The sequence below is a fragment of the Vitis vinifera genome, chromosome 12 (genome assembly GCF_030704535.1).
Source record: "Vitis vinifera cultivar Pinot Noir 40024 chromosome 12, ASM3070453v1".
Classification (NCBI taxonomy): domain Eukaryota; kingdom Viridiplantae; phylum Streptophyta; class Magnoliopsida; order Vitales; family Vitaceae; genus Vitis; species Vitis vinifera.
In genome coordinates this window covers 3,272,161-3,414,091 of record NC_081816.1, presented here as the reverse complement: position 1 = coordinate 3,414,091, position 141,931 = coordinate 3,272,161, and the positions used below count along the sequence as shown (strand labels likewise).

Here is a 141,931-nt window from a genome sequence, read left to right as displayed (position 1 = left end):
CTTCATTGGTGAGGAAACTCACCATTTGATGATATGTGGAGGGGATGGCTTTCATGTAGTGAAGCCATGTGCGTCCCAAGATGATATTGAAGGGTGACAATTCTTGCACCACCGAGAATTGCACGTTGAGAGTGACTGGTCCAGCTCGAACCGGCAGTATAATGTCTCCTAAGGATGTTGTTGATGATCCGTTGAATCCAGATAAGATTCGTCCGGGGTTTTCGAGACCTGCGAGACTGTGTCCCATATGGCCAATGACTGATGCTTGTACTAGATCGGCTGAACTGCCTGGATCAACCAAGATACGTCTTACATCAAAATCTCCTATTTCTAGAGAGAGGATGAGGGCGTCGCGATGTGGCTGTAGCGTCCGGGTGGGATCTACTGGTGGGAAAATGATTGTCCCATCTATGGGGCGAGGGCCCTCTCCAGTAAGACCCGGCCGGATGGAATTAATGCGCTCGCGTATTGACGCGGCCCGCAGCAATTTCTGCCTTTTACGCCTGGAATCGTATTCCTCGTCAGACGGGCCCCCATTGATATAGTTTATCACAGCCTTGGGGGCGACTGGGGCCCTCGGGGCCTCAGAGTTATGATGCTGAGATACGTCCCTTCCTCCAGTATCTGAGCGGAGGTACTGTTTTAAATGTCCTGCTTTGATGAGCCTTTCAACTAGATACTGGAGGGATCGACACGTCTCTGTTGTATGACCATGGTCTTTGTGGAAGGCGCATTTCTTGCTGCGGTCTCTTATGGATGGGTCCGTTTCGAGGGGTCTAGGCCACCTGAAGTCGGACAACCCTTGGATCATTGGGAGAAGTTTTTCGTATGATACGGATAGGGGTGTGGCGGGCGGCCTATTCGGACGACTCGGCCCGTCCTGTCTTCGGTCAACTGGTTTTGGACGGTCTGGAGGCTTGGCATGCCTGTCCGCATTATCTCTAGAAGCCCGTCCGGCAACCAAAACTTGTTGAGTGGCTGCACGCACGTCATCTTCGAGCATTGAATATTTGTTAGCACGTCTGAACAAATCGTCCATCGTTGTGGGAGGCTTTTTTGCCAGTGATTCAAAAAATGGAGTGCCCGGACAAATGCTTCTCTTGAAGATTTGTAGGACAGCATCCATGCTGCAAACCTCTATTTGGAGTACGGCTTGGCCAAATCGCTTCACAAATTCCCTCAAGGATTCGTTGTCTCTCATTTTTATGTTCTGGAGGGTGCTGATATTCTGCTTGTGTCGAGCAGAGCACAAGTACTGTCCCACGAATGCTTCAGAGAGGTCCCTGAAATTGTCAATAGAGTTAGGAGGTAGGCGATGAAACCATGAGAGGGCCTGCCCTTGAAGGCTGGCAGGGAATACTTTGCATAATAATGCATCGTTGCCAATATCGAGCGTCATAAGCTGTCGATAGTGCATGATGTGATCGAAGGGATCGTTGGTCCCATCGTATGTGGAAAACTTTGGTACGAGGAATCCTCTTGGGGGCTCGTAATGGGTGATATGAGAGCAAAAGGGCGTGGAGAGCATGTCATCCAGCCTTTTGCTGATGGAGCCAATGGGTGGCTCGTTTGGGAGGTTTCTCCCGGCTGGTCGTTCCGCTAGGTGTGAATGAACGTTCCGCATCGCTAGGGTGACCATGGGGTCACGATGCGGAGGTACGTTCTGCACCATGGGAGCGATCATAGGATCGGGGCGTGGCGCCCGGGTTGTGGCTGCTGGTGGCCTTGATCTCCCAGGCTCTTGTGGGCCTAGTCTTGCGCGCATAGAACTTGACAACTGTGATTTCCTATCACGCTGTCTTTTTGCTGAGAAATGAGTGGAATCTGAGCTTTCCTCACGGGGAGCTCGAGGCATGGGTGTGCGTGGCTCATGGGGCCTTGCGTTGTACGTTCCTGGGATAGCTCCTGTTGACCCAGGATATATTGATTCTGGCTCTGGCTTTGAGTTTGCCACCTGGCCTTTTGAGCGCTGACGACGAGGAGGTCCTGATGTTGAGGCTTGAATGCGTAACACAGCGTTTTCTTCCCTTAACCTCTCCGTCTCCTGGAGGAGAGCTTTTAGCTGTTTTTCGCTTGCCAACTGTCTTTTTTCGATGGCTTGACGCCATTCGTGATTATCTTCTTCCTCTCTACCAGATGATCGACTTTGGGAAGGTGTGGCCATCTTTGCCAGTGACTGAATCAAAATAAAAAGTAAAAGTTTCCCACAGACGGCGCCAATGTTGTCGCCTCGCGTGTCCGATGGTCCACGTTGCTGCTATATGGATGGACACGTGATTCTCAACACACAAGGGGTTCTTGATTCAGTGGTTGCACCTGCAAAAGGCATCCGGACAGAGTGTCCGGACGCACCCTCCGATGGTTTTATTAGCCATGGTGAGAAAGAGATATATCAATCAGTTGGCTTTTTTCTAGGTATCAAGAGGTTACCAGGAGATCCCCTTTCTTCTTCGTGCGAAGGTATATATATCCAGCTTCAGGGGTACTGTTCCTCTCATTAATGGGGAGGAGATCTTTTCTGTTGTGATGATGACAATAGGTGTTAGTAGGAGCAATATCATCCTATGAATGGCTGTCAGAGACTATGGTAGGTGATGCGGCCGTCAGAGATCGTGGGAAGCGATTATGCAGAATGATCGTGGGAAGTGACTTGCTGTCACTTCCTCTTGTCTTCTCATTCTGCAGGTGATGGGATGTGGACCATGGCTGCTTGTTGTGGTTGCGTGTAAGACTCGCTTTACTTTAATTGACCATCCAGAAGATTTATATCCGGATGGCTCATGCTGACTATCCGGATGTGTTGTGGAGACTATCCGGATGTGTACGCTCTGCCAGCGTCGTTTGCTCTTCCTTGGATAGGAGAAGATGAAACGTCGTTTGCCTTTCCTTGAGGCGGTCCGGATAGGATGTCTATACCATGCATATCCTTAGGGGAATCCGGATAATGATGGTCCGGCTGATAGGGGAATCCGGATAATGATGGTCCGGCTGATAACACGTGCCACGCGTCACTATGAGCCGCGTGCCACGTGTTTCCCAAGGGGAGGGGTCCCTACAGATAGTAATTTTAGAAAATAGTTTTTCTCTTTTTAATAATAAAATTTTTTATTTTACAAATATTAGAAATGGTAGAAACGCATAGTAAAATTACACTGTAGCCTTGTTTTTATTTTATATGTATATTTTCATGATTAAGAATTATTTGGAAATAGATAATGCCAAAAAATAACTTAGGAAATAATGGGAAAAAAGGAGTTCAATTTTTCCATCTCGTCACGTGGCAGGTCCTGCAAGTGGGTCCCATTACGTTTCAAGCATGATCCACTAAAATCAAAAACAGCATAAACCCAATTGGATCATGCTCATGGCTTCGTAGCCAATGGTGGTGGCTTGCCACATATGCACTGACACAAACTAAACTAAATTTCCCTTTGTAATTCTACAAACATGAAAAACCCTAACCCACATCCCGTGCAGCGCGTGATTATAACCGACCAATCAGAAGCCTCCACGAGTCCGAGGGCGCGTGGAAGGCACATCACGTAAGATTATAATAGTGTTTCCATAGTAGACTAGATTATGTGATATTAAAGCCCAATCCGGTGGCAGTGGTTATGACTTGGATGTCTTATTCTTCCTGTGAGCAACCTAAACCCTAATCAACCCCACTGAAAGATCCATTGTTTTTTGACAGTGGCCATCTTTTCATGGTCTCTATACAAACACTATCTCCATCTCCATCATCTTTCACTTGAAATAACTTGTGTTGTTTATATACTCACAATTCATTCTCTTTCCATTCTTATCAAACTACTATACATATACAAGGTATGTCTGTTACTTGGAATACTTCTTTTGTTTCCGTTTCCTAAAATGCTTTAATTCTTGTTAATTTTTGTGAATCTTTCTATGCAATATCTTGCTTTCAAAAATAAAACAATTTCGAAAATTTTCGTGGGGGTTCTGGTTTAGTTTATTTGATATTGTAGAATGCAGAGGGGCAATGGCAGTCCAGCAGCATGCGCAGCATGCAAGCATCAGAGGAAGAGGTGCGACGAAAACTGCGCCTTGTCTCCCTACTTCCCTGCCAGTAAAACCCGAGAATTCCAGGCGGTGCACAAGGTGTACGGGATGAGTAATGTTATAAAAATACTAAGGAGTATTGAGAGCGAAGACGAGCGGAGGAGGGCGGCTGATTCGCTTGTGTGGGAAGCGTTTTGCAGGCAAAGGAATCCTGTGTTGGGTTCGTATGGGGAGTTTAAGAAGGTGGTAGAAGAGCTTAAGTTTTACAAAAGCCAAAATCAACAGTTGCAAGAGGCTTACGCAAGGGCATCGGAGTTGATCGGGTGGAACAGATCTAGTAATGGGATGAACACCGCCGCTGCTGGCGCCAGTGGCTGCCGGAATAATGGATTGAATTACGTGAACAATAATCGGAATTCGAAGTTAGATTCGACTACTGCGTATGGTTATCCAAGGCAGGTCCAAATCCAAGAGGAAACAGAAAGAGATGCCGCTTCTGCAGTACTTGTGGTGCCCCAGCAACACTCCACCAATGGCTTCACACAGCAATACTGCTTTCCAGGTATGTTGCCATCCAATTTCCCTGACAAAAAGGTATTATTTTTTCTTCGGAAATCTAATCAATACCTTTCTTAATTTCTTCGCAACCAAAATAAAATCGTGGAAAAGGCAGTTTTTTTTATTTTTTATTTTTTCCTTATTTTTTTTGGGCTGAGAATCTTACATGTAAATTTCTCATATAGAATTCAGATAGAATTCAGAATTGATTGATGTCACATGGGGCATATAAGGAACAATCAAAAGATAGAAAGATAGAGGCGGCTACAAAAATTTCTATTAACATCCACAATTCTAAAATTGCATGGCTTTATCTTTTTATCCATAATTTTTCATCAAGTTTTCTATGATTCAAGAATATCTACTACAATTTCCACAACTTTAATGAGTCAAGTCAGCCACATTAATTGAGAAGAAGCTAGTCAAAATTGTTTCTCATAGGTACAATTATTGGAATGTAGGTTAAATCACATTGATGATTTCAAATCAAAGATAAGTTTGATCTTCTTGTATATGTCGGTAAAATTTAATACTTATTTAATTAATAACTTAAGTTGATTCTAAGTTGAATTGTTATTAAGTTATCATTTTAAAATTTATTATTTATCTTTTACTTTAAGCATTAAGGTTGTTTCGTAAAATTTTAACTAATACTTATCTCATTAATTTTAACTTATATTTATTTTTATTAATTTTAAGCAATCAATTATTTATAAAACATCCATATTTAAAGTCTTGAGAATACATAAAATAACCAAAAAAAAATATCTATTACAAAAAATGAGTTATGGATATGAAATTATAATTTTAAAATATACTGTGATTTTTGTTAAGGCACATAAAAGAAAAGAGTTTGAGATTAAGAATAAGTTAACTATTTTGATTTAATACTTTAACTTTAACTTATAATATTAAATTATTTTATCAAACATATTTAATTGATTGAATGACTTAAATTAAGTTGTTAAGCCATTATGTTAATTTAGCCAACACCCTCTTTAAGTCTTAACTAATGATATATTCAGAAATCTAACGAGGTGTGTTTTAATTTATTGCAGGTGAGTTGAGTTCAGTGAATGGTAGAACAATGGATAGTGTAATATGGGAAGGTGGATCATAGTCCATATGATCCATGAATCACCCTTTTTTTCATTGTTGTTTCATTTTCTAATGTATTGCTAGAGTCTACACTATATATTGTGTCTTCTTATTAGTGAGAAACAAAGAAAAAGGAATATGATATCATGATGGAGCATTTTATATTGCCAGCATTGGAATGAGATTTCCATGGAATTAGGCACATTTGTATAAAGATTATTATTCTAGCATGAATATATTGAAAATTAGAAACATTAATTGGTGGTTTGAATTTTTGGGCAATTTTTTGAAATATAAGAATTATCATACAAAAAATTTAGAAAAAAAAAATGCAATTATATAGTGTTTTGTAAAACTTAATACTCATTACTTATTATTTAAATTGATTTTAAGTTAAATCATACTTAAATTATTAATTTAAAACTTATTATCTAATTCTTATTTTTAAGTATCGGGGTTATTTGATAAAATTAACTTAAAATTTATTCTAAATCATCAAATTAATATATTTATTCTCATAAATTATGATTAGGGTAAAGATGGTCGAATAACAATAGAGGTAGATCGTGGAGGAAATTAAGGTAAATGAGGGTAAAAAGGTAAAATGAAGATGTGAACTTAAGAATAACATCTTTTTTTGAAACATATATATATACTTTTTTAACTTAAAAAGGTAATATATATATATATATATATATGAAAAGCAAAAAGCTATTCTTTAAAACAATTGTCAAATAAGTGTCTTATTTGCAAATCAAAAGTACCTTACATGTTCTAAACTCAGTATAATCTTCCTCATATTCTAAAAATTCATCATTATCAAGGAGAGAAATGATCAAAAAGACTATTCAAGGGGAGAAGGAAAAAGATAGTATGATAATACCTTCATTTATGTTTTCGGATCCCATATTTTCTCTATGAAAGAAACAAAATTTTAAAATAATTTCGACAACAATAAACCATCATACTTAATAGATAGAAGATCTTAGAAGTTGAGAATTAATGTTTAGTACATGAAATCTAGAACAAGATTAGAGCATACAATATGAGAATCCATTGTGGCAATATAGGTTATTTTCAATATAAAAGAAAAGTACATAAATTTAGATTTGGTCAAGCGGGCTTTGAATTCAAGAAATTAAGAAAAACTTTTTTTAGTCCTATTCTCATTTTTTTTAAGCTTTATTTATTATTTTTGAAAAAAAAATAAATGAAGCCTCGAGCCAAAATGAAAATTGAAATTGTAGTCCATGTTTGACCCTCTAAGTTTAAGAATTTAATAAATATAATAATATTTTTTTAATAGAAATTAAAAAAAAAAAACTTAATGAGTGTTTATATATATAGATAAAAAGATGTATATATAACGATAAAATGAAGCACCAAAAGCAATGCCCTCAAAATATACATGGAATATACAAAAGAAACCCAAAGGCTCTAATCGAATAGAAAGGGATAGAAGCAAAAAACATCAACTGCCATTACTTAGAGCCTAACCAATCAAAGAAACTTACAAGAGAAGAAGAACTTAAAACTATAGACACCCTAACCCAAGACCAAAAATTACATACAAAAGAATTTTTCAATCTTTGGAGCGAAAGCTCCTCATTACCAAATGCTAACAAATTCTTTTCCTTCTAGACTGACCAAAATATACATAAGAAAGCCATTTGCCAAGCCTTTTTACGAGCTTTCCCCACAAACGCCCTATGCCACCCAAGAAGAGTTTACTTCACTGAACAAGAGAGAATCCAAGCCACACCAAAGAAGAAGAAAAGAAGATTTCACAGAACTCGAGTCTTTGCACAATGAAGTAAAAGGTGATCCACCGTCTCTACTTCAGAGACGCATAGAAAACATCTATTTGCCAAAGAGTGTCCCCTTCTTTAAAGTTGATTCAAAGTTAAGACTTTACCTCAAAAAGTCTCCCAAGCAAAAAAAACCACTTTAGGAGGCACACTTGCCCTCTAAATACTACCATTAGGGAACAAAAGAGAATATTTAGGCTCCAAAATAGAATAAGGAGACTTGACTGTAAAGGTGTCACACTTCGAATCTATCTAAATCACTCTATCTTCTTCCTCTTTTTGCACCTTAAAGACTTGGATCTTTTGCAAAAAATGGTCCACCAACTCAATTTTCCAATCATTAAACGCCCTTGAGGAAAGAGGGGTCCAACCACCCCCATCTCCATCAGGGTTCCAAACATCCGACACCCAAGCTTTCTTATACAAAAAAATGGAAAATAATGAAGGGAATGACTCATGTAGTGGCTCATCTCCACACCACTTGTCCATCCAGAATCTCACTCTCTACCCATTACTCACTTGGTAGGCCAGCCTACCACACATCCACTCTTTCCTAATTGTTTTCCACAACCCCACACCATACCTCTTACTTACTGCACAAGAGCACAATCCCCCCTTCTCTTCACCATACTTGTGATTGATGACTTGCTTCCCAAAAACCTCTCTTTCATTGGCAAAACGCCAATTCCACTTAGTTAAGAGAGCTATATCCATCAGAGCTATATTTTTCACACCCAAATCACCTTTCTTTTTTTCCAAGCAAACCATGTTCCACCTAACAAGATGCGATTTCTACACAAGAGCTCCACCACCCCTTAGAAAATCCCTTTGAATCTTCTCCAATCTCAACCTCACTTTTCTTGGCAAGTAAAAAAGTGACATGAAATAGATAGACATGTTAGATAAAGTGTTTTGGATTAGAGTGAGCCTTCCTCCTTTTGAAATATAATGTCTCTTCCACATTGTAAGTCTTTTTCGAAAACAGTCTTCAACTCCATTTCACACAGCCGTTGATTTGAAAGTGGCCCCCAAAAGCAAACCCAAATAGTAGGAAGGGAGACCACCCACTTTACACCCCAACTCCAAGGTTAAGTCCGTTATATCATGCACCCTTCCCACCAGGATTAACTCGCTCTTCTCCAGATTGATTCTCAACCCTGAACAAGCCTCAAACCACATGAGAAGCTAGCTAAGATAAGTCATCTGGTCTTAAGACGCCTCACAAAACACCAAAGTATCATCCACAAATAACAAGTGCGAGATTAGAATCCCCTCGCCACTCATACTTTTCACCCTCCAACCAGATAAGTAGTCCCCACTAATAGCCCCCCCCCCCCCCCAATAAACAACTAGACACCTCTATGACTATCACAAGAAAATAAGGGTAGAAAGGGTCTCATTGTCTCAATCTTCTCGAAATTTGGAAAAAACAGAAAAAAAAACCATTTATTAAAACATAAAATTTCACAGTAGAGATGCACCGGTTTACCACTTTTTCCATTTCTCCCCAAAGCCCATCTTTCTAAGCACTGCCATCAAGAACTTCCAATTGACATGATCATATGCCTTCTCTATGTCTGACTTACACAATACACTCCTTTCATTGTTTTTCAACCTTGAGTCAACGACCTTATTTGCAATCAAAACTGCGTCTAAAATATGTCTACCATCCAAAAAGGCATTTGAGGACTCCGTAATCACTTTCCCCATTACTTTTTTAATTCTATTAGCCAACAACTTATAGAGGCTGCCCACAAGGCTAATCGACCTAAAATCTTTCAGATCTTTTGCACCTCCCTTCTTTGGGACTAAAACCAGGAAAATGGCATTCAAAGACTTTACAAATTTGCCCTACTCATGAAAGTCTCTTAAAAAAAACCCATAATCTCTACCTTCACAACATCCCAAAAAAAAAACCAAAAAGCCATGGTGAAGCCATCCAAACCAAGGGCTTTGTCCTTGTCTAGCTCTAAGAGTGCTGCAAACACTTCTTCTTCTGAAAAAAGAATCTCCAGCCCTTCAACCTCACTACTAGCTAGCCTCATAAAAGATAACCCATCAATACAAGGACGTCACCCCCTTTATTCTAAAAACAAGTTATGAAACACCCCCACCACACTATCTTTTAAATCATTCTCCTCGGCATGCCAACAACCATTCACTTTCAGCTTGGACAACCAGTTTCTTCTACTGTGAGCATTCGCCATCCTATGAAAGAATCTGGTGTTATTGTCTCCCTCCTTCAACCACACTTCCCTAGACTTCTGCCTCCAAGAGATTTCTTCCCTCAACACCCAAGTCTTATAAGACTCCCTAACCTCCTTTCTGGCTTCATAATCTTCCAAATTCAAAGCTGATCATTTCTCATTTTCATCCAAATACACAACCTATCTGAGAGTTTCTCTCTTTTTAATCTTAATGAGACCAAACACTTCTTTATTCCAAGTCTTCAAAATATCTTTTAAGGCTTTCAATTTTGCGTCTAAAACAAAACTGGAGGTCCCAGTAAAACTTAAGCTCCCCCACCACGTCTTCATCTGGTCTTTGAATCCTTCTTCCTCCAACCACATATTCTCAAACCTAAAAGGAGAAAGTCATTTCTTCATGCATCTTCCTTCAAGCAAAATGGGAAAGTGATCAGAAACTGGTTTGGGTAATACACCCTGCACAACCCCATTAAACAAACTGTCCCAATTTTCTGTCACTAAAAATCGATCAAGCCTAGAATGGGATTGGTTATTCAACCTGCCCCTCTAAATAAAAGGACTTCACTACAAAAGAAAGTCCCTTAACTCCATATCCTCTACCACTTCTGAAAATCTCATCATTGATGAAAAAAGCCCATCTCCCCTACTATGTTCATCTGGAAATCTGATTATAATGAAATCCTCTCCCACACACCAAGGGTCACTCCATAAACTTCTTATTGACCCAAGCTCCTCCCAAAAGCCTCTCTATTTCTACTACACACCGGACCATACACACCAGTAAACACCCACACAATCCCATCCACACAGTTCTTAAAGCGACACGAAATTGCGTATTCCCATTCTTCCAAATCAACCAACTCAAATACTTTGTTATCCCAAAATACCATAATGCCTCCAACTGCACCCCTTGAATTGATTGCACTCTAGTCTAAATGTCTTCCCACCCTAAGACTACGAACAAACCCCGTAGTCATTTATTTAATTTTGATTTCTTGTAAACAAACCACGACCACTCTTTGAGATTTTATCACTGACTTAATAATATTTCTTTTATCTCTGTCATTTACCTCTTTCACATTCCAGGATAAAATTCTTATCTTCATTTGCACCCCGATACAAAATCCCCTCCAGAAATACCCAAATTGGTATCAACCCTAGTTTTTTTATGGTTTACTGTCCACTCCAACTTCTTGAGTTCCCTACTAGATTTTGAAGACATTAATTTCGTCTTTCTAGACGCCCCATCCTATCTATTTTGGTCAATTCTCCCCTTCATCCTCCTCAAGAAACACAAAATTTCCTTTTCAAACCCTTCCGTCGGCATACCAAGGCACCGACTAAACTTCGGAAGACAACTAGAGTTCCACCCTTCATCCCGTCTCCCATCTTCCAGTTGAAAGTCAGTCATTTCCACTATTGGACTCATATAACCTGATCCAATCGGGACAATCACTAGCTCAATGGCACTAACATTGTCAGTCGAACCCCAAAGAGGTTCTTTCTGACCATTGAGGACCAATAAATCTTCAGTCGGCACTACTTGTAAAGGATCCCAGTCCATCGCCCTTGTTGTTGAGCCTTCCGATCCACTGCAAGCTCCCTCCGACACCAACAAAGCTTCGTCGGGCCCTAAAAAAGGAGTAGAAGAAAAATAACCTCGAAGCCTCAAAGAAAAAAGATAGTGGTTGTGATAAACGAGATACCTAGATGCTTCATCCATTAGTGCCTTGTCGGTGAGTGCCGAATAACCAGGAAGCGACCCCCCGATGTTGAAATCTTCGTCAGTTAGCTCCACCTGCTCAAGCCCCAAAGCTCCCACGACGGACTCAGGAATAGCCCTAGAAGAGAATAGCCGCCCAAAAAGGCACGAATGAGCCTCTTTTAAAATAGGCCCAAAAGGCCCCGTAGATCTCTCAACCAAGCCTGCTCCCATAGGGCTGAAGGGTTTTGAGCCCAAAGCCTAACCCGCTCCACCACTTGAGTCTAACATTTCTCTTTCTTTAAATTGCTTCCAGCCTATTGTCCTAGGCCCAAGCCCACTTAAAGCTAAGTCCAATTTAGAGCCTTTAGCTGGCTTACCTACTACACCAGTTGCACCCCTAATCCTTCTACCACACTCAACCTGCTCTTTTGACCCCTAATTCTGATCACCAATTTGAGTCTCTCACACGCTTTCACCAGCGCGTGCATCACCCACACCTTCATTCCTAACCTCATGCCCAACTCTTTTGTGAAAAATAGACCTCTACATTACCTAAGAAACCCAAGGAGGTGTTTCCCACCACAGACGAACCACCGAGCAAGTATGTCCGACCACCACTTACAATGACCCTGGCATATTCTTCCCAGAGGCTCTCACTAGGATGTGAGCCCAATGTAACTGAGAAAGAAAAGTATTTTCCTCATCAACAACTATAAAACCCCCATAGCTCTCTCCAATTCTCTTGAACACCTCTCTACTCCAAAGGTGAAGAGGAAGTCCTACAACCCTCACCCATACTTCCTTGACATGACTCTCATTCCAAAAACACCTCACTTTAAGTCCCCATCTTTGTAAGAGGAACTCTCTTTAAATCGTTTGCTGCCCCTTAAAAGCACACAATCAACTTCACATTTATTTTCAAACTCAAATAGCACAAGGGCCCTACCCAACCTGGATATTTTTAAACCTCCCCTTAGAATCCAACTTGCAAGCGCCCATCCCTTCAAGGATGATAGAGGAGGAACCGATTCAAAACTGTCACCAAAACAGCCAACCAAGTAACGACTTAACTGCTCTTCCCTGCAAAGAAGTTATCGGTCCCCTAAATGCACTTATAAAGACTCTCCTGACTCCCCTGTTCTTCTTCACTCTCGTGACTTCTGCATATGTTCATTTTCCTTTCTCTTTCCCTTTGAAACCACACCCACCATTTTCAGAGGTGGAAAACACTTGGACAAGTATTGCTCAGAGCTGAAGTGGAGACTCCTAGGGCCCTTAACTTCATATACAACATGAACCACGCCCCTACTAAACCTTTTACCTTTGGAAATACAAGACAATACTTCTTAGCTTCCACATCTCACACTGAATAGAGTAAAAACCTACCAGTTTCATTTGAACGACACTCCAGCCTAAACTTTCTTCCTCTATCTTCTCAAACTTTTAGACACCTCAAACTTGACTATCCTCTACACCAAGCTTTCACACCTTCCAACTGATAGCTCAAACTCTTTTCTCCAAATCTTATCCAAGAAGAAAAGTCTTTGCTCTTTTATAAAATAATCCCTCTCGGCTTACCTCAGACCACTTCAATGGAGATTTCGAAGGTCTTGGATTCTACTGCAAACCAACACTTTCCACCTTTCAAACCTCCTCTCACCTCCGAGGAAGCAGTCATCTCACATTTTCATCTCAACAAGTTTTAGTAGATATGACATGTTTTTACAATGAACCCGACATATTTTGTAAAAAAGAAAATCTATAAAATAACCTTAATGAGTGTTTAATAAACTAATTTAATAACTTAAAATGATTTAATAACTTAATTTAAGTCATTAAATAAATTAAAGAATTTTTATAAAATAGTTTAATGGTATTACTTAAAGTCAAAAATAATTTTAAGTAATTAGTAAAAACAATTAACTTATTTTTAAGTTCATATATACGTTTTACTTTTTTTAACCTTATTTGTCATAGTTATCTCTATGATCTTTTTTACTACTCTACAACCTTTATTGTTATTTATATCATTTGCTCTAGTTATAATTTATGAGAATAAATATGCCAATTTAGTGATTTAAAATAAATTCTATGTTAATTTTATCAAACAACCTTAATAACTTAAAGTGACTTACTAACTAAATTTAAGTTATTAAATAAATTAAATATATTTAGTAAAATAACTTCAATGATATGATTTAAAGTTAAAAATAACTTCAAATAATAAATAAAAATAATTAACTTATTCTTAAATTCATATTTTCATTTTACCCTTATTTGTTTTAGTTACTTATACGATATCTTTTATTTTTCTACGACTTCCATTGTTACTCGATTTTTTTTCTTAATTATAATTTATGAGAATAAAAATTTTAATTTGATGATTTATGATAAATTTTATTAAATAATCTTAATACTTAAAGTAAAAAAATTAAGTAATAAGAATATGTAATTTAATTATAATTTAATTTAAGCATTAAATAATGAATATTAAATTTTACCAAACATCCCGGAGTCTTATAATTGAAGTTGCCAAAATTCCATCCTAATCTTTTTCAAAAATTATTTATTTCTACAAACTTCCCCAAGGTGACAATTTTGGAAACCTGTCAAAGGATCGTATATTATTATTTATTATTATTTTTTGTTATTTCTCTCCAAGCTCAATTCAAATTCCGCTAAGCTAAAATTGAGTTCGTCTACGAAGACTACGATGATCTTGATTCTTGACTGGGGTTCACTGGGTTGACTCGTCTTCTGCAATGAAGGGAGGATGCTGTAAAAGTCAGAGACAACCTCTACGATTCTGCAATTGCCATGGAGCCAAGTCTTTGTTTCTTCTTGATTGCTCTCATCTCCGCTTTCTTCCTCATCACCTATTCTTCGGCTTTACCTATACTTGGAATTCACCCGCTAGGTTCTCTCTTCCTTCCTCTAAATTCTTTGGAAATTTTCAGGTGTATGACACATCATCTGGGTCTCTCTCTAAGCAATTCACATGGATGCGAATCTCACTCTCTCTGCTTGAACCCTTATAAAAGAGCATGCCCTGATTTGGAAATGAAATATTACTATCACTCTCCTTAAACCGTATCAATCGGGTTTTTCTGAAAGATAATAGAGCATACCTTGATCTCCATATTGCAAGTTACTACTCTCTTCTCAAACCCTAATAATTGGGGTTTTTGGACATAGTGGAACATGCCCATATCTCCGAATTTCATGTTACACAATCTGTTTCTCTTCTTAAACCCTAACAATTGGTTTTTTCAGATAACCAGGCATACCCAGATCTCCTAATTGCATGTTTCTGCCTGCCTTTCTTCTCTCTTCTTAAACCCAAATAATTGGGTATTTTAGGGGAGAATAGAACATACCCGGATCCCCACATGGCATGTTTATGCTACTCTCTCCTTAGACTAAAAAAATTGGGGTTTTAGAGATAATAGGGCATATCCGGGTTTCCAATTGCTTGTTACCTTGGATTTTTGTTTGTTTGATTGAATTGAGATAGTTTATGTTGTTCCAGATGAGAAGTACTATGCCTCACAGGCGATCAAGTGCAAGGATGGGTCGAAGTTCTTTAACAAAGCCCGAATCAATGACAATTTCTGTGACTGCATTGATGGAACGGATGAGCCTGGTATCATTTAAAAACTACAATTCTATTGGTTTCTCATGGAGAAATTTTACAACAAATGTGGAATCTTAACTGCAGAATTATGAATTTCTGTTGTGCAGCCTGTGGCAACAAATGATTAATCCTTTCTAAGGAGGAAAAAGAAATTTCTTGGGCATATACATGCTTTTGTAAACTTTAGAAACTTGAGAAATCATTTGTGAGAATCAAAAAGGATGAGACAGAGAATTCGGAAAATTTGGGATCTATTTTGTTTTGCCTTGCATAATAATGTTTTCTTTTTTTGGCAACACTGGACGTAAATGATGCAGAAAACTCATTAGAAGTTCATCTCTTGTATGTGCTTTGGAAAGCTCTTCCAATGTTTTTTTTTTTTTTTTTTTTTCACTTAGATGTTAAAAATTCATTTTGTTGGTTCAAAATTTGGTAGGAAAAAGCGATAGTAGAATAAGAAAACAACCTTTATTTGAAATCCAAGAGGCATCAATTCATTTTTTGTTGGGTTTACTTCTGTCTTTCGATGTGTCTTTGCACCTGTTGAAATTTGGCCCTGGAAGTTTCAGAAACTATGAGATTCAAATATCTATTCATCTGTCATGTTGAGAGAAAATGTATGTATAAAGAACTCCATTTCCTCATAATTTTGGCCCTTTCTGACAACCTGAGTGCTCATAGCATAAGTGTACAGCTAAAGTTCAATCTCAAAACAATATTGCTTTTAATAGTCTTCCTATTTTAGTTTAGCGTACAGATTTTATCAAGATAGGGTTTATCATATTTTCCTTTGTATCTATCATGCACTGCAACTTAAATCTATTGAAAATCAAGGATTATTATTATTTAAAAAAAATTCTGGATTGATTTTATTTTCGAATTGTTCATGTCTCAGTGAATTTTTTGGCATTCTTATTTTTGTAGGAACATCGGCTTGCCCTGCTGGAAAATTTTATTGTAAGAATGTGGGAAGTACACCAAAGTTTTTGTTTTCTTCTCAAGTGAATGACCATTTTTGTGGTAAGTGTTACTTGTTAGGTTACTTCTCTTTATAAGCATAAGTAGCCAAGACATCTTTGATTACTTCCTTTTGTGTGGGTAATTAGATGTATAGTTCAAGCGGGCCACAGCCTAGGTGCCAACATCTTGCCCTCAAATTCAATTTTTCTATATTCATACTCATTGGAGACATGGCCATTACAAGCTTCATTTCATCTTAGTTTCAAATGGCTTCTTCCTGGAATCACATGCATCATTTGTTACATTCCAATGAAAGACCATTTAGAATTAAAGATTGAATGGCTTACTCTGAATAGGGAAAAAAATTGAATAGCCAAGAGATGACTCCTAAGGTTTTGAAAATGTCTATATTTTGCATGTTTTGCTGCCTCCTAGTTGATCTAATAAGATATTAGCATCTGATATATCACCCTTTTTGAGTTGACCTGGTGGGCATAGTCTCAGTGTTAGTAGCACAGAATTCTTTAGCAGTTAACCGGATTTATCTTTATACTGCTACCTGTGTAGCCTGAAATTCAAGATTTGTTTCCAATTTTTTTTCATGATCAGTGAAACTTAGATATGTTCTTATGACTTCAATTTAATTTTTAGTTGTCAATTCATTTCTTTGTAGATTGCTGCGATGGGAGTGATGAGTACAGTGGTAGCATCAATTGTCCCAACACATGTGTCATGGGTGGGGATGTTGAATACCAGACTAAAAGTCATGTCTCAGCGATCGGTGAAGTGGATCCTATTGATGTGAAAGAAGCTAAGACTAAGCTTAATTTAGAGGATCAGATTCATAAACTTACAGGTATTGTATTTCATTTATGGAAGTTTTGGTGCAACTGAAAACTGTCTCTCATAAGTTGGGGTTTGGTGATTGCAGGGTTGAAGATAGTGATAATTCTACAGGTGGTTCTTATTGGTTGCGTGCTGGGTTTTTGCCTCTTCCGTCGACGTGCCAGGTCTAGAAGGCGTTATCGTTGAGAAAACCCACCTTGAGCTATGAGGCTTCAAGTCTTACATGCAGATCAGCTGATCTTCCAAGCCACTGCTTTTTTGAGTGCAACCATTCTGATTTCTTGTGGCATGATCCAATCCGGAATTGATTTAGAAGCCGACTACATTAGTTTTTAGAAACTTTTTAGAAACAGTACATGATCTGGCAAGGACCAGAACAACATATGTACATTCTGCACCCCAGGAAACAAACTATATTATTAGAGTTATGGATTGTCTATTTGCATTTGAGGAATTCGAGATGATCTTTTAGTAATGAATTTCTGTCTTTGCCTTTCTGGTTCTGTGCTTGTACCTCAGATTGAGAATGGTAAAGGTCTGCTGATTTGTCTTTCAAGCTTGTTACCCTGTGTTGGAGTGACTTTTGCAAAGTCAAAAGTTCTTTTTTAAGTTCAACAAGAGTTCCTATCTTGTTTAACTAATTTTAATTTTGTTCAAAGAGTTTGTCATGTTTCTAATGATAGAAGTTTTTTTTTGATTTATACAAGAAGTTTTTTCATGTTTGATAAAAATGTTATAATATTAATATTATCTTACTCTCAATGGTCACCAGTTCTAGTCCCCTCAGGGCCACCGGGGGTTTATCTAATTGTTAACTTCAAGGCCCCGTAGGATTAGACGTAAGCTGGCCCGGACATCCATGGATATCAAAAAAAAAAAAAGAAGTTACAATATTAATATTGTCTTTTAAAGATTGTAACATTGGTTTGAACTTTAAGCCAAAAATTGAAGTTATCCCAAACGGACCCTATGTATAGCCATAAACCAGTCTAATAATGAATTTACCACAACCCAAAATTTCATTCCATCTTATTTGTTATCCTTACCACCTCGTTTTTTAGTACAAATTAATTGAGGAGTGTCATTGGCTTCTGCGTTGTATAAATATCCGGGGAAATCAGAGTGTAAAATGTATTTTTCAAGATGTCACCCATACCCATAGGTCCAAGCTCGGCCCAAAACCTTTGGGCCCAACAAAAACCATGAGGGCCTTTGCCCAGACCAGGCCATTTACACTCCTAACCAGCCATGTTATTGGTTCCAAAGATCGGAGGTTAGGATTCGGCTAAAGTTGAATTGGGAAGTGCTCATTATTCTTAGCCTCAGAGACCGTTGGGCATGCAATCAAATCTAGACCCAGGAATCCACAATTCTATTTGGGTCTAATCCATGAGGGTACTCTCTTTGAAGTTCATTTTCTTGCTATGAATCATAGTATGATTTCTGTTTCATGTGTTGAGCATCACCTGTTCGATACGTTTCCTCTGTGACATCTGGGTTTTCGAGTAAGGCAGAGAGGGAAAGGAGTGGGCACGAGCCAACTATTCAGAAAAAGAATTGAAACCCACCATTTGATGCATGATATATTAATGTAGCATCCGCTCAAAATTTTTAACATGCTAGTTATTGAGCTGATGCATAAGAACTTGTCATTGTTATTGCCCATTACCCTCTCTTCCACCTTTGGTATGCTGGATGCAGTAAACAAAATGGAATTGAGAAACCCTTTTCATTCCAGTTTCAACTAACTTCTATAAAGATCACTTCAAGGACTTGAGGGTTTTTTATTTTTATTTTTATTTTTTTATTTATTGTAAGCATGTTTACCAGCGAGCTAAAAGGTTGGCTAAATGTATTAACTAGTTAAACAACATTTGTTTCGTTACAGGAAGATTTGATCTAAGAACTTTGTGTCTGATTTTTGTTGTATCTATAATGAACACATGTATGGTGTATCTTTCTCTTGACAATGTAAATTTCAGCTTTTAAATGAACCATATATATATATTTTTTTTTTAAGAAAAAAGGATGATCACTTTGAAGGGGATTTTTTTTTTTTTTTAATAACTATGGAGAACCTTTTTTCTGGGGGCTTTTGAACATTTTTGTTTTTATTTTTCACCTACTGAACTTCACAATTTAAGTTTTTTTTTTGTATACTTGTGTGTGTGTGTGTGTGATCTCTATACCTGCTTCAAAAGTCTTCTTGAAGAAAAAAATCTCCAGATTCTGTTATATCTGTAATTCAGAAGGAGGTTGCATACTAAATTCTTGAAAATCTGTAGGCTATGCAAGTATTGACTAGCTTCTAAGCATGGGGCCTTTGGTTGATTAGCTTGACATGGGTAGTGGCATTAAGACAATAATCTTTAATTTTGATTCAGTGCAGGGAAGAAGTTGTTCAATAACTCATTATTTCATTTGTTGGTTATTATTATTATTTGTTTGTACTTTCTTTTCTGAATTGCTTATAGGCATTTTCTTTCTTTTCTTCTCCTTCTTGTTAAGCGTGTTTCTTATGGAAATTTTCTTTCCATACAAATAATATATCTTGCAAATTCTAACCTTGAGGAAATGAGGCAACCAGATTTTTGTGGTCCTTAAAAGGTGCAGAGATGCAGCTTTCTACAATTTTAAATTTCACTTACGTTCAAATTCTAATAGTTTCCAAGACCATAATATTCCTTGACATGTATGGTCACTCTGCAGGAAATCTTTAGATCTATCATAACATGTTTTTATTAAAATATTCATTTTGCTAAGTAATTGCTTAACATATGCCATTGTTTCTGGTTCATTTTTTCCAGCTACCAACTTTTATGGAAGCATATAAACCTCTGCAGGTTCCATGTTTTGACATACATGCTTGCTCACTGGCAAATTAATGTCTTACACACTCAAAAATGGCAATTGGAGCAACAAAACTATGCAGATCTCTCTTTCATTTTCATTATTCTCTCCGCCAGATTTCTTCAATTCATTCAATCACTTCATCACAGACACTCGAAGAATCTATTAAAGCTGCAGTTGAATCCAAAACCTACCAGAAAATTCCTGACCTTCTCATCTCCTTAGAAGAAACTTGCCTAAACCCGAATCCCTTCTCATTCCTCTCTACCTTCTCCCAGAACCTCAGAACCCAGGTTGTTGATGAAATTTTACAATCCTTTATCCCTCTCAGACCGCGCTCTCGCCCCCAGATTGCATATGCCTGCCTCCTCTCTTTTACACTCCAAAGCGCCAATCCCCTCCCTCTTGCTCTTGCAATTCTCCAACGTACTCTTCGCTCTGGCTGCATTCCTGTCCCCCAAACCCACCTTCTTCTCTCCTCTGCATGGCTTAGCCGACGACGACAATCTCATTCTGTCTCTAATATCCTATCAGAAATGCAATCAATTGGATATTACCCTGATTGTGGCACCTGCAATTACCTTATTTTATCCCTCTGTGCTATTGATCAGTTGGTGGAAGCTGTAATAGTTTTGAAGAGCATGGGTCAGGTGGGATGTATCCCTGATTTAGAGGGTTATGGGTCTGTAATTGGTGCAATGTGTGCAATGAGGAGGACCACCGATGCGACAGAATTGATGAAGGAAATGGTGGCAAAAATTGGATTGACACCAAGGCAAGGAACAGTGTTGAATCTGGTGGCAGCTTTGCGGGCAAAGAAAGAGATTTGGAAAGCAGTTGAGATGATTGAGTTTTTGGAGGGAGAGGATTTCAATGCTGGGTTTGCAAGCTATGAGTCGGTGCTAGAGGGGTGCTTGGCATGTCATGAGTTTGTCTTGGCTGGAAAGGTTGTGATGGGGATGACAGCAAGAGGATTTATTCCATATATTGGGGTCAGACAGAAGGTAGTTGAGGGGCTGGCTAATCTTGGTGAGTGGAAACTTGCTTTGGCTGTGAGGCAAAGATTTGCAGATTTGAGATCTTAAGTCCTTAACATTCCAAAGAGAGAAGGGAATGAATACATACTGCAATGACTAGGAGACATTGGTATCCTGACTTCATTTATAAGATGATCTAACCTTAGTTGGCTCTGCAGTAGTCTGAGGTCATTGATTACTGGTGCCTGCTTTTCCATAAATTGGTCAAGAGGGAGTTGGGATGAATCTGTTGCCAAATTCCATTACAGCTTGACAGACAGTTTTGTGTATTCTTTTTGTTGTTATATACTATTTGTAACAACATGATGAATTGGTAGGAGAAAAAAGGGTCAGATTTGCTCAATTATACAGAAATTTGAGTTGAACATTGCTGGCTTGGGATCACGTAGCCAGGATTTCTCATTTGCTAGCATGTCCGGTGATTTTCTTTCTTTTTTGTTTGCACAGCCTTCCAGGTTGTTCTGTTCTTTATCATCTTCATAACTATTCTGTTACATCAGGTCTTTGTAATTGTCACTTCCTTTAATTCTTCTTGTGAAGCTATTCTGTCAGGTTTGTCTTTGACCGATCAGGGAGTTTGTGTAACCAACTATTCAGCTGGGAATGGTGGGACTTAAAGCTTGCACCTTGCCACCATTACAAGTAAGAATTTGGTCACTATTTATTATTCATTTTTATGTTTTGTCTATGGTTTGGTTCAAGTACTCTAAGTTTCCAATCAAAGGTAATCCAGATTGTTTATGGAAGGATTAGACCCCTCGATTTACCTCCAATGAGTTGGTTAGAGGACCTTGTCCCCCTGATTCCAAAATTCTTAAATTCACCACATATGATGTCTGGGAATTTTTTGTATCCACTTCACCAAATATCTCTGCCATTTTCTCTCTTCAACCCATCTAAGCACTTTTGAAGTGAGATATCTCCAATTTAATAATTTTTGTCTCAGTAAAAGTTGATCAATCCCACACACAAATATAATTAATCTTACATTGAATACAGGATTTAGTGTGGAATACCCACCTATTCAGTTGTCTGAAACTCTATAGATATAAAAAACTATGGATGGTTGATCAACCACAAATAATCCTCTAAATCTGAAACAAACGAATACAGCTTTACCTGATTCGAATGTACCTACTTACCATAGTTTTATACCATTCAACACCTACACTCTTTCTTCATGTTGTCGATGCAGCACCTTATGCTTCTTAGCAAAAATCTCAACACCATGCTGAGACTAGTGGATCGAATACCTTTTATTGTCAAAAAGATTTTTCTAGATTGCTTTTGAAAGGTTAAGAGTTGGAGTATTGAGGCTACAGGGGATGGCTAATCTCTTATGCATCATGTTCAATGGAATGAATCTAAGTATTTATACCAAAAACTTAGAGCATAGATTTGGAAAACCATTCTAATGTTAATTTTACAAAAATGTCCAACAGAATAAAATCGCAAAAAAATAAGTCCAATGTTCGAATGACCTGAAGGGAACATTTGAACATTGTATGGAACATTTGAATGTTCCCGAACTTAGTGTTTGAATGCCCTGTAGAACATTTGATTGCTCCTACTTGATATTCGAATGCCTTACCCCATATTCGTGTTCAAAAATTTGTTTCTCATGCTTTTCTTCAAAATTAACACCCATTTATCTTTCGTAGCCATTTCTTATACTTCAATAATCCCAAATACATAAATACCTCAAGAAATATCAACTTTGAAATAGCTCAAAGTTGAATGGGAACTGATAATACCCTTGGAAGTATGATGCATCAGACTCAATAAGAATTGGAATAAAATTGTCAACCTAATACACATCAACAGCAAGTATCATAGTGGCGTAGCCAATGTTAGAGAGTCATGAGTCTTTCACTTAATGTCACATAACCAAGATAGTTCTAATTAACATGGTATTGGGAGCTTTCTATCTCTGTACTACAACACATTGTTGTAACCATACTGGTGTAGGACAACCAACAACCCCATGGTGGTTCCTTACAAGCAAATGAAGTGGGCTAAGGCTTAAATCTTTTAGGATGTAAAAAGAGGAGCAAGGAATAAAATTATGACAACAGAAAAAGGAAAATAAAAGGTAGCAAAAGAAAAGATAAAGAAGAAAAGGTAGAAGACCTTAGTACTAAGGCCCTAGTACTCTCACCCAGAAGAAAAACAATGGACTCTCATCATTGGAAATTTCAAGGTTTGCATAAAAATTCATATTATTAATCATTCATTCATTAATGTCTTGGTTAAGATCAAATATCCTTATTTATAGGTTTCAAGAAACTCAAACTTGAAAAATTATAGAAACAGAAACCTAATGTATATGGTAATGTATCATTACTCCTAAGCCAATCAAATATATATAGATAATTTACCATTTCCTTTTTTAAATTGTCTCAATAAAATCTAACTCAATTGATTTTTTCTTTTCCTCAATAAAATCACTTTCATCTCTAATTAAGGTTCTTTTGGGAGAAAATATATCAAAGATGAATATTAACATTCATATTTTATGGCCCCTATAAAAACAGTGTTTTTGAGATCAAAATAAATGGGAGAGCTTGAAATTAATGAGATCTATAATTCATGAACATCTAAATCCTGTCTTTTCAAAAGATATCTAAATCCCCTATCTTCAATGAGATATCTAAATTCCATGTACAAGGGATACAGAAAAAGAGATTGGATAAGTTATTCTTCCCACATATCCAATCTAATCCTCGACACATTATGAAAAATATCCTACCCAAGCTCTTGTCCAGCATAACAAAAATGGCTTATGTGAATTGTTTCCTGAAGACTCTGAACTTCATTCCGGCCACATCAATGTTACCTTTTCAATACTGGGTCAGAAAGTCCAATGCAAATGATTGAGTTGGTCTAGGGTAATGTCAAATTGATCCAACCATAACCAAGTTGCCACTCTAATGATCACATATATAATAGCTAAGAGGTACTACCAGAAAGAAAGGTTGATGTTTGCATTCTTTTCCTCCTCATTTACTAGTTTTTATGTTGTATCAGAAAATGTTTTGCAGGAATTGTAAAAAGAAAATTAAGAAAAAAGGTGAATATTGTGTATCAAAGAACTAATGTTTATCAAGCAATTATTTATTTATTTATTTATCATCTGCTTGAGAAATAACACTTGATCTTATGATAAGCTTGTCTGTATCCAATTCCCTTTTCATATTTTACTTCTATTTTACATAAATAACTATGAGGAGGAACCAGCTTCACCTACCAGACTTACGGCCTTGATGGGGTAGCTGGCCTCCATGGCAATGCCACAAATGCCTTCATCATCTCTGGAGTCGCGTATCATCCTTGCATAGCCAGCTTCCCCCCAACCTGTGCCCCATGAATTCTTCACTAGCCAATATTTTTTACCATTATCTTCTCCATAGCCAATTACTGTTACTGCATGGTTTAGTTGCTTCCCACAAAAGCCATTGAAGATCCCTTTGGAATAGAGCTGGAATTCATAACCACCAGCATCAATTGCAACAGATACAGGTTGTTTAGCTACTGCAGCTTGTAATATCTTCTCATTATTGGGAGGAACTGTCTCATAGCCACTGATTTTCACCACATGGTTTGCAGCTTTGTCTTTGTTACAAATGCCTTGTTCTCCTATGTAAGGATAATTTCTTGCAGTGGTGATGCCGCCATTTTGTTTTATGAATTTAAATGCGTTCACCATGTATCCACCATTGCAGCCTTCATTCCCACTGTCAATATCGCAGTCTAAGAGCTCTTGTTCGGACAGAGACACCAATTTCCCTGTTCTGATCTTGTTGATGCCTTCCACGGCTGCCACAGTAGAGAATGCCCAGCAACTTCCTGTATCAAAAGGTAGGTGCCATCAGATCTCCCTCAAGTAAAACCATAGCATTAAGACTTCCACAACAATAACTGAAATTTCAACTAGTCTGGAGTGTCTAAGATCATATTCAGCTTAGGATTTCGGCTTTCTTCTGTCACCTAAAAATGTGTTTGGAGTTGAACTTCATTGGAGAATCATTTCTAGTGATTACGCCAATGATCTCAATGGCATATTTCTGGTTTCATTTGTAAAGGGTTTGGTTATCTATTTCTAACTCAAGAAGGCCAGCTTGTCCCAGAAGCAGGTGATAGACCATCTTGTAGGAAAAATTGTAATGGCCTGAAGTCATTTAGGTGGATCTGAATTAGAAACCTAAGCAAATATCTAGTTGTGGAGTTAAATAGATAACTAGAAGTCATTCTTCGGTTTTAAAAACCAAGGAAAAAGTTGTACCACATTCCCCTTGATTCCTGACTGGAGTTACAGCACCCATTTTCCTCCAATCCACACTTATTGGCAAAACCTTACTTCTCTCACGTTTGAAGCTGCTTTGGTTCTTCCTTGAGGTCTCTGATGTTCCAAGACCCATGTAGAGAGCTTTATACTCTTCATTTGTCATATCTGCAAATTGGTTGTCAGTGAGTGTAAATGAGAAATTTTGAGCATTGATGTAGTTGATGAACCGAACATTGGATTGGTAAATCCCAAAATGCCGTTGCCATTCATCTCTGTTCTTGTACCTTCGGCCATGTTGTACCAGCCACCTTTCATACCTTTTCTCCATGTCGCTCATTTCAGACTCCATAGGCTCATGTTCCTCAGAAAATGCACTCCAAGATACCCCAACAGTCCACATAATTAGAAGAGCGAAGTAAACATTCCTGCAGAACATAGATGTCTTCATAGTTAGTTTGGATGTAGATGGAGAATGAAAGCTTATGCCTCTGAGTGACTATTAATGCAGATTAGAGCATGAGAAATTTTACATAAACTATTGGTTGTATCAGCTACATGTTGCTGTACTTATTTATCCTTTTCAGTCTCTTAAGGCTTCTTGTTTCGTTTATGTTGCTCATGCTTTTTGTGCTTGTGAGTTTCAGTCCGTGAAGTCTTCTATGTTTCATTTTTGGTTTGTGGTTTATGTCGTTTCCTCCGTGGCTTTTGCAGCTGTGGGCAATAGACGTGCAGGTGAGTTGATTGTTCTGTTAGATTTTCTACCTGCTTCCTCCCTCGTAGATATTATTTGCCTGGAGACTTTAGGGACTTTAAAAGGTGTCTACACGATTAAGAACAGTCAGTTATTTATATAAGTCAAAAACTTTTTCATCTAACTGATATGGGGTATCACAAACACAGTTTGGAATTCTTGACTTTGGGTCGGGTTGGGACTCCTAAATCTCACCAGGATGATGCTCACACAAATGTCATGGACAGATGAACGCACCCAACACGAAAGAGTTTAATACAAAATGCAGGAAGCCATTCCATTCAAGTTTGTTAACTAGGACGCTGTGTGTTGAATTTGCTGATAAAAATCTTGTGTTGCGTACATATGGCTGTTGGGTCATTAGCTTTTGTCTCATCTCCTATATAGTATATGGTCTTGTCCGATTCGATTGAATGGAATAATAGAGCTGTGCCACATTGCATGATAGATTCAGTACCTTCAACAATGGAACAGTGCCATGATAACTTTTACCATTAGATCATTCTTCTAAGATCCAAAAATTTTAAAATCCCTTGCATGGAGGAGAAGGAAAAGAAGTAAGGAAGAAATTGATTTCTGAAAAGTACTCAAGAAAGAATAAAAAAATATTAAAAACATTATTTTCTTAATTTTGTTTTTACTATGAAAAATATGAAAGAAAATCAAATATAATTAAAATTAATAAAAAAAATTATATATTTTAAAATTATTTAATTTTTATATAAAAAAAGTTAAATCAGTAAAAAGAGTTCAAAGTAGGATATTAAGGTAATTAATTGATGATAAATCTTTTTTTTTTTTTTTCATTTTTTCTTTTCTTCCACTTTTTCTTCCCTTACATTTTTGTTTGATTATATAATTCTATCCCAAATTTAAAAATAAAATTCTAAACTCATCTCAAAGTTGAGTAAAAGTGTGTTTGACAGTGTTTTCTTTAGAAGTGTTTTTACGGGAATCATTTATCAAGTGTTTCTTTAAAAAAATACTGTAAGAAATTTTTCAATACTATAAGTGATTTTTCATATGTTTTTAAAAGCGTTTTTAAAATTTTTCCAAATGCCTAATTTTTATTTAAAAACACTTTTAAAGTAAAAGATTTTTTAAAAGTGTTTCTTAAATTTTGTCAAATATTTAATTTTTATTAAAAAATACTTTTTAGAGTAAAAATACTTCCTAAAATCATTATTAAATAGATTCTAAAAATCCGTTTGACAATGTTTTATTTGAAGTATTATTAATAAAAGTGTTTTCTCCGAAAGTATTTAGAAGAATCAGATATTAAGTATTTTTTTTTTAAATGTATTGTAAGTAATTGATTTTTCAACATTATAAGTGATTTTTCAAATTTTAAAAAATTTAACGTGATGAATCAAACTCGCCCCTTATTGCCATCCTTAATCCCCTTCAAATGTTTTAAAATACATCCTTCTAAGTTTTAAGTTCTATAAAATAAGACACCCAATCTATGAAGAGAGCCACTCTACCTATTGTGGAGAGTTAGCCATAAAAATAAATTCAATATTTGAATAAAACCAAATGGGCATAATCATGTTAATTAGTATAGAGGACCCCACCCCATGTTAATGGACGTGCTTGTAATTATATCAACTGCAAGCTCAAACAAAATTGGGAACCCTAATCGGAAATAATTTGAATATCATGTCCTTCAAATAATTGTTTTTCAAATCAATATTAATCAAATAAGTGTTGGCTTGACCTCTTACAATGTACTTGATGCATCATGCAGCGGCAAAAAGCATGGAATGAGTGTTGCCTTCACCTACTAGAATCCACTCGTGAATATGAATAGAATGAATGTGAATCATAATACAATGTGCCAAAAAATAATAATAATAATAATAATAAAAATCCAAGTTAGCATGTGATTAGATTTGAATTAGGAAGAAATGTATTTTCGTATATTTGTATAAAAATAATTATAAAATAAGAATTCTCTAAAAATAATTCACATTTTATGTGCTCATTGGTCAAAAATAATATTTAGGATAATCAAATGTCATACATGTATCATTAAAAAGTAGTATGAAATGTTAATTATTTTCATATAATTACTTAAAATTTGTATTTTATAAATTTAATTTTTTTTCTTTCTTTAATACTTACCGATATCCAGATATAGCGTTGAGGCTGAACGGATTCTAATTTGAATAGAATAAGAAAATTATAAACATAATTGAGTTTTGTTGTATGACTAAACCTTAACCAAAGTCATAAATTAGATAACAAAATGCTTACTTAATTGCCAAGCACTTAAAAGAGATAAAATACTTATACTTGGTGTAACTTCTTAACTTTGACAAACTAAAATTAGAAGCCAAAAAACTAATTTCTATAAGAAGCAATTTTACATATTAAGCTTTTTTTCTTTTAAGTTAAAAACTCTTTAAACAAAATTATTCAGATACATTGAAATATGTTTATCGAGTTTAAAACAAGTTTTTGAGGTCTCGAAAATTAATAAAATTAATCAAAAACCATTTTTAAACCTTTTTTTTTTTTTTGTCTTTTCTTTTGCATGTGATTAATGCAGAGCTTGTAAAGATAACATACTTCTCATTTTCAACATTTTGGCTTAATGAAGAATCAAGACAAGGCTTAATTGGTAAGCACTTTGTAATGGGGAAACGCGGAAGAAGTATATAATTATAAAAGGTTTGCGGGTGATGATGATTAGTGGCTTCCTTACACAAGAAATAAGAAAGGAGGATAAGGGAGGAAGGTGGAAGGCAGCAAGAAACAGTGATGGAGAGGGGAATAGGGACACATGCCCTACATGTGGGTATGGTTTGGGGACAAAGCAAAGATTAACTTAGAGCGTGCAAACAATTCACATGGCCATGCCCATCTTCCTTCCTTTTTTTATTTATTTTAAAATTCTTTTTTTGGGAGTTCCTTTCCCTTCACAGCTCATGCCCCTAAATCCCACACCTCCAACTCTTCCCACTTTTCTTATTATTATCCTCTTTCCTTTTTATTCTTTAATGGGTACATCTCCCCTATATTCCTACTACATTCACAATGGTGCCCAAATCTTTACATCAGATGATCATCATGGGTTTTGGGATTATCTGTCCCAAAGCCAATCGATTATTTAAATCAATTCAGACTTATCATTTCCATGCAACTTTTAAAGAAAATTTTTAATTATATTCATATAAATACAAATTTTAATAATTTATTTTTATGGGTAATATGTTAGAAAAATGGAAAAAAAAAAACTAAATTATATATGTATAATCCAGATGAAGTAGATCGGGATAAGACAAATATGAACTACAGCAGAAATAATTAATGAGAGGGTTAGGTGGGTAGATAAAAAATTCAATAAGCCATTTAAATCATGAGATGGTCATGAAATTACACGTAAAAAATAAAAGTAGAATACAACAAACTAGATTTTGATTCCCATTTTTCCATGTGGTACATATGGTCATTTATTTCCATCATCGTCCCATTTCAATGTGCTAAAGCCAATAATTAAGAGATGGTTGAATATAGAGATGTGATGAAGAATGGTGAGTGGATCAGACGGTGATGGATGAAAGATGAAGGAGGGGGCATACACATGTGAATGTAAAATAATAATAATAGGAGTATTATTTATAAGTGAGGGGGGATAAAGCCTAAAGGGAAGGTCACAAGGGCACGTGGTCTCTGATTCCGCTAGTTATTAAACTACTGCGACTTTCCAGTAATACCGTTGAGACCCAACCTCCTAACAGCTGTTGATAGCTGTCTCAATCCCTCCATGTGACCCCACCCTCTTACATCCAAGAAAAATCACATTCGTATTTATTTATTTATTTTTAAATTATAATAATTTAATAAAAATAAAATAAGAAGGTTATGCCCTTATGGGTAATGCTGATGCTGATGATGATGATGATGTTCTTCTGGCTTTTGTTTCCTTGAAACATTCCCAGTGTTTTTTCAAACTATAAAAACCATTGTTTGAGAGGGTTTTGGTTTTTGGTTTGAAGGTTGGAACAGTTTGGGTTCATTGTTTCTTCTAACGTTATGGCGCAACTGCCTCCAAAGGTCCCAGCCATGGCTGCCAACTGGCCTAGTTTTCCTCACCAGAAGATCCCTTCCATGGGGAACTTGGCGCCTCCCGCCACGCAGAACCCCTCCTGGGTCGATGAATTCCTCGACTTCTCCTCCGCCAAGCGGGGCACTCACCGGAGATCCGTCAGCGACTCCATTGCCTTCTTCGAGGCCCCGGACGATTGCCGCAACTCGGGGGCGGCCCCCCGGCCGCCGGGGGCTGGCAATGAGTTTGATCAATTCGACGACGAGCAGTTCATGTCCATGTTCACCGACGCCATGGCCCCCACCATCTCCTCCTCCAACCCCTCCACGCCTTCCGACCATTACAGCTTTAATGAAGAGAAAACTACAACAATTGAGCAGCAACAGCAGCAGCAGCAGCTCAAGAACGAATCGGAGGAGGTGCAAAGCTCTTGCAAATTGGAGTCACAAACCCCACCACAACCTTCAATGACCACCTCCAATGATCGGATCGTAGACCCCAAAAGAGTGAAAAGGTTGGATTTTCCTTCCTTTTCTCGTCTACTCAATTCTAATACTTGTTTTCTTATGATAATGTACCCAAAAGTAATATCTCATTTTCCATCTTCTTTCCATCAGAATTCTGGCAAACAGGCAATCCGCGCAAAGATCACGAGTTAGGAAGCTACAATACATATCAGAGCTGGAACGCAGCGTCACCTCATTACAAGTATGTGAATTCTTCGTCTTTAAGTTTTCAAAATTATGAAGCTTATTGCATGGTTTGGCTCTAAACATTTTTTTCTTCTTCTTTCTGTGAATTATTGCTTAATGAAGACCGAAGTCTCGGTGTTGTCGCCGCGGGTGGCGTTTCTGGACCATCAGCGGTTGCTTCTAAACGTCGACAACAGCGCTCTCAAGCAAAGAATCGCGGCTCTGGCTCAAGATAAGATTTTCAAAGATGGTGAGATAAGTGCTTTTGAGGCTTAATTATATTTACTTAAGCAAGATTAATTACTTCTCAATTTAAGCAAAAAGTAGTGGATATAATTTGGATGTCCCACGAAAGTGAAATTATCTCGATGATATTTCTGTCTGATTGATTGAACCCCGTGATTTTGAATCCAAATTGCAGCCCATCAAGATGCGTTGAAGAGGGAAATAGAGAGACTAAGGCAAGTCTATCACCAGCAGAACCTCAAGACTACGGAGAACGCGGCGCCACCCACGGCCTCCGATGTTAAGGATTTTAAGGAGGAGGATGTTCTAAACCATTGACCCTTTTCCTCCGAGGAAGTCATAGATTAGATTTTATCACGTCGACATTAACGAAAAAAAACCAGAAAAGGGTTGTGTACCATGAATTCGAAAAGAAAGAAAGAAAAAAAGATTGAGCGGGTTGTACTCAATTTTTTTTTTCAATGCAAAGATGGAAACCATAGAGAAATTGACTAGGGCAAGGGGGCTAGCTAGGGATTGAGAGGCTGTGGTGGTTTCTGCAGATGACCTGTGAATTCACATGATATGTTCCCCTCAAGGTTGGACCCCATCAAAATCACATGATTGGAGGGCAAGAAAAGGACACATGCACCACTATACTTAGAAGGAAAAAAAAAATGCTTAGAATGATGAGAAGATTGTCCTAATTAGGGAGGGGGAAGGGAGGGAGGGAGGGATGGTTCTGGTTGGTGGTGATTGTTTTAGGGCTTTGTATGGATTAACATTTTTTTTTTTTTGGGTGGGTTTAGTTTTTAATTTTTATTGAATTATATGGTGGAGGTCAGTGAATAGTGGGTGGGTTTTGTATTGGGATGTATGAAAGGAGGGGTTGTCAGGGCTGTCTCATACTTTAATGTCTCATTGTTGTACCCTTTTCAGTGTCTTTCCTGGTTGTAATAATTCGATTTGTTTCATTACCCTCCAAGAAAAAAAAAATGTAAATATGATTTGTGGTTGTAAATAGTGAAAATTTGTGAAAATTGGGTTCCTGCTCATATGATTTTTGGTTGTAAATATAGAAATTTTTTTATGATTAGGTTCATCATCATTTCCATGTGTTATACATATTTCAATGTGATACAAAATCAAGAAAAATGCTAATTTTATGCTTGTATTTATCATTATTTTTATTACTAAATTCATACCTAATATTATTTTCTTTTTCTAAAATAGTTTAAAGACTCGAATTAGGGTGTAATAATGTTATTTTTAAACTCGAGGATCAGTCATATCAAGGAGATGTGATGTTCAATATCATGAAAATTCCAATATATCATTATTGGGCTTCAATCGATTTTCAAATGAACGGGTTAATATTCAATCTAACAATTATTTATTTTGGTATTACGAATGTGTAAGTGCCTTAAAAAGTTGTAATCTTGAGGGTTTTTATTCTTTTTATTTTTTTTATACTACAAACAAAAGGGGAAAAAAAAAGCAATTTTCCTACCTAATTAGAGGGCCATAGGAAGAGCAAAGAGGAAGTATGGGGTTTAAGAGAACTTTAAGTCACTTTCGACAAAAGGAGATGAGAAGCAGGCTTTTGTGGACCATTAATGTGATATTTGGTAATGATAGTTGGACAAATATTGAAAAGTGGATCCTATGAAAAGATTCTAATTTTTCCTCAATGCAAAATTGTCTTAAATTAATAAGGAAATTTGTTAAGGTCTTAACTTTTCTTGTAGATTGCATCTATTTGATTCCCTCTTCATTAAATAAGACAATCCTTTTTCTTCTTTGTTATAATCCCCACATCAAGCATCTTGAAGGATATTTCATGAAAATTATTCTTACTAATTATTTAAAAAATGGTAATGGTTAAGCAGCTATAAAATGACAATTGTAATTTTTAAGATGGTAATATAGAATCTTTCAAAATCCTATGCCGTTAACATCTAGGAAGTTATTGATAATTTTAAAGATATAATTATGGATCATTGGGAAAATAAGGAGTGGTGAGTTTAAGGTGGGATTCTTCACTTTTAAGATTGGAAAGAAAAATTATCGATTCTACAAATGAAAACTTTGAAACCACTTATCATTTCAATGGAAGCTTCAATTCACTTACTAATATAATATTATGAAAATAAAATCAATCTATATATAAAGTTACGTAATGTTTTATGTAGTTCAGTCAATCGGGCTTATATAAAAAAAATGAGAGAATCAATTACATACAAAGGAACGAGAAATATATACAATTTTTTGGTCCCAACATAATTCTATATTTTCTTACCTCTAGAATTTACATTCTGAACCATGAGCTTTTACTCTACCAAATATCTCTCATACTTCCTTATACCTTTATCTAATCGTTATAATTTTTACATGTCCATTTCCGTTTCATAACTTTTTTTCTTTGGACTTGGAATATTTATAAAAATTTCATAAGACTTTTCTTCAAAATACCCTTTTACCAAAATGTATATATTATTTTTTTTTAACAATTTCAATGTTAGTTCAAATTCCATTAAGTAAATCTTTCCATCTCTTTATGATACATCATCCTACATTGTATACTTGATTTTAGTGAACATATCTTTACTAGTATACATAATCCTCTAATAAACCATAATTAAGGCAATCACCCAATATATTCTACCTCAAAACTTACTAATATCACATCCATAAATTTAATGTGACTTAAAGAATGCCAAATAATAATCCCTTGCCCTCAAACTTAAGTCTACATTACTTGATCTCATGAATCTTAACCTATGTGACATTTCTCATATACCGTGGTTTCCTTGTACATCACAACTCTTATATGTATTGGGAGACTTTTTGTTATTTTTAAAAGATTTCTACAAAATCAAATCATTTGGATAATTCACGGTTTCTGCCTTTTAAGACCCAATAAGTAGATAAGATGAACTACATTAATTTTTTTAAGCTTCATATTACACAATGAAGAGGGAAAAATTAGTTCTATCTTCATCCAAAATTCATTTTGTAATCCTTTTCTAAGTTCTAAATTATCTAACAATTTTTATGTTAAAATTGTACTTTTAAAATCTTCAACCTTGGACATTTTGCCTGCTCTCCTATAAATCTCCACCATGCTCTATTGTCACTCTATTGGGTTGTGAAAAACCGTAACATCACTTCTTGTGTAGGTAAATGTTGAGACAACACTAGTGCTAACAAAAGGTTAAATATCATTTTCCAATGTAATAATGTAAAGATAAAATCAATGGATTACAAAGATATACTAGATTTTCATGTAGTTTAACTAATCATACTTACATCTATAAATCAACGATAATTAATTAATTAATCAAATATACTATAGAGAAATTACAAAGGAATGATAAATAGATATAATTCTTGAGTCATGGAAAAATTTCATGCATGTGTCCCTAATACATATCTATACCTTGAATCATAAGTTTTAGCTTTGTTAGATGTCTTTCACTTTTTCAGGTATCTTTATCCATTCAATATACACTTTATATGCGGTCTCCATCTTATAATTTCTAATTTTTTTCACATGATTTATAATATTTTAAAGAGATATTTCTAGCTTATTTCCCTATTTTATGAGGAAACATCTAAATCCAAATTCTATTCAAATATATATCATTCATTTATTAATTTTCATTCCAATTTATATAATTTTAGTAGAAAATTTTTATTCTATAAAAGAATCCAAAAAGGAGAGGAAAAAAAAGAAAAAGAAAAAGAAAAAGAAAAGGAAGTTATAAAAATTGAAGTCAGTGGTTAAGCCGTCAAAATCTAGCTACTGTTGCCCAACTATTGAAACCATAGGACTTAGGATCAGGAGCATTGTTCTTGTCCCCATTGCATTCATAGGCCTGGAAGGTAACGAGAGATCCCTGGTTTCTCCAAGTGAATTATGAGAATAATGAAGCCAAACATAACCTAAAATAAGGAATAAATTTGTTTAAATATTTTCCCAGTATTGGAGAAGTATGTTTTGATTACCAAAACACCTTGCATCGAGGGGATGGAGAATGCTTTAATCAAGAGGAATGACGCCAATCCACACAGACTCTTCCCCATAATTCCTAATATAGACCACACATGTGGGAAGATAATTGCTTTCAATCTTGTAAGCAAAGTTAAAGAAAGGTAGCATATCTTACCCTCTTTTGGCTTCCCTATTGTGGCGAGGATTGAGTGAATGAGTCAGCAATTCTCTAAGCCGTCCCACATCGGAAATAAACATAAGAAAACAATTCTTTAAAATACCTGTGGTGTAAACAACAAATCGCCGAGCTCAGCAGCGCGAGCTTGTAACTCAAGCGAGGGCGTTAGTGTGGTTGGAGATTGGCCTGGCTGGGTTGGTAGGGCTTGGTGGGGTGATTTAACTGGCTTGCCCGTTCCAAGTAGGGAGTTGTGCCCCGATATTCGGGCTAAGGCCTGGGTGTTTGGGTTCCTAAAGCTGGAGGGCACCGCGTGAGGCTGGTTTCACAGAGCAGCGTTCACCTCCCGCTCTCTTCGGTGGATGGACAACGGGCCGGGACCCTTCAAGCCCAACAACGCCTACCCAGCCTCTCTCAACCCGACAACCACATTTTTTCTGCTCTTTTTCAAATGGGCCGCCAATAGGAATTAAATGATATCAATATGGAATCCATCAAACTCCTCCAAATTTTTAGTTCTAATATTTTGAACTCCACGTTTTGAAACCGAACTTGGCTCCCCCAGCTCTGAAATATGTCCTTCAAATCCTACAAACTTTTCAATCTTTAGACCTCCCAAGCATCTACTATATACCCAAGAAGAATTTGAATGATTCAATATTCAAAGATATAATGTTATTTTTAGAAAATTCATGGACTTTTTTTTTTTTTTTTTTTTTTTTAATATTTTGGCCAATATATATGGGTATGCCGTGTGACTAGTTTGTCTTTTTACATTTTAGGGTTAGTAGGGATTTTAGTTCATTCTTTACTGTTTTGGAGAGAGCATTGAAGATTCTTGAGGTTTGCTTCAATTCAAGAATAATGTTTTAACTTTTTCTATAAATTGTGTGAGTGACAATACCACTATGAGAGGGTAAATGCCATATTGGGATGTGAAATATGAAAATCTAAGGTTAGAAATCTAAAAGAGAAACAATAGGAAAAAGGAATTAGTAATGACATTATTAAAAATTTAAGGTAAAAATGTTGAAAACAAGAAACTCTTCAAGATAATTTGAATTAGGAGATGATACAGTATATCAATATGGAAACTAGAAATTCTTGATCCATAGTTATTTATGTTATTTCTCCCATCACTTATTGTACAATAAATCTACAAGAGTAGTAAAGTTTCATTTATTTGATGATAATTAGGTATCGGGATTGAACCATAAATTAGGGTTGGAATGCAACTCTAAGTTATAGAACTTAGATTGATTTCAATCCATCATTATACATTAAAACCTTAAGATCATCATAAAGGAAAAACTGTTGTTCACTCTAGGGTTCTATTCCTAGAGTTGAATTGTGAAACCCCAAGTCTTGAATTGATAAAGTAAAAAACCTTTCGAGTATTTGATAATTTCATTTTAGAATATAGGTAACAAGTAATCCACTTTGGCTTAGTTTTGATAATTTTCATGTGTCCAGACTAACCCAAAGTACTATAAAAGTTGTAGTGAAACTTATTCTTATTTTTCTTAACAAAAGTTGTTATATAAAAAGGTTTAGTATTTTGGTATAATAGAGAAAACAGTCGGTTGTCTAACCTTCATTGTTGAAGGGTTGTGATCAGGAGACTCCCAACTACCTTTGTTTGTATGAGTTAGTCTCTCTTATAGCAGTTATGTATGATGAATTAAATGAGCCCCGAGAAGAATTGTTGTGGTGACAAAAATGGTGGACTGGACCTCAAAACAGCTCAGGTTTAGTAAACATGGTGGAATATTTAGAGAAAAAAATGGATGATCACAAAAGAGAACCCCCCTGAAGTCATCCATCCTCAAACTATATATCTTCATGCAGGCAGAGGAGACCACTGGATTCTCTAGCTCTCACAAATTTTCACTCAGATGTTTTTAGAAATGAAGCCCCAGAGCACCCTTGGAAAAACCATACAGAGATGAATGGAAGAGCCTGAATTTGCTTCACATCCGAAACCTCCAAATTTGAATGACTGTTCGAAGTACCAAAATCATTGCAATATTTGGCAAGGAACATTTTTAACACATGGAACTTCAAGAAAGTCCACCAGTATCTCCCTGCTCATGAGAGCTTGACTGGCTCGAGGATAGTCATCCCCTCAATACACTCTCTGGATGTTTTTTGGGTGAAAACATAAAAAATGACCCAACTCGTGTTCTCCGCGCTCTTCAGCGTTTCAACTTTGTCTGTGGATGAAGGCATTCCTGGTTGAGTAAGCTGGTGAGACAGACTGTATAACTTGATGAAATGACTAATTCCACAAACAGCCCTACTAAAGGGGTAATTCCACAAGCAATTGGATCATCCCAGATGATTATATCTCAGATATTCACAAATTCTAAATGTAGTCGAGGATTTGTTAGAGTTACTCCCTTCACAAAGAAGAAGCCCAATTCTTCTGACCAAGACCTCAGATCTCTGTAAATCTTCCCAACCACAATAAGGACCAGTAAATGAGTTGTGGAGCAAAATGTCTCCTCCTTAAAATTGAAGCTACTGGTTAAGCCCTCAAAATCTAGCAACTGTTGCCCACTGATAGAGGCCACCATAGGACTTAGGAGCATTGTTGTGTGATAAATTCCTAATGGTTGTTCTTGTCCCCATTGAAAGAAGCACAAAGCATTCATAGGCCTGGAAGGTAAAAATGGATCCCTGGTTTTCCCCAAGTGAATTATGAGAATAATGAAGCCAAACATATTTTCCCAGTATTGGAGAAGTAGGTTTTGACTACCAAAACACCTTTGCATCGAGGGGATGGAGGATGCGTTAATTATGCGTTAATTTTCCTATTCTTTGATACAGGCCACACATGTCGAAGGAAAATTACTTTCGATCTTGTAAGCAAAGTTCAAGAAAGGCAGCATATCATATCCCTTTTTGGCTTTCCCTATATGTGTGGTGAAGAATGAGTCAGGAATTCTCTAGGTCGTCCCACATCGAAAAGAAATACAAGAAAAGAAGTCTTTAAAATATCTGTGGTGTAGACATCCATCTGCCGAACTCAGTAGCGAGAGTTTGTGACTCAAGCGAGGGCATCAGTGTGGTTGGAGATTGGTCTGGCTGGGTTGGTAAGGCCTGATGGGGTAATTGGCCTGGTTCGCCCATTCCAAGTGGGGAGTTGAGCCCCGCGATCCGGGCGAAAGTCTGGGTCTTAGGGTTCTTAGAGATGGAGGGCACCGCGTGAGGCTGGTTTCACAGAGCAGCGTTCACTTCCCGCTCTCTTCGGTGGAAGGATAACGGGCCGGGACTCCGAAGGCCCAACAACGCCTACCCAGCTACCCTCAACCCGACAATCACATTTTTTATGCGTTCCTCCTTTCCTAAATGGGCCAACAGGAAATAAAGCCCAGAACAATTTATTTCTGCTACCTCGTGCTTTATTTTGGGAAAGTTGTGTTTATATGCTCTGATTTTGGAAATCCATATAAATATGAGAGTAATAAAAAAAATATTATAGGTTTCATGTACTATTTACTGTTCAAATTTTTATTTCCAAAATTATCCTTTAGGTTTTCCTGTCAGCAAGCAAAAAAAACAATTTTTTTTGGTTTTCTTTGGGGGTTTTGCATGGATTTTGTCGGCAATCAACAGAGGATGAATTTTCCCAATAATCGAATGTGGGCGGCGGCAATGAAAGCAAAAAAAAATCCCCGTTTGATCCCCAAGAAAATCCATCTCCCATTCGATTTCCGGGAAAATTCATCCTCATTTGATTTCTGAGAAAATTCATGCAAAACCCCCTAGGAAAACAAAAAAAAAAAAAATGCTTTTTTTTTTTTTTACTCCCTGTGCTTTCTGGATTTGTTCTAGGGGTCTCCATCCCCCATTCGATTTGTGAGAAAATTAATCCTCGTTTGGTTTTCGAGAAAATCCATGCAAAACCCCTAAGGAAAACAAAAAAAAATTGCTTTTTCTTTGCTCCCTGCGCTTTCTGGATCTGTTCTCGCCACCGCGCCACCGCCCCCATTTGATTTCTAGGAAAATTCATCCTCGTTTGGTTTCTGAGAAAATCCATGCAAAACCCCCAAGGAAAACAAAAAAAAATGCTTTTTTTTTGTTCCATACGCTTTCTGGATCTGTTCTCGCCACCGCCCCCATTCAATTTCCAGGAAAATTCATCCTTGTTTGGTTTCCGAGAAAATCCATGCAAAACCCCCAAGAAAAACCAAAAAAATTGCTTTTTTTTTGCTCCCTGTGCTTTCTAGATCTATTCTAAGGGTCAATTTCCAGGAAAGTTCATCCTCATTTGATTGCCGAGGTGTGGGAAAAAGAAAGTAAGAATTTTGACAGCCAACTGTATTTGTTATGGATCCCAAGAACATCTAGGGGATGAGTTTTGAAATTCTTTATCAGTTTATGTATGATTCTTTCTTTCTTGCTCATGCCAGATGTTTTAATATTAAAATTGATTTTATTTTTTTATTTTTTTATTGGACCTCCACCATTAAACAACTTGTTTCTTGCGTTTTAAGGATAGAAATGGAGGAAAAAAGGAGACAAATATTGCTGCAGGGTGAAGAAGCACATACAAAATATATAAGAAATAACCTTTTTAAGATTAAAGTCGGTCATCCTAGACAGAATTCTACTTCAAGGTCTATACAACATATTTAATCTGCTAGTAGCAATGATCAACTGAGTGGCAAGTATGCTCATCCATCTTCCATTCGGAACACAAATTGCTGTGACATGATTATCATCAACCACTCCAAAACCCTGCGAGGTCAGCAGGCCGAAAAGGCCATTAACTTGAAAGCTTGGCAGCACAGAAGGGGTGAATGGCTGATTCATAAAATACTAATGCTAACCTGCATGATGGAAGGAAAAACTCTTTGAGGGAACAATATTCTAAAATGAAATCACTGGCACATGATGGCATAATATAGTGATCAAACACTCTCCAAAGACCCAGATGACATGCTACATCATGGTAAATCTTATAAACAAAGAGTAGCTCGACATATGCAAAATTGTCTAGGTCCTTAAACAAATACCAATTTCCTCCAGTGGCACATGCTCATAAGATAACTATGAAGAGTTAGGTTGTCCAACATCATAAAAATTCAAAGAAATTCAAAGTCCTTTCTTGCCCCACAAGTACTAAATTACAGAGCAGGTCAGGCCACAATAAAGGTTATATATAGCATAAATATAATCCAAGTATAATGAATGTTGAGTAGATTCCAGCATAAGCTAAAACCCCAGATTGAACTGGTGACAGGAACAGAGTCTGAGATCCCTAATTGAGTTTTGCAAGGGGAGGGAGAGGTGGAGGGGAAAATGGGGTTGGAATTTGTTTTGTTTAAACATAAGAGCAACATTGCATAACAGCTTTTATTGACCACCACACTAATCTACCTCAAGGGCTTGTGCTCTCAGAGTCTATCCTGGGTCTCACCCATTATTAGCCTGCAAAAAACACTCAGCCACAGCTAGTTTGGCCCCACTATGTAGATAACTGGAAATTGTTCCAGTAGATTAAACAAAACACAACAAACAAAAACTATTTTGGTTTTTATCACTTATTTCATAATTCACCAGTCCAAGCAAGAAATGGAAGGTAATAATAACACTCACATGAGGTTATTAATGGAAGTTATATTATTGTTCAATTTTCATAAAATTAACATATAAATTAGTAAAACCAACACCAGGCTCCAACAAATAACTTTTGTTCAAACATGAACATACGGGATAGTAAGAAACAAAATGCTAGCCAGTCAACACTTTCTACTACAGCATATTGGATGGTAAGAAACAATGCACCCAAAGGTATAGCAAATATGAGGACATCAGGTTATAGTTGTCATTGTGTGTTACATCATGCTCAATGTGTTGCTACAACTTGTTCCCAATTTCCAACTTTTCAACAGAGAATTCTCCATGAACTGACAAATATAAGGAAGAAAAGATGTGATGGTCAAACTTTCCTCAATGCAGAGATCACAAATAAATATCATGCCATGGAAGATTTTTATCAGGGGAGGCAGAAGAAAGAAACAAAATTTAAACACTTTTTTTAACCATGTAATAACATCTCCCCACATTGTAGTAAAAGAATCCTTCAAATAAAAATGAAATATAAAATTAATTTTCTCAAAATACACAAAAAAAGGGTCAAAATATGCATGTTCTCCTCTATATTCTGTGCTGCATTTTATAGGCAAACAATAATTGAATCTAACAGGAGCTTAACAAGTACTCAACAAAAGGAAGCACAACATAAGTACACAGGTTGGTCTAGGTCAATAGACAAAGAGCAAGGCCTAAAGCACTCAAGGCCTTCCAACTCAAGCTATAGGAGAAAGAGGCCTTGAACCTGCTTGGCCTACCAGCCCAACTCAAGCCAAACAAGGAGGCTTAGAGACTATCCTCCGAACCTATCCACTAGCCTCCAAAGCTCTAGTGTAGATAGAAAAAATTGCGCCATCTGAAACTTGGGCAACATGTAAAAGCAACTTGGGTTGCACGCAAAAGCACCTTAGACTGCCCCAAACTTTTTGCACGCTTCCCAACCTCTAACTCCACTTCACTCTGTGTGTGCCCTTCCCTCACCCATAGTTTTAAAAGGCGCAAGGTGCACCTAAGGCGCAAAAGTCTCTTATGGCTTAGGAACAAGGTGCAACACAAGGTGTGTGTCTAAGTGAAGTGAAATGCGACCTGGGATGCATATCAATCTTATAAAATATGATTCAAATCTAATCTAATCAATAAAAAATTTAAGATTCCAAACATTTAAAAGAAGCATTTAATAAATAAAAAATGAAATTATATAAGTTTCAATACACAACTAGAAATTTCTAGACTAGCATTTAAAAAGGAATAGCAAAGTTGATAAGGCATGCCTCTTCAATAAGGCACATGTCTTGGCAAGAGAGGCATTATAACTAGGGAGTGGTCGTGCCTTGAGCCTAGGTGCACTTAAAGCACACCTTTTAAAACTATGCCCTCGTTGTCATCCTTGACCTCCATTACCCTACAACCCTCCTTCGAAACAAACACCAACTCCCATGGTGGGATCTCCCACCATAACTGAACAACGAAGACTAAAAACCCTACCACCACATGCAAGATCATAGGGACTAGGGACCCTCCTGTTGGAGCTTACTAGAATTCTAGTCCATTGTAAATGGCATCTCTTGGCTATCCACATCCATAGCTGCAAAAGCTCCACAAGTATCACCCACTCTCTTGAAGAAGTCCTTACCCCACAAGGGCAATGACAGTCCAACCAGTCTCACCCAAAATCTTTTGTACAAGCCCTTTCTCAGAAACAACCAACTTCAAGGCCACCTCAGTTGCAATCTCTTTCCTTCGAAAGAGCAAACACCCAAACGCCACACCCTTTTGGTTCAATTAGATTCTAAAACTAGTACTTCCTATAATCTTTTCTTTGTTCCTCAGTAGCTCAGTGGCAGAGTAGTCAACTATTAACAGATTGGTCGTAGGTTCCAAACCTACTTGGGGAGATTTGATTCATTCTTAATTCTTTAATTCAAAATGAAAGGGCTCTCTATAATGTGTGTGTGTGAGTGAGTGTGTACGCTATATCTATGCATATGTGCGTGCGCCCATGTTAGGTTTGTCAAAGGAGGCCTGGGCAACAAATTTATGTGAAGACTTAGGAGCGGGGGGTCATTGGATTATGTGTTTCACCAAGCACTTTAATGATTACAAGTTGGACATTGTTGAGACCTTTTTCTCCACACTGCCACTTGCTAATGAAGACGTTTAGAAGGGAAGATAATAACAAGGTGATCTAGAAGGATGCTAAAAAGGGTCTATTTCAATCAAACCTTTCTATTCAGTCTAGGAAATGAGGAAGGTAATCCACTTTCCAACAAACATTATCTGGAATTCATGGGTCCCATCCAAAGTAAGCTTTTTTTTGGGGGGGAAGCCAATTGGGGGAAAAGTTGGCTTTAGATAATCTCCAAAAGACGGCGACTGATAGCAAATAGATGATTTCTTTGCAAACTTGAGGGGGAGTCTATTGACCATATTCTACTTCATTGCACTAAAGCAAGGATTCTATGACATCTCTTGTTCTCCTTATTCGATGTAGTTTGGACGATCCCTTCTTTGGTGAAAGATATCTTGTTTAGTTGGCATGGTTTCTTTGTAGGGAAGGAAAGGAAAAATGTGTGGAAAACCACCCCCCTTTGCATATTTTGGACAATTTGGCAGGGATGAAATTAAAAAGCTTTTGAAAATAAGGGGCAAACTGATCAAAAAATAAAACTTACATTCCTTTGTAATTTTTCAGCTTGGGTTAGCATGTACATAAGTAAAGGATCAATGTCTTTGTTTGATACCTATCTATCTATCTATTTATCTATGTATATATAATTTTTTTTTTTTGGATAGCCACACCACAATTCAAATTGAAGGTGTCTAGAAAAAGGGGGCACACCTTAAGTCCACAAGGAGATCATATGATTCTATAATGTATTTTAAGTTTTTTACTATTGTGGCTGAATTGGATGAAATGAAAAACATCAATACAGAATAAGAAAGGAAAACAATTATTAAAAGTTAGAAAATGCTCAGCATGAACCTAGAGCCAAATAGCAAATGGCACAAGAACTCACTATTAGGGACTTTAGGGGGTTCAAAAGTCTGAAATCTACATAACATTCAAATAAATGTTTTATCATTTTCCTTGCTATTAGGACTTTAGGAGCTTCAAAGGTTTGGACAACAGAAGCCTTGTTGAATGCTAGCAAATGAAACAACATTCCACTTAAGAAAAAGGAGTATAGTTTCAAAGGCAGTCATTTTGCAGGAACTCATTTATGCCCTTTTTGGTATAAAGCGGGTGATGCAATCCTTAGTTAGAAGTGTCCTTTTGGGTTGCTTGTATCCTTTATCAGAAAAAAGGAGGAAGAAAGCTTAGACATCAACTTCTTTGTGCTTATTTTGGACAATATGGAATGAGAGAAATTGGACAGCTTTTGAAAATATTGAAAATGGGGATCAAGCAACAAACAATCTTTATGTATAATTTCTTGGGGTGCATAGGAGTTTATATAGGTTATTACTCAATGTCCATACTGGACTTCATTGGTTGATTGAGCTCTAAGTATGGAGAAAATATTGTTTTTTGTGTCTCTCTTTGCTTTGTTTAGCTTTTAAGCATCTTTGTATACATTGTGCATACTTTTGTGTACTCTTTGGCTAAGCGCTTTTAATAGAATTAATCTTTTCTTTGCATATAAAAAAAATATAGTTTCAAAGAAAAATCATAAAAAAACTTTAACAAACTTAACCAAACTTTTGCAAAGATTTTTCATTTTTTATTTGTTGGATCAAAGATAAAAACATTTCCATTAAAAAGGAATAAACAAGAGAAGGATGAGTAATGCTTCCCTAATTACAAACATGATCAAAACAAAGGAAAAGAAATTCAAGCCTAACTTATGCAAATGTATATATATTAAAACATTGTGGATAGTGCCCTCTCATGTCCATGTACTTCTCCAGAATTTTCCATGTTGGCATATCCATTTCCTGCACCATCTGAATCTGTACTATACACTTGGATTAGCTTTTAGAGAACTGAATATAGAGTTGAAAGATATTTGCTCTCCATAATATTCCAATCAATCAATGACCAAATGGACTCCGAATAGAATCCACAAATTGACCATAATCCACAGACATACAGAGGAGGCCAAGGCACACTTGGGTTTCAGTTTCAAATGTATATGATAATATGGCCCAGGAAAAAAAATATGACTGATAAAAGACAAAAGATCAGCAGAGACCATAAAGCAAATTTCCAGTTAGTAGTACAGTTACGTATTGGTCTGTAGTTCAGCAATATTTTGAATGCAGCATCACATGTATTATATAAGGATACAAAAAGCTACACCAAAATCTAAAGAGGACTTACAATTATGATTTGTCCTTCACTGACATTTTGATAACTTCCAAACGGAAAAACCTTTTAGACGATTTATCATTCTTTTGGAGCAGGTTCTGATGTTTCTGAAACCTTCCGTTTAGCATATGATTCCTTGAGAAGTTTTACATGCTTCTCAGCATCCATCAACCTGCTATCAAGCATATGAACCACATTCAGATGCAATTCTAATTTGTTGAACCACACAACCTCAAAGTCCTTAATCTTTTGTTCCACCAGCAAACAGTTCATCCTATATTCTTCTTCCTGCCTCCGACGTTGTTTTTCCAATTCCATGGTGCTCAGAACAACACCCCCTGTCTCACCAACATCATTGTAAAGTGGCTCATCAGGAAGTGGACAGTGTGCTCTATATTCAGAAAATGCCCGCTGTGTTTCTCTTAAAGCCTTCCTATAGCTCTCTAAGAGATTTCCCATCACAAAAAGTTCACGATCCCGCCGGTATGTTTCCACTTCTCTTTTCTGAAACTCCTCAAACTTGGCTTTCTGCAAAAGTTCAATCAGGTTGTCTCGCTGTTGCAGCTCACCAATTAAGAATTGCTGATTCATACTTGATTCAGCATAAGCTTGTTCTTTTGCCTGATGAAGCATCTTGGCCTTTCCCATCCAATGCTCTATTTGCTCCATACACATGTCAAAGTCACTCCTCAACCTCTTATGACTACTATTTAGAGATTGATGAGAAATATCATGTTCATGGCTGATATCTCTCTTGCTAGAGTTACTGAAAATGGATGGACCCCCTGGAATCATATTTGCTTCAGCCCTTGATGAGAGAAGCTCCATGGAAGAATGATCACGAAGCTGCACTGATGAATTAAAAGGAACTTGTGATGCTTCCATTGCGTGAATAAGGTTCTCCGAGGATAGACCAGCTAAATTGCCACATTTTGGTGAAAGATTAAAACCACGATCCTGCTCTTCTTCCTCTTCTCCTTCTTCTTCTTCATCTTCTTCTTGTTTCCTTTCCTCATCACAAACTGAACCCTTAAGGTCATCAAGAGTACAAGGACGCAAGTATGGTTCATTATCATCATTCTTCCCGTCCAAGAACCACTGCCCAGGTTCTTGCTCCTTGCACTCATCAAAATCCATATTGTCCTCATCCTTTACCTTTTCCTTCCCAACGCCATCTTGACCCAAACGTAATTGAATATTATGTTCCTCCAATTCATGTCCTTGAATATCATCCAAGCCCACAGTCTTCAAATCTTCATCCACCTTCAAATCTTCATCCACCTTCACATCTTCATCCACCTTCACATCCTCATCCACCTTCACATCTTCATCCACCTTCACATCTTCATCCACCTTCACATCCTCACCCACCTTCACATACTCATCCACCTTCACATCTTTATCCATCTTCACATCTTCATCCATTTTCACATTTTCATCCATCTTCACCTCTTCATCCAACTTCACATCTTCATCCATCTTCACATCATCATCATCTGCTTCACGATCTGGAAAATCACCCTCCTCACCCATCTCCACATCACCACCATCCTCTTCCTCCTTCACTTCAACCTCATCCTTAGCCTCTGCCCTCAAAAGCTCCTCCTTTTGTGCTCTTATCAAACACTGCAAATGTGAAGCATAGTAACAATTCACCAATTCTTCTGCATGCAACTCCTTCTCCACCATAAACCATATCAACCCCGCCCAATCTACCTTCTCCGGGTGCCCCTCCTTAATCACCCGCGTCCAAGTCAAAACCTCCGTTGGCATCATCCACGTATCCTCGTGTAAAAGCACCCAATTTGAGACCAAATCCTCAATAAATCCAATCGCCTCCTCTGCCGCCGGAGCCTCCAAGACACCCTCCGACGATGCACTGACCTTCTCCTTCTTCACCGGCAACTTCATCGCCCGAGCAAGATCAGCCCTATTGACCTTAATCTTAGCCCCATTAACAACACTGCCTCTCGCACTCTGCGTATAATTTGCAATCAACTGCGCAAGAAGATCTGTGCGAATGGTCTGATCAAACTCAATATGAACAAATTCCCACAACCCAAGACGATTAAGCAGCGACTCATGCTTGGAAAAATCTAGGGTTTTATTAGGCACAAAGGGGATCGGATTTAGGGTTTTAATAAGTGCACCAAGTTTCTGCTGCTGAAATTTTTCAAGAGCAGTACGTCGCTTGTACTGAGCTCCCTTCTTGCGCTTGAGTGAACGGCGAGCATTGGTGGGCGTGGTGAGAGGAGGATTTTGAGGGGCAGATGAGTCGGGGATGGTGATGGTGATGTGTGAAACGGAAATTGATGAAGAAGAAGGAGACGTACCTTCTGGGTCATCTTGATCATCTTCGATAGAGATTTGCTGGTGTTGAGGGTGTGACTGTTCACTTGGTTCAGGGTTTTGGGGATCGGCGATTTCTAGGGTTAGGGTTTTAAGGGAGAGAGTTTGAGCTTGAGATTGTGGATGTTGTTCAGTGGGCATGCTAGGGTTTTGGGTGATGAGAGCCTCATCCGGACCCTGAGAATCGGAAGGAGAGGACATGGTGATTGGCGTGATGGTTTTACCGTTGGTTTCCCCACTCTGAAATTCACCATCAAAGGAAGTGAGCAAGAGCTTACCAGCGATTCGCCTTCCTATTTCTAGTATCTCTACTTTTTTTGTAGGAGGGTCAAGATAGTCAATTTACAATTTTTGTTTCCAATTTCCACTTTCATTGTACCATCTACCATATCTAACTTCCTATTATTTTTATTTTGTTATGTCATTTATTGGTATTAATTTTCCTCCTTAATCTATTGATTAGGGGTCACAAAGCTTAACATCAATGTTTTTCGTGAATTTAAATTGAATATAAATGAGTTTAAATCAAATTCAAATTAATTTACATCACTCCTTTAATAAATAAGTAATTTTTAGATCAACCTCCATATTACGAGAATTGATCCGTCTAATAATTTTATTATTAACTTAATTATATTTTTAAATTATTTCACCTATATTTGATTTTTTTTAAATAAATAAGTCTAATAAATCATAAACATATTTAGTTGAGGCATTAATCATGTAGACATTTATAAGACCTAACCCAACCTAATTATTAAATAGAATAACTTGATTATTAAATGGGTTAAATAAGATATACGATGTGTTATATGTTTAATAATTAAGTAGTATTTAAGTTTATATTTTTGACACAATTATTATTATTTGTATCAGAGTTATATAGTAAAACACTATCCCATGTGCCCTTTATTTTTGGCTCACATGTAAGTTTCATTAATAAATAGGAAAATAAATAAATAAGAAGAAATATTTAAATTCATGCCTTCTTACAAAACTTGGCATTATTACGAAGAATGGTAATTAAGGGTGTCTTTGAAAACATTTATATCTGAGGTGTTTTTAGTTAAAATGCCTTATTTAGAAGTGCTTTTGGGTGCATCATCTATAAAATATTACAAGTGATTTTTTTAATTTTTTAAAAAATATTTTTAATTTTTGAAAACTATATGATTTTTCTCCAAAAATAGTTTATTTTTTATGTTAAAATATTTTTTTAAAATACTATTAAACAAACTCTAAGTCATGTTGCAAATTTTATATCATATTAAAGGTTTTTTTTAATTAATTCAGTTAATAATAATATTAGTTTTTTTTAACACAAATATGAATTATTTATTACATAGGTAATATGATAGGACAAATTATTTGACAAAGTTAAATTAAACTATATTAGCTTGATACAAAACTAATAATCCAAATATAAGTATGATACAATTAATATGATTTTGACTCATGCAACTCATTCAAACTCTAAATTTGGATAAATTGTAAAATAATTTATTTTTTTTAAATGGTTTCTAAAAAATAATAAAATTAATATAACTTATTAATAACAACCTTATTTCTAATCTTAAAATTTATTACCATATATAAGAATAAGTGGGTGATATATGGGTTGAATCATAGTACTACTATATTATTGGTTGAGTTATAATTATGTTAAAACAGACACGATGAATTAAATCCGTGAGTTGTGTCTGAATTAAAAGGATTCAATCAAGAATAGGTTAAGGGTGTTGTCGCCTCGCGTATCCGGTGGTCCACGTTGCTACTATATGGATGGACACGTGATTCTCAACACACAAGGGGTTCTTGATTCAGCGGTTGCACCTGCAAAAGGCATCCGGACAAGGTGTCCGGACGCACCCTCCGATGGTTTTGTTAGCCATGGTGAGAGAGAGATGTATAAATTAGTTGGCCTTTTACTAGGTATCAAGAGGTTACCAGGGGGATCCCTTTTTTCTTCGTGCGAAGGCATATATATACAGCTTCAGGGGTACTGTTCCTCTCATTAATGGTGAGGAGATATTTTATGTTGTGATGATGACAATAGGTGTTAGTAGGAGCATTATCACCCTACGAACGACTGTCAGAAACTATGGTAGGTGATGCGGCTGTCAGAGATTGTGGGAAGGTGATCATGTAGAATGATCGTGGGAAGTGACTTGCTATCACTTCATCTTGTCTTTTCACTCTGCAGGTGACAAGATGTGGGCCATGGCTGCTTGTTGTGATTGCGTGTAAGACTCACTTTACTTTAATTGACCACCCAGACGATTTATATCCGGATGGCTCATGCTGATTATCCGGATGTGTTGTGGGGACTATCCGGATGTCTACGCTACTTTAATTGACCATCCAGACGATTTATATCCGGATGGCTCATGCTGATTATCCGGATGTGTTGTGGGGACTATCCGGATGTCTACGCTCTGCCAGCGTCGTTTGCTCTTCCTTGGATAGGAGAAGCTGAAACGTCGTTTGCCTTTCCTTGAGGCGGTCCGGATAGGATAACTGCACCATGCATATCCTTAGGGGAATCCGGATGATGATGGTTCGGCTGATAACACGTGCCACGCGTCACCATGAGCTGCGTGCCACGTGTTTCCCAGGGGGAGAGGTCCCTACAAAGGGGGTTAACGTGATATAAACACGATTAATCTTAATCAAAATCTGATATCAAGTTTACCTCGACTAAAGCTCAACAATGTCATGCTTCTAAAAAAAATAAAATCACACATATGTTAATTAACAACTTAGAATTACATGAAATCGCTCCTAATTGATATTGTACTAGTTACTAATTGACTTTGAGTTTTAAATAGATAGTATCAAATTTATTTCAGTACAGCTAAACAATGCCCTAAATTTGAAAACACCCCCTCTCTATTTCTTAGTCATTATTTCATGAACATATAATTTTATAAAAATAAAAGAATAACAAAAAAGGCACATGAAATCTGGGCTAAACAACAATATGACAAATGGTACTATAGATTTGATATGGTATGATACATTGGTATGTAATTAACTCATTCACCATGATGTGAGGATTTTTTTATAAGAGTACGGTAGTTTTAAAAAATAATTTCTAAATTATCGTAATAGGAAAAATAATTCCAAATTTACAGTAGTTTTGTCCAAATAGGAAAGAAAAAATAAATTGCAAGTGAAAAATTGTCTCTTCAAGAATATATATGTGATAAATTCTCACTTCAAAAAAAAAAAAAAAAAAGCCTTCAAAAATCCATTTTTCATTCTTTATTCTATTTATACAATAATACAATTATTATAAATATATATTATAATTTTATTTACTAAATTTAATATAAGATAAATAATCTATTATTTTTTCTCTTACTTTGGAATTAAAAAAAAAACTATTATTAATTTATGTGAAAAATGAATTTTAAAAACAATTGTTATTAATTTATTAAATAATTATTTAGTATATTATTTAAAAAAATCCCAAGTGGGAATCGTCTCTTGAAGAGACGATTCCACACCACCTTTTAAAGTGAGAATTTCTCACTTCAAAAAAAAAAAAAACCATAGTAAATTTAGTATGTTATTTAGTAAGAAGAAAAAATGGATTTTTGAAGGGTTTTTTTTTTTTTTTTGTTTAAAGTGAGAATTTCTCGCTTTTAAAGGTGGTGTGAAAATCGTCTCTTGAAGAAACGGTTTCTACTTGGGTTTCTTTAAATAATATACTAAATAATTATTTAATAAATTAATAACAATTGTTTTTAAAACTCATTTTTCACATAATTGATAATAATTTTTTTTTAATTCCAAAGTAAGAGAAAAAAATAATAAATTATTTATCTTATATTAAATTTAGTATATTATTTATATATTAAATTTAGTAAATAAAATTAATTAATTTCATAATATATATTTACAATAATTGTATTATTGTATAAATAAAATAAAGAATGAAAAAATGGATTTTTGAAGATTTTTTTTTTTTTTTGAAGTGAGAATTTCTCACATGGAAATCGTCTTTTGAAGAGACGATTTCCCATTTTTCACTTTTGTGTGGAAATCGTCTCTTTAAGAGACAATTTCTCACTTTGTTTTATTTTTATTTTTTATTTTTTGAAAATCGGAGACGATTTTTCACTTACAAGTTATTTTCTCTTTCCTATTTGGACAAAACTATGGTAGATTTGGAATTATTTTTTCTACTACGATAATTTAGAAATTATTTTTTGAAACTGCTGTACTCTTATAAAAATCCCATGATGTGATACCATACCTAGGATTTTTTGTTCTTCTCTATTGATTTTTTTTTTCCCCATATCTGTAAAACCTCTTCCATTGACTTGACTCAAGCCTCCCATTTTAAATTTCCCAATACCACCTGTTCTTCCTCACCTACAAGTTCTCCAAGTATGAGGCATGTTTTAAGGCAATGTGGAAAAGAACCAGAAGACACCTAACATATTAGCTTCTGATCACAAAGCCAAGCTCAGCCATGGCAAAGAAGCATGCTCTCTTTCTTCTAGCCTTTCTCTTTCTCATGATGCTGATCAATGGCGGAAAGGGTCAGGGGGTCGCAGATAACTCTGCCTATGGTCTGGTCTCTGATGGAGTTGGAGAGGTTCAGCAATCAGCATTTATTGTTTTTAAGAATTGGGCTTCATCAGATAGCTGTGACCAGACATATGGATTCCTGCCATGCACGACCACTGTGCTGGGAAACATCTTCCTAATCCTTGTGTATGGTTACTTGATGTTTATTGCAGCCAAGTTTTTGTCTGATGGAAGTGAGATTCTGCTGGGAATTCTTGGTCCTGGAATTATTGGTGGGCTTTTCCTGCCTGTGCTCAGTGCTTTTCCTGATGCTGTTATCATCCTTGGTAAGCTTGAAATCCATCATACCGTTTTGATCCATCATTCACTTTTCCCACCCAAATTGATAAAACTGATCTCATTTGCTTTTCTCTTCATTCTGGTCTGTGTTCTTGACCAATAGGTTGAATTGTAAACATTGTTTTTTCTCAATTCAATTTGGGTACCTTGTCTAACTTGAGTTCTGATTTTTGGAACCATGGCAAGAGGGCCCAAGATTAATATATATTAATCCCACTTGCTCTCTTTCTGCAACTTTTCTATACCTAATACCATTGACATAAGTTCCAAGTTGTCAAGAAAAACATATGTATGAAAAGTATTCCATGGACATGTGCTTATCTCTTTTATTATTATTGCCAACAAAGAAAGTTCAACCTTACTAACTCCATTATCAGATCCGAGATTTCCGATGGGTGCAATTATTATAGTAAGCAAATACATACAATGGGAATATTAGATTTCTTACTATATAAATATCTACCCTCTGTAAGTCTTAATGCACAAAATGGACTGGTCACATGTGATAGATGAATTTTTTTTTCCAAAACTGATTCAAGTTGCCTACAATGATATCAGCTAGGATTAAGGGCTACACATCTCCTAGATTTTTGGAAGATTTGGGTTGTTCTTGGTTCTGCAGATTTGGACAATTTGGAATTCAAATCCTTGTTTTTACCATGGGTTTTCCTTCTATTTTCTTTTATTCAGTTGTTTATTTTTGGATTGTGGGGTTCAGGGGAATTGGATTCCAATTCTATGCAACCAAATAAAGCTAATAGTATTAGTAGGAAAAAATCAGTTGTTTACAAATGGCCAAATGGCATGAAATAGTGTGGATATTGATGAAAGCCTCAATGATCCATCTGAGGGCAAACTTAACTGGAACTAAAACAAAAACAGATCCAAAATAGCTGCTACCCCAAGTCCAAGTTTTTCGGTTAATTCACAATTGTTATTGCCAATTGTTAATTTTCATAGACTTTCTTCATACTATTCAATAAATTCAACAACGTGTTTGCACACAGTTGATGACTATCATTATGTAGTCTAATTAATCATACTTCTATTGACTTTTTTGTTGTGAAACTTTTGTGTTTCTGAAGCATCTGGGCTATCTGGAAGCAAAGAAACAGCTCAAAGTCAGGTCTCAATTGGTATGGGCTTGCTAGCTGGATCAACTGTTATGCTTCTGACAATACTATGGGGATCTTGCATCATAGTTGGCAAGTGTGACATTGAAAATTCAGTGGCTACTGATTTGAAAGACACCAGAGGATTCAGCTTAACTGGTAATTCCCTCAACTTCATTTATTTATAAACCTCTGCATTTGGTCATTTATTGATCAGTCATGGACTATTTACTGGATGAACTTTTCAATTGAAAGAGTAATTAAACAAGACTTCAGAATTACAGGGGTTAATACAAAATTTTCTGATAATGATCCTGGTACATAATGTGTGTGTGTGTGTGTGTTTTCTGGTCTTTTCAGGTTCAGGCGTTAGTACTGATATCTGGGCCAGCTATGCGGCTCGGATCATGGTTATATCTGTTATTCCATTCATTATAGTCCAAATATCACAAGTTCTCCATACAACTTCGCAAGCTCGATTAACAGTCTTGATTTCACTCATTGTCTCTCTTTCTTTATTGCTTTCATATTGCCTTTATCAGGTATATGTTCATCTACTTGGATTTATATACATTCCCTTGTTGCTTCTTGTTGAAAGATGTCTATTTTTTCAGTAACCAAATCCTTTGTTGTCTGAGCTTCTTTGCGTTTTTCCAATCAACACCATTGCAGGTCTTTCAGCCTAGGATTCAGAAGAGAAGACTTGCATATGCAAAGCATAAACATCTAATGTCGGGAATTTTAAAACATTTGAAGTCCCATATCCTGGGAAGGCTCTTCACTAATAACGGTGAACCTAATACAGAAGCCATAAAAAAGTCAGTCTTTGTTGCACTTTGAGTTGAATCTGTCTCTTGGTCACTTCACTGAATTAGGCACTATGGGAATCTGCACATAAATTAACTGAATGAGATCTTATTAACAAACTACTCAGGCCTGAAGGGAAGCACAAATACTTGACAAAATCATGACTGGAAACTTGAAAATTAATCAACCTTGATTCTCTCAATATACCCTTTAATTCATGGATATGATGGCAGGTTATTTGAGACAATTGATGTAAATTCGAATGGGTACCTCTCTGTTACTGATATAAGAGCCCTGATAATAGGGATCCAGTTTGATGCAGCGGATTTGGATATTGATGAAACTGTGAAAAGTGTAATGAAAGATTTTGATACAACGGGGGATTCCCAAATTGATATGAATGAGTTTGTCAGAGGAATGTCAAGATGGCTTACTAAGGCTAAGCGTTCAGCAATTCATGCTGGCAGTGATGGCAGTAATTCCCTGTCAACAAGATATATAAATGACTTCAATCTGGTATGTCATGGTCAAGGGTCAAGTTTTTCTTTATCCAGTCCCGAATGTTTGTAACTTAGTACTATGACATCCTTAAAATGCATATGCAGCGAACAAGAGAGGAGCAGGATAAGTTGGAGGATCAGAATGAAGAGGAGGAAGTGGAGAGCATTAAAAATCCCAAGTGGAATGCCTCTAAAGCAGTAGCCATGTTGCTTTTGGGCACAGTTGTTGCTGCTATATTTGCCGATCCCCTTGTTGATGCTGTTGACAACTTCTCCACTGCTACAAGCATCCCTTCTTTCTTTGTCTCATTTGTTGTTCTTCCTTTTGCTAGCTCCAGTGAAGCAGTATCAGCCATGATCTTTGCCAGCAGAAAGAAGTTGAGGACTGCTTCTTTAACATTTTCTGAGGTATGCTTCTCCTCTTCTCAACCTTAAAATTAGGCGTAATAATGGCCTACTCCATAACCATTGAGTTTCTTTCTGCAGATTTATGGGTCAGTGACAATGGGCAACATCCTTAGCTTGTCTGTCTTCTTGGGTCTCATCTACTTTCGCCAGTTGACATGGGACTTCGCATCTGAGGTGCTGATTATTCTGATAGTATGCATACTGATGGGAGTCTTTGCTGGTACCCGTACAACTTTCCCTCTTTGGACAAGCTTGATGGCCTTCCTGCTTTACCCATTATCCTTGGTGTTGGTGTATGTTCTTGACAATTATTTGGGATGGTCATAGACACATTTTCAGTTCAAAGACAGCAAAAAGAGCATCAAGGGTACACCCATATTTTCAGTTCTTTTTTCAGTTGATGACTATATATGAAGCTCTACACCTGTTTGTATTTGATGTTTCATTGCATTTTCTTAATAACTTCCATTGAAATTTATGTACGTCATATCACATACCGCTAATTTTTAAAAAATATATATTATTTGATAAGGAGGCATAATATGCATATTGAATTTAAATCCTATAAGATTAAACTTTTAGGAAAATTGGTTATTTAACGTAGTATCAGAACTTGATTTGACAAAAGGTTGTGGTTTAAGTCATCTATTTGTAATTTGTATGTTTATTTTTCACATTTGTTTTCATCTCACTCTTTGTAATTCTTTATTGAATATGAATCCAAATTCTCATGTATGGATATGAGGCAATTCTAAGCTTTTAGGAAAATTAGTTATTCAATATTATCCATTCTGATGCCTAAGAATTAAAAAATTATTGAATAAGATTTTCCACAAATACAAAGTAGTAAAGGTAAATTAAGAAATATGTTAATTTTTAATTGTTTATTCTTTTTTGTTTTTATCTTAACCAACTCCATTAATCTTTTAGCAACTTTTTTTAATCAAGATACATGGATATTAGAAAAAAAAAGCATCAACTTCACTTGTCAAACTCACATGAATCTTATAAAAGGTTAGACAACTTTTCTTTTAAGCATTGATTGCCATGCACATGCACAAATTAGTCTTAAAAGTTATGATGAACAACTTTTTTAACAAATTAGTATTAAAGGTCATGATTAAAACACTTTTTTTCATGGGTAATTTGTTTTTGACTTTACAATTGAAATTGAGCCTATCAATAAATTATAATTTTATCTAAAAAATTGAAAAATATTTAAGGAGATTCTTATGTTATATCATCTTAGTCTTTTCATCAAATCATATTTTATATAACCGATAGGATTGGACCACCCATGGCATCATGTCTCTCTATATTAATTATAATATTTTTCAAATCGTAACCATCGGTTCTATGACTCCAATTAAATTAATATTATATATTGCAGTTGATTATACATCACTAATCATAACTAAGGCTTTAATTTGATACACCTTTGATCTTATATGTCTCAATAATTTTCCTTGAGTTCATCATTGTATCCACATAATTGACCACTCCCCTAAGACTATTTTTGTGTGGGAGCCGCGAAATTGTATTAGAAAAGTGCCAATGGTGTCAAGTTTAATTTGTAGCTTAAGAACATTCATGATTTTGTTGTCAATGGCTTCTTCTACAATTCTCCAACATGAAGAGAAGTGACTTCTTCAAAGATTTTGCAATAATAATAATAATATGAATAAGATAGGTGAGCGTGAGCACTTTGAAGCTTACACATCACGTTACTTTGAAAATAAAACAAAACAAAACTTGTAAGGGCATAAAATAAAAATTTTTAGAAACGTATTGGACATTATATGGCTTGGTTGTAGTCCACATTGCTTCCTACCTAATTTACATTATCATGGTTCTACTCTTAATATTTCAAATCCTGTGTGAAAAAGACTCACAAGTTAAAATAACCTGAATTCTACATCATCGAAGATTGATCATAAATTGTGGAAATGAACCAAGACTCGCGTAAATATAAGAAGAAAAATGCTTGGCTATTAGTACTTAGTGATCTTTTAATCATGAAAGTACAAATATATGAGATCAAGTATAAACAAATAGGAAAATATCATATTAAGTTAAAAACAAATAAATTAATGACTTATGAATGAGATATAAAATCATGAGATTAAATTATATATATGACATGTTGTGATTGATCATACTTTTCAATAGGCATTGATTTAAATATGAATAATAAAGTGCAACACCCTAAATCAAGCTCATCATATAATACTTAATATGTTGATAATCAATTAATTGTAGAATTGACTTTTTCGGTATCATTTAACATTATCTTTATCCCATAAATTATCTTTAACAATCCTGTGATTGTTGGATTAACTAATAATTTTTTGACATTAATTTTAGAGTTTCAAATGGGTGTGGGTAACGAAAAATCATTATTTATTTATTTATTTATTTTATCAAAACATTGCATCCACCTCTTATTTGGAAAAGCAATTGAAATGATTCAATAAAACGAAGTAAGAACCACTATTTATTTTTTATTTTTTAAATATTGCTTCAACATCCACGTATTTGTATTTATTCGGAAAAGTAATTTACGTTATTTAACAATATTTTCTCATGCCAAATAATTCCCATCACATTTTCTAAGTTCCCATTCAACACGCACCAATTATTTCATCAGTTCCTGGTGGGCCTACAAGGCGCAACGACCAGACACAAGCTTTCGACCAGCATCAAAGATAAAACCATTAAAGACAATAAGGACAAGAATGGTTACAATATATATGGGACCCTTCAGGTTCTGGTCACAAAGCCAAGCTCAAACATGGGAAAGAAACATGCATTACTTCTTCTACAATTGCTTCTTCTCCTGCAAGTGAACCCTGGGAATTGTCGATATATTGCACCTAAATACTCTTCCTCTGGACAGGTCTCTAATGGAGGTGGAGAGGTTCAGCAACCAGCTTTTGTTGTTTTTGAGCACCGGCCTTCACCATATAGCTGTAAACAGACACATGGGGTCATGCCATGCACCACCACTGTGTTTGGAAATGTATTCCTTATCCTGGTTTATGGTTACTTGATGTTCTTTGCAGCCAGGCTTTTGTATGATGGAAGTGAGATTCTGGTGGAACTTCTAAGTCCTGGGATTACTGGTGGAGTTTTTCTACCTCTGCTCAGCTCTCTTCCTGATGCTATTATCATCCTTGGTAAGCTTGATGTAAGCTGAGATCTCTCTTGAAATCTATCATGTTTTTAGAATTATGGGTCACTTTAATTTTCAGCCAAATCAAGTAGAAGTTACTTGTATGCATCCATTCCATATCTCAACCCATTTGTTGAATTTGCAATTCCAAAAATATTATCGATTCAATCTGGGCACCTTCTCTGATTCAAGTTCTTAGTTTCAAGACCATGAAAAAAGGGGCCATGTTTTTAATCTTTCTTCTCCTATTTGTTTCACTAGTTGCCATTTTTCTGGACCCAATACCATGGACATAAAGCTGCAAAGTAGTCAAGGAGAAAAGAAAAAATACAGAACATTCCATACATCTACCATACAAGTGGCACAAAGACAATTGGTGGCATAAGTATCCAAAAATATCAAAAAAAAAAAAAAAAACAACCATAGCATATTTTTTATATGCATCAAAGAGGCTTGTAGTATGGGGATATCCCTTATATTACTATTACTATTATCAATAGGTGGGACCCTAACAGTTTCTATTTATTTATATATATATATATATATATATATTTTTGCCTTGATATGAAAAATACAACAAAACTTTCCTTTCTTTTTCCCCAGTCAATTATTATGCTGATGACATATATATACACAAACCTTGTGTAAGTGTCAACATACAAAATTCACTCTACATGTGTTAGATGCAGACTTTTGTAGGTCTAGAGAACTTGGAAAACCTCTTGTGACAATGGATTTGCTTTTGTGGTTCTGATGTTTTAAGGAAACTAAATTTGATTTTTAGTTCAATTCAACCAGATGAAGCTTGGGAGGTATGTGCACTTAGCATCACATGCATGTTATAATGATTCTGTTGTACTTGCAGGCTAATTGTTTATATAGATTTTGTGTTTGAATGCATGAACTGAAAGAAAGGGAGGTGAACAGGGTATTTTTGTTTGTGGTAGATAAGGTAGTGATCAAAACTTCAACAATAGTATCAACTTAATTAGAAGGATATGGTTTGATTGCAAAACAGAGAAGTACTAAAAGGAGCAAAGAGTAGAGAAACTGAAAGTTGTTTAAACTGCTTGATGAAATGCCTGAATGAAACTTTTTGAGGATAATGCTAATGGGAAACGATGAAAACCTCGAAAAAAGTTCAGAGGATTTTCATTGCCAAGAATGACCAAAATGAGGATTGGATGGAGAAGATGAGTGGCTGAGATGTGCAAATTCAAGTGATTTCGATGCAGATGAAAGGAACAAAATGTATACGTTTACTTGAAAATGTACAACCAGAGAGAAAGAATTGTAATTAGTTCAAGGGTTCAACTCAAAAATAAATCTGGTTTTTTTCCCTCTAGTTTACTGAGCCATTGGGTGGGCTAGTGCAGATGATTCATAGTTATTCATGCCAGTTGTGAGCCTTTGTTAGTCTGTAGCCTCCCAATTGTCAAGTTTCATCATTTTTGTTCCACTGAAATTGTTTAGGTGATGTGTTCTTGAAGATCCAATGCCTATGTGTAATCTAATCATTCTATGCACTTACGGAATGCTCTTTTACATTTCTGAAGCATCCAGACTATGTGGAAACAAGGATACTGCTTCAAGCCAGGTGTCAGCTGGGAGTGCTTTGCTGGGTGGATCAACTGCCATGCTTCTAACATTGCTAGGAGGGTGCTGCATCATAGTTGGCAAGTGTGATCTTGAAAATTTGAGGGCAAAACCTGTGGAGAAAAATGCCAGAGGATTCAGCTTAGTCGGTACTTACCTCCCCTCTTCACTTCTTAGGACTCTGTTAGTGTCATGTGTGAAAGAATATTTTGTGGAGCAACTTTTCAACTGGGATTAATTCAAATCTTCGAATTATGAAATGCTATTACTATTTAATTGTTCTTTATCTTCGCTGTCCAAATTAAGTATTTCTTCATGTGAAGTTTGTTATGCAGTAGGTAAAATTTTTTTAGTTCTGTGCATATCAGTATACGTGCTAAAGCATATTATTAGTTCTGGCTACCTCTAACAAGTTAATTGCTGCTTAGCTTGATTATTGTCCTAGCACATAATGCATGTTCCTTTATTGCTATTTTCAGGTTCAGCTGCTAGTACTGATATCAGGGCTAGCTATACAGCAAGGATCATGGTTATATCTGTTATGCCATTCATAATAATCCAACTATCACAAGTTCTCCACACAACTTCACAAATTTGCTTAGCAGTTTTGATTTCCCTCATTATCTCTATTTCTTTATTGCTTGCATATTGCCTTCATCAGGTATTTGTCCACTCAAATTCAGAGGCTGCTTCTTGTTGACTTTTTTTTTTTTGGTAGCCAAACCTTTTCTTATGCCATCTTCTCAAATTTCCAGTCAAATGTTGTTGCAGGTCTTTCACCCTTCAGTTTTGAAAACAAGACTTACACATGCAAAGGATAAGCATATGATGTCGAGAATTGTAAAACATTTGAAATGTTGTACCCTGGGGAGGCTCTTAACAGCTAATGGGGAACCTGATAGAGAAGTGATAAAAAAGTTAGTCTTTGTTATAATTTCAACTTCTTTCCTCTTTGAATATGTCCCTTTTAACCCTAGTCATAGGGCTTTTCTAAATTAGATTCGAACACATCAATTGCATGAAGCAATTCCAATCCTCACATACTCAGCAAATTCCTTTCTAACTTGTCTGATCAGCCTTGATTCTCAATGGATCAACTCTTTCTTGGATACAATGACAGGTTATTTGAGATGATTGGAGAGGATTCAGATCAGCAGCTTTCGGCTAGTGAGTTAAGAGCACTGATAACAGGAATCCAGATTAAAGAAGATTCAGATATTGATGAGGCTGTTGGGAAAGTATTGACAGATTTTGATGCATGTGGGGATTCCAAAATTAACTTGGATGCATTTATCATAGGAATCTCAAAATGGTATGATAAGGCTAAGCATTCAGCAGTTTGTTCAAGTGACAGTGATTTCCAGACAAGAATAATTATAGATGACTTCAACACGGTATGTTAGTCAGTTTCATGTTATTCTCGGTTTAGTCCTGATCAAGTCCTCACTACTAGTAATCTGACATCTTTAAAATGCATATTCAGCCCACAAGCAAAGGGAATGAGCTTCTGGGGATTCAGTTTTATACGGCTGAGAAGATTGAAAATCCCAAATGGAGTGCCTTCAAAGGAGTGTTTATATTGCTGTTGGGAACTCTTATCGCTGCTACATTTGTCGATCCTCTTGTCAATGCTGTTGGCAACTTCTACTCTGCTACAAACATTCCTCCTTTCTTTGTCTCATTCATTGTTCTGCCTTTTGCTAGCTCAAGTGAAGCAGTGTCTGCTCTAATCTTTGCCAGCCAAAAGAAATTGAGGATTGCTCCTTTAACAGTTTCAGAGGTTTTCTTCTCCTACAAATTTATATGTATAGAAGTTGATGTTAGACTACTTCGTTGCTGCTTTTCTCTATCTTAGTGAATTTTGTGTTGCTGTTGTGTTATTCTAATCCAATAACACTATATGAATTGTTTGGTGCAGATTTATGGGGCAGTAAACATGAACAACCTCCTTTGCCTGTCAGTCTTCTTAGGCCTGCTTTATTTTCGCCATTTAACATGGAACTTCACATCTGAGGTGCTGATTATACTCATTATTTGGAGCTTTCTCCCAAAAGAATATGGATAACCAAAAAAAAAAAAGACTGTCTAGATTTTAGGTTGACTAGTGATTATTACTGTAAATTAATTTCTAGCATCCTGTACACATCTGTGACATCAAATTAGTGAATCATAATACAATTCAAAATTTTCTTTGTTTTTTTTTTTGCTGTTATGGAATCAGACTGTGAAGCTCCAACAAGTATCTTCTTTTTCTCTTTCATTCACCATGTCTCTTATTGTTGCTTTGCCTGAAACTATTACTAATTTACCCAACCTCATCTTTTCTAAGCATATTATTTCACAGCTTCCATTGAAATTGACTCCTTCCAACTATCCATCCTTCAAGGAAAATGCTAAGATACCAAAGTGGTACCTCTCGAACAAAAGATTTGGGTCTTGAAATATATACGATATATAAGATCTCGATCGTTAAATAAATGATACAAATAAATGAGATTAAGGTATAAGAGGATAAACAAATAAGACAATATCATCTGATATGCCTCTTGAGATAAAATAAAAAAAAAAAAAAAAAAGTATTCTTCCCATCCTATCCTCTAAAGCTCAATTGATGTCTTGTTAAGTGCTTGTTAAAGGATCTCCCTGTTGCAGAAGGATGTCACTAGATGTTACATCTACTTCACATGCAAAGCAATAATGATCATTTATACGGTAGCCTAGCATAGAATTCACCATGTGCACTAGTTAGTGTCAGAGCTTGTCTTGATAATTGGCATCTATAATTGACTTGATAGTACCCTTCCCCAAAAATCATCTCTCATCATCTCTTTTCTGTTTTGACTAGTCAGTTTGTTCGACTCTAGTTTTGATAATAACAGGCATGTGTGGGGAGACCTTTACTCTTCAGCCAATGGTTTAAAAATGAGTAAGCCTCTAATTGATAACAGGGATGGCAGTGGACCGGTTCTTTCAGGTACTGTTTGTCTCGCTTTTAGTGGGACGAGATTCAATTTTAATAAACGGGTTTGATAATTTTTTTTTAAACCTGGAGCCGGGTTCGGATATTACCAAGTCCCGTCCCGATTATATATAAAATTAATTTAATTTAAATTTTAAAATTAATTTAATTTAATTTTTATTTTACTATTTTTAATATATAAATAATAAAAAAATATTTTTAATAAAATAAGTTATAAAAAATATAATAATTTAATTATTTATAAAATATAATTATTTTAATATAATTAAAAATTTTAAAAGTAATTTAAAAAAAATTAAAATTCAAAAAATATAGTTAAACGGGGCAAAGTGGGACGGGTATGAGAATTTATCATACTCGTCTCGTCCTGTTTAATTTTTTAAATGGGATGAGGATGAAAATAATTTTGAATAAACGAGACGGGGTTGGGATGGGGGCGACCCATTCCGAATCTGCCCTATTGTCATCCCTAATTGATAACCCTGCTCGGCCCTTTCAAACATCATACCTTTTTTCACTCCCCAAGTGATGGACATCTCTCTTCACCTATTACTGTTAGCATTTGTATTAATTATGGTCGTGTATGATTATGTTTATTGATTATAGACTTATTTCTTTGGAAATGTATATAAAAAGCTTGGTAGATGATCTAATTAATCAAGGCAACCAATTAGAGACTTGGATTAGAAAAATGATAAAATAAAAAATTAATTAATTGGTATTATGTTTTACCTTTATCCATGATGTGAAATATGAATTTGAGTTGATTTATCAATCAATTTCGTATTATGTGTCATGGATTAAGGTAAAAAGTAAGATTGCTTAATAATACTTAATTAACTTTCTATTTTTATGCATCCAAAATTTAACTTTATAACATTTATTATTTCACAAGATTGGAAGAGACATCCTTGCTTTTTCTTCTACTATTTACAAAAATAAAAATATAATCATATAATTGTATATAATGGTATGGAGAGGTAGAAGAAAAATAAAGAGTGCAACTATGTGCATCCTTAATGAGTTGGAATGAATGAAAGGATAACCTATATAATCTTTGATGATTTTGAATGAATAAAAGGCTAACCAACATGAATTTTTGATGAGGTGGAATAAATAAAAATTAGGTAATATATAAATTTAGCCCACCCATAAACTAGAGGAATCATAAACAACATTAAGAGAGAAATTAAATAGAAATTAGTGAAGTCACCCTATTCTTGAAAACGGTCAAGTCATTATATTGGTCTTAAGCAAGCTTTAAAATAGTGACATAAAAAGTTTGATAAAGTCATATTGGATTTTAGGTTTAAGATTAATGATTATGATAAATGTATTTATTATAAAATGGATCTAAAAGAATGTAACATACTTTGTTTTTACGTAGGTGATATTCTAATTTTTGGAAGTAGTATAGAATAGTGAATGACATGAAAGATTATTTATCTATGAACTTTGAGACGAAGGATTTAGGAGAGATACATAATATTAGGAATGAGACTTTTAAGAACAGTTGAGGGTACAAATTTGGATCAATGAAGTGCCATTGAAAAAATATTAAGAAAATTTAATTACTTTGATAGTAAACCAATATCCACACCCTATGATTCCCATATGCATTTGAAGAAAAATGTTGGAGAGCAATACAACAATTAATGATTCTCAAATAATAGGGTCTTTATTGTATATTTCAAATAACTAGACTAACAATGGTATAACATATGTAGCGGGGAGACTAAGTAGGTATAATCATAATCCTAGCAAGGAAAATTGGGTTGCTTTAAAGAGTTTTTAAGTATCTTAGAGAAAGTTTAGATTACTCTTTATGTTACGAAGGATTCCTTAATGTAGTGGAAGGATATAGTGATGTAAATTGGATAATTGAAAATTTAGATGTCAAATTCACTATTAGATATAATATCCTTCTAAGAGGTGTTGTTATTTCTTAGGGATTTAAAACAAACTATAATATCAAGAAGCAATGAAATCTAAGTTAATTGCGCTTGATATAATATACATTGAGGCAGAATGCATTAAAAACTTACTATTCGACATCCTTGGATTTTAGATCTGAAAGAATTTTGTCAATTAGTTGACCAAGGGTCTTTCTAGAAATGCTATCTTAGAATCATCAAGGGGGATGGGTTGAAGGCCTTAAAGGAGTCACCTCCAATGGTAACTTAACATTTGTGATCGGAGATATCATGAAGAAGGTTAAATGGATAGAAATAATTTGTAATACGTAACTTTATAGCACTATTTTTCAGGAGAGAGTCTAATTTACATCACTATGGTGATAGTGCTTTTGATGTGATGTTTGGAAGAGTATTTCCCTAAATGGGTCCAAGATAAAAAATTCTATGAGGTACAAGTCATATGTACCCTTGGAGGACTCACTTAAATGAGAGTCATCCTATGACCATGACTATGGGAGTAGGGTTATTCCTTAGTAACTCTCATGAGAATCAAGATACTAGTGCATGACCATTAATAACATTCACTAACTCTCTTAGAATCAAGTTTCATATCAATACTATGTGTGTGTCATGCTAAAGTTTGGCTTAAGGACGTAGTTCAAGACATAATTCACTATGGATCCTCAAATGGAAATTGTTAATACTAAGTGTAAGTTCAAGTCCAAAAAATACCTATAGATATTGTATAGTATAACGTTGTCCATTAATTTATTTACTTATTTTCATTATTATTTTGAAGTTTTAAACCTTGTGGAGGAATGTAAGATTTTACTCAAAAATATAAAAGTTAAAACTTTCTTTTACAAAAAAATAAAATAAAAAAGAGGTTAAAATCTTGGTATCATACCTTTTATTATTGTAAAGGTTAAAGACAATAAGTGACTTTTATTTTTCCAATCTTGTGTGGGATTTGATGAGTTTTATTGATATTTGTGAGATTCATGGAGTTGACTATTCTAAGGTAATTACTAATACTCAAACAATGATCATATTTTTATTATTAAAAAGACCTTTCATTTTTATGGAAAAAAATAATATTATAAAGATATCTTCTTTTGAGTTTTTCATAGTTTTTAGACAATAGAATTATGGATAGGTTCCCATAGTTTTAGCCAATGGTTGAGGTTGTATTTTAGAGCGGCTACCATTTGTTAACACTGCATGTAGGGAGGTGATAACAGTTTTAAGATAACATATTACCATATGTTTCACCAAATTAGACCAACTCTTTTTTCATTTTGTTTCAATTGTTATATTATTGTTTTTTTTTTTATATATATTTTCATGTTTCAATGAAAAGGGAGAACTTATGAGGAGGAAGAAAAAAATAGAGGAATACTCAACTTCTCATAACAAAATTTGCATGATTTAATATTTATGAAATAATAATAATAAATTATGGAATGTAGAATAAGTGTATTCTATTCCCCAAATATTTTAATGTGCGTTGCAGTAGAAGGTACGTTATACTCCTAATAATCCAAATTACTTTTAATATGGGATAAGGTATTATTTATAGTAATAACACAAAATAAAAAGGAAAGAAATAATTTGGTTTATATGTCTAAGTTTCACTTAGGAAAAAAATAAATAAATAATTAAAAATAAGTAAACAACAATTAAGAAGTGGACGCCACCTTGCAAAATGCAAAGAGGGTCGTGCCATGCATCATCTCACTCAAAAACGGGGGCTACCAAGGAGGGAATGCATACAAGGCAATTTAAAAAAAGAAAACAAATAAATATAAAAATACAAATGTGTCTCCTCCCAAGTCACGGAGGTGGTCTGGTCAACTGAAAGATTGAAAAACAAAAACCCATCTCGAGCAACGCTACCCGGGGACGGTTCATTTAATTTCAGCACGTGCTACACTCAATTCTTCTATTCACATCTTAATAAACAAAAAAAAAAAAAAAAAAAAGCTCTTCACATGTCCCTTTATCGGTTGTATTTAAATTTTTACGACAAAAGTCGTATTATTATTTAATATTTTACATTTATTTGTGTAAAAAACATCAAAAAACATATATATATATATATATATATTAATTGTTAGTTTTTGATGACCTAAATTTTATGTAATTTGATTCAAAAAACTTGTGATGTGAAATATGTGATTAAACTATAATTATGAGATTTTTTGAGAGGTCTAAAGTGATAGTGGATGGATCGGTCAATAGGTCTTACAACTCTCCTCCATTGTATTAATCTTTTGATATAGTAAATTTTATTTTTCTCTACTTATGATTTTTTTCGGATTTTTTTAAATAAATTTATGTATTCTTATTTTGATTTTTTTTTTTTTTTTGTCTATTCTCGTTATTATGTAATATTAATGTTTTATAAAAAAAAACATTATTAAGGTTATTTGATAAAAAAAAATCTTGTTATATACGTAAACTTATTTTATAAATTTTATAATTTTAATTAAATAATTTACAATTTTAGTTAAAAAAAATAGATATATTTAACAAAAATTTTGCTACATCATTCAAATATTCTTCACTTATTTTTCATTATTACTTTAAATTACTCAAAATGTTGGTGATAAGAACCACTTACCCCCATAAACCTAAAGATTTATGTTGTTTGGTGCACTATATTGACCATAAGCTTCGTTCCTTGAGAAGATGATTTGGAAAACGAAAAAATATATATATTTTGAAGGTAAGATAACGTATCAGCTAAAATCATGGTGTCATGGACAAATTTGAATATGAAGATAACCAAACGTGAATTTCTAGGTCGTCAAATCGATCACTTTAGAAGTACGAGTCCAACTCATACTATAATATTTACTAAGTTGTTAGAAACCACATGGTTGTAACATTATTATATTAGCAATAATATTGAATGGGATGAACTGTTATTTTGCATTGCTTCCAACTAGGTGCAAGCTAGAATCAACAGTTCTTTTTTTTTTTTTTTTGGAAAAAAGGAAATCACAACTATACCATTAGACAAAAAATATTAAAATATATCGAATTAATATCTAAAATACAGGATAAAATATGGATCATTGAAAAAATATAAATTTATTATTGGATTGTGAAACCTGAATCGATTTTGTTGCACTTCACTAAAAATGTCGAGGATCAAGTTGTCTGATCAGCTTGTGAGGGTTAAGCTCTCCGTTGAGTTTGTCGGGGTCAAACTATCTAGTCAGTTTATGAGGGTTAAACAAAGCCCCTTAAAGGTTTTTTTTTTTTTTTTTTAATTAATGATTGACGAGTTTGTTTCTATTATATATTTTACCCTTTTATGTTAGGGTTTTGTTTTTAGAGTGTGCAATCACAATTAAGAGATGTTTTTCGAGAGTTATACCATTGTAACTCTACTCAATCTTTTTTACCGGTGGATTTTTGAGTATTGATGCATTCTATGCACATATTGATCACATTAATCGTTGAACCATATTAAAAATCTTGTCTTTTTTTCTTATTTATTTTTTACTCGTATTTATGTGGTTTAATTAACATATATTAAAATACTATATACTTAAGTACAAAACAATGACAATTAAAAGTGTACATTAATGGTATCATTGGGAAAATATTAAAAAATAAAATTTCATAATGCAGTAGGATCCGCCATTGGATTTGTATTCACGGAGAAAAAGCAAATGAGTTGTACACGCACCAATAATTTAATCAATTAAGTGGGTAAGCTGCAACCACCTGAGACAACTTTTCAGCGTCAAAGATGAGCAATCTAAGGCAATAATGACAAGAGTAGTAATATATATAGGACACATTAGCCTCTCATCATGAGGCCAAGCCCGGGCATGGCAAAGAAACATGAACTCTTTCTTCTAGCCATGCTTCTTCTCATGATGGTAAGCCCCCGAAGTTGTGGACGTGTTGCAGCCAATAACTCTTCCTCCTCTGGGCTGGTCTCTGATGGGGATGGAGAGGTTCAGCAGCCAGCTTTTATTGTTTTTGAGGAGTGGGCTTCGTCATATAGCTGTAACCAGACATATGGGTTCATGCCATGCACCGCCACTGTGCCTGGAAACATACTCCTTATCCTTGTATACGTTTCCTTGATGTTGTTTGCAGCCAAGCTTTTATATGATGGAAGTGAGATTCTGGTGGAACTTCTTAGTCCTGGAATTGCTGGTGCTGTTTTTCTGCCTCTGCTCAGCTCGCTTCTTGATGCTATTATCAACATTGGTAAGCTTGAAACTCATCATATTTTTAGGATTTATGGTTCACTCTCATTCAGCCTCAACGATAAAGAGTCATAACTTTCTGAATCTGAAGTTCCCGAGATACTATTCATTCATTTCAGGCACATTTTCTGTGTACTATAGTTTCAACATTTTAATATATAGTTTTTTCTCCCACTTGCTTTAGCAGTTCCTGCTTTTCTGAACCTAATGTCATTGACTTGAGTTCCCAATCAGTGAGGAAAAAAAAATGCAGAATATTCTGTAAACGTCCACCATACAGTTGGCATAAGTTTCCTAGATGTCAGAAGATCAAATTGTTGCATATGTATATATTTTGTGAATATCAAAGAGACTTGTGGTGTAAGGTTCATATCCCTTACTTTGCCATTCCGATAATCAATGAGTGGGAAGCTTGAGTTTTGAGTTGGTGTCCTTTTCCTTTGGGCCTAGTGTGAAAACTGCAACAAAACTTTCCTTTGCTTTTTCCTACTCAATGATTGTGTTGGATATGCTTTATTAAGTGCCAGCACACAGACGCATTAATCAAATGTGGTAGATTACATAGTGTTTTGTGTTGTAACTTCATGTCTTCTCCATTGACACCAAAACACACATACAGAATATATTCAACAATCAATCTTTAGATAGGAACCAACCTGAATGAATCCATTTTGACGCTTTTGATGAAGAGGTATCGATCTTCTAAGGCTGATGGAGGGCACCACCTTTCTCTAGATTCTCTCAGGCAATGGGAGCGGGAGAGAGAGCGGTTCTGTTCTTTCAGAAGGATGTGATTATCCCAAAAGACACAAGCCTAAGCCTTTTATACCCTCCTGCCTTAGGGACCATACCCTCCTGCCTTAGGGACCATACCCATTGGTTATTGAGCCTCACGGGCCTTAGGCCCATCATCTAAAGCCCGTGATGACATTGGGTTCTACACATTAGGTGGCCCATACTCAAGATTAAATCAGAAATTGCATGTTAAAAGATAGCTTAATCCTGGACAATGTTTAATAAACTGTCGGTCCACATTTATTCTATCATTTTGGACAATAGAATCAACTTAGAAAAAAAAAAGTAAGGATAAAGGAAAGGGAAAGAAAAGAATTGAGGAATGCTAATTGTGCCATCCCCTCAGTTGGAACTGCAGAGAAGTACTAAAAGAAACATAGTACAGAAACTGAAACTTATTTAGACTACTTGATGAAATGCTCGATTGAGGACTTCTAAGGAGAAGCATATCCTAGTGGGAAATAAGGAAACCTGGAAGAGTTTATGGCATTGCCATTGCCAAGAATGACCAAAATGAGGATTGGACAGGGCAAAGGAGTGACTGAAACGAGTGAGTACAGAACCCAATTGGATGCAGAAGACAAAATCCACAAGATTGATTACTTGGAAACCCACAAATAGAGAGAGAATTTATGTAACTAGTTCAGGAGTTCCTACTCAGTGGCAAATGGGTCTCTTGAGTTTAGTGAGCCATTGGATGGGCAATTGCAGCTGATTCATAGTTGCTGATGCCAATTATGAGCCTTTATTAGTCTGTGGCTTCCTAGTATTTAAGTGTCACATTTTTATGTTCTACTGTGATTGACTTGATAGTGTGTTCTTGTATAGATCCACTGCCTACCTGCAGGCAATCTAATTTTTCTACACGCTCACGGAATATTTTGTTATTTGCATTTGTGAAGCATCCAGACTATGTGGAAACGGAGAAACTGCTCAAAATCAGGTGTCCGCTGGGCTCGGTTTGCTAACTGGATCAACTGCCATCCTGCTAACATTGCTAGGAGGATGCTGCATCATAGTTGATAAATGTGACCCTGAAAACTCAAGGGAAAAAGCTTCAGAGGAAACTGCCAGAGGATTCAGCTTAGCTGGTACTTCCCTATACTCTTCAGTTATAAAGTCTCTGCTTGTGTCAAGAATTCATGAAAGACTATTCCAAGTAGCAACTTTTAAACACAGATTGATTCTAATTGTTGACAATGAATTCAACTGTTCTTTTTCTTCATTATCCAAATTAAATAATTCATATGAAGTTTGTTGTGCAGTGAGTAAAACAATTTAGCTATTCACTTATCAATGTACATAAAGTGAACCATTGATTCTAGCTAACATTTTACAAGAAAAATGTTGTTCAGTCTGATTGTTATCCTGACACATTATGCATGTTCCTTTATCGATATTTTCAGGTTCAGCTATCAGTACTGATATCAGGGCTAGCTATACTGCTAGGATCATGGTTATATCTGTTATGCCATTCATAATAGTCCAACTAGCACAAGTTCTCCACACATCTTCACAAATTTGCTTCGCGATCTTTATTTCACTCATTATCTCTGTTTCTTTATTGCTTGCATATTGCCTTCATCAGGTATTTGTCCACTCAGTACTCAGACGTTACTAATTGTTAAAATAATTTTATTTTCATAACTCTTTTTTATGCTAGCTTCTTCTTCATGATTTTCCAATCAAATGTCGTTGCAGGTCTTTCACCCTTCGATTCTGAGAAGAAAGCTTGCATATGCAAAGCAGATGCATATGACATCAAGAATTGTAAAACAATTGAAATACAGTCCATTGGAGAGGCTTTTGACAACTAATGGTGAACCTGATATGGAAGTGATCAGAATGTTAGTCTTTGTTTTAGTTTCAACTTCTTTCCCTTATTAGTTGTAGGCTATTCCAAGTTAGATTATAAAAAATCAACGTCATGAGGCAACACCAATGGTAAAATAGTTGACAAAATTCTTACTAACTTATGAGACCAGGCCTGATTCTCAATGCATGCACTTTTTCATGGATACAATGACAGGCTATTTAAGATGATTGATGGGAATTCAGATCAGTTGCTCTCGACTAGTGAGATAAGAGCACTGATAACAGGAATCCAGATTAAAGACAAAGATTCAGATATTGATGATACTGTTGGAGATATTATGAGAGATGTCCATGCTTGTGGGGATGCTAAGATTAATATAGAGGCATTTACCAAAGGAATCTCAAAATGGCTTAATAAGGCTAAGAATTCTGCAGTTTGTTCCAGTTACAATCATATGAAGACAAGACTAGTTGTAGACCACTTCAATTTGGTATGTCAATGCCATGTTATTCTAGGTTCAGTCATGATTAATTATGTTCTCGATGTTGGTGTGATGACATCTTTAAAATGCATAAGCAGGTGTCAAACAAAGAGCATGAACAGCTGGGTATTCAGAGTGATGAGGTTGTGAAGATTGAAAGCCCCAAATGGAGTGCCTGTAAAGCAGTAGTGATGTTGCTTTTGGGATCTCTGATAGCTGCTACATTTGCTGGTCCTCTTGTCAATGCTGTAGGCAAGTTCTCCACTGCTACTAACATTCCTTCTTTCTTTGTCTCATTTCTTGTTCTGCCTTTCGCTAGCTTCAGTGAGGCAGTGTCAGCCCAAAACTTTGCCAGCCAAAAGAAGTTGAGAATTGCTTCTTTAACATTTTCAAAGGTTTGCTTGGGTTGATGTTAGTTATCTATCTTAACTTAGTGAATTTTGGGTTCCTGTCATGATGTTCTAATTCATAACTGTATATGAATTGTTTGCTGCAGATTTATGGGGCAATGAGCATGAACAACTTCCTTTGCATGTCAGTCTTCTTGGGCCTAGTTTATTTTCGCCAGTTGACATGGAACTTCACATCTGAAGTACTGATTGTCCTCATTATTTGGAGCTTTCTTCCAAAAGAATATGGATGACCATGGTCCATGTTAGATTCTCAATTTTTTTTTAAGACCATTGAGCGCTTTAGGAGCAATTTACGAATTTTCAGATTTATTCAGTAGTTGTTATAAGCCAAGAAGCAAATTACTAAAACAAAGCTCAATCATGACCACCTTGATACTAGTCATTCTCGAGGAGGGTGATGATCAATTGTAATACAGTTGTATGTTATGAATCATTCTTTTAGATTTTAGGTTGACTTGTAATTATTTCTGTAAATGTTTTTCCACCATTTTGTATGTATTGGATAAAGCAAGTTAGTGAATTCATAATACAATACACAAAATCTCTTTGCTTATTTCTTCTTATGGTATGAGATTTGTACAGCTCCAACAGGCTTGCATCTTCCTTTTTCCCTTTCATTCACCATGTCCGAAGAAAGTCTGGCTAGCTCCCAATTCCATCTTGTTGCTTCCTGCAACTTCTTCCAACTACCCATCTTACAAACCTCAATTTGATTGCTTGCTAGTTGGTTATGATCTGCTGGGTATTCTCAATGGAACTCATTCATGTCTTCCTGATCAGTTTAGTGACCAGGATGGTAAATCTACAACTAACCTGGCCCATGTCCTCTGGTTTGAATAAGATAAACTCATTCTTCACATCCATCTTCACTTCCTTATCTGAACACCTTCAACCCGTACAGGGCACCCCTGGTGATCTTGTTGGAGTAAGAGGGCTGAAAACACAAGAACAATTACATAATTTCATAAAGATAAATAACAAATTGAGAAAAATTAATGAAATTTTATTGTCTTCTATTTGTCTTGTTCAACTATTACACAAACCCCATATTCATATTTAATCATATCAAATCAAATCTAAAATTTGGAAACTTTCTAACATCAATTTTACTTCCGAACTTGCCTCCTTTGAACTTGATTTTTAATTTAAAGTAGTATTTTTATCCTTATTATATGTTTAAGAAAGGCTAGAAGGAGCCAACATGAAATCACTTTGACCCTAAATCAAAGGGATTTTTTGAAAGATATGAGGTAGCGAAACAAGAAAGTTCTCACCATCATCTAATGGATGAAGGTACTTTTGAGAATATTTCAAATGCAACCACCTCCATGGAAGTATGAGATATATTACAAAATACACAAAAGGGAATTGATAAGGTAAGAAAAGTTCGTCTTCAAACTCTTGAAAGAGAATTTGAAAATTTGAATATGAAAGAATTGGAATCAGTCTTTTGATTATTTTTCTAGAGTATTGACTATTATGAATTTTATTAAAAAGAATTAGTGAGAGTTTAAATGATGTTTGTGTGATTAAAAAATAAATATTTAGCAAGAATAAATATTTTTTACTTGATGATTTTAGTAGAAAAATTTGGGTGCATTTTTTGAAGGAAAAATATGAGTATTTAGTGTTTTCAAGAAATTTAAAGGACTTATTTAAAAGGTAAGTGTCCATGATATAAAGGCAATGAGATCGATAGAAAAAGGTGAATTCACATCAAAAGAATTTAAAAAATATTGTGAAAATCAAATTATTCGTCCATCTTCTTTTGATTAGAGAACACATTTGAAGAAGGAAGTGCAATTAAAATTTTCAAAATCTCAAGATTAAATTGCTGATATTTTTACCAACCTTTACAATTTTGGAGATTTTAGAAGGTTGATGATACTACTTGAAGTCACGGATCAAGTTTAGGAGACAAGTTGGAAATTTAAACTTGATCCAAAAATTTTAAAAATATTATAATTAAATTTAGTCTCTAAAAGTCAAGGGAGAAATGTTTTATTTTGGCTCATTATTTCAGTTTTTATTTTTGAGTTGTCAAATTAGAAAATTTCTATTTTGTTAAATGTAAGTATCTATAAATAAGAGATTATATGATATTTGAATAGGAGAGAGTGGTGAAGTATAATTTAATTCTCCCAAATTTTATCTCATTTTATAATTGTGTCTCCCTTTTAACTCTATTACTCCAACAAATTAGTATCAGAATTTCCGCATACCTAACACCACTTTTTTGGTTTTAATCTAGTTTGATTGCGAGAAAATGTCAAAAGAGAAAAAAGAAAAAAAAAAAAAAAAAGATAAAAAAAGTGGAAGTAAGATTGTGAATCTCATAATTTTTTTCCCTCTAATTTGGGATTTGCACAAACTATTCTCATGATAAAATAAAAACGCATGCCTTAGGGCTTATTTGATTTTTTTTTTTTTTTAGAATAGTTTTTTGTTCTTCATAGCAAAAAACACAAAAAGCACATTGGACAACTAAAAACTATTTTCTATTTTCTAATCTTAAGAACAAAAAATAGGGTGACATCTTTTAGTTGTTTTATATTGTTTTCACTTGGTTTTTTAGGGTTGTTTTAAAAAATAATTATACAAAGAATACTTAAAAATAAAATACTAGATATAAAAAATATTTCTAAAATATATTAAAAAATATTAAAAAATGGTTAAAATATTTTAAATTTTCAAATAAACATTTGTTCTCTAAAAGTTAGAGAACAATTTTAAAAAATTATTTTTCAAAATTTTATTTAAAAATAGTTATCAAATAGACCCTTAGAGTTCTTCATATATTACTCCTTCATATGCTAGACTTTGTTAAGCTTTAACTATTATGCAAGGTGTCAATGATGCATGGTCTTTTTTTCCTATATGGACACACACATATATCTTATCTCAATTTGTACCATTGCTTGAATAGTATTTTTTCATTGTTCATTTAAGATCAAATCTAGGTCAAATAACCGAAAATGAGTTTCTTTGTCCCTAAAATATAATTTTGGCTAATAATTTCATTCAGTAGAAAGAAAAAACGAATGAGCTTGACTATGTGATACATGTTAGAGGTCAATGTATGGTTTTTAGCAATGTTTTCATAACCGAACCAATCATCAAACTAGAAAAGTTATTAGTTCATGGTTCATTGGTCGGACCGGCGGTCGAACCGGTGATGTCATATATATATATTTTATATAATATTAAATTTTAAAAAATTAATAAATAAAAATAATAAATTCTATCTAAATTTTGATAGTATCTATTATGTTTATTGAGTTTTTTCATAAAATTTTTTAGTTGTAGATGTTAATCAATCCAATTTTTTCAATCATTTCAATAAATTAAAATTTCAATGTGTAATAAATAAAAAATAAAAAAAATTAAATATTAAACATATCACTACAATTATAATCAATTAAAAATTAAGAAATTAAATATAAAACATCAAAATTAAATTTTAAAAAACAAAAATGGAAGGCAGGGCTATTTGGAAACCGAAACCGTGACCAGCCGACGGTCGAACCAGTTGGTTCGGTGTGGTTTTTAAAACCATGGTTTTTAGGAATAATTCTACTTTAAAGAAAGCAACAAGAGAAATTTACTTGCATGGAGAAATTAATTTCTTGTACCTTATCCATTTAAACTATGGAATAACAAAAGACTATTGATTTTGATCTAGTTCATGAATTATGTGGGTGTGCCGACACAAGCTGGGGAGCCAACTTGTTGACTTATATATTTCAATATGGATCTAATTATACCATTGGGGTTGGGTGTTATTGTGACATCCCACATCGGATAGGGGGAAAGTTCTTGATGCTATATAAGTATGAACTTCTTTTAACTCTGTAAACGCCTTTTAAAGCCGTGAGGGCCCCTTTGGGTCCAAAGCAAACAATATATACAACGTTGGAAGCGGGTTATTACAAATGGTATCAGAGTCGATCCCCGATCTTAGTGTAGGGTTTGTTTGGTCTCATAAGGGTGTTTGTCTGTTTGGCCCCATAAGGGTGTTTGTTTGTTTGGCCCCATAATCCCGTGGGATACAATAAGGATGTTGTGTTTACATGAGGGGTGTTTGTGACATCCCACATCGGATAGGGGAGAAATTTTTTTACGCTATATAAGTATGAACTTCTCTTAACCCTATAGATGCGTTTTAAAGTCGTAAGGGTTCCTTTGGGTTCAAAGCGGACAATATCTACACCGTTGGGAGAAGGTCGTTACAGTTATTCTCCATTTTTTGGCTTATTTTGATCCATGGGTGGCCATCTCCTGTCCATGCCATGTTGTGCCATATTTTACCTTCGTTCTTTCTTCCTAATTTGATATCTTTGATAATAAAAAAATATATGTGGAAAAATTAAATTTGATTTGAAAACCTTGAAAATATTATAATTATTATATTAATAGGAATTTCCATTTAGTTAAGTATGAATATCTATAAATAAAAGATTATATAATATTGGAATAAGAAAGAATAATGGAATATATTAAAATTTTAATTCTTCTTAATTTTATCTTCCTTTATAATTGCATGTGTTATTTTCTCTTTCAACCTTATTACTCCAATAAATTGATAATATCTGTTCTTTCAACGGATATTCGTCTTATAATTCAAGCCACATTAAAACATGATGATATACCTCTTATGTATGGATAAACTTTATCTTTATATAACCACACCAATGAATGACTTATAGCTTTCAAGTACACAAAAAATGACAAAAGAACGTGCATGATCTAGCAACAAGATGTCTCATTCCTTGCTGGGTTTTCTTGGTAGTTGTTCCCCTTCACATTGGATCCACATAATTGACCTCTCTCCTAACACTACATCTTGAATTGGGAAAATGCAATCTGTGTGCGTAATTGTTTAAGAAACGTGCCAAGAATGTAACATTTGCAGCAATGAATTCTATGGTACTCCATTATGAAGACAAGCCACATCGTATTGAATGATTTTGGAATGAAATCTTTTAGCATGAATGAGATTCATGTGCCATTTGCAGCAAACATATCACGTTGCTTTGAAAAGAAAATAAAATTCACATGGCTGATGGGCATAAGAATTTAGAGGGACCAGTCCCGATTCGCGTTGCTTTCTACCTACCTTACGCGCATTGACTAAAATTCATGGGGACATGACAATTTTCAGAAAATGACCAGTCCACAGTCCACATTGTTTTCTAACTACTTCACACGCCTACTAATAATGCTCCAATTAACACGTGACCAAGACAGAAAAGTCTTGAGTTAAATGATTGATCATAAAGTTTGCAGATAAACCATTTTAATATTATTTTGGCTAACTCTTCCTCTGGGCTGGTCTCTGATGGAGTTGAAGATGTTCATCAGCAATCAGATTTTATTGTTTTTGAGCACTGGCCTTCATCAGATAGCTATAGCCAGACGATTGGATTCATGCCATGCACCACCACTGTGCCTGGAAACATGTTCCTTATCTGTGTATGTTTCATTGATGTTGTTTGCAGCCAAGCTCTGGTATGATGGGAGTGAAATTCTGGTGGAAGTTGCTAGTCCTAGAATTTCTGGTGGGGTTTTTCTACCTCTGCTCGGCTCGCTTCTTCATGCTATTATCAGCTTTGGTAAGATTGATTTAAACCAATCTCTCTCTTCAAATTTATCACTTCTTTAGAATGTATGGTTCCATTTCTCAACCCATGCCATTTGTTGATTTCAAATATCTATATCTATATCTATATATATCTATATATATATACATCTTCTCTCTCTTGCTTCAGCAGTAGCCATTTTCCAGACCGAATACCATTGACTTAAAGTTCCCAATTAGTCAAAAAATAAAAAGAAAAATCGGTAATATCCCAAAACATCCACCAATACAATCTAATTATTTTTTACACACTGATAGAATGTTTTATTGTTGGCATTTTGAAGCATCCAGACTATGTAGGAACACAGAAACTGCTGAAAATGATAAGGTGTCAGCTGGGATCGGCTTGCTAACTGGATCAACTGCTATGCTTCTGATGTTACTAGGGGATCCTTCATCATAGTTGGCAAGTATGACCTTGAATATTCAAGGGATAAAGCATCGAAGAAGGATGCCAGAGGATTCATCTTAGTTGGTACCTCGCTCTACTCTTCAATTACTTCAACTATTTCGATCTCAACAGGGGTTGCTTCGAAATTGTAAACTACCAAATTTTGTTTTCGTAGCACATAGTGCATATTCCTTTATTTCTATTTTCAGGTTCAGTTCTTAGTACTAACGTGTAGGCTAGCTATATTGCAAGTTTCATGGGGTGAACCCGTATTTTTTATGTGTGTTTCCACTCAACTATAAGATTCACCTTTTATTACGAAAAACTAACTTTTAAAAAGTTAGAATCATCACTTATTTTACTTATTTTTAATGAAAAAATAAAATCTTAAAATAACTCTTTTTTAAGAAAAACATTATTGCCAAAAACATGATTTAGGTATGAGAGTAGCACCTGATTTAAGTATTTTTACTAATTGGGAAAATACTTTAGAGTATCATCTCTTTAACCTTTAACAAAGTTAAAACTATGTTAATTAACTAGTAGATCATGAATATCAAAAAACAAAAACATAAATGTACAAGACATGGTGATAAGGAACAGGAAAATGATGATGAATATATGAGTTATGCACACTAGAAGATCATAGGACCAAAGACAAACAAACAAGGATCTCTCGAGAGCATGACATGGTTAGTAAAGGAATTAAACAATCAAAGGAATAATGGAACATACCTCTCAAATGCCCAAAACAAGGGCAACAATCTTACATAAGAAAGAAAAAGTTAATTTACAAATATAAGAAAAGATCTATCATCAAAACAATGATTATCCAACATGTACATGATATCTACAACTCTAATTAAAGAACAAAAATGACTAAGTTAACATCAATTGAGATTAATTCATACAAACATATCACGATACAACAAATAGGACTACATTTATACACTTACAAAAAAATTCATTTCCAAGAGTTAAAGAGTGGTCATGCTATAGGAGAAAGCTTATTTATAATGCACAGGATCTACACTACACAAATCAAGAATCAAATAAGGCTATATGAGACCAGTTCAACAAAATAGAAAAGATGTGCAAAATAGGACAACATGTTAGTGTGTGAAAGATGGATTAATTTAACAAGGCTAGAGGTAAGGTAAAAAATCAAGGAAAAAATTTCCTAACAAGTTCAAGATGTCTAAACCACATCTCACAGTCAAAGGAGCCCAACTATAAACCAAATGATACAAATTTCAAGAAACATTTAATGACCAAACAAAACAAGAAAACATACAAATATACAAAATATTATTTATTCGACAAGCATAAACATGAATTTTTTAACAAGACCAAATCTCCTAAGTTTATTTAAGACGTCTAAATCAAAGTTCAAACCTAAAAAATAATTGATAATAAAATAATTGGGATCAATTCGCAAAAACATTTTAGTATGCAAAAATAAAACAACGACCTAACACCTAAAAAAATTGGATTATTCAACTAGTCTGGGAATGAGATTTCTAGCAAGGAAAGAAGTCTTCATCTCATTCAAGGTGTCTAAAATATATTTTTAAGTTTAAAAAACAATTTAAAACATGCCAAAGGGTCTTGATTTACAACAATATTTTGAGACTAAAAAACAAGATAGCAAGTAGTCAACAATTAGCAAACAAGATATATAGGCCTAAAAACTAGTCTAATGAGCATGCCAAGAGGCTCATAAGGGCAAAAAATAATTCCATTCATCTTAGATTTCAAGGATTATTTATGTTTTTGAAAAACAAGAAAAAGCTTAAGGGTTGGACTTCTCAATTCTCTTCTTGTGGTGGCATTGAGTTGCATGTTTGCTATGTTGAGTTTAGTCTTAGAGTTTTTGTTTTCTGGACTTATTATTTTTAGGTCTGTCAAGATGTGTCATAAGTTCACTACATCTATAGCAGAAAATACTATTTTCTACCATCTCTTGAAAAATATCCCATTGAAGGAATCGATTTTAAAGGTATTATAATATGTGTGAACTAGGGAAGCCTTCGTTTAAAAACTGTAGGGACCCCTCCCCACACGTGGCACACATCTCCTAATGCCACGTGGCACGCATTCTCATCTGGATCAGCCTCATCCAGATTTCCCCAAGAGTACACGTGGCGCGCTTCTTCTATCCGGACTCCCTCAAAGAGAGGCACACGACACTCATAAACATAACATCCGGACGACTGCCACAGCGCATCCGGACGACCGACATACACTATCCGGGTATGTTTGTCCGGATCATTGACTGAAGTAAACAAGTCTTATACGTTATCACAACAACCTGCCATGGCCCACGTTCCGCCACTTGCAGGGTGAAAGGACAAGAATGAAGTGATGGCAAGTCACTTCCTATGATCACTTCCCACGATTTTTGACAGTCGCAACAACTACCACGATCTCTGACAGCCGCCCGTAGGGTGATGATGGCCCTGCCACCACCTAGTGTCATCATGACAACACAAAATATCTCCCTACCATTAAAAAGGGAAACAAAGCTTCTAATACTATATATATGAACCTTCACACAAAGAGGAAGGTAAGTTTGCTATACCTGGTAAAAGGCCAACTGATTTATCTCTATCTCTTTAACCATGGCTGACAAAACCATCGGAGGGTGCGTCCGGACACCTTGTCCGGACACCTTTTGCAGGTAGTACGATTGAATCAAGAATCTATATTGGTTGAGATCGTGCGTCCATCCATTTGGCATCTACGTGGATCACCAAGGATGCGAGGCCTCAACAAAAACCTACTTTAAGATTGTCGAATTTAGAAATCTAAAAAAATTGAAGGAATTTCGACCTAGCCTAAAATTGAATAAACAAGAAACAGAATAAAAAGGAAAGGAATACTTATTGGTTTAAAAGACTGAGTTGTGACGAGACATTGTCCTTAAAATAAGTTCATCCTCTTCAAAGATGAACTAGTAATCAACTTTCTATTTCCAAGATACAACAATCAATGACCTCATCTTAGATTCATTTCTTTGATGAGACACGGTACAATTCATAATTATATAATTGTAATTTCTCCAAAAGAAAGTGTACAACATAAAAGGGTTGCAAACTTGTATACGGTAAGAGCAAGGATGCAAGACAATATAAGATAACTGCAGGTAGCTAGAAATATGTGCAGCACTCGGTTCGGTTTGGTATGACTGCAACCTAAGGGTCTCCAACGGGCAGGACCGGGCCGTAAATAGGAGGCCCGCGGCCCAGCTCGGGTCGGGCCTATGGGCCCGTTGACTGGTCAACGGGCCGGGCTGGGCCGGGCCATGGAAAAATGTTAGGCCCGCGGCCCGGCCTATGAGCCCGCGGGCTAGCGGGCTGGCGGGCCGGGCCGTGGGCTTTTTTAAATAAGCCAAAATGGCTTTTAAAGAAAGGAAGGGAGAGGGGGGGATTCGAACCCCTCCCCTCATGCTTTCATATCAAGGCTCTAACCAACTGAGCTACATTCCTTTTGTGCTTAATAATTGAGTTAATTATATATATATAAAAATAAAGTATATTATTTTTTAAAAAAAAATTAAAGGCTCCAACGGTCATGTGACCGTTGGAGCTCCAGCCAGCTGCCCATGTGAGCCCATGTGAGTCATGTGACCGTTGGGGCTAAGCCTCCAACGGTCACATGGCCAATTTTTTTTTTTTTTTTTAAATCTTCCTATAAATACATGTTCTTCCTTTTCATTTTTTCATCAAATTCTCTCTATTTCTCTCACATTCTACAATATTTCAAATTCTTTTATTTTTCCCTCAAATTATACAATATTGTTGGTGGTGCAAAACAAGCATTGGTGGCTCCAAGAGTTCAAATTTGCTAGGAATTTCTGCATCGGTTCTCTAATTGAGTAACATACTTCACCCCTACTACTTTATTTTTTTGTTATATTTATTCCTTTATTATTTTTGGCATAATATTTTATCAATAATTATAATATAACAAGTGCTTCTTCATCTAGTCCATGTGATGAAATATCATCAAACAAAAAATTTACTTCAAATATATGGAATTTTTTTGATAGAATAGAAATAATTTTAGAAAATAATAAAAAAGAAATAAAAGCAAAATGTAAAATTTGTAATAAATTTCTTACTGGTGGCTCAAATGCAGGCACAAGTCATTTAAAAAGACATCACGAAAATTGTAAAACTAAAAATAATGTAGATATTAGAAATTATATGCAATTAAGTAAAAATGAAAGTGGAAATTTAAAAACATTTTCTTATGATGAATCTAACTGTCGTGAAGAAATGATTGATTATATAATAAGAGCATAACAACCTTTCAACATGATGGAAACTCATGATTTTGTAGGAACAATTCAACGAGGTATTAATCCTCAATTTAAAGGTTGGTCTGGAAATACAGTTAAAAGAGATATTATGAAAAAAATTTATACACAAAAAGAAATTTAAAAATTTTTTTTTTGCAAATTTTGAAGGAAATATTTGTTTAACATCTGATATTTGGACATCTTTAACTCACACTGGTTTTTTATGTATAACTGCTCACTACATTGATAATGAATGGAAATTAAATAAAAGAATAATTTCATTTAAATTAATAAATGCTCCACATAGTGGTAAAAATATAGCATCTTTAATAAATGATGAAATTATAGATTTAGGCATTCGTGATAAAATATTGACAATAACATTAGATAATGCTGCTAATAATGATACAGCAATACATAGACTAAAACGATATTGGCAAGTAAAAGAAGATCATGCTAAAATATTTCATGTGCGTTGTTGTGCACATATTTTAAATTTAATTGTAAATGATGGATTAAAAAATGTTGATGATACATTGGAAAAAATTAGAGGCATTGCATATAGTATTAATAGTTCTCAAGCAAAACATGAATTATTTTTTGATTGTTGCAAAATGTTAAATATGAAAAGAAAAAATATAAATTTGGATATGACCATTAGATGGAATTCCACATATAAACTTTTACAAAATATTACAAAATATAGAAAAGTAGTCGAATTATATGAAATACAATTACTTAACAATGATTGTGAAGCAGATATTTATGCATTAAGTGATTATGATTGGTATATTGCAGATCTTTTAAGAGATCTTTTTGAAATTTTTGATACTTCAACAAACATTTTTTGTGGTGTATATTATCCAACTTCAAATCGAGTTATTATGCAAATAACTAATATTTTTATTGTACTTCAAAAATATTTAAGTTTTGAAATATTTAATGATACAATATTTGCAATGATAGAAAAATTTAGAAAATATTGGGGGGAAATACCTTTAATTTTTTATATTGCTTTAATTGTGGACCCAAGATTGAAATTTGAAGCTTTGGATGAATGGTTAACAATTATTTATTTTAATGACCAAATAAAAATTGAAGAAATTAAAAATGAAATAAATTCATTATTACATAATTTATATAACTATTATAAAGAAAAATATGGTAATAATATTAATAGTATTAAATTACCACCTACATCTACAAACTCCTCATCTTTTTATAAAGGAGCTCTAGAAATGTTGAAAAGTCGAAAAAAGACAACAAATAGTTCTCCAAATAATACATCTGATTTAGATAAATATCTTAATACTGAAATAATTTCATTTGAAGATCAAGAAGATTTTGATATTTTAATATGGTGGAAATCACATCAACACAAATATCCTGTGCTTTCTATAATTGCTCGTGATGTACTAACAGTTCCTGTGAGTACAGTTGCATCAGAAGCTGCTTTTAGTGCAGGTAGAAGATTAGTTAGTAAAAAACAATGCAACTTAGCGTCAGATGTTATTGAAGCATGGATATGTGTGAAAGATTGGGAAATAGCAGATAAAATGATGTACGATTTCATTCGAGAAACAGAGATGTTTGCCGATATGGAATCTTTAAAATTATCAAGATCTTCATGGATGCATGATAGTTCGCCATCACCGTCAGAAAATAATGACTAAATGTATATTATATTTTTATTTTTATTTTTTGTGGTCGAAAAATACAGATGATTGACAAATAAATAGGTGTTAACCTAGTTGGGATGTATTTATTTTATAGTGATGTAAACTTTTCCCACATTTTTAAATGTAATTATAAATTCAATGAATAAAATTTTGAAATGAATATTTTTTTTAATACTTTTTATTTTTGTAGTTTTTTTTTAAAGGGGCGGGCCTAAGGGCCGGGCCGGCCCGCGGCCCGACCCGCCCATAAAACGGGCTTGGGCCGGGCCGGGCCTAAAGCGGGCCGCGGGCTTTTTGGAGACCATCACTGCAACCCGTGCAATGATACAAAAGACCTCGTTGCAGAGGATGTAATTGAACCTACTGCAGTATAGAAGCAGCAAATGAGCAGCTGCAGGCTATGGGCTGTAGCAGTTGTAGGTACAGCGGGCTATATGAACAGGTGCAACAGTGGCAGTAGGAGCAGGTGCAATAGTGGATGCAGGAACAGGTACAAACAATGGGCTGCTGGAATAGGTGCTGTAGTGGGATGCAGTTGCAGGAATATGTGCAGAGAAAAGAGTCAGGTTATGGGAGAAGGTTTAAGTTAAAAAATCTTGAGAGGGACTCTGAGAAGCGGGAGCATTTACAGGCAGAGAAGTCTAACGGGGACTCTTCATAAAAAGTTGAACGACTACAACAAATTATTTAAAAAATAATAATTAAATAAATCACGTTGTCTCTTAACCCGGTCTTTTCTCTAACTGGGAAGATTTGGTCAACCTCAGATGAGCCAAGTCAAAGGGATTGGCAACAATTGTAACTCACACACTCTCTCTACAATAGATCGACTTCACATGTAGAGCAAGAATGATGTTTACGAGTGGCAAAACATAGTGGAGATAACACAAGCTTACTATGTGCCTAATTATTTGGTGCTAAAGCTTCTCTTGATAATTAGCATAATTGACTTCCAACTCTCTTCTTGTAATAAAAGTCACAAGTTACCTTTTGGAATGTCTTTCTTATAGAGTCGTGGACCATTGGATCTTATCTAGACCGATGGATGGAAACCTTCTTCGTTTCAATCAATTGTGTGGAGATGATCGAGGCTTTAGTTGACAATGGTGCCTGCCTCTTTCAACATCATATCCTTCTCAATTTTCCAAGTGATTGACATCTCTTGATTGGATACTTCCTCAGCCTATTGAATCGTAGGCTTTACCTATGGAAGATACTTAACCAAGGGACAAATTATTCTTGATCTTTTTGTTACATGTGGTAGAGGCAAAAGCTTGGTAACATGTTAGCACAATGTTATACCACCATGAATGCATCAATTCACAAAGGCTTTCCAAAATGGTGAGCCTGTTACCATGCATAGCTTTCCTCATTTCTCCATTTGGGTGAGCTGAGGCTTATATGATTGAGGCAAGTTTCTTTGATGAGATTGCCTTTAAAGGTGAGGCAATATCATCTCCAAAAATTGATATATATACTCCTAAAAGCAATCTCCCTACAAAAGAAAGAATATCTCAAAAAATTCTATTTGTCATCTCGAAAAATTGATATATATACTCTAAAAGCAATCACATAATCATATATAAACTTCAATACATAACTATGTTAATAAAAAAAGTAGACACAAAATAGGACAACTATTTGATAAATAAGTTTTCAATAAATTAGTAATTTTAGTTAAATAATAAAATCTTCTGGTTTCAATACGGGTTATTTCAAATTACTCCTTGAAATCATCAAATACTTGAAACTTTCCTATCTTTTAAAAAACCTTTATATCTTTTAGGGCATAACTTTTTTATGTTACATATCTTATTTTTAGGAGTTTTTTTTCTATTTTTTACAATTAATAATTATTTTTTATTTTTTAGAGTCTTTTACGTTTTTATTTATTAAATTTTTTTATCACATCAATTGTTTTTTAAATTATAAATCATATATGTACAAGTATTGAATAATAAAAACATAATACTATTTATAAATTAATAATCTCACTAAGATATTAATTTCTCTAATCCTAAAAGTATTATTTTATAGGGGTTTTACTCAATTATCAAACAAATTGATCATTAGAGTATTTATCATTGTTAGAATCTAGTTCACTTAATTGATATTTGTCTTATGGGTCAAACCACATTCCAACCTAATCTACCTCAGCATATGGATAAACTTCAACTCTATATTATTACACCAATAAATGAATTATAGCTTCCAAGTACACAAACAATGACATAAGAACATGATCTAGCAACAAGATGTCTCATTCCTTGCTGAATTTTCTTGATAGTTGTTGTTCCCTTCACATTGGATCCACATAATTAAACTCTCCCCTAACAATATATCTTGAATTATGGGAAAATTAATGCAACTTGGGCACGTAATTGTTTTATTAGAAACGTGCCAAGAATGTAACGTTTGCAGCAATTAATTCTACGGTACTCCATTATGGAGACAAGCCACATCTTATTGAATGACTTTGGAATGAAATTTTTTAGTATAAATAAAATTCATATGCTCTTTGCAGCAAACATATCACGTTGCTTTGAAAATCAAATAAAATTCACATGGCTGATGGGCATAAGATTTTAGAGTGACCAGTCCCCGTTCGCGCTGCTTTCTACCTACTTTACGCGCATTGAATAAAATTCATGGGGACATGATAATTTTCAGAAAATGACCAGTCCACAGTCCACGACTCCACATTGTTTTCTAACTACTTCACGCGCCTTCTCATAATGTTCCAATTAACACGTGACCAAGACAATAAAGTCATGAGTTAAAATAATCATAAAATTTGCAAATAAAACATTTGAAATGGTATTAGCCAAACTTGGAGTGGACCCCTGAATCATACGGACAGTATACTAGTTAACGTGTATATATATATATATATATATATATATATATATATTAGTAGGGCATATTGGCCTAAGGCAAGCTAAAGAATGGCTACGAAACATGAACTCCTTTTTGTAGCAATGATTCTTGTCATGCTAGTTAATCCAGGATATTGTGCACTTACTATTGAAGCTAATTCTTCCTTTGCGCTCGTTTCTGATGGAGTTGGAGAGGTTCAGCAACCAGATTTTATTGTTTTTGAGCACTGGCCTTCATCAGATAGCAGCTATAGCCAGAGGATTGGATTCATGCCATGCACCACCACCGTGCCTGGAAACATATTCCTTATGCTTGTGTATGTTTCATTGATGTTGTTTGCAGCCAAGCTCTTGTATGATGGGAGTGAAATTCTGGTGGAAGTTGTTAGTCCTAGAATTTCTGGTGGGGTTTTTCTACCTCTGCTCGGCTCGCTTCTTGATGCTATTATCAGCTTTGGTAAGATTGATTTAAACCAATATGTCTCTTGAAATTTATCCCTTCTTTAGAACTTGCGGTTCCATATCTCAACCCATTTGTTGATTTTTCCATTACGGGAACCTTCTCACTCTTGCTTCAGCAGTTGCCATTTCCCGGACCTAATTAATACCATCGACTTAAATTTCCAAATTAGTCAAAAAAAAAAAAAAAATCCAGAATATTCCAAAACATCCACCTTGTAATCTGATTATTTTATGCACACTGATGGAATGCTTTGTTGTCGGCATTTTGAAGCATCCAGGCTATGTGGGAACACAGAAACTGCTGAAAATGATAAGGTGTCAGCTGGGATCGGTTTGCTAACTGGATCAACTGCTATGCTTCTGATGTTGCTAGGGGGATGCTACATCATAGATGGTACTTCACTATACTCTTCAATTACTTCAACTATTTCGATTTCAACAGGGATTGCTTTGAAATTTTAAACCATGAAATTTTATTATCCTAGCAGTACATAATGCATATTCCTTCATTTCTATTTTCAGGTTCAGCTCTTAGTACTAACGTCAGGGCTAGCTATACTGCGAGGATCATGGTCAAATCTGTCATGCCATTCATAATAATCCAACTATCACAAATTCTCAACAGGACTTCACCGATTTGCTTAGTGGTCTTGATTTCACTCATTATCTCTGTTTCTTTATTGCTTGCATATTGCCTTTATCAGGTATTTGTCCACTTGAACTCAAATTTTGCTTCTTATTGACATATTTTGTATTTTCAATAACCAAACGTTTTCTTATGCTACCTTCTCCGTAACTTTCAAATGAAATATTGTTGCAGGTCTTTCACCCTTCTATTTTGAAAAGAAGAATTACATATGCAAACCCCAAGCATATTATGCCTAGAACTGAAAAAAAATTGAAATGTTGTTCATTGGGAAGGCTCTTAACAGCTAATGATGAACCTGATGTAGAAGATATGAGAAGGTTATATGAGGTGATTGGAGAGAATTCAGATCAGTTGATCTCTGCTAGTGAGTTAAGAGCACTGATAACAGGATTCCCGATTAAAGACAAAGATTCAGCCATTGATGATGATGTTGGAGAAGTAATGAGAGATTTTGATTCATGTGGGGATTCTAAAATTAATATCGATGTGTTTATCAAAGAAATCTCAAAATGGCGTAGTAAGAATTCAGCAGCTTGTTCCAGTGACAATGATTTGAAGACAAGACTAGTTGTAGACCACTTCAATTTGGTATGCTATCAATGCCGTGTTATTCTTTGTCCAGTCCTGATTGAATCCTTACTGTTAGTGTTGTAACATTTTAATGTATTTGCAGGCGGCAAACAGAGAGCATGAACTGCTGGGTGTTCAGAGTGATGAGGTTGCAAAGATCAAAAACCCCAAATGGAGTGCCTCTAAAGCAGTGCTGATGCTGCTTTTGGGATCTCTGATAGCTGCTACATTTGCTGATTCTCTTATCAATGCTGTCGGCAACTTCTCCACTGATACAAACATTCCTTCTTTCCTTGTCTCATTTACTGTTCTGCCTTTCGCCATCTCCAGTGAGGCAGTGGCAGCTCTAATGTTTGCCAGCCAAAACAAGATGAGGATTTCTTTAACATTTTCAAAGGTTTGCCTCTCCCCTTGCACTTTGAACGTGGTGACTTTTCGGTTCTAGTTATGACGTTCTAATTTGTAGCTCTACATGAATTGTTTACTGCAGATATATGGGGCGGTGAGCATGAACAACCTCCTTTGCCTGTCAGTCTTCTTAGGCCTGCTTTATTTTCGCCATTTATCATGGAACTTCACATCTGATGTGCTGATTATACTCATTGTTTGGAGCTTTCTTCCAAAAAACATGGGATGACCAAAAGAAAACTCTTGGCTTGGTCCACGTCAGATTCTCTCTTTTTTTCTTTTTTTGGTCTCTTGGATGCTTCAAGAGCAATTAAAAAAATGGTACTTATTAGGTAGTTCTATGTCTGACAACCTAGAGACTTGAGGTAACCTCAACAACATTTGAGATCTTGTAGTACCTTCAACATTATCCCATGATGTATCCATTTTTCATGGTTTTTTTTTTGGGTCAGAGATTGTATAATTGTAAATGCTTTTCATTAATGATAAGAAGTCCGCTGTTTGCATACACCAGTATATCAGCTCAAGCTTGGCTAGAAGAAAGTCTTTTCTACCCACCCTCTCCCCTGTGGCTATATGTGTAGCTGGGAAAGTTTAGTAAGTTGAGAAACAAATACCAACAAAAAAAGACAACCCCTACAGAATATGAAGGTTTGCTTTCCAATGAGAAGGTAAGAAGGTTTGCCCCCTTCTCCATGGGGCCATTCTCTTTAATGGTTGACCTTTGAGGGTGTCGGTACCGACATTGATCTTGAGGGTGTTGTTACTTGGGTACTTTCTTATCTAGTACAATGTCCACCTAAAGGACTAAACTCATTGGGTGTTGAGTTTCTCCATCAAGAAGTAAGGAGGGAATATAAGCCAACATTTATTACAATATTAAATTAACTATGTTTACTAACTGAATGTTGATATGACTTTATTCAGCAACGTGCAAGTAAAAGCATGTGGTAAAAGATTAACATTAGAAAATGTAAATATCGGAGGATGTTATAAAAAGTTGATTATATCAAAAATAAAAATATAGATTTTATGAATATCAATAACTCAATTTTACAGATATTTGGATATGTCGGTTCCAAAAACTTGTAATCTCTTTTTTAATGTGGAGAAAGAGAATTATTTGATTTAATTAGAAGATGGTTAAATATATATATATATATATATATCCATTTTAACATTATTCATTCTTTACACAATTAAAGAGAGAAAAAAAAAACTTGAGACAATGTAAAAAAGTTATTGAATTCAATCTTTTCTTCTTTTATTTTTTTTTTATTTTTTATTAGCTTTTCATTTTCTCCCAACTTTCCCTTAAAACATTTAGAATTCAAGTTGAAAGTTTAAAAAGCTTAAGAGAGAGATTCAGAGAATTGGGGGGCGGGTGGATTTGGTGGGATTTTATTTTTCTTTATTTTTATTATCAAGTGTTTGGGGCTGCAATTCTAAAATAATTTTTAATATTTTCATTTCTTTAATTTTCTAATGCTAAATCAAATTAAAGAGTTTGAAAATTCTTTCTAATTTTGTTTTTTCATTTGTTTTTGTCTATCCAAATTAAAAAATTTTTAAATTTACTTTCAAGTACATTCTCTAATAAAATTTGTAAAACATTTTTATCATCGTTATCATTTATAAAGAATCTAAATAACATAAATTTTTGAGATTCTACTTGTCCCCTTCTTGACCAAATTCTTAGAGAAAAAAACAATTTTCCATGATTTATTGATCCATTTTCCCGATTTCTCACTTGTTAATTTCTTAGTTTAGTATGATATGGAGATAGACATATGTCATCTTAACGATAAGTGAATCAATAAATGATAGTAGAAGAAATGACGTTTAACCCCTTTTTTGGCGGACCAATGACTACTTGAAAAGAGACAATGCCCGTGAAACCCGATCACTCCGTTGCTTACATATTTGGAGAACAAATAAATGGGTTTTTGTTTCAAATAACTGTATATAAACTGTAATTTTTATTAAGAGATTTACATGCATGTGAATATTTATGGTACTTGTAGGATGAATTGGTATAATTTTCATGAAGGGTCCACTGTCCACATTGCTTTCCACCTACTCGTGCGTAGTATTCCAATTCACACAGAAAAATGATCGTAAAATATTCTCGTATCGTCGAGTGATTTATCACAGAGTTTGCAAATAAATTGCTTTAATGCTATGTGTTAGAATTGAAGTGAAATCTGCTTGACCATACTCATTGTATGATATGTAACAAAGAAGTTGGGCCAATATATATGGAGAAGAATAGTATTATGTATAGGCTAGATTGGCTTCTGATCACAAAGCCAATTGATTAAGCTCAAACATGGCTATGAAACATGCACTCTTTTTTAGCCATGCTGGTGAGCACAGGAACTTATGGGCATATTGTAGCTAACTTGGCCTCCTTTGAGCTGGTCCATGATGGAGTTGGAGAGGGTCAGAAACAGTTTTTGTTGCTTTTAAACAATTGGCCTCATTAGATTGCTACTGCAACCATGGATATGGATTCATGCTTTGCACCACCACTGTGTTGGGAAACATATTTCTTGTCCTTGTGTATGGGTACTTGATGTTATTTGCAGGCAAGTTTTTAAATGAAGGAAGTGAGTTTTTCTACCTCTGCTCAGCTCACTTGATGCTTTTATCAGCATTGGTATGCATCCATTCCATATCTTAACCACTTTTTGAATTTGCAATTTCAAAAAATATAATTTATTCATTTCCTGCACCTCTTCTGTACTCAAGTTCAGAGATTTACGACAGTGGCAAGATCTCTCTACTCATCTTGATTTCATTATCTTCTCCCACTTTCTTCAGTAGTTGCCGCCTTTCCGGACCATACATTTGGCTTAAGTTTCCAAGATTTCCAAAGAATATTTCAGCTAATTTTAACTTATTTTTCACTCATTCGAAATGTATGACCAAATAAGAAATTGATATCAATAAATAAAAATGAGTAATTGAGAAGAATGAGAGAGATATAATAATATTAAATTTTTACGTGGAAAATCTCTCAATAGATCAAAAATCACTAGACTACCAATGATCAAAAGCTTCTACTATAAAAATAATCAAAATGTAAGGATTTACCTCATTCAAATTTATCAATCTTTCACAAACTATGTGACCTACACATTCTCACTTCAACAACATGCATTCATTTTCTCTAACATACTTAGAGTCCACGTCAAATTTAATATCAACCTCTTCTTAAAGCTCAACCAAAAAGAAAATGAGTTTTGACTCAAACACAAACAAATGCAAAAATGAATGAATAACATGAATCAACCCATTTTTTAAGGAAATCCAATTGGAAAATGATTAGAAAATTGGGATAAAGATGATTTTCTTGGAAATCAAGTAAGGAATATTTTCTCAAAAACCAAACACTTTCAATTTAAATTGAAGAGAGAGAGCACAAAGGAGTGTAAGACAACTGTTGGTGTTCCCCATCCTAAATCGAAAAAATTCGGGTTGAATATGAAATGGAACTGTTAACCTCTCCCCTAACACTATCTTGAATTGGCAATATTCGATCAGGGTAAATTGTTTTAGCAATCACCTGCCACGGATGTAATGTTTGTGGCTTAAGAAGGTCTATAATTTATTGTCAATGAATTCTAGAGCAATCCGATAAGAAGACAAGAGACTTCTTATTTAATGATTTTCGAATGATAATCTTTCAGTATGAATGAGATTCATATGCGCTTTGAAAAGATTATAAAATAAAATTCACGGGGCCGGGCTTAGGAATTTTAGAGTGACCGGCCCCGGTGCGCGTTGCTTTCTACCTACTTTATATGCATTGAATAAAATTCATGGGGACACGACAATTGTTAGAAAATGACCGGGCCACAGTCCACACTACTTTCTACCCACTCCACACGCCTACTCATAATGTTCCAATTCACACGTGACAATCACAGAAAACTTATGAGTCAAATAATCATAAAACATGCATTTCGTCAAATGATTGATCATAAAATTTGCAAATGAACCATTTTAATACTAGGAGTCAAACTTCAAGTGGCCTCCTAAATCATACCCAATATATAGTATAATATTTAAAAGTATGTGTATATATACATATGGCAATGATACAGGGCGTATTGGCCTAAGGCAAGCTCAAGAATGGCAAGGAAACATGCACTCCTTTTTCTAGCGATGGCTCTTCTGATGTTAGTGAACCCCGGGAATTGTGGACTTGCTATTTTAGCTAACTCTTCCTCTGGGCTGGTCTCTGATGGAGTTGGAGAGGTTCAGCAATCAGATTTTATTGTTTTTGAGCACTGGCCTTCATCAGATAGCTATAGCCAGACGATTGGATTCATGCCGTACACCACCACTGTGCCTGGAAATATTTTCCTTATCCTTGTGTTTGTTTCCTTGATGTTGTTTGCAGCCAAGCTCTTGTATGATGGGAGTGAGATTCTGGTGGAAGTTGTTAGTCCTAGAATTACTGGTGGAGTTTTTCTACCTCTGCTCGGCTCGCTTCTTGATGCTATTATCAGCTTTGGTAAGATTGATTTAAACCAAGATCTCTCTTGAAATTAATGACTTCTTTAGTCCAAGTTATAAGAACTACTTGTGTATCCATTCCATATCTGAACCCATTTGTTGATTCAAAATTTTCGGGAACCTTCTTCCTCTTGCTTCAGCAGATGCCATTTTCCTCACCTAATACCATTGAATTAAAGTTACCAATTAGTCAAACAAAAATGCAGAATATTCCAAAGCATCCACTATGCAATCTAAGTATTCTACACACGCTGATGGAATGGTTTGTTGTCGGCATTTTGAAGCATCCAGGCTATGTGGGAACACAGAAACTGCTCAAAATGATAAAGTGTCAGCTGGGATCGATTTGCTAACTGGATCAACTGCTATGCTTCTGATGTTGCTAGGGGGATCCTGCATCATGGATGGTAATTCACTCTCCTCTTTAATGACTTGAACCATTTCGATTTCAACAGTGATTGTTTCGAAATTTTGTTACCCTTGGTGCCGAATAATTTATGTTCCATTATTTCTATCTTCAGGTTCAGCTGTTGGTACTGACGTCAGAAATAGCTATACTGCAAGGATCATGGTCATATCTGTCATGCCATTCATAATAATCCAACTATCACAAATTCTTAACAGGACTTCACCGATTTGCTTAGTGGCCTTGATTTCACTCATTATCTCTGTTTCTATATTGCTTGCATATTGCCTCTATCAGGTATTTGTCCACTTGAACTCAAATTTTGCTGCTTATTGAAATATTCTTTATTTTCAATAACCAAACGCTTTCTTATGCTACCTTCTTCATAATTTTCAAATCAAATACTGTTGCAGGTCTTTCACCCTTCTATTTTGAAAAGAAGACTTGCTTATACAAACTTGCATATTATGCCGAGAACTGAAAAAAAATTGAAATGTTGTTCATTGGGGAGGCTCTTAACCGCTAATGGGGAACCTGATGTAGAAGTTATCAGAAGGTTATTTGCGATGATTGGTGAGAATTCAGATCAGTTGCTCTCGGCTAGTGAATTAAGAGCACTGATAACAGGAATCCAGATTAAAGACAAAGATTCAGCTATTAATGATGCTGTTGGAGAAGTAATGAGAGATTTTGATTCATGTGGGGATTCTAATATTAATATAGATGCCTTCATTAAAGGAATCTCAAGCTGGCTTGCTAAGGCTAAGCATTCAGCAATTTGTTCCAGTGACTATGATTTGAAGACAAGACTAGTTGTAGACCACTTCAATTTGGTATGTCATCAATGTCGTGTTATTCCCAGTTCCGTCCTTGATTGAATCCTCACTGTTAGTGTCGTAATATCTCTAAATTAATGTATTTGCAGGCAAAAAACAAAGAGCAAAAACTGCTGGGTGTTCAGAGTGATGAGGTTGCAAAGATCGAAAACCCCAAATGGAGTGTCTCTAAAGCAGTGCTAATGTTGCTTTTGGGGTCTCTGATAGCTGCTACATTTGCTGATCCTCTTGTCAATGCTGTTGGCAACTTCTCCACTGCTACAAACATTCCTTCTTTCCTGTTCTCATTTGCTGTTCTGCCTTTCGCTAGCTCCAGCGAGGCAGTGTCAGCTCTAATGTTTGCCAGCCAAAAGAAGTTGAGGATTACTTCTTTAACATTTTCAAAGGTTAGCTTAAGTTGATGTATAAGACTTCTTCATTGTTGCTTCTATATGTCTATGGTAACTGAGTGAGTTTTGGGTTACCGTCATGATGTTCAAATTCATAACTATATATGAATTGTTTGCTGCATGCAGATATATGGAGCAGTGAGCATGAACAAGCTCCTCTGCTTGTCAGTCTTCTTAGGCCTGCTTTATTTTCGCCATTTAACATGGAACTTCACATCCGAGGTGCTGATAATTCTCATTATTTGGAGCTTTCTTCCAAAGCAAATGAGATGACAGAAAGGAAAAATTGTAGCTTTGTCCACGTCAGATTCTCATTTATTTATTTATTCATTTTTTTATTCTTCCTGATGATCTCCCTATAAGAGAAATAGTACCTCCTAAATGGACTAAGCCACCACAAATGATAACATTCCCAATGTATGATGGTTTGCTTTTCCTAATAAAAAGATACAATGGTTTCCTTTCCTCTCCCACCCACTTCTGTCTCTTTTATATTTTTTTGAGGGTGTCATCACTACCTTAGGAACCTTCTTATCAAATACAATGTCCACCTAAAGGACTCAACTTAAAGGATGTTGAATTGCTTCAACAAGAAGTAAGGAGGGGGCACGTATATGTTCATGAAACTTGTAACATCCTACCTCAAGATATATGATGAAATTCCGTCTTAGGTTTAGCATGATCCCTAGCTATACAATGTTTTGAAACACTGGGCTTCATTAGATAGCTACTGCAACTATAAATGTGGATTCATGCCATGCACTGTCACTGTGTCGGGAAATATATTCATTATCCTTATGTATGGTTGCTTTATGTTCTTTGAAGCCAACTTTAAAAAAGACGAAATACAATAGTTCTCTTACAAGTTTCAGGGAAGTTCATAAAAAATTGTGGGGAAGGGTCCATGTGAGAGTGAGAGACCAACTTGAGAAAAGGCCTAGACAAATTTAGAAATGGCATATGTTGGCCCACCAAGCCTAAGTCATGTTAACATTTGGGCAGCTCTAGTTGTTTTCAACTTGCGCACATAATGCCATGGTCAACTTTATTGTTGTATGCTTTTCATTCTCATCGTAATTTATAAATAACTCAATTGCTCTTCCCTATTTTAGTTGTCCATATCAATGTCGGCTCTTTTTATTTTTTATTTTTTTAGGGTTAAATATATTTTTATTTTTTAACTTTTGTTGTGTTTTATACTTTATCCCAGTTCATTTAAAACTAACCACTTTACTATTCAAACTTATTAAAAGGTTAATGAACAACATCTTAAGGAAGGAATAAGGCTGAATGTAATAAATAAAAACATCTATTTTGTTAAAATTCAAAGTTGTCACAATTCGTAAGTGCTTGCGAAAATCACAAATAATCATGCAAAAAACACAAATAGTCTTTCAAATATTTCTCTAAAATAAAAAATTAAAATTGGTAATTATCATATTTTGAAAGTATTTGAGAAATTCCATTTTCAAGTTGTTCTAAGTTCGAACTAGAATTTAAATAAAATGCAAAAAAAAAAAAAAAAATCTATTTTATAATTTTGTAAAGGATTTGTAATTAAAGGTAAAGTGTTGGATTTTGAATGTAGATGACCAAATTGTAAAACATGTCAGATGTTGAGGAGATAAAATGTATTCAACTTTTTTTTTTCCTCTATTTTTCTTTCTTTGTTTCATTGTATAGAAACACAGCATTGTAACTTTGATATTGATACAATACAGAAAGCTTATTCAACCATTTCTTTTCTTTGCATTTTTATATGGTATTAGAGCCTCATTGCTCTTAGGCATCGCTTTGCCTTGTTCTTTTAAACCAAATGATGAAGGAAACTTTGTAAAAATCAACCAAGGGTGATGTTCCTTTCGATTCCTTAGACGCATTTCATCTTCATCACTTAATCATTCAGGAATTATGTTGCTTAGAAAACCATTGAATGGGGTAATTGTGGCACTTGAAGTTGTTCAGTGAGCATAGCTCTTGGTGCCAGAGACAAAACTAGTTTCGTTAATGGTCTGATCAAGAAGCGCCATCTAATGAAAAAAAATTCTCTAGAAAAGATGCCACGACAAGGTCTTGTCATGAATTCTCAACTCCATCAAACCTAATCTTACTAACATTATTATATGTACTAAATCTTCCACTGAAGTATGGTGTGATCTTAAGGAAAGATTTTCACAAAACAACACCCTAAGAATATTCCAAATCAAACGGGATATTGCTTCACATCACCAAGGGATGACATCCATTGCAACCTATTTCACTAAATTGAAAGTATTATGGGATGCATTAGCATCCTATAATGATTTGTCAATATACTCATGCAATGTCATTAAGAATCTCGAAGAGCATAAACAAAAAGGAAAAGTAATGCAATTTTTTATAAGTTTAAATTATTCTTACTCAACTGCTCCGATTGGAACTCACATAATTGGGTATTGATAATATTTTACTAAAATGATATTTTATTACATTATGTTATATTTTTCAACATAATAACAAACTTATTTATAATAAACTAATCATACCTACACTACGACTCCAATTCATATTAGACCAAAAGTCCAAATTAATATAAAAAAATAAAATAAGTAAATGACAATTCCTAATGGTTCTCAAATTCCTAAAATTCTTCTAATTTAATTTTAAATCGGATTACAATTTCAATAGCCTCCCTTAAGTCGACTTGTAAAGTGAATCACACCAAGCATCATTTTCAACTGCTCGAATGCATCCACCTTTAGTGGCTTTGTAAAAGATCTACAACTTGATCTTCTAATATACAAAACTCAAGTTTGATCTCGTCATTTTTCACAAGTTCCCTAATATAATGAAATTTGATACTTATATGTTTACTTCTATCAAGAAGCATCAGATTCTCTGTCAATGCAATAACAAACTTATTATCACAGAAATCTTTATAAGATCTTTTTGTACATGGTTCAATTCACTAAGCATCCTGCAAAGCTAAACGACTTGACATGTTGAGGAAGTAATTGCCATGTATTTAGAGGTGAACTAATCAATTGTTTTTTCATCGTTTATCAGATGAAAACAAAATTTATAACCTAATTCAACTATGCTAAGGTAACTTTTACCCGATTAAAAAGATTTTTTAGTAAAAGGTACGATATTATAGCGGTCTTAGGTGTCGTCCACTGGGATGGATTATTCTCAGTAATTAAGGTTTAAATGGGAGGAAAAGAAATGATCGTGATCGATCAAGTGAAATTGATTTGACAATTCATAGTGAAAAATCAAAATAACAATTATTTCTAATTGAGAAAAAGAATAAAATGTAAAATAGGAGAAAATTAATAAGGAAAAGAAATTCTCGGAGTTAGGAATTTCTATAAAACAATTTCTATAGTGAATAGTTGTTGAGATTTATTTTTCGTCAAGTTAGATTGAAAACCTAAAATTTTCATCGAAACCGATTTTAGATTTAGCTTTAAGTTTAGATCTAATTTCTCTTCAAATTAGGTTATTTAATCCAAGAGATCAATTTAAACCATATATGCAATTCATCTCAAATCATCTTCCAATGATTCATGCAATGCAACTATTCAATCTTATTAAATTTAGCTTTAAGAATTTAATGAATCTATCTAATTTGCAATGTAATAGTCATTCAAGATAATTTGAAAAGAAAAATCTTCAAAATTCAAGTAATCAATCAATTGGATCAAATTACCTTTACAATTAAAGTTCATTTCTCTAATTCACCATAGATCTTGCCTCTAGATCCTCCTTCATCCGAGAAAAATGAGATTTAGTTGTTCATGCTTTGAGATTTGGTCTCATAAGCCATGTTTGGCTAGTGAGAAAATGAGGGAAAATGAAAGAAAATATTGAATTCTATTAAGAGAAGGAGTTTCTAGAAAAATCTAAAATCAAAAGTATCAAAAAGTTTTTACATGAGAAATTCAAATTTCTATTTATAGGCATGGTCAAGACACTTGACATCATCTAAGAGGTCTTCCAAAACCTTCTTAATTCAATGAAATCTGGAAATTTAATATTTCGCATGAAATTTGAACATTTCTCATGAAATCTAGACATTTCGCATAAAATATTCACATTTCACATGATCACACGAAATTCTAAGGTGAGCGGCGGCAGCATGTTGAAACACCTTCTGGACCATTTCACATCAGTGTGCGAAATTTCCACATATTCACGCTAAATTTCCACATGAAATCCTCCTTAACCTGTAATACAAATCCCTCTTCTGGTCCATTTCGCACAGTCATGCGAAATTGCACCATGTAATTTTAAGCTCCTCCTTGATACTTTATTCATGTTAGACTGGTTATGTATTAACATGCAGCAATATTACAATATCATAGAGATTTCTCAAGAAACCAATGATAGTCACCTCTTCAAATTATTTAAAAATATTAATTCATGAAACAAGTTAAGAAAGTATATGATTAAAATTTATGATCTAACATTTTCAAGAGTCATATCTAATAGCACCACATGAGGTAATGTTGAATATATTAAACAAATCAAAGGAAAATATATTAAATGTAACTAAATCAAACGCATTTCATGAAATTCTTCTACACTTAGGAGATTAGAAAGAGCAGTGAAATTAATGTTCAACATATATAGACCTATTCATAAAGGTGTTAAAGACACAATATTAAAATGCCAAGGTTAAAGGAAAATATTTCCGAGCTAGTATGTTGAATAAATTAACAGTCACTGTCCCCAAACAATTGAAAACAGAGACACGGAAAGTACCAAAGTCTAGACAATACCACACACGCCACGCAGCATCAACAACGGTCATATTTGCTGATCATAAAGAGCCGTAAGTCCCTTTACCTCTCTCTTTCTAGAATCTAAACCCCCAGCCTACTACCATGAAATTCTCACTCTTCCTCTTCTTACTTCTCACCGTCACTCTCCCACTCCACTCCCTGGCGGCACAGTCCAAGGCCCAAAACGGCGTCGTCACGCTGGAGCTGTGGTGCGTAGCCAAGAACAACGCCGACAACCCCGCTCTCCAGACGGCTCTGGACTGGGCCTGCGGACCCGGCGGTGCCGACTGCTCCCCCATCCAACAAGGTGGACCTTGCTATGACTCCCAGGATCTGCAGAAAACGGCGTCGTTTGCCTTCAATGATTACTACTTGAAGCATGGCCTCTCTGATGATAGCTGTGGCTTTGACAACACTGCCGCTCTCACTTCTCTTAATCCCAGTCAGTTTCATCAAAACCACCGATACCCATTTCTTATTATGCTTTGGTTTTTCGGATCTTCGTTGATTTTCCTTTTATAATTTTGTTTTGGGTTTTCTGGTGGGTTTTTTTTTTTTTTTTTTCTTTCAGGTTTTGGTAATTGCAAGTTCCCATCCAGGTAATTGTTTGAAATTAGTTTAAGATTCTTCTATTGAGGATTTGCGGGTTGCCCTCTGCTTGGTTGCTGAGAAAACTGAAGAAAACGAAATAAATGATTGAAAGTTCTGTGCTTTTATTTACCTGGTGGGACTCTATATTGCATAGGCTCATTAGCATTTTTGGGTCCCAAATCATTAGAGATCTGGGATTAAAAAAGGCAGTTCCTTTTCTTTTCCTCAATTTTCTCAGCAACCATACTGTTTAGATTCTGGAAAAGCTAGATCCTTTGAGATGGGAGTTGAATTAGCTAGACATCTCATTGAAATTGAATAAGTCGGTTTCATGATGGTTTGCTCCTAAGAAAATTTTGGACATCTGAGCAATGATGGCAGAGTAGTAGTTCTGGGATTTCATCCAAGGGACATCACCATTGTTACAGATCAACAACTTCAATTTTCCATGATACACCCATAAAAAATACGGACTTTCATACGAGTAATGAGTAATGACTTCTCCACAGACATTTGCACTGAGGGATCCAATTTCCATTGAACATCCCATCCATAATCAATCATCTAAAACAGAGGACAGTGGCTTCCTAGGAATTTAATTAATTGTCTACTTCACATTTACATTGTCATATGCAAATTCTTCAATTGCATAGCCTACTGGTATTTCAACCATGAGAGTTGCATCTCTTTCTATGTTCTTATTTTCACTCTATTTTTGCACCACCATAAGACCATTGTAAATTGGTGATGCAGCTTTACGGTGAGCAATGGAAGCTTTGTTGGGTCAACGAACACAATGGGAATGGGACCTGCTAGTGCAGATTTGAGCGGCTGTAGTCGAATAGCTGGCAGATGGGTTCAGGCCTTAATCACAGTTCATTTGCTCATTGCAGTTATACTAATCCTTTGAGCAGACAACAGAGTGAGCTACCTTCTTTTATTCTAAGAAAATGGTAAAATTCATTTGTTCAGAGTATATATGTTAGGCATTTAATTTTGCTCCTCAAGAGTAGCATATTTAAATCAGGTTATCAGTGAAGAAAAGAGAGCAACTACTCTCTTTAATGTAACCTCTTCTTTTATGTAAGCTCTTTAGTGAAGCAAACAGAGTTTTTTGCTGAGATGTGTATTAGGAGTTTAGGATCTGCCACGATGAAGTTATGAATGAAGCAAAAACATTTTTTGTTGTTGAGAATCTGATCCATGAATTTAAAATCCATGAATTTCAATTATGTGGGTTTGGTGAAGCATTTTCAAGTATTCATATCTGTTTGATCTTTCTATAGCATTCAACAAAGTCATTCCATTTGAATTTTATAGCCCATTTGGTGCTCTGTGAAGCCCCCTGCATCCCTCTGTTCTTCCCCAAGAACCATACCAGGGGTTCCGTCCGCTGAGCCCATTGTATTGTTTTTTAGTTGGATTAGTTCAAGGGGCAGGGCATGTTTGGAAATCTAGAATAGAGAATGGAAATGAGAAATTGCCCCCCCCCCCCACTAGAATTTTGATTTCTGTTTTCTAAATGAGAAATCAAACACACCCTTCTCTGTGTTTTTTCTGTGCTACTAACATTAGAAGGATTTTCTTTTCTTGTACTTTGATTTCTTTCTTTTACTTTTCTATTTTGATTATTGAGGTCACTTCAAAGGCTCAAATCCTATGTTGGGTGAAATTTCCACCCAAAGACATACTAAAATCACAACAAAGAAGGGCAGATGAGAAGTTTGGAAGACACAAAGTAAAGGTCAAACTAAAGTTAGGATTATCATTTAGGTTTTGAATGAAATTTGCAGTGTGAACATAAGAAACACACATTGGAAAAGATCCAGCCTTCCAACCTAGAAAAAATCCCCACTAGTAAAGTCCCGGGCCGCCCTGGACAAGGCAGGTGTGTTCAATCAGTTGAAATGTTCAAGCCTGTGAAAAAGTGGGCACCTCTTAGAATATTGGTCCAATTTGTTGAATTAAATGATTATTTTACCCTAAATTTTTCCAATTTCTAATCCCACCTTATTCATAGGTTGGCATATACCCAGATCTTGCTAGCAAGTCAACCAATCTCTCTGCAGTGCTGTCAAGCATATATGAATCCTCTATGAAGTGAACAAAGCTGAAAAAGTGGGATCCAGAATGTGAAACCCCTAACCTTTCTCTGCATTATTGCCTTGTTTTCACATGCCTTTATCATTTAAAAATGAATTGGAATCCTTGATGCCGTATGTCTAAGTTGTCCCACTTGCATAACGAATCATCCATGATTTTTTTCAGCTACTTGTACTGATTTATGCCCAAAGTAAGAAGGAAAAAAAAAATTCTCTTTGTTATTAATGTTATATAATTGTTAAAGTTATACGCTATGATTAGTTTTATGTGAGGAAGAAAAGTAGAAGGAAAATAAAAAATATATATTATATTAATAAATTATTTTTATATAATTTTTGAAACATATTTCACTTATTTAATTCATATATATAAGATTTAAATAATTTTATATATATAAATTTTTTGTTAATTTTAATTATATTTGATTTGATTTTATATTTTATATAATAGAATCAAATATGGATTCTTCATATTATTTTCCTTTCCTTGGTAGTTTTTGAGAATCAAACTTAGTTTTAGGATATGATTGGTTCTGAAAATTTGAAGAAAGATGGGAATAAAAGAAAAAGGAAATGTATTAATTTAATTATATTTGATTTTTTTCTTTTATTTTTCTCAATGAAATCATACACAAGAAAATCATTTTTTTTTAACAATTTTTTAATTTGTTTAGTATTTTCCCAAACCAAATACGACCTTATACTTTTTTATAAAATTATTAAAGATGGTATTTATTTTTTAACTAAATAGAAAAAATCAAAATATTTAATTTTTTTTCTATTCAAATAAAAGTATCTTGTTGATATTAGCCAATATAAGTAAAGTAAATTTGTTATCAATAAATTTAGTTTAAATATATTGGTTGATGTCAATGAGTTACTTTTAGCTGAATAAAAAAAGTCAAAATATAAATCAAATATTTTGACTTTTTTTATTCTAACAAAAAATAAACATCATTGATAAGCATGTACAAAATTAGGTTAAAAACACACTAATTACAAAAGTAAGGTCAATGGCTGAAAAATTTAAAATTAGAAATTTTCTTGACAAGTGATACAACACCAAACATGTCCCCATCATGCTAGCAGCCATAGTTTTACCAAGTCACCCTTCAGACCAATAAATATTGTATTTAAATAATAATAACAATAACAATACATAATACATGATCTATTAATTGAAGTTTGAAAAATATACAAAACTTGTCTCACAAGCTAAACTCATACCCATCACCCCCAACCCATCTGGATTGGGATTAAGGCCATTAATCATGTATGCTTTTCATCTATGGAACATGTACTGAATCCAATCAAATAATCACTCCATGTATATGTAGTTTAATCAAACAAAATGCTTTTAAGTTTAATTTTACCCCATGATGATCATCGCCTCTCAACATCTTCTATACCATCTTCTGGGGCACCACAGGATTGAGTTGTCCTTGATGATCCCCTACTAAGCATCCTCCTGAATGAACTCAACCGAGAAGTCGATGCACCAGACTTAGCCGAGCATTGCGCCGCACCCTCTGATGTCCCTTCCGAGCATGCCAAGGACGATGAGTTAGTTCCATCTGAAGGAGGCGCGGGTGCGGGGGGAACAGTCCTGATCATGACCATAGCCTCACGGGGCTCGGGCTGCAGGCGGGGCTCAGCCTCCGTGCGGCAGATGGGGCACGTTGAGTGTGTGCCCAACCATTTATCTATGCACTCTGCATGGAAAGTGTGCTTGCAGTTGGGTAGAAGCCGGGCAATCTCTCCTTCCTCTAGGACACTCAAGCATACCGCACAGTCGGTCGTCCCACCCTCCTCCTGGGTATCATTCTCGCTGAACTTGAACATCGGTAGAGAGTCGATAACGGATTGATCCAGCCCGGTCTTGGGTGGCTCATCGGAGTGCACTCGGGAGAGAGTTATGCTGAGCAAGGCCGACCGCCGCCGCGCCCGCCGCCTCAGGACACATCTAGCGTAGATGTGAAGTGTGATAACAAGCGCGATCACCACCGATAATGAAACGATTGCAGTGAGCATGATCTTGCTGTTTAGATCAGACGAGCTTTTGTGAGAAGTAGTGTAGCTACCATTATCATCATCATCATCACTGCTCAACGGCGTACTGTATGGCATAGGAGGAAAAGGGAAACTCATGGCTTCTCTATGCCTTTGAGTTTGGCCCCTCTGGTTAACTGGGATGTCATGGAACAACTCTCTTATATTCTATATACATTTTTTTTTTCCTCCTCTTGTGTGTATCTGACTTGTAGCCTTGCTGTAATGGGTGGGAAATTGATGAAAATTGCCAAACAGCCTGCAACTTGTTTCAAACAGGTTGACTGTTGACTTCCATCTTTTTTTTCTACCTTCTTCCTCACCCATTTTTTCCATGTTAATTAATTTTTAAAATAAAGTTTTTTTTCCCCAAGTCCAGGGTTTTACAAGTAATTAAGGGTTGCAGTCCTTACTCCTTACAATCAGTGGGTCATCTTTGTTGCATTCAAAGACCAAGTCCTCTTAAATAATTTTTAAAAAATGAAAGGAGAAAAATTGTATAATGCAAAGTACAGGGAAGAAAAGGAAAATTTAGGATGATGATGTAAGGGGAAAGGAAATGAAAGTTAATTTATGATGGGAAAATTAAAGATGGAGTCCTCTTCTGGAGGGTATATAATAATTTCATTAATGACTTAGCGTATGGTCAATAGACTTTTTGGCAAGGGCATGTATTAAACACAAGTTGATGTTTGGGTTTTCATGGAAGATTGTTCCATGCTTGGTCTCTCTTGCCCGGTCGTCAAGTCTTCATTTTTCTTGTTCACACAACACCCCAACATAACCAAATCAGGAATTAACTCCTGGGGCTTGTGTTGGTATGAATACCAAAATGGAAGGTAATTTTGGTCATGTCATTTGAGTTAAATTTCTATTTTAAAGAAAAAATCAAACAACAAAATGTTTGAGAATTTGTTACCAACCTTAATCATTTTTACTACGTTTGGTTCATGGAAAATTCGAAGGAAAATGCAAGAGAGAAAGAAAAGTAGAAGAAAAATAAAATATAGATTAAAATTTGATAAATTGTTTTTATTTGTTACGTTAAATTCATTTAATTTGTTTTAAATCATCGATATAAAAATTAAATAATTTAAAAATATATAAGTTTTTAACTAGTTTTAATTATATTTTATTTGATATTTTTCATAAGACAATCAAATATAAAAAAATAAATAAAGATTTTTTTTTTCTTAATATTTTTCAACAACCAAACACAACTTTAAGTTTTATACATGTGACAAAAGTATTTAGTCCAAGGTAGAATAAAGTTTAAGAATTGTATTTAGTTGATTCTTATCACCAAAAGTTTAAATATTTTAGAATTCTTCATTTTTCAAAGACGTAAAGGAAAAAAATGTTCACAAAAATAATAAAAATAATTTATTAAATAAAAAATTCACGATGTAACCCTATGAACAAATGACATAAGAATTCATTATATTAATCAATTAAATTATTATTTTTTTTACTTCTATTATTATTATCATAAAGGAAGTGAATCGTGACATATCACTTATCCCTTGAGTCATAGTTTAAAAGGAGAAAAGAAAATAGGATGAAACATCCAAATCAAAAACGTAATCATACATTTATTCATTCACTAATTTCCAAATATTTGACCATTACATTTTATTGCCATTCAAAATAATAAAATTAAATAGAAACAAAAGGGAAAGAGGCCAGCAAAGCCTAGGCAGTTTCCATGGGCAAGTTTTTCAAACATGTTGATAGTAGGTGTGGCCTACAACCACAAGTCTTCCACTTGACTTAAGGAAAATAAAATTAAAAAAAAAATAGTGTGGGTTTTGGAGTCAACAATGAAGACTTTTGTACTTGAATAATGGCACATATTAATATATTATATATATTATGCTTATTCTTTACCCTTTTTGCCCTTTTTGTCTAGGCCATGACACCATTAGACTCCCACAGTTCACCTACGCCAAGGAAAAAAAACATTTCTACAAGAAGAAATTAAACGCAACCCAAATGCCTAATTCTTCTTTCTTTCTTTCTTTCTTTCTACATATATTTTGCCAACGTGGCACTCGTTTTAGAGTAGGTAATACATATTATCAAAAAATCAACTTACATTAGGTCAAAGAAATAATTAGTTGGAATTTTGAAGATGAGGAATACAGAAATTTAATGTCTTTATGACTTCGTGTTATGATGGTAGAAAAAAACAAATTTTTCTTTAATTTGAAGAAGGTTCTCTCGGTCAAACCAATAAAATCGCTTACATATTAAAATGAATTAAAGTGTTTGAACCGATCAATTTTAAATTTTTTTTTTTAACAATTTCAATTTTCTAAATATTAATTGAATTAGGCCTTTTTAATTCATAATTTTGTATTTTAAAAATCGATAATAAATTGAAAAAAACGAAAAATTATACATATAAACTTAAAATATACAATATTTATTGGGTATATTGTTCACTTAATGCATATTTTTTTCATAGTTAATGGTATCCAAATCATAACTACATAACTTTTTCTTTTACTATTGGACTATCATGAGTTGCAAAAAAATAGTTATTTATTTAGAAGGATTATAATAATATAATTCGAAAAGAGTTAAATAATGTGATTTAAAAGAATATATGATAGAACAATTTATTATAATGGTATTATTTAAGCTTTTTAGTTAGAATATTTTATTATAAGTGTTTTGGTTTTGACTCAAATGTTAAACCAAACCTAATTAAACTAAATGAAGTAGATAAGTTATTGTTATTAAATTGAATAAATTGAATAAAGTGAATAAAATAAAGGATAAGTAATTAAGACATTATATTTAGAGATTGTAGGTTAAAGGAATGAGTAATATAGTAATTTCATATAGTATTTTATTAAAAAAAAAATGACAAGTGTTTTTCTATTAAAAAAATTAAAAAGGAAATTCAATTAAAAGTTTTCTTTTAAAAATATGATTGCTAAAAATATTTTTTAGTTTTTACTTATAAAGTGATAAAATCTTGGTGAATTTTCAAAGCGTATGTGGTGGCATCCAAATAGGGCAACTTTTGTTTGTTAAGAATATTATATCATTTTCACTTAAAGCTCGTATTGTGAGTTTCATTGTCAACTTTAGGTTGTATCGAGGGTTAAAAATTTTGGGATATTTGGTTGAAATATTAGCGAAATATCTAATTCATTCAAATTCATTCAAAAAATTTGACAAAGGAAAATAGGTTGTGTAAAAAAAAAAAATCAGCGATTTATTTCTAATTCATTCAAAAATCATGAGTGGAAATAAATCTTCGATAGTTTTTTAAAATATTTATCCATGTTTTTTTAAAAATCCCCTCCAATGTTTTTTTAAATATTATTTTTTTTAAAATTTATCTTCTTCTTTTTTTATTGCCCTTTTATTTTATATTATCCTTTTATTTTTTATTATTTTTCAAATTTCTCTCATTAATCCTATTTTAAAAAATTATTATCACTTTACTTTTTTTTTTTTATCATTTTAATTTTAAATATTTTATTTTAAAATATTAAAAATATAAATTTATTCAAAATTTGCTAAAATATAAAAACTTATTGGAGTTCTAATATTTTATAAACTAAAATTAATTTGATAAGATAAATTTTTAATAATTTTAATTATTTATATAAATTAATGTTAATAACAAAAAGTTGTCACCATAAATTTCTATTAAAATTTTAGAAATTAAATCTCAAATAAAATATTTTATATAAATCCATTTAATTTTTTATTTAAAATGTAATAAAATATGTTTTAAGAAAAGCAGTTTTTAATTTTTAAAATAAATAAACATAAATATATTAAAGGAATTTAAGATAATTTTTCTAAAAAAACTTAATAAATATTATCTTTGATCATACTTATGCCAATTACACTTACAAAATAACTTTAACATATATATTCTTGCTTATTTTATCATTTTTTAAAGTTTTTCTGAGCATTTGTATGACTTTTAAATAATTTCCATATATTGATTTTTTATCAAAATATTCACCAATATTTCTGATATATCGTGAAATCCCCAACTATTGACATATTCATGTTTACTCGTATTTTCATCCTTAGTTGTATTTGGTCCCTGAAAAGTATAAAAGAAAAAAAATACTATGAAAAATGATTTCTTATATTTGGTTGTACTATGAAAAATATTAAAATAAAATAAAATTAAATTAAAATTAATTATAAATTTATATATATTTAAATTATTTAATTTTTATGTTGAAAATTTGAAATAAGTTTAAAGTAAATATAAAAATAATTTATTGACTTTAAATTTATTTTTATTTCATTTCATTTTTTGTTTCCTTCTATTTATCCTCTTTATTTTCTTCCCCTTACATTTTCCCTCAAATTTTTTTGAGAACCATAACCTTAATTATTTTTGTTTACTCACTATTTTAATTAAACTAATGGCTATTATATTACTTCATCTAGTGTGGTGTTTGGAGGTATAAGAATTGAGATATTGATCTATGTGTGTATTTGTGCGCTCATTTAAATGTTTTCTAGTTTTTTTTATTTTATTTTATTTTATGAAATGACTAAGTATATACTTAATTAGCATTTGTTAGAAAATCAAGGAAATAAGATCTTTTATTCTTAGTTTAATGAATCAAAATAAACCCAAAAACCTCATCTTATGTTAGTGTGATAAAGATAATCTTATGTAGATTATTTATGAAAATGCATCATTTTAGGCAACACTTTTTCGTTTTATACCAATATTGACACCTTGTATTGGTTCATAAACTTCAACCAAACTTTGATACCATATGTTAACGAATTAATGAATCAATATGAACCCACAAAACTTGCTTTATGTCAATGTGACAAAGATAACTTTATGTAGATTGTTAACGAATTTACATCATTTTAGGTATCACAATTTCTATTTGTATTGGTATTGACAACTTATATCTTTTCATTTGGCTTCTTTCTCCATTTATCCTTGTGAGGTTTCCATCATTTATGCAAACATTTATCTTAAGTTATTATGTTGCATGAGTTCTCAATTTTAAGAGAGTGATACACTAGTGATTGGATTGAGATTAGAAAAGACAATCAATCATTGTCCTAAGCATCCTTTAATCACTGTTTCCTTTTACTTGTAACAATCGGGGAAATCACACTCGGATGTTTACTTGTTTCTCTTCAAAATGATCATTAGATTAGATTAGAGGATGATTAATCATCTTTGTGATTGTTGTAATCCCTTAGATCTATATTTTCCTCCCCTTAAAGGAATTCTTTCTAGACTATTAGAGAAAACAATTGAATGCTTGGCATGAGATGATGATTGCTCTCTTTCTTAGTTCTAGTAGAATGATGACAATGTTTCCTAGAATGATTGATCATCCTCATGAGCATCCTTTGTATTAGCTTCAGTTCTCCCCCTTTTTTTAGTGAACATTTCTCCAAATTAGATAGGGATGTTAATCATTTTATGTTTCATGATTGATCATTTCTTACTAAACAATCGATCGTTAATGCTTTGGCTTGATCATGTAGTTTATTTCTCCAACTCCTAGGCATTTTAAGCTTAGTCCTCCTTGATTAACACTCAAAACTAATTAATTTTCATACCTAAAATAATGGTTTTATCATTCCTTTTAAGTTTTAGTGGATTCTCTTTAGCTTGAATATATGTTCCTCATTTTGGAACTAATATTTGTATTCAAGTAAAAAGTGGATTAAATGAGAGATAAAAGACTCAATTTAGACATCTTTTCAAGGAATCAAGGATTATAAGAGGTTTATGGAAGCAAAGATAGGAGATAAGAGAGAGACTTGAAGTTAAGTATAGCCAATGGAGGATGATTGAAACCATAGAGTCAGAAGGGATTTCAAAGGATTAAATCAACGTCACAAAAGTTGAAATTTAGGGAAGTTATTGTCTTCAATAAAAATTTTCAATTTAAGAACACCTAAAATTGGTTATTTCAATTTAGTGGAGACATGCCTGTTGGAGCTAATTTTTCTCCCCCTTCTTATTATTCTTTAGAGATATTTATATAGTTTTTACTGAAATCGCATGTAACTTTTACTAAACTCCCATGCCTTCAAGAATTTCAACTTAGCACACCTTAGAGGTGCACAATTCGGCCTTGTGTACCTAGAAGGTGCAGAATTTGCTTTTCTTTCCTCCTTAGACATTTTTACTTTTTGAAAACCCTCCATAAAGCTTTTGTTGCATCTTAGAACAACTTAAATCCTACAAATACTCACAAAAATTATCAAATACAAAGGACTAAGGCATTAACAACAAAAGCAAGCATTAGGTCAGTTTTGAGCATCTCAAACACGCTAAAATAGGCTCTTTAAAGTCATTAAAGTGTTGAGTTTGATTTCTCATCAATTACATATATAAGCAAGAGGGCTCCCAACTACGCTATGTGCACGATACCATGTATGGAACTAAGGTTCCACATGCCATTCCTTACTTTAAACTATCAGGTGAACCTTTCATCCATATGAACACATTTAAGTGAATCTGATTTGCAAAGCTAGCTAGTATACACACAACTTCACATATGGGTGCCCATGCAAGTTCTTATCGCAAGGCCAAATTTGTTTTTCAAATGTTGTGAATCTTTGCCAAATCTCCTCATTTCGTTCTCATATCATTTCCTAAAGGAAAGACGTGGCCTATTAGAGTTGAGAATGAAATAGCATACTCAACTCTAATAAGCCCCATCTTCCCTTCAGGAAACGATATGAGAATGAAATAAGGAGATTTGGAAAAGATTCACAACATCTAAAAACCAAATTTGGCCTTACAATCAGGACTTGCACAGGTACCCATATATACGTAGTAAACTAAGGATTTTTCATATGCAGCCACTCATGCACAAGTACAGTTTTTTTTTTTTGGTTTTTGTTAAGGCCCATCATGGTTTTTGAGTGTTTTCTCAACCATGAGTGCTCAAGTGTCTCGTTTCTAGATGAGTAGTAAGGATGGTGGAAGATTCAAATGAAGAGTAGCTGGAGAGGGGTAACTTGTTCTCATGGTTCTTTTTAATTAGTTTCAGGTTTTACAGTACTTAGAATTATGTTCTCCATATAGTTCATCCTTGATGAAATATAGTGGATGCTTACTGGGGTTCCTTTGATGCCTGTGTAAAACTTTTTCATTGCCCAACTTGGTTTGATCCACTGTGATTGCATTCAGAGAGAATCTACAAGATCAATGGTTACATCCCAATAACAATAAACAGAATGCTCCATGATGTATTGTTTGCATGTTAGGAATCTAGAAACCAACTTTGAATCAAAGTTCCAAATCTGAAAAGGTCTTAGATAAAAATAGCCAAGTGTGTTCATTCCAAAGGATGATAACCCGAACGCTATAAGTAGTGATGATACATTCTTTGGTATTTCTTGATCATAATCACGACATATATACTTAAACTTTATTATTATACAACAGTGAAGTTTGATCACACCTGTCTGAAACTCTATGAACCTTTCATTGCACCTGTTGGCTGACTTTATTGTTGAAATTAAGAAAGAAATATAATTAGGATCTTTTGAATCTCCCTCAACCTTTATAGACTTTGTAGATTTGATAGTGTGCTTTGAATCACACTCAATTAAGAACAGTATCTTGGTTAGTGACAAGAGACCACTGTACAGCATTCTTTTACATCCCCTTTCGAAACCAATTTTCAAAATTTGATAAAAAAAATACACTTCATTTTCCATTGACTTCTTCTAAATGGATCACTGATGAAAGAGATTGCATAATGCACATGATTTTCCAATTCTTGCAGCTATGGATGGAAGCAATCTTTTTCCTTTTAAATTTATTCATTTTTTTCTTGAGAAAATTACTCACGAATTTTATCAGAAACATCGACTTGATCCAAAGTAATATGATGATTTGTAGTGATGATTGAAAGAATTGTAAAAAGAATAACTCTTAAAGATGTCTATCTTATTGACTGTTAGAAGTTGATCTACTGGCCATTGGAAATCGATTCTTCCTCGAAGCTGCTTCATAGATAATGTTAACTATTTATGTTTCCCTGTGCTTTTCTGGGTAAACAAACATGTTAAAGTTTCTTTCTTCTCTTTCCTCTTGCTTGGTAAATCATATGTTATGTATTACTTTTTGTCAGTGTAATGTGGGAGATTCAAGAGAAATTTCTATCTAGCTAGATTTTTTGAGAGTATTTGAGTGTTTCAGCAGCTCCATCTGTTCATGAATATTAGTATCTTTGGAGTCTTCCTAGTATCTTTAGGCTCAAAATTGTATCCAGAACACTTAGCATATCTAACATTACCTTTCCATTAGTTCAAACAGTCTAGTTATCCATGCCTACATTTCAAGAACTGATCACAAATCCATGGCATAATACCGTTCCTTGCATCTCTATCTAGATATATATGATGTTCTAAAGGACCATCCTTAACTTACAGAAAGGATATGGCAGAAGTATTTTGAGTATTTTGGCTATGCATAAGCATCATCTCACTCTTTTTTAGCTGTGAGAAATATCTCAGCCATCAGTTGATATCATTCTTTGTCATGACTTTTGTTGGAGACTACCATTGAATTCTATGGTTTGCACTGCTGGACCAACTGGGTTCTAGATATAGCAAATGTCGCCTATGATCTGGTAAAAGCTAACTGGGTTCAGACCTTGATGGGGTGCTTGTTAATGTTGCTTCACCTCCAAGGAGAGCAGGGTTTTCTACTCAATCTATACAAGCGAAATGGAAACTGCAGACAAGCAGGGGGTGCAATTTGTTTGATGAAAATTGAGATTTTCAGTTAAACCAAGTTTCTATCGCTTGGGAAGACAACTGCAAATAGAAGATCTTCTTCCCAAACTACTCAAAAACCAGATGCCCAATTGGCAAATGATGCAATGATCTTCAGTTTTGTCATTAGTAGAAGAGAAAGGCTATTCATTGTACATCAGATTGGTTCTATTAACTCAGATTAAGCAGCACAAAAGGAGAAAAATTGACATGAATGCTCATGGAAAAAGTATAGTTTTCACTCTATGACAGAAGCGAAAAACTACTCTAAAAGAGGGGTCTAGAATTTTGGAAGAGAAATTAAAACCAACCTTCCAGCAGTGCTCAGGGAAAAAGACTTCAGCAGCACCTCCAATATCTCCACTTGGAGGGTTTGTGGAAACATATTCATTTTCCTTTGTGGGACAAATGGAACATTTCTTCCAATCACATGGGAGGAGAAATCAAAATGGGGGCAGACTCTGTTTCTCTGATTCAGATTGAGCTCTTCAGAACACCAAATTGATCAACACATCTGTCATTTTTCCACTAGATTTATGCTAAAAAGTGCATATGCAACAAGGACAGTTTTCTACACTATAAAAACAGAGCAATTGCCAGAGCATCATGTTTCAAAGTCTTAACGCTGATATTAGGCAGCAATGCAAACAAGTAGAGCAAAACATCAAAAGAAACTAGCAAGGAAATCTAATTAAATACAAAATTTTTCTTTTTGAATTCAACTAGATATCTTCTTCCTTGGTAGACCAATGAATTGACTGAAGCTCATCTTCTTGGTCGCATTGAATTTGGTCATTGGTCACCATGAAAGCCTAGAGAAAATCCTGAAAGAACATTGAGAGGAAGGGGTAGATTATTTCCATGGGAAATAGTATCCAAGGACTCATTTATTTTGATGGAAAATTGTTTCTGGTTGGAAGTATTTTCCATCAAAACAAATCAGTTAGGAAATGTGCATCGTGAGAAGTTAAATTACCTGTTGGATGAAAAAGTGTATTCAGTGATGAGAGTTGGGGGAGGAAGAGGATGGCCTATCTGAGACCACGCTATGCTCCTCCTCACCCTGAATTCGTGCTGGAATTCGAAAACCTGGGACTCCATTTGGCACAAACCTGCCATCAGAGAGTGAAGATTGATGCATTGCCCCAGAAGCAATAGGAAGCTCATTCCAAGCACGAACAGCAGGAGCAAAACTGGACTGAAGGGGTCCCCTCTGTGAAAATTCTGAGCCTTGGCTCAGCAATGTTGGTGGCTGTGGCTGTGGCATTGGCATTGGAGGTGAGTTAAACATAAACCCAAATCCACCGCGACTCTCTGAATCTCCACCACCTCCTCCCCAACTCACCATTCTCTGGAAATTAGTCTCATACCCAACTTGTGCTGCACTGGCAAAAAGGTTCTTGTGGTTGGACTCCGCATCTGGGTCTTGGAAAGAATGAAGAGATAGACAAAGATCTTCATTATGATGGTTGCTATCAGGCGGGTAGTTCTGATAATTGATTGAGGAAGTCCCTGAACTAGTGGGAAAGAAAGATTTCATAGTGTCAGCAATGGAATCAGAGTCCAGAGGTGGTGCAATGAAGGCAGAATCATTGCTTGGGTTTTCACCACCAACCCCACCCCCACCACCCAATGGAGGGAACACATAATTGGACTCCTGGGACTGCTGAGCCATGCCTATGTCGCTAGTCCCAGCACTGGCATTGGGGTCCAGGGCAATGGGGTGCCATGGTGGTAGCTCAGCAAGCTTGTCTATGGAAGATTTTGCCTTCTTGATTAGCCAATCTACGGCTTTGCTGGGCCTGTCATAGCCCAGCCGATCCTGCACATCATAGAATTGAATGGCTGTGTGGGCTGATAAACGAACCCTGCGGTCCCTAGGACCTTTTGCAGTGTAGACCTTGCTATGCCGGTCTTTCCGCCCTGTGGACCGCACAATGTGGCCTCCTTGGACTTGCACTATCTCTCCCCCTCCAGCACTCTTCATTCCAATGATGTTTCTATGCTTAGCATATTCAATGCTTTGCTCCAAAGGTTGTCTGCTGCTGGGCAGGGGTGTTTGGTGAGTGTCTATGGCTTCACCATGCTGTTGTTGGGGCTGAAGTAGTTGAAAATGTTGATTGGCGTTGTATGTGGCTTGAACTTGTCCTTGTGCCTCTAGAGGTGCTGTTTGGTTTATACTTTGATGGAAAGGCCTTGGGTGCTGCTGATTCCTTGGGAAATCCAGATTCCTACTCTTCTGCTTTTCCTATTCCAAACCTTTTTTGATTTGTTACAGTGCTTTTCTCTTTAGTATTCTATTCACCGTTTGCTTTGCTTCCTACACTTCTCCTGTTATTGCTTGTTGATCTTAATCTGCAACTCCCACCACTCTGAGACCTGATACTCCTGCGGTTGTTGCTGCTGCTGATCCCAAAAAACCCTGACATTCAACTCTCCAGATTCCATCACCCAATAACAACACCAAATCCAAAACCCAGACTGAAAATACAAACAAACCCAGAAATTATTATCATTATTATTCTATGCAATTTTTGTCTTTTTTTTTTTTTTTTTTACTATCTCATCTATCTTTATCTCTGCATACACTTAAGCGGACAAGAATAAATGCTCTACGATGGTGGGTTTCTCTATGCAGGCACAAAAATCTGCCCAAACAAGAAGCAAAAACAAACAACAGTAATAATAAAGAAAAGGCAAACAAATACAGGAAGAACCAAGAATCACACTTCTCAAGTACTTTGAAGATAATACTCACTGGAACAACAGGAAACAAAAAAAAAATGGAAAATCTTGAAGCACTAACCACAAAAGGTTTTGGGGAAAACACTGAAGGGGGGCTTTGCCCCTTTGGTCTGAAGAGATTTGATGTTGGAAGACGAGGGTGAAGAAGTGGAAGGAATGGTAAATAAGGGGAAATTTTTCTACCTTGGCCTAGGTGGGCTGCTGTTGTTGTGTTGGTGCTCCTGCTCTGGGTGACAGAGTTGGGTCAGAGAGAGGATTAAAAGTGTTTTTTGTTATCTGAGCCCCCCTTCTCATGCCCACAAATGAGACAGCAAGTCACAAAAACCCCAAATAAAGGAGATGAAAAATTCAAAAGAAAAAAAAAAAATCTTCAGTTGTCAATATAAATAATAGTAATGAATTACGATAATTGAATTGAATGGGCACCTCTCTCCCACCCACTCCTTGAGAAGCATTGATAATGATCCCCTAACAGCTTGCGTGGTTTCTCCCCCCCCCTGTACTTATTTAGTTTCACAAAAGAGAAATATTGTTTCACCAAAAAGAAAGTACAAACATCCTCCCCAGCCCCCCACACCCAGCTTTCTCAGCATCCCCATCAGCATTTTGTACTCTTACCATCCCTTCAAACCCACACTTCACACCCCCTTTTCCTTTCTCTTCTTTTCAAGATTTACATTAAATTTCTCATCTTAGATGAGTACACAAAGAAGTGAAAGCTTTTTCAACTGTTACAAATTTTGAATGGATAGAATGCCTCTATTTTAATATGCTTTTTTTTGGGTATGACTACATTATTAAACCATACTCACTAGAAGACAAACTAATATAATATAAATTCAATATCAAATTTATATGGTAATGATACTTGAGATGAGTCAAACCCTCTAAACATTATACATGATCAGGAGTTCAAATGGGCATTGATTATTGTAATGGAATGGTATCTAAGTTGTCTTACCATGTATATTTCTTTGGTTGTCACTTGTCCTAGACAAATCATACCCAACAACTTGACTTGATAATAGAGGGTCTCACCCTTAAAAATTTTTGAGCATGTTTGGATAACTTTTGACTTTTTCATTTATTTTAAAATTGTACTTAAAGTCGACATCTTACTCATAATTATTAAAAAGTAATAGTATTAATATCGTAAAAGTTTTATAAAATATGAAAATCTTATAATAAGTATCACCTTAAAATTTGGGAGTGATGAACACGAAAAGACTTCCCCGATTATATTCCACATTTCCCTTAAGAGAAGAAAAACCCAAAATCATATTTGGGGAAGAAAAGGCAAAAAGATAAAAAGAGGGAAAAATCTTTTTTTGAAATTCCACTACTTTGGACATTCAAAATTCTTCCATAAAGAAAGGTACAAAAATTCCCACCTCTTTCTTTGCATATTTCCCTTTATTTTGACCAATTTTTATTCCCCTGCTAAAGGTACACTAGAAAAAATAATGGTTAAAATGATCAACTTTGTAATTGTTAACTTTTGGTTTGGCAGGACTTGGAAGCTTTCCACCTTGCCTCCAAAGAGGCAGCATGGTGTACCACTCGCCAAATTGATTACTCCAAAGAAAAAAATAAAGTATAGTATATATAAATATGCCTTTTGGGGACTACTTGCCTATATATGATTGAAATATTGATGACAATTCCTAGTGAAAGGGAGTGCTCTCTCCCTCTCATTCATACATTTTTTTAATTCAAACCCCTACTCTGTCATCGTGCGCCGTCCATCTCTTCCCCTTCTGACATCTGGCAAAAAAAATAAAAAAATTGTGACAAATCCCCAAGAAAACTCCATGACAAGAAGCATTTTTTAATATGAATTAAATATTGCTCTGATTTTTGGATGGAAAAGTGCAAGGCTGCTCATGGAGGTTTTTCAACCGTACCCACAGATTGTGCTAAAGGGAGAAAGTGAATTAATATTTAAAGCCACAAAAGCATGCAAGTTAAGACAAAACCAAAAAAATAAAAATAATAAAAATAAAAAATATTAAAAAATAAAATTTTCCACACAAAAAGAAGAAAAAGGAAAAGGATAATATATTTATATCTAAGATAATTGGGCAAGTGGGCATGGTGCCCTCAATTTTCCCATGTGATGGGGTGGAATTATTGTGTTTTCATAATATTTGAATTTAATGTAATTTGAACAAGCTATCTAATCCAAAAGTTAAGAATGAGACAATCATATACTTAAATGGATATTTAAAAATTTTTAAAAATGAGAGTTGTAGAATATAAATTTTTTTATTATTTTTAAAAGTGAAGGCACTTCTTATTTTTTAAAATTATTTTAGATTATCACAATTTCAATTACAAAATTAACTAAATATGCAACCATTTTTATCTTTTAAATAAAAAAAATTTAGGGTATCAATTTTTTAGTTGAAATTAAAATTAATAGCAGAACGACATAATTTGTATCTGAATGAACTGTGATCCCTAATTAGATTGACATTTAAACAAGATGGTGTTTTTATTTAAATTTGAAAAAAGATTGACCATTTAAAACAATTTTTAAAATATTATTATTATAGAATATACATATGTTATATATCCATATCTAAAAATATGCATCGTCTATGGACAAGAATAAGTATTTTATTTAGAGAAAATGATACTACTACTTTAGAAGAATTCAATTAATAGATGGAAATTTTAAGAAATTATCATGTAGGGCATAGGAATATGTTCCCATCAATATAGCAATGGTTCATACTAGAATTGCTTAATCATAATTTGTTATTAGGATTGAATCAAGCAAATTTGAGTAACCAAAAGTCCAAATTTCTTTATTTTATTGCCCAATATTATAGCATTTGTTTAGAATTTATTTTGATGGGGCAAATTTCATGTGCTTAATCAAATTCTAATTTATTTTTTTTTCTTTTCTTTTTGTACAAACATTTAATTAACAAAAACGCTTTTTAAAAGCAAAATTTTTAACTTATAGTATCAAAAAGATGCAAGGCAAAAACGTACAATCAATAAAATCTCATCATATATGTATTTAGATTTCATTACTTTGTATCTTAATCCCGTTTCTTCTAACTTGGTCTCATCTTTTATATCCTTTTTTTACAGTTTAGATTTTTTTATGATTGTGAAAAAACGGGAATTTCATATATTCCTTTTGAATTATTTTATTTTATTTTATTCATCACTGACACAATCCTTCAAAACTGTTTTTAATTCCATTACACAGAGCAATTTAAGGCTGTGGGCAATTAAATGAAAATGCTTTCCTTTATGGGTTAAGAAAGGTGGCATGGTTCCCCTTTAGGGTCCCCATTTAATTTGGACATCTCCACCATTCAATGCCCTCACCTAGTTGTATTATTGTATATTAGGCCTAGTACAGCCCATTAGATGCCATGATTTGAACCTTTTTCTTCCACATTTGTTAATTTCACTCAACTTGGGTAAGTATTTCTCTTTATCAAACAGGCATTAATATTCCACAAAATCAATTATGGTGGAAGTATTACCCATTAAAATATGATGGGATAAAAGCGTTTATATCATAATTAGTCTCCAGTGTCCTTGATCATGAAATATGAGTTGACTGTGGATTTGATCCAGAAATATCTACAACATGTGGCAATGGAAGCACTGGGGTCTCAAGACCCACCATTGATTGCGACATATCAGAAAATTATAAGCCTAAAAAACTGAAAATTGTTTGTGCAGTGCCTTATTTGTACCATCCATGAAACAAATGGAATAAGATGATGGTGAATCATCATGTTGTATGTTCAAAGTTTTCACATTCATCTATGCGCTTAAATTTTTTTTTTTTTTTTTTTGGTATCTTGCCCAGAGCATAGCATGATTTTGGGTTGAAATTTTGATGGGCATTGAAGAGATAGAAGATGATTGTAATGGGAAATGACAAAGTTGACAAAGCAACAGGGAAGAAAGAAAAAGAAAAAGAGAGGAAGAGGAAGAAAGAAGGCGGGGATGGGAAAGTAGAGAGAGGAAGATAAGAGGGTGAGGTACAGTACATGGAGGGCATGCAGAGCTGCAATCCTAGAAAAAGGACAATAGCAGGGAGGCTCTGAGCGATGTCTGTGAAAAACGTGAAAGTCTCCAATCAAGCTCGTGATCCAAGATGATCAATATCCACTGAAATTCTGGGTGTATCTTGTGTGTGTGTGACAGAGACTCTATCAATGCGATTTATCATCATCTCTCTCTCTCTCTGGTTTTGCTGATGTTGCTTTCATAACAGCTTTGTGGCTCTCTGCCTATGTTTATGACTCTCTAATTATAAGCCACCCATCTACAGATGAAACATGAATGAAGGCCGCATTCACACTATTTCTATTTAGCCTTTTTTCACCGCTATGGGGCCACCATCTTTCATTCTGTATCACATGATATGAACTTACCTCAGTAACCAGAAAACCCACTTCCCCTGCATATTTTCATGGGATTTGTATTTCCTATCAAGCTATCACATATCTAATAAGGAGAATATGTGGACAAAGTTGAGGTTCAAACAACCAACACTTCTTTCTAAAGGCAAGGGTCCCCACTAAAGAGGTGGCTCATTGATACCCAAGGGATATGAAAGAGCTTCATTCTCTGTTTCTACCTACACCTCAAAAATTATATTCAAATCTCTACTTCCTCTGGGTAACCCTAATTATAGTTTTGGATCATGAGATAGCTTGTCTTAAGTTATGGGTTACTTCAAAAGTTTAAGTTGTTGGAAAATTAGCCAACAATACACACTCCTAGTTAGTTAAGTATCAGATTTAAATTTTTATCTAATTGACTTTGTTTTTGACCCCTTTTCATGGTTCCTAATTAAAATTAGTGCCTCATTAAACTAAAAAGGTTTAAGTTTAATATTTGACTTGGCATCCTGGTCCCCTTTCCTGGTTCATATTTAGAAGGGATTAAGTTTCATTATCTAATGGGCAATACTCTTAAGAGGTTGTCCACAATTTATAGCATTTGAATGACTAGAATCACCCACTTCTAAAACAGTCTCATTAGGAGTTGGCCCCCCAACAATTCTTCAAATGACTCTGCTTCTATATTGGAGTAGACCAGGGCATTGACATATGGCAACCACTCTGTGTATTCATTTAAGAAACAAAAAGGAAAAACCTGTAACTTGCTTAACAATTGATGGCACATCTGGGTCATGCGTAACTTTACAGTTAGAATAAATGCAAATGAAATGAAATGAAAGAGAGTTTGTTTTGACAGCTCTATCCCAACGTTTTGAACAGTCTAATTCAACAAAATGGAATCAAGCAACTTTTCATATACAACTTTGGAGTTTTTGGCTTTTACTTACACCTCCTTTTCTCACTTTTCCCTTCATTCACATGCTCCACTTGGCTGCAATAGGGGACAGAAGAAAAAGAAAGAAAACATCTAACCCTAAGGCAAACCATTGCAGTCCACACAGTTTTAAGATCAATCCAAAGTTCTCTTTACACAAAAGAGAAGTTTTGAGACCTGTTGATCTAGTTTTGATTAGGAATCTTGATCAAGTAGTCCAAGCAATTCGACAATGCACATGTTGTCGTGGTCACCATTGATGCACTGTTGTACGGCCTACTAATTGATTACACATGGATGCACAATCAATCAAATAATGTCCCACTCGCAGCAGTGTCACTGCCCCACATCTGCACATAGCACACATCTAGTTCTAAGAGGGAATAGAAGAAGAAAATCACCTTTGGTTGTTGATGTTGAGAGAGTTTCTAGTGGTTATTTTTTCTAAGAGATTTCAATGAAAAATATGGTTGACACTCAGAGAGCACATTGCCCTTTGCTCACATCAAGATCTGGTTGTGACATTCATTGGAGGTAGCTGTTGAGATCATGGAGACGACTTTAGCCCAACATGCACCCATCCTACCTATTAAAGAACGGTTGAGGTTTGAAGCAACTTAATGGAACAATGGCTTTCACTAAAATGTTCTACCAATTTGGGAAGCCAGTGCAAATCAGTGGTTTCAGTTTTGGCAATCAAAGGGCAATGGTAACTGAGAAGGATGACTACTACTTGAGAGTTCAAGACTCTTTAGGGGTGTTAATGGAACTGATTGGATGGCTCTAAAGCCATACACTTAGGGTTCTTAGTTCTTACACCCTTTTGCAGACAAAAAAAGTCTACATTGGAAAGTATTTATTGCACCAAGAAAATGAATGGCACTGAATGGACTAATAACACTTGGGTGAAACATAATGTTCCCAAAGCTAAGAGCCCAAGTAAAACCATGAAGGTGCTGTAACAAATCTTATGGCCCTGAGGGGTGGAGATCGTCACAATCATGTTAATAGTGGATCCAGTACTTTCCTCATTGGTGACTGTGACCTAGCAAGTTGAGCAAGAGGGGGTGTCCACGTCCTAGACCTTCAGCCATGATAATGATGGTATGCTCCTTTTCTATTTTGTAGATCAACTTTCAAACATTCTCTAGTTCTTTTCACAACCAAGCGAAGCTACACAAGCCTCTCCTTTAAGGAAGGGGAAATGGGGGGTGGGCAGTGAGAATTTGGAACAAGCAACAGTTTTTCACAGTGAAAGGTATGAGGAAAAGCAATTACACCAAAATCATATTATCAGAAAAGAGATTACTAGAGATTTTGAGATCAGCAAAGCTACATATAGCATTGACTTATTCCTACAAGTTTAAATTTCTGGAGCAAATAATCCCTAGGAGTGCTGACGTGCTGGGCGGTAGGCGTGCAACTCATGATGTCCCGGCTTGCTGGGAGATAGCGGATTTCTGTCCTACCTCAAATGAGGTCATTGCTTAGCCAATCCCCTCATTTTGATTGCTTATATATTCTTTTATTTTGATTTTGATAGTGAAAGTTAGGAATCATGAAAGCAATTCAAGGAAAGTCATTCCATTCATAACTTGCTTTCTTTCTCTTTCTCCTTCTGTCCTCATCCTTTTTGAGCTGTATCTGCCACTATGCATTAAACAATAGCTAGCAGACATAAATTGGACTTGAATACATACTGGCTGTAGCTTTTAACACAACAAGTTGCACCACTAGATCCAATGTTTTTGCACTTTTTTAAAACTCACTTTTATTTACCATTATGGATAGTGATACAGTTTATATTGCATAGATAACAAGCTAAACATGTCGTTACCCTCTCAACTGCATGATATGTACAGCGGGCACTTGAATTTGGTAACTGGTTGGAATATATTCAGGTCAACCTACTTAATAAATAGGTTGTGATGGCAATTAAAAACCAAGAGTTTTTTTAAGAGTTTCTTTTACTTTTATGTTTTTCAGTTGTCGTTATTCATTTATTTACCTTTTTTCTCTTGATTTTTATTATAGGCCTGGCAGTTGAACCTTTCAACTCTTGAACCAGGGCCATTCAGTTTAACCCTGTTTATGTCTAGGGACACTTACAAGGAGCATGTCTAAAGAGGAAAAGGCAAAGATTGAATTTACCAGCATAGCTTCTATAAGATGTCATAGATTCAGCCAATTCCCAGCATAGCTTCTATAAGATGTCAAAGATTCAGCCAATTTTCTATGAGCTTAGGTGACAAGATCAAGTATAGAAGTTCAGGGCAAGCTTTCTTAGGCAGTGATAACCGACCATACGGGTACCAAGATATAAATCTAGTAACCGAATAAGCAGGTCCTTATGTCAATCTAATGGATTTTGTGTAGGGATTTAATCAACAAAATTCAAAAACCGAAAGGTTTCTTATCCTCTGTCCTTAATTTATGTAAACATATTTCATATAAATTCCAAGTGTGCCTCCTTGCTACTCTATTTCCTAGGGCAACATGCTGCAACTGTCAAGCATGGATCTATTTTTGAGGTGTTGGAAATCATCATTGAAATGGGAATTTTAGCTTAGGGCAACACTCTGCAACTTTCAAGCATGGATCTATTTTTGAGGTGTTGGAAATCATCATTGAAACGGGAATTTTAGCTTAGGGCAACATGCTGAAACTTTCAAGCATGGATCTATTTTTGAGGTGTTGGAAATCAACATTGAAATGGGAATGTTAGCTTAGGGCAACATGCTGCAACTTTCAAGCATGGATCTATTTTTAAGGTGTTGGAAGTCAACATTGAAATGGGAATTTTAGCTTAGGGCAACATGCTGCAACTTTCAAGCATGGATCTATTTTTGAGGTGTTGGAAGTCAACATTGAAATGGGAATTTTAGCTTAGGGCAACATGCTGCAACTTTCAAGCATGGATCTATTTTTGAGGTGTTGGAAATCAACATTGAAATGGGAATTTTAGCTTGTCATTTTTATCACATCCTGGAACATGTTATGTTGTTTTCCTCTTTAAGAGAGCATTTTAATTGTGTTGGCTTTTCTTTTTTTTTCTTTGCACCTACTTCAGAGAACTGTTGTTTCGGGGTTTATAAAAATGACCAATTCCTAATTTCTGGATAGTTTCAGTTCAACAATGGTTGAATGGTATTCTTTTAGCAAAGTGCAAATGGTAATGCTGGAAAATCTTCTCCATAAAACAGATAAACCATATTCTGAATGAAACAAAGCAGCAATACCACAAAGGGAAGCCTTCAACTAAATGAAGAGCTCTCAAGGAGGCTGTTCCAAATACTAAGCACAGAATTGCAACCAAAATTAGCTTTAAAAGAAGAAGCAGTTCAATGGGAATCATTAAAAGGGTGAAGAAGTTACCAACACTGAAAATTGGTAAATTCCTTCTAAAGGAAAATGGATAACAGGTTTAATGAGTTTGATATAACCTGATAGAGAACATTTGCTTCCCAAGGGTACAAGGGTGTAAGCTTCCGTCAGGACATCTGTAGCTGCTTCTTCATGCTCCAGAAAAGACCTTACCTTCAATAGAACAGAGATCAAATCAACAAACATGTCACATATACAAGACTTACCAAACATCCCTTTACACATTGACAGGCCCCAGAAGATGAATCAGCAAGAGAACTGCCACATCCCCAACTTAGTTAGAAACTTAGGGATACAAGCCAAATGGTCACTTTGCTTTTGATAACATTTAAAGCCTCAAATCCAAACGCAACAAAACAGGAATCATAATAGAAGTTGGGCCACCAGAAGGATGGCAGAAAGTTGATTCATCTTCAAAACCTAGAAGGGTCCAAGTATAAAGGATGATTTTGTTCCCTTGTGGATTCCAAATAACCCCTTCAATCTATCAGCACATTCCAAACAAACATTTTAAATTCAAATATTCCCACACTTTGAAATGCACTTTGAGATCCAATCTCACCATCAAAGATTAAGCAAGAGGGGAACTCATGCACATGAAACCTGAGAAAAATCCATCTTTGTAGGAATAACATGTTCCAAGAGGTTTGCTTCCTGCAATTCCTTATTTTGATCTGACAAAGCTTCTCTGGATGCACTTCAAACCCCACAAAAAAATTTCTTCAACTCATTAGTTGCATGAATGAATGAAGAGTAGATGAACAAGAGTTGGTAGGCATGAAGTGGACTAGAATTATCTCTTGTTACTGAGAAGAGTTCCATGGAATTAACAGGGCATTTGCATGCCCCACAGAAGTCGAATGGACTGGTAAATTTACATGCAATTTTAATCTGAAGAAGGTGTCATGACATTGATGAATATATCCAAAAAATCTATAGGATATTCTGGGTGCAAATCAAATGGCTCACCAACTATTTTCAGAAACTAAACCCAGTCACTGATTTTGGCCCCCATTTACCCATGACCCACTGGCTGGAATGAAGAAAAACAAAAGAGGTAAAAAGTGGTTGTCGGGTTGAGAGCGGCTGAGGAGGTATCGTTGGGCCCGTGGAGTACCGGCTCGTTGTCCTTCCACCGAGGGGAGCGGGAGGTGAACGCTGCTCTGTGAGCCCAGCCTCACGCGGTGCCCTCCACTCTAGGAACCACGTTCCCCAACCCTTCGGTTGGGACACAAGGTTCAAACTCCCCACTTGGAACGGGCAAGCCAGAATCTCAAAACCCAGCGAACCCTACCTCTCCAACCAAGCCAATCTTCAACCACAGTCATGCCCTCACTTGAGTCACAAGCCCACGTTACCTGGCCCGGCGTTTCAGTGAACTAAACTGAAGCCAATTTAAACACTTCATTTTTCATATTGTTTTTCGATGTGGGACAGCTGGGGAATTGTTCAGCCAAATGAACAAGTTTTAACATGTTTTGGCTCCCTCCACTGGCGCCCAATTTTTTATTTTTTTTCATATGGACACAGTCAAAAGTCAAAACCCCAAATTCAAATGGCTGTGAAGTGGGAAAATTCAAAACTTCCCTCTTGCCCCTCTCACCAATGAAAATTTGACCTACAACCCAAAATTCAAACCAAGATCCAAGCACCAATGAAAATACTTGTCCCTCTCCAGACCAAACCCAAGTGGAAGAACTCAATTTAGGAGAACCTTCAAATCATCCCTCCAAAATACAGCCCATTGCATTGCATTTGGCCATTTACAAATACCTCAATCCCCTCCACCCCCACTTCATCATCTCTCCTCCAAACATCAGAAACAGTGGCCATGGCTCTTTGTGAATGCAAAAACAAAGAGAACATCCCTCCTTTCTCTTCAGGGCAAACCACCCCATTCTCCACCAAAACTATCAGGAGAAGATTCAGGAAGCCTCTTGCTGATATTACCAACCTCTACAACTCCTCACCTCAATCAGCTTCAGCTTCCCACAGTGATTCTCAACTTCCTCAATCCGTATCAGTCTCTGCACCAAATTTCAGAAAGAGAAAAGCAGTTGATGATACTGATTCAATGCAATGTACCCTTTTTAAGACATTGAGGAGGAATTTCAGATTGTTTGTTTGTTTTTTCCTAAAATTTCTTTTCTGCTCTATATAAAATTGTTAAGCGAAATGGAGTTGAGGAGTTTATCTCTTGTTCTTAGCCCAAAATTATACTATATATTTAATTTGTATCTAAGGGTGAATTTCTTCAATAAAATATTAACGTTTTTAGAATTTGATCGGTTATTAAATCGAAAAAGTTACAATTTCACAGTTTACTGGTCGAACCGCGGTCAAGTGATGTCAGAAATATATATTTTATTATTAAAATTTTAAAAAATAATAAATTCTATCTAAATTTTGATAATATATACTTTGTTTATTGGGTTTTTTCACAAAATTTTTTATCTATAGATATCAATCAACCCAATATTTTCAATAATTTTAATAAATTAAAATTTTAATGTGTAACAAATAAAACATAAATAAATATTAAATATATCATTACAATTATAATCAACAAAAAATTAAGAAATTGAATGTTAAGATATTAAATATAAAACACAAAAAATTTAAATTTAAAAAACAAAAATGGAAGGTGAGCAGGTGTCGACGCGAGCACACAAGGGGTACTGTGTTTTGGGGTAGGGGGGGGGGGGGGGGGGGGGAGTGTTGCCAATGAGACGACACTCCAATGGCCAGTAATGGGGCTTTGCAACGTTTTTGGGGAGAGAGGAGGAGGAGAGGGGAGGAAGGAAAATGATCTTTTATACATATCAAAACAACGTCGTTTTGATGCTGGAAAAAAAATAAAAATAAAAATAAAAAAATGTTGAATTGAATGGTTCAAAAAGAACCTATCGGTTTGTTTGGTTCGCCAATCAGATCGTCGATTCAACCAGTTTAATTACTTTCCGATCAAATTAGTTGGACCGAACCAGAATCTTGACCGACCGATCCAATTCGGTTTTTAAAACCATGAGAAATACACATACAATCTCAACATTTCATTTTCTTTTAACAACTAAGAAAGTGAGAGGAACTGGATTTCATCCCTTGTATTCAACCTAAATGAAAGGTTAATTGAAATAATGTTAAGTGAAAGTGTTGTGTTGATTTGAGAATAAGTTTGATTGATGAAACTTTAATTAGAAGAAAATTTCCAACTCCATTTCTTAGAAAAATTAGGGCTACAATATAAAATCAAAGTACCTTGCTACAATTAATATGGTGTATAGGCGAACCTTGATTTTGTTTCTAGATAAGTGGGATGCCATGCAATAAATAAATTTATAGTGTAATAGGGTTTTCTAGATATATGAATATTTTTTTATTATTTTAATGGATTAAATAAACCTATGAGTGTTTTAACTAGGTTAACAATTTCGGATAAAATTCTTAATTGTCTCTTAACTCGAATCTTCGAAATTCTCCCTTAAACTACTTGTCTAATGGAAAACTTTAAAACATTCAAAGCGCTTATAGATTAAAGATAAAATCAAATTAATCGAGTTTTTCAAATTATTGATTATTTTTTCTTTTTAAGAAGCTTGGGGAGACTAGGGCAATAGTGTTTTTATTAAGTATTTTTGTATCTTATTCCAACATGTATCTAGATTTGTGTAGGATCAATCCATGTACTCTTGGATAATTTTTCGATCATTATTTAAGCCAAAACTTTCTATTTTAGGGTTGAATATCACCAGCAGTTATCTCTCTTAGTCCCTTTGAGCTCTCTTTTCAATCGAAACTAGGATTGTTTAGTTTTCTAGAAATTTCCTATACTTTGATTTCCAAATCAATATTTGGATTAGATTTTCTTAAAAAATGGGATAATTCATTTCTTTCATTCATTTTTTGTGTTCTTAATGGTTTGGGTTTAGGTGAAAACTCATTTTTCTTCTTAATTGAGCTTCAAGAATAGGCTAAGATCAAGTTTGGTGTGGTGTGGACTCCAAGCATACTTACAAAGAAGACATGTAGCTCATATGAAAAGGTGTTGGTCAAATAACCTATGAAAAATTGGTGGACTTGAGTTAGGTAAGTCCTTGCTTTTCATAGTAGATGCATTTGATAATTTATAGGTTCATGATTTTTTATCTCTTAGGAGATTTTTGACGTTAAAACCGGGTGTTATTGTCTATTTCTCTCTCTTTCTTCTAATTTATTTATGTCCATGTGTATTAATCTTAATTTCACATTATTACTTACATGTTGGATGGTTGAAAAAAATGAATTGATATGTGTTCAAATATTCTTTGGAAATCTTAGATAATATTTTTGGATTGATTATGATATTATTGAATAATTGGAAATGTGTTTTAAGTAGTTGAATGTTCTTATAAATTTTGGTTGGGAGGTGTTAATTTATTTGCATGTGAGTTACATTTATTAAACTACTGAAAAAGTGTTGATGCATCCATACTTGTATATAATTTTTATTTTTTACTAGAAAGTATTGAAATGGAAAAATATAAACGATGAGAAATTCGAAGAAGAGATAATATGTATTGATCAAGGTGGTCACATATTCTCTATGAATTGGGTTATTGTTGATCAACGTAGGTGGCAATAGATATTCTTAATACAGACACTATGATATCTCATGGGTTTAAGATAGTATGTTCCTTCAGACGATTCTAAAGATATGTGATGATGAAATGACGATAGTAATTCCCTAAATGGAATTTGATGTATGCTTCTTGATGACTCACTTTAATAGTTGCATTGAGTATGCTCAAAACAAACTTTTCTTGTTCTCACTTAAGGAGAAAGCCAAATCATGATTAGATTGACATTTAAACAAGATAGAAACTTTATTTAAAATGGAAAAAGATTCTATCTATCAACATAATTCAATCAGTCAATTTAGGACAATTTTTTAAATATTGGTATATGAATATACTATATACCCATCTGCAGAAGAACCAATGTGTTATGTGTAGAGAATGATGAATATTTTATTTAGAGAAAACAATACTACTAATTGAGAAGAATTCAAGTAATATATGGAAAATTCAAGAAATAATTGTGTGGGGTTTAGCTATGTGTTGCCATCAATATAGCAATGGGTTCATACTAGAATTGCTTGAGTAGAAGCAGTGGGCCTGAAGACCCACCATTGAATGTGACATATGAAAAAATTATAAACCTGAAAAACTGAAAAAAAAATTGTTTATGAAGAGCCTTATTTGTGGCTCAAGTGTCGCCATCCATGAAACAAATGGAATAGGACTATCTGTTCGAAGTTTTCACATTCATCTATGCACTTAAATTTTAGTGGACATTTTTTTTCGTCCTTTTTTTATATCTTGCCCAGCTCATAGCATGAATTTGAGTTGAAATTTTAGTAGGAATTTAAGAGATGAAGGTGATTGTAAAGGTGAATGACAAAGTTGACAAAAAAAAAGGAAAAAAAAAGGAGAAAAAGAGAGGAAGAGGAAGAAAGAAGAAGACGAAGGGTGGGAAAGTAGAGAGAGGGAGATAAGAGGGTTAGGTACAGTACATGGAGGGCATGCAGAGCTGCAATCCTAGAAAAAGGACAATGGCAGGGAGGCTCTGACCGATGTCTGTTAAAAACGTGAAAGTCACCAATCAAGCTCGTGATCCAAGATGATTAATATCCACTGAAATTCTGGGTGTATCTTGTGTGTGTGTGACAGAGACTCTATCAATGCAATTTGTCATCATCTCTCTCTGTCTCTGTCTCTGTGGTCTTGCTGATGTTGCTTTCATAACAGCTTTGTGGCTCTCTGCCTAAGTTTAATGACTCTCTAATTATAAGCCACCCATTTACAGATGAAAGATGAATGAAGTCTGCATTCACGCTATTTCTTTTTGGCCTTTTCTCACCCTATGAGGCCACCCTCTTTCATTTTTTATCATATGATATGAATTTGTTTCAGTAACCAAAAACCCCACTTTGTTACCATCGACTCATTCTTCTCCAAATGCTATCAAATAGAATTTCATGACAAACTGAACTATCTCTCCCATTTCCTCCACACACGTTCATGAAATTAGTATTTTACCTATCAAATATGTAATAAGGAGAATGTGTGGACAAAGTTGAGGTTCAAACACCCAACAGGCCAACACCTCTTTCTAAAGAGAGGGGTCCCCACTAAAGGGAGTCTCATTGATACACAGGGGATATGGAAGAGTCTCATTCTCTCTTTTTCTACCCATGAACTCTACTTCCTCTGGGTACCCCGAATTATAGTTTTAGTTCATGAGATAAGTTGTGGCCCTTATGGGTTAATTCAACATTTTAAGTTGTTAATTTCGAAACTGAACTGTAAAGGTTTTAAGTTTAATATTTGACTCTGCATCCTGACCCCCTTTTCTGGCTCATATTTAGAAGCATTAAGTTTCATTATCTAATGGGCAATTTACAGCATTTGAATGACTAAAATCACCCACTTCTGAAACAGTCTCATTAGGAGTTGGTCCCCCGATTCTTCAAATGAGCAAGCCATGTCGCATAAAAGGTGTTTCCACTTTCCAGTGTTAGTGTGTGACTCTGCTTCAATATTGGAGTAGACCAGGGCATTGATATTTGACAACCACTGTTTATTCATTTAAGAAACTAAAGGGAAGAACCTGTAACTTGTTTAACAATGGATGGCACATCTGGATCATGTATAACTTTACAGTCAGAATGAATGCAAATGAAATGAAATGGAGTTTGTTTTGACAGTTCTATCCCAACATTTTGAACAGTCTAATTCAACAGAATGGAATCAAGCAACTTTTCCTATTCAACTTTGGAGGTTTTTTTGCTTTTACTTTCTCCTATTTTTCTCACCTTTTCCTTCATTCACATGCTCCACTTGGTTGCAATAGGGGACAGAGGAAAAAGAAAGAAAACATTTAACCCTAAGGCAGACCATTGCAGCCCTCACAATTTTAAGATCAATCCAAAGTTTTCTCTTTACACAAAAGAAAAGTTTTGAGACCTGTTGATCTAGTCTTGATTAGGAATCTTGATTGAATAGTCCAAACAATTTGACAATGCCCATGTTGTCGTGGTCACCATCTACGCCCTAGTAATTCATTACACATGGCAACCAATCAAATAATGTCCCAAAGCCCCACATCTGCACATAGCACACATCCAGATCTAAGAGGGAACGACAGAAGAAAGCCACCTTTGGTTGTTGATTTTGAGAGAGCTTCTGGTGGTTATTTTTTTCTAAGAGGTTTTCAATGTAAAATTGCCTTTTGCTCACATCAATATCTGGTTGCAACATTCATTGGAGGTAAGGTTGAGATCATGGAGACCTCTTTAGCCCAACAAAGGCAACCTTCTTTGCCTTGGTTCTTCCCTATCAAAGAACCAAGATTGAGATAATGAAACAATGGCTTTCACTAAACTGTTGTACTAAAAGGGCGACGGTAACTGAGAATGATGACTACTATTGAGAGTTCAAGACTCTTTGGGGGTGTTAATGGAACTGATTGAATGGCTCCATAGCCATACACATAGGGTTCTTACACCCTTTTGCAGACAAAGAAAGCATAACAATGGAAAGCATTTATTGCACCAAGAAAATGAATGGAATTGAATGGACTAAAAACACTCAGGTGAAACATAATGTTTCCCAAGCTAAAAGCCTAAGTAAAACTATGAAGGTGCTGTAACAAATCTTTTGGCTCTGATGGGCAGTGATCGTCCCAATCATGTTAATAGTGGATCCAGATCCAGTACTTTCTTCATTGGTGACTGTGACCCAGCAAGTTGAGCAAGAGGGGGTGTCCACTCTATTTTGTAGATCAACTTTCCAACATTCTCTAGTTCTTTTCAAGCAAAGCTACATAAGCCTCTCCTTTTTAGGAACCCGGGGGGGGGGGTGGGGCGGGGCGGGGCGGTTGTGAGCAGTGAGAATTTTGAACAATCGCACTAAAATCATATTATCAGCAAAGAAATTACTAGAGATTTTGAGATCAGAAAAACTAGTACTTATACTCTATGGTTTAGATTATGCACTTTGAGTTTTCCCAAACTTTTTGGTGAAAAGATTTGTGCATTTGTAACACATGAACACGCATAAAAAGTATGCTCCTTGCCTGATCAAATCACACTCAACAGCCTCCCAAGGTTTTGGGTAAATTCTCTGAAAAAAAGGACAATAGAAAAACATGATTAATTGCTGTGTCTCAGTTGGATATCATCTATTCTTAAATAACTTGATATTTTGGGATAAATGAAAATTTGATGTAGCATCAAAGCTGAAGCTCATGGGGTAGACAGAAAGGTCGCAAGTTAAACAGTGTTAAGTATTAGGTTGTCTGATTTATAGCATTGACTTATTCCTATTGGTTTAAGTTTCTGGAGCAAATAATCCCTAGGAGTGCAGACATGCTGGGTAGCAGGCATGCAACTCATGATATCCCTACTTGCCGGGAGATAGCAGATTTCTTCCAATCCCCTCATTTTGATCCCTTGTATATTCTTTTATTTTGATTTTGATAGTGAAAGTTAGAAATCATGCAAGTAATTCATGGAAAGTCATTGCATTCATAACTTGCTTTCCTTCTCTTCCTCCTTCTGTCCGCATCCTTCTTGAGCAGTATTTGTCACTATGCATTAAACACTAGCTAGAAGACATAAATTGGACTTGGAATACATACTGGCTGTAGCTTTCACACACACACAAGTTGCACCACTAGATCCAAAGTTTTTGCCCTTCTTTAAAACTTACTTTTAGTGACGATTATGGATAGTTTATATAGATTATATTGCATAGATAACAAGCTAAACATGTCATTACCCTCTCGACTGCATGATATGTACAGATGGCACTTGGAACTGGTAACCAGTTGGAATAGATTCAGGTCAACTTACTGTTTGATGAGGAAAGGGCAAAGATTTTACCTGCATAGCTTCTATAAGATGTCACAGTTTCAGCCAATTCTCTCTGAGCTTAGGTGACAAGATCAAAATATAAAAGTCCAGGGCAAGCTTTCTTAGGTGGTGATGACCATAAGGGTTGCAAGATATAAATCTAGTAACTGCATAAGCAGGTCCTTATGTCAATCTAAAGGTTTTGGTGTAAGGAATTCATCAACAGAATTCAAAAACCAAGAGGTTTCTCAGCCTGTGTCCTTAATTTATGCAAACATATTTCATATAAATTCAAAGTAAACCTTCTTGCTGCTCTATTTCTTAGCGCAACATGCTGCAACTTTCAAGCATGGACCTATTTTTGAGGTGTTGGGACTCAACATTGAAATTGGAATTTTACCTTATGATTTTTTTCACATTTTGGAACGCGCTACATTTTTTTTCCTCTTTAAGAAAGCATTGCAATTGTGCTTTTTTTTTTCTTTGCACCTAATTCATAGACAATTGTTTCAGTTTTTTTATAAATGGCCAATACCTAATTTCTGGCTAGTTTCATCTCAAGAATGGTTGAATGGCCTTCTTTTAGGACAGAGCAAAGACTCTTCTGCATAGAACAGATAAACACAAGAAAGAGAATCATATTTTGAATCACACTAAGTGAAACTATTCAGATGATAGTTTAATGATGCCTAAATATTTCTAGTAGGCATAAAGCAGCAATGCCACAAAGGGAAGCCTTCAACTAAATGAAGAGCTCTCAAGGAGGTTGTTCCAAATACTATGCACAGAATTGCAACCAAAATTAGCTTTAAAAGAAAAAAAAATTCAGTTCATGCCTCAAGAAAATGGATAATGGACTTAATGAGTTTGATATAACCTGATAGAGAATATTTCCTTCCCGAGAGTACAAGGGTATAAGCTTCCATCAGGACATCTATAGCTGCTTGTTCATGCCTCCAGAAAAGACCATGCCTTCAATAGAACAGAGATCAAAGCAACAAAGATGTCAGATAGAGAAGGCTCCATCCCATACCATACAAGACTTACCAAACAACCCTTTACTCATTGACATGCCCCAGAAGATAAATCAGCAAGAGAACTGCCACATCCCCAACTAAGTTGGAAACCTGTGAATTCAAGCCACATGGTTACTTTGCATTTGAAAATATTTAAATCCACGAACTCATCCTATGAAAATGGGACAAAACAGGAACCATAACAGAAAATTGGTACATTTTCAAACCCTGGAAGGATCTTATACATGCATAGGAATTGACTCATCCATAAAGCTTGAAAAAGTATATGGGATGATTTTTGTTTTCCCTTGTGGATTTCAAATAATCCCTTCAATCTATCAACACATTCCAAACAAACATTTCAAATTTGAGTATTCTCACACTCTGAAATGCCCTTTGACATGAACCATCTCAAACATTGTACCCTCTCAACATGCTTAGATCCAACCTCACCATCAAATATCAAGCAAGAGGTGAACTCATGCACACAAAACCAACTCTCAGTGTGAAAATCATCTTCGTGGAAAAAACATGTTCCAATAAGTTTGCTTCCTGCCATTCCTTATTTTGATCTCACAAAGCTTCTCTGCATACACTTCAAACCATACAATAAATTTTCTTCAACTCATTAGGTGCAGGAATGAAAGAAGAGTAGGTCGAGAAGCACTTGTTAGCCATGAAGTTTGAACAAGAATTATCTCTTGTTTCTGATTACGATGTGTAGACATACCAAATGAGCATTCAAATTATCTTACTACTTCAGCAACATAAATGCATCAAAAGCACGTATATGTTCCATCCATTAACAGGGCATTTGCATACCCCATGGAAGTCAAATAGGCTGGTGAATTTACATTCAATTTTGAAATAGTCCTTTTGTTTTCTAAATCAACATTTGGCATAATGTACTGGAAAGTTCTTTTCTTATTTTATATATCCCTCAAAACATTGTCTCTCTTGAGGAAGAAATAATTATTCACCTCATTAAGTAACTAGACAGTAGGACGAGGCGTTCCAGTCCATGTCCATATATCAAGCAATTAAGAAATAATTAGTGGACCTCGATATAACAGTAAGACCAGGAGACAACACATGATTACTGAAGCATTACATTACAGTGTACAGTGTACAAGGTTGGTTAGACAGTAGAGTTTATCTTTCTCTACACAGTAGGGTCTTTATAAAATTAATTCAGCTTTTCCATGGCATCAAATCCAAAATTCACATAAAAGCTCCCATTACTTCTAATCTGAAGCCTTGTCTCCAATTGCAAAACTGGAGTAGAAATTACATAAAAGAAGGATAGCAACCAGCATTCCCACAAAGCTTACAGAGATGAGTCATATAGTTACCTCAATCAGCTAAAAACAAGTGATCCTTCTGAAGAAGGTGCCATAAGCAGCTGTGACAGATGATGGCAATATCCTAGGCCCTTGCTTTATTTTTTTTCCCCCTTAATGTAGCCAAAGCTTTTGCATCCATTCTTGTCACAGTGCCCACCTCTCAGTCCACCAACATTCAGCCCCATGCAGACCTGGGAAATTTCGCATGTGGATTGTGATTGATCACAGCAGAAAGAGAAAAGAGAGCTCCACGTTGAGGCAATTTGCTTGGAGCTTCTTTGCTTCAAGTCATCACAACAATCTATAGGATTCTGGTGAAGCCTTCTCTTCCATGATATTTCACTCTGAATGTCAATTGTTCCACCACTGGCTGGAATGAAGGAAAAATAAAAAGAGGGAAAAAGTGGTTGTCGGGTTGTGAGCGGCTGAGGAGGCGTCGTTGGGCCCGTGGAGTACCAGCACGTTATCCTTCCACCGAAGGGAGCGGGAGGTGAACGCTGCTCTGTGAATCCAGCCTCACGCGGTGCCCTCCACTCTAGGAACCACGTCACCCAACCCTTCGGTCGGATCACAAGATTCAAACTCCCCACTTGGAACGGGCGAGCCAGTGTCTCAACCCCAGCGCACCCTACCTCTCCAGCCAAACCAACCTTCAACCACCTTCATGCCCTCACTTGAGTCACAAGCCCACGTTACCAGGCCCGGCGTTTCTTGGTGGTAAACTGAAGCCAATTTAAACAATTCATTTTTATATTGGCTTTCGATGTGGGATAGCCAGAGAATTGTTCACCCAAATGCACAATGACTATTGACTACAAACACCTCTTATGGTTTAGAACCAAATCTTAAAGGAAAAGTCCATTAACAAAATTTTATGTCATAGAGATTGAATTTCAGTTCTTTCATCCTATTTGTTATAAAAGCAAATTGAAATGAGATCAAGTATTTTCTTCTATACTGCCCTTATAAGATAGGAAAGAAATAATACTTTTTTAGCGTCTTAGTTCTACTTTTAAGAAAAATAAAAAAAATATACAACTTATATAAAGATCACCAAATGGGAAGTGGGAAAATCTATTAATCTTTTGAGACACCTCCCTTTCTGGGCAAGTCCTGAAATTCAAAACCTCCCTCTTGCCCCTCTCTCCAATGAAAATTTGAGCTATAACTCAAAATTCAAACCAAAATCCCAGCGCCCATGAAAAATTAAAATGAAAATACTTCTCCTTTTCCGGACCAAAACCCAACTGGAAGAACTCAAAAATTTAGGAGAAAAAGAAGAATCAACCTTGAAATCATTCCTCCAAAATACACTCCATTGCATTTCCCCTCCACCCCCACTTCATCATCTCTCCTCCAAACATCATCACCATCATCAGAGACGGTGGTCATGGCTCTTTGTGAATGCAACAAAGAAAACATCTCTCCTTTCACTATATGCTTCATTTTCTGAAGGAAATGATGATGTAAATGAATTTTTTTTATCGCTCACATTATAAGTAAGTACGAGGAAATATATAAATTTTTTATTGTTCACATAATAAATAAGTATGAAGAAATATTTTTATACAAGACATCTCAAAGGACATCAATATTAAGTGATACACAATTTGTAAGGGATGTGATAGATGGTCACCTTTAGACATTATGAGCTATTTTGAATGGATAAAGAAACCATTATGAAACTTTGTGATCGTCTTAAAAGACATGAAAACTTACAAGGTACATGATTAGTGACAGTTGTTATGTTCTTGCTAATAGTAGGATATAATGTGAGAATAAGGATTGTAACATACCATTTTCAACACTTTATAGAGATTATCGCTTAACACTTTAAAAAAGTCAAACGAGCATTATGTTGATGAGACAAAATTCTCATACCTTTTAGCAGTATAGCTAATGAGGTGTTTTCATATGTTCTTAGTAATCATAAATATTTTTCATGGTTTAAGATAAGATTTTATAAAAAAAAATATTCATAAATGTAAATTTCATGTACATAAAATGTTTTCATAACATTATTTTATTTATCCTTAATACTAATAAATATTTTTTTGTTGTATGACTGCATCAGTACAATTGATGACACCCATATTAGCACATACATCCTAACTAATAAACAAACCAATTTTTGAGGAGTAGAAAAACAATTATAACATAAAATGTTATGTGTGCACATGTGATTTTGACATGATGTTCGCATTTGTTTATGATGATTAGGAAAGAATAACGACTAATGCATGTGTCTTTTTGGATGTATTAACTAGACTAGAAGTCTATTTTCCTTGACCAAATGAAATAAATTATTTAGTTGATTTTGGTTATCCTTATACATCTGAATTTCCATCATCATATCAAGGTGAGCGATATCATTTACAAAAACATCAAGGTAGATGTAATCAACTTATCAAGTATAAAGAACTTTTTAATTATAGATATTCATCTTTTCAAAAAATTATTGAAAGGTACTTTGATGTTTTGAAGATACATGTAGTTTCTAATATTAAGGATAATGTCTTATTATAAGCCAAGTAGACAACCATTAATTGTTGTTGTATGTTGTACCTTTCATAATTGGATTCATCTATCAACTTGAAATGATCAATTGTTTAGAAAATATGAGGTAAAAAACCTTTCAATCCAAGATGAAAAAGAGGGTATAGGTAGCATAAGTCACTCAATTGATTTATCAAATGAGAATGCAATCACTATGACAGCTTATAAAGATCAAATTACTAAAGTGATGTGGGCAAATCATATCAATGTCAATCTATGATTGTTTTTAATTCTAAATATTTGTTGATACTTTAATTATATGTTAGTATATATATATTTGTTAATTAATTGTCATTAGTATTATGTGATATATGTTGTAATGTCTAATGATTAAATAGTACTTATAAATTTGATTTATAATTGTAAAAGTATGATTGACAAAAGACTCATGTGTTATTATGGGTGTGGATGTATGCACATTTTCATATTGAAAACACAAAAGAATAATGGTTACTGGTTTTATTGTTGCCCATTATATCATGTAAATATATTTAATTATCACATAAAAATATATTGATATTAATGAAATACACACATCATATTTTATTCTTTTTAACAATTTATATATTGTAGAAATATCCTCAATGCATTATATGGATTCACAAACCGGTTGTTGACTTACAATGCTCAATGCGCACAATAAATCGTCAAAGTTGTCTTCTACTTATTTGGTTGTTATGAGTGTAGCATTTTCGTATGTTTTTTATTATTATTATTTTATCATATTTCTTCTTTTAATTTTAATTATTGCTAAGTGAATGTACATATTGTCTAAAAAATTATTATTTATGAACTCTAGAATTTTAGTATATTATATTAAAATATGATATTGGTATCATAATACTTATACTATTTATTTGTGTAAATATTGATTGTATTAGTATACATGTAATTTAGATGATTTTTTTTAATGAAAACATGTATTAGTATGATGCACTTATAATTAAAATAAATATTTTAAAAATGATTAAGGAGTTTATTATATATACAAATAAAAATATTATTGAAATAAAATATAATTACACATGTTTACAAAGTAATACCTTGTTTAAAAAAATTATAACCGGTAAAAATAAATTTAAAAATGAAATGTTTTTTTAATTTAGATGAAATGTGAATTTAAAGGAAAAAATTTAATTTAATTTAGGAACGAATTCTTAAAGAGAGTAAAAAATCAATTAAATTTAATTTTTAAATTTAAAAATTGTTTTGAAGAACAATTTCTAATAAAATGAAATTACAATAAAACCAATTTTTTCTTTTATTTTATATATATACGTCAGTATGTATGTATGTATATACGTTCGTATGTATGTATCTGTTTCCTTTAAATCTCATTAACAATTATAAAAATAATAATTATCATAGTAATTTTTTTTCTCTTTCATTTTTTTTTACCAAATCAAGCTTATTAAAAACATATTTGGAACTATCCTAGTTAAAAAAAATTTATGTGTAGCATTTTTATTAATACTTCTTTGATGAGAAGTGTTTTTAATTGTTTGGATATAAACTAAAAAAAAGTGATTCAATGGTATTTTAATATATTATATAAGAAAATAAAAAATAGAAAAGTCACTTAGATTACCCAAAAATCCTTTCAAGTGATTTTTAAAATTTTAAAAAGTAAATTTTAAAAATTTATCAAATAATTAATTTTGTAAAAAAAGTGCTTTCAAACATTAAAAAAAAACACTTTCAACTGCTTTCAAAATTAATCCCAAACAAGTTCTAAAAGTCTATTGGGAATAATTCTAGTTAAAATACTTAGTATTTTTTTTTAATATTCTATTATTAGAAATGATTTTAAAGAGAATCCTTTAGCAACATGGATACATTTTATATAAAAGATATAGATTTAGCCTATTTTTAAAAATTATTTTCAAAAATTTTAAAATTTGAAGTACCTCAACTATTATATATATATTTAAATCTTTCATTATCTATGCTACTTATAAAAGGAGATAAATCACCAATTGTTTTGGGTCCCCCACTGGGCCCCCAATGTAAAAAAGGCAAAATCAAACGGCTGTAGATTCGGAATGTCTAAAATTAAAATCCTTTTGAATTCCCTCCTTTTTGGCTCCTTCTAAAATTCAAAACCTCCCTCTCTCCAATGAAAATTTGAGCTACTCCCCAAAATTCAAACCAAAAACCAAATACAGGGAAGTGAAAACACTTCTCCCTCTCCTATTCTCCTGACACCCAAATGGAAAAATACTCAAAATTTTGGAAAAATGGAAGAATCAACTTTCAAATCATCCCTCCAAATACCACCCATTGCCTTCCCTTTACAAATACCTCAATCCCCTCTCAGTCTCATTTCATCATCTCCCCTTCTCCAAACTCCAAACACAATCACCATAATCAGAAATGGAGACCATGGCTCTCTGCGAAAGCAGGAACAAGGAGAACATCCCTCCTTTCTCTTCAAAGCAGACCCACCCTGTTCTTGGAATCACCCCATCTTCCACCAAAACTTTCAGGAGAAGATTTAGGAAGCCTCTTGCTGATATCACCAACCTCTTCAACTCCTCACCTCAATCAGCTTCAGCTTCAGCTTCCCACAGTGGCTCTCATCTTCCCCCATCTGTATCAGTTTGTGCACTAAATTCCCGAAAGAGAAAAGCAGTTGGAGATACTGATTCAATGCAATCTACACTTTTCAAGACATTGAGGAGGGATTTCAGATAGTTTGAACTCTCTTCTTTTTCCCTGAAATTTCTTATCTGTTCTTCCTATAAATGGGGTTGAGGAATTTATCTCTTGCCCTTCGCCCATAAACAATTATACCAGATTATTGTATCATTCAAGATTGAATTTCATCAAAGAAGTGCACAATTTATTTGTTCTACTCATCTCTAGTTTCATCTCTACTTCCTAAAGGCATTTAACAATTTTTATTTCCATTTTTGTATTTGATATATTTTTATGGGCATTCCTAGCAAACTTGGGTTGAGTTGAATGGATGAAATTTATTTTGTCTATGTTGGAGGAAGAGGGTTAAAATCATAC

The 141,931-nt window shown here is 34.7% G+C and overlaps 15 protein-coding genes and 2 long non-coding RNA genes across 23 annotated transcripts; 11 read left to right on the top strand and 6 right to left on the bottom strand.

The window, feature by feature from the left end:
* The first annotated feature begins 3,644 nt into the window (after positions 1-3,644).
* On the top strand, positions 3,645-5,849 carry LOC109123518 (LOB domain-containing protein 2-like). Its single transcript, XM_019223465.2, has 3 exons — positions 3,645-3,828; positions 3,990-4,585; positions 5,640-5,849. The coding sequence occupies exons 2-3, from the start codon at positions 3,991-3,993 to the stop codon at positions 5,699-5,701; spliced, it is 657 nt and encodes a 218-aa protein (XP_019079010.1). The 5' UTR covers positions 3,645-3,828; position 3,990; the 3' UTR covers positions 5,702-5,849.
* An 8,081-nt stretch (positions 5,850-13,930) lies between these two features.
* LOC100264427 (glucosidase 2 subunit beta) lies at positions 13,931-17,342 on the top strand. The gene is made up of 5 exons (XM_002278811.5): positions 13,931-14,316; positions 14,929-15,042; positions 15,958-16,053; positions 16,667-16,849; positions 16,925-17,342. Exons 1-5 carry the CDS (start codon positions 14,217-14,219, stop codon positions 17,023-17,025), a joined length of 594 nt encoding a protein of 197 aa, XP_002278847.1. The 5' UTR covers positions 13,931-14,216; the 3' UTR covers positions 17,026-17,342.
* Positions 17,343-19,742: 2,400 nt separating this feature from the next.
* On the top strand, positions 19,743-21,225 carry LOC100259255 (pentatricopeptide repeat-containing protein At1g06270). The gene has a single exon (XM_019223237.2). It carries the CDS (start codon positions 19,743-19,745, stop codon positions 20,772-20,774), a length of 1,032 nt encoding a protein of 343 aa, XP_019078782.1. The 3' UTR covers positions 20,775-21,225.
* Positions 21,226-23,824: 2,599 nt separating this feature from the next.
* LOC100248881 (zingipain-2) lies at positions 23,825-25,568 on the bottom strand. Its single transcript, XM_002275855.4, has 2 exons — positions 25,009-25,568; positions 23,825-24,572 (listed from the first exon to the last, which is right to left on the bottom strand). The coding sequence occupies exons 1-2, from the start codon at positions 25,457-25,459 to the stop codon at positions 23,947-23,949; spliced, it is 1,077 nt and encodes a 358-aa protein (XP_002275891.1). The 5' UTR covers positions 25,460-25,568; the 3' UTR covers positions 23,825-23,946.
* Positions 25,569-29,610: 4,042 nt separating this feature from the next.
* Positions 29,611-31,785, top strand: LOC100243740 (basic leucine zipper 61). Its single transcript, XM_002275876.4, has 4 exons — positions 29,611-30,327; positions 30,431-30,521; positions 30,629-30,755; positions 30,927-31,785. The coding sequence occupies exons 1-4, from the start codon at positions 29,801-29,803 to the stop codon at positions 31,067-31,069; spliced, it is 888 nt and encodes a 295-aa protein (XP_002275912.1). The 5' UTR covers positions 29,611-29,800; the 3' UTR covers positions 31,070-31,785.
* Positions 31,786-39,461: 7,676 nt separating this feature from the next.
* On the bottom strand, positions 39,462-47,512 carry LOC100266056 (hypothetical protein). The gene is made up of 2 exons (XM_010658716.3): positions 44,822-47,512; positions 39,462-39,734 (listed from the first exon to the last, which is right to left on the bottom strand). The coding sequence occupies exon 1, from the start codon at positions 47,357-47,359 to the stop codon at positions 44,888-44,890; it is 2,472 nt and encodes an 823-aa protein (XP_010657018.1). The 5' UTR covers positions 47,360-47,512; the 3' UTR covers positions 39,462-39,734; positions 44,822-44,887.
* Positions 47,513-51,492: 3,980 nt separating this feature from the next.
* Positions 51,493-55,394, top strand: LOC100253888 (sodium/calcium exchanger NCL1). Its single transcript, XM_002279084.4, has 7 exons — positions 51,493-52,023; positions 53,122-53,307; positions 53,509-53,690; positions 53,821-53,966; positions 54,189-54,471; positions 54,561-54,863; positions 54,942-55,394. The coding sequence occupies exons 1-7, from the start codon at positions 51,639-51,641 to the stop codon at positions 55,188-55,190; spliced, it is 1,734 nt and encodes a 577-aa protein (XP_002279120.1). The 5' UTR covers positions 51,493-51,638; the 3' UTR covers positions 55,191-55,394.
* A 2,234-nt stretch (positions 55,395-57,628) lies between these two features.
* LOC100260847 (sodium/calcium exchanger NCL) lies at positions 57,629-61,831 on the top strand. The gene is made up of 7 exons (XM_002275925.4): positions 57,629-58,039; positions 59,592-59,780; positions 60,111-60,292; positions 60,403-60,548; positions 60,752-61,025; positions 61,115-61,411; positions 61,550-61,831. The coding sequence occupies exons 1-7, from the start codon at positions 57,655-57,657 to the stop codon at positions 61,694-61,696; spliced, it is 1,620 nt and encodes a 539-aa protein (XP_002275961.1). The 5' UTR covers positions 57,629-57,654; the 3' UTR covers positions 61,697-61,831.
* A 6,541-nt stretch (positions 61,832-68,372) lies between these two features.
* Positions 68,373-72,494, top strand: LOC100255777 (sodium/calcium exchanger NCL). The gene is made up of 7 exons (XM_002275949.2): positions 68,373-68,760; positions 70,457-70,645; positions 70,961-71,142; positions 71,256-71,401; positions 71,584-71,860; positions 71,950-72,246; positions 72,348-72,494. Exons 1-7 carry the CDS (start codon positions 68,373-68,375, stop codon positions 72,492-72,494), a joined length of 1,626 nt encoding a protein of 541 aa, XP_002275985.2.
* Positions 72,495-77,580: 5,086 nt separating this feature from the next.
* LOC104880822 (sodium/calcium exchanger NCL) lies at positions 77,581-78,543 on the top strand. Its single transcript, XM_010658717.2, has 2 exons — positions 77,581-77,876; positions 78,187-78,543. Exons 1-2 carry the CDS (start codon positions 77,603-77,605, stop codon positions 78,303-78,305), a joined length of 393 nt encoding a protein of 130 aa, XP_010657019.1. The 5' UTR covers positions 77,581-77,602; the 3' UTR covers positions 78,306-78,543.
* An 8,690-nt stretch (positions 78,544-87,233) lies between these two features.
* Positions 87,234-89,748, top strand: LOC100250594 (sodium/calcium exchanger NCL). The gene is made up of 6 exons (XM_002275970.3): positions 87,234-87,608; positions 87,885-88,007; positions 88,136-88,317; positions 88,434-88,850; positions 88,936-89,229; positions 89,323-89,748. Exons 1-6 carry the CDS (start codon positions 87,254-87,256, stop codon positions 89,467-89,469), a joined length of 1,518 nt encoding a protein of 505 aa, XP_002276006.3. The 5' UTR covers positions 87,234-87,253; the 3' UTR covers positions 89,470-89,748.
* A 3,662-nt stretch (positions 89,749-93,410) lies between these two features.
* On the top strand, positions 93,411-95,668 carry LOC100245468 (sodium/calcium exchanger NCL-like). Its single transcript, XM_019223352.2, has 6 exons — positions 93,411-93,762; positions 94,049-94,171; positions 94,286-94,467; positions 94,584-95,003; positions 95,096-95,392; positions 95,522-95,668. Exons 1-6 carry the CDS (start codon positions 93,411-93,413, stop codon positions 95,666-95,668), a joined length of 1,521 nt encoding a protein of 506 aa, XP_019078897.2.
* Positions 95,669-100,154: 4,486 nt separating this feature from the next.
* Positions 100,155-103,019, top strand: LOC100267784 (PLASMODESMATA CALLOSE-BINDING PROTEIN 5). 2 transcript variants are annotated; one of them, XM_019223257.2, is made up of 4 exons: positions 100,174-100,603; positions 100,733-100,760; positions 101,506-101,705; positions 102,773-103,019. In XM_019223257.2, the coding sequence occupies exons 1-3, from the start codon at positions 100,264-100,266 to the stop codon at positions 101,660-101,662; spliced, it is 525 nt and encodes a 174-aa protein (XP_019078802.1). In that variant the 5' UTR covers positions 100,174-100,263; the 3' UTR covers positions 101,663-101,705; positions 102,773-103,019. The 2 variants fall into 2 exon arrangements, with proteins under 2 accessions (XP_002279275.1, XP_019078802.1); XM_002279239.4 differs by lacking the exon at positions 102,773-103,019 and having other exon boundaries at positions 100,155-100,603; positions 101,506-101,947.
* A 946-nt stretch (positions 103,020-103,965) lies between these two features.
* On the bottom strand, positions 103,966-105,219 carry LOC100248798 (RING-H2 finger protein ATL40). Its single transcript, XM_002279260.4, has one exon. It carries the CDS (start codon positions 105,000-105,002, stop codon positions 104,238-104,240), a length of 765 nt encoding a protein of 254 aa, XP_002279296.2. The 5' UTR covers positions 105,003-105,219; the 3' UTR covers positions 103,966-104,237.
* Positions 105,220-114,164: 8,945 nt separating this feature from the next.
* LOC100243659 (transcription factor TCP4) lies at positions 114,165-116,995 on the bottom strand. Of its 6 annotated transcripts, none has more exons than XM_010658722.3 (3): positions 116,592-116,995; positions 114,640-116,085; positions 114,165-114,487 (listed from the first exon to the last, which is right to left on the bottom strand). In XM_010658722.3, exon 2 carries the CDS (start codon positions 115,648-115,650, stop codon positions 114,661-114,663), a length of 990 nt encoding a protein of 329 aa, XP_010657024.1. In that variant the 5' UTR covers positions 115,651-116,085; positions 116,592-116,995; the 3' UTR covers positions 114,165-114,487; positions 114,640-114,660. The 6 variants fall into 6 exon arrangements, with proteins under 6 accessions (XP_010657024.1, XP_059597210.1, XP_019079378.1 ...); XM_059741227.1 differs by having other exon boundaries at positions 114,640-116,144; positions 116,835-116,857; XM_019223833.2 differs by having other exon boundaries at positions 114,640-116,311; positions 116,470-116,805.
* Positions 116,996-117,799: 804 nt separating this feature from the next.
* LOC109123446 (uncharacterized) lies at positions 117,800-126,492 on the bottom strand. The gene is made up of 3 exons (XR_002031186.2): positions 125,315-126,492; positions 125,168-125,261; positions 117,800-118,172 (listed from the first exon to the last, which is right to left on the bottom strand). It is a non-coding gene; the product is annotated as an uncharacterized LOC109123446 (long non-coding RNA).
* An 8,356-nt stretch (positions 126,493-134,848) lies between these two features.
* Positions 134,849-137,441, bottom strand: LOC109123445 (uncharacterized). The gene is made up of 2 exons (XR_002031185.2): positions 136,370-137,441; positions 134,849-135,128 (listed from the first exon to the last, which is right to left on the bottom strand). It is a non-coding gene; the product is annotated as an uncharacterized LOC109123445 (long non-coding RNA).
* Positions 137,442-141,931: the final 4,490 nt, after the last annotated feature.

Excerpts from the sequence above, each read along its gene's own strand:
- LOC100264427 (XM_002278811.5), top strand. The coding sequence starts at position 14,217 with ATGGAGCCAAGTCTTTGTTTCTTCTTGATTGCTCTCATCTCCGCTTTC. Across the intron at positions 16,054-16,666 it reads AGTGAATGACCATTTTTGTG|ATTGCTGCGATGGGAGTGAT; the intron begins GTAAGTGTTACT and ends ATTTCTTTGTAG. Across the intron at positions 16,850-16,924 it reads TCAGATTCATAAACTTACAG|GGTTGAAGATAGTGATAATT; the intron begins GTATTGTATTTC and ends TGGTGATTGCAG.
- LOC100267784 (XM_019223257.2), top strand. The coding sequence starts at position 100,264 with ATGAAATTCTCACTCTTCCTCTTCTTACTTCTCACCGTCACTCTCCCA. Across the intron at positions 100,604-100,732 it reads TCTCACTTCTCTTAATCCCA|GTTTTGGTAATTGCAAGTTC; the intron begins GTCAGTTTCATC and ends TTTTTCTTTCAG. Across the intron at positions 100,761-101,505 it reads AATTGCAAGTTCCCATCCAG|CTTTACGGTGAGCAATGGAA; the intron begins GTAATTGTTTGA and ends TTGGTGATGCAG.
- LOC100248881 (XM_002275855.4), bottom strand. The coding sequence starts at position 25,459 with ATGAAGACATCTATGTTCTGCAGGAATGTTTACTTCGCTCTTCTAATT. Across the intron at positions 24,573-25,008 it reads CAGGAATCAAGGGGAATGTG|GAAGTTGCTGGGCATTCTCT; the intron begins GTACAACTTTTT and ends CTTTTGATACAG.
- LOC104880822 (XM_010658717.2), top strand. The coding sequence starts at position 77,603 with ATGGAGTTGAAGATGTTCATCAGCAATCAGATTTTATTGTTTTTGAGC. Across the intron at positions 77,877-78,186 it reads TCATGCTATTATCAGCTTTG|CATCCAGACTATGTAGGAAC; the intron begins GTAAGATTGATT and ends GGCATTTTGAAG.
- LOC100243740 (XM_002275876.4), top strand. The coding sequence starts at position 29,801 with ATGGCGCAACTGCCTCCAAAGGTCCCAGCCATGGCTGCCAACTGGCCT. Across the intron at positions 30,328-30,430 it reads GACCCCAAAAGAGTGAAAAG|AATTCTGGCAAACAGGCAAT; the intron begins GTTGGATTTTCC and ends TCTTTCCATCAG. Across the intron at positions 30,756-30,926 it reads AGATAAGATTTTCAAAGATG|CCCATCAAGATGCGTTGAAG; the intron begins GTGAGATAAGTG and ends TCCAAATTGCAG.
- LOC100250594 (XM_002275970.3), top strand. The coding sequence starts at position 87,254 with ATGATTCTTGTCATGCTAGTTAATCCAGGATATTGTGCACTTACTATT. Across the intron at positions 87,609-87,884 it reads TGATGCTATTATCAGCTTTG|CATCCAGGCTATGTGGGAAC; the intron begins GTAAGATTGATT and ends GGCATTTTGAAG. Across the intron at positions 88,851-88,935 it reads TTGTAGACCACTTCAATTTG|GCGGCAAACAGAGAGCATGA; the intron begins GTATGCTATCAA and ends ATGTATTTGCAG.
- LOC109123518 (XM_019223465.2), top strand. The coding sequence starts at position 3,991 with ATGCAGAGGGGCAATGGCAGTCCAGCAGCATGCGCAGCATGCAAGCAT. Across the intron at positions 4,586-5,639 it reads ACAGCAATACTGCTTTCCAG|GTGAGTTGAGTTCAGTGAAT; the intron begins GTATGTTGCCAT and ends AATTTATTGCAG.
- LOC100248798 (XM_002279260.4), bottom strand. The coding sequence starts at position 105,002 with ATGAGTTTCCCTTTTCCTCCTATGCCATACAGTACGCCGTTGAGCAGT.
- LOC100266056 (XM_010658716.3), bottom strand. The coding sequence starts at position 47,359 with ATGTCCTCTCCTTCCGATTCTCAGGGTCCGGATGAGGCTCTCATCACC.
- LOC100260847 (XM_002275925.4), top strand. The coding sequence starts at position 57,655 with ATGGGAAAGAAACATGCATTACTTCTTCTACAATTGCTTCTTCTCCTG. Across the intron at positions 59,781-60,110 it reads CAGAGGATTCAGCTTAGTCG|GTTCAGCTGCTAGTACTGAT; the intron begins GTACTTACCTCC and ends TGCTATTTTCAG. Across the intron at positions 60,293-60,402 it reads TTGCATATTGCCTTCATCAG|GTCTTTCACCCTTCAGTTTT; the intron begins GTATTTGTCCAC and ends ATGTTGTTGCAG.
- LOC100253888 (XM_002279084.4), top strand. The coding sequence starts at position 51,639 with ATGGCAAAGAAGCATGCTCTCTTTCTTCTAGCCTTTCTCTTTCTCATG. Across the intron at positions 52,024-53,121 it reads TGATGCTGTTATCATCCTTG|CATCTGGGCTATCTGGAAGC; the intron begins GTAAGCTTGAAA and ends GTGTTTCTGAAG. Across the intron at positions 53,308-53,508 it reads CAGAGGATTCAGCTTAACTG|GTTCAGGCGTTAGTACTGAT; the intron begins GTAATTCCCTCA and ends TGGTCTTTTCAG.
- LOC100245468 (XM_019223352.2), top strand. The coding sequence starts at position 93,411 with ATGGCTCTTCTGATGTTAGTGAACCCCGGGAATTGTGGACTTGCTATT. Across the intron at positions 93,763-94,048 it reads TGATGCTATTATCAGCTTTG|CATCCAGGCTATGTGGGAAC; the intron begins GTAAGATTGATT and ends GGCATTTTGAAG. Across the intron at positions 94,172-94,285 it reads GGGATCCTGCATCATGGATG|GTTCAGCTGTTGGTACTGAC; the intron begins GTAATTCACTCT and ends TTCTATCTTCAG.
- LOC100259255 (XM_019223237.2), top strand. The coding sequence starts at position 19,743 with ATGGCAATTGGAGCAACAAAACTATGCAGATCTCTCTTTCATTTTCAT.
- LOC100243659 (XM_010658722.3), bottom strand. The coding sequence starts at position 115,650 with ATGAAGAGTGCTGGAGGGGGAGAGATAGTGCAAGTCCAAGGAGGCCAC.
- LOC100255777 (XM_002275949.2), top strand. The coding sequence starts at position 68,373 with ATGGCAAAGAAACATGAACTCTTTCTTCTAGCCATGCTTCTTCTCATG. Across the intron at positions 68,761-70,456 it reads TGATGCTATTATCAACATTG|CATCCAGACTATGTGGAAAC; the intron begins GTAAGCTTGAAA and ends GCATTTGTGAAG. Across the intron at positions 71,402-71,583 it reads GATATGGAAGTGATCAGAAT|GCTATTTAAGATGATTGATG; the intron begins GTTAGTCTTTGT and ends ATACAATGACAG.